The sequence below is a fragment of the Manis pentadactyla genome, chromosome 15, assembly GCF_030020395.1.
Source record: "Manis pentadactyla isolate mManPen7 chromosome 15, mManPen7.hap1, whole genome shotgun sequence".
Taxonomy (NCBI): domain Eukaryota; kingdom Metazoa; phylum Chordata; class Mammalia; order Pholidota; family Manidae; genus Manis; species Manis pentadactyla.
Window position 1 is genome coordinate 61580524 of NC_080033.1, and position 125441 is coordinate 61705964.

The 125441-nt window shown below is 40.1% G+C and overlaps 1 protein-coding gene across 3 annotated transcripts; it reads right to left on the reverse strand.

Moving 5' to 3' along the window:
• Nucleotides 1–5245: 5245 nt before the first annotated feature.
• On the reverse strand, nt 5246–120784 carry CFDP1 (craniofacial development protein 1). 3 transcript variants are annotated; one of them, XM_036909292.2, is made up of 8 exons: nt 120595–120782; nt 114192–114309; nt 112585–112798; nt 112140–112267; nt 100507–100626; nt 13216–13374; nt 5974–6106; nt 5246–5745 (listed from the first exon to the last, which is right to left on the reverse strand). In XM_036909292.2, exons 1-7 carry the CDS (start codon nt 120656–120658, stop codon nt 6016–6018), a joined length of 894 nt encoding a protein of 297 aa, XP_036765187.2. In that variant the 5' UTR covers nt 120659–120782; the 3' UTR covers nt 5246–5745; nt 5974–6015. The 3 variants fall into 3 exon arrangements, with proteins under 3 accessions (XP_036765187.2, XP_057349544.1, XP_036765188.2); XM_057493561.1 differs by lacking the exon at nt 100507–100626 and having other exon boundaries at nt 5246–6106; nt 120595–120784; XM_036909293.2 differs by lacking the exon at nt 13216–13374 and having other exon boundaries at nt 5246–6106; nt 120595–120783.
• Nucleotides 120785–125441: the final 4657 nt, after the last annotated feature.

Sequence of the window (125441 nt, forward strand, 5' to 3'; positions counted from 1 at the left end):
AATGTAAGAAATACCTGTGTCCCCACCTTCAAGATACAAAAATCACATCTGTAAACAAAGTTCTTTTTAGTTCTCTGCTCATACAACCTTCCCTATCCTATGAGGTAACCACTAGAGATTCACGTAACAAAATTTAACCATTTTGAGATGTACAATTCAGTGGCATTTAATGCACTCACAATGTTGGGTGCAACTATCACCTCTATATTTGTTTTTCAATTTGTGGAACTGGGGCCATAGGTCAGGTTTTTTGCAACTTGCTTTTTGCATGTGCTGCTTATGAGGTTCATCTGCGGTGATGCATGGAGCCTGGCTCATTGTTTCACCACTACCACATTCCACTGTGACTATTTCACGACTGGTCCTTTCTCCTGATGGGCACTGGGTGGCTTCCAGGTTTTTCTGATCACTGATACGCCTGTCTCCGGGTGCACATGCTGGTGCTCCTCCAGGATGTTAACCGAAGAGCACAGCTGCTGTGTCATGGGCCAGGTGCAGCTCCAGATTTACGACAGCGACAAAATGTTCTTGAGATTGGTGCCAATTTATACTCACATAAGCTTGGCTGTCTTGGGGAGCTGGGAGCCAGGTGTACAATTTAATTATAGTAACTTAACACTTGGTAGTGTATATCATTTAATGAAATGTTGTGAGGTAGGCAGAGCAGGATTATTAACCATTCTCAGCAAACTTTTGCAAACAAGGTATCTCCAACAAAGAGGGACTCAACCTGGAAGGATTCACAGTTAGAGGCAGGCTGCCACCCCCGACGTGTCTGACTCATCAGTGCTCTCCTTACATTAATTTCTCCCCGTGCCCTCCTCAACCTAGCCACCTAGGACCTTTCTTGGGCTAAGACCGGTCTACCCCATCAGCTTTCTGAGATCCTAATGCAAGCTCGCAGAGCATGCCTGTGCTGGCAGACCATGCAGAGGAGTCCCTGAAGGGCCGGTCTCTGTGGTAGGGCTATTCTAGGCTGCAGGGAACCAGGGTGGAATCTTCTGGACTCTCACATCCCACTTTCCTTGTTGTGATCAACTTGCCTGTGCACAAAGACTGAATCTGACAGTATTTTTGGATCTAAGTTGCCCTAGGAGGGGATGAAAAAGAAGCTACGGGAAAAAAGAAAGGTTTTGCACGGGAGTCAGAGGCAGGAGCCCTGGGCACACCTGTAAGTCCAGGGAAAGAAGTTGTGGGGCAAGTGGCATTTGAGAAGGTGGGTGCTCTGAGGTGCTGTCATCTGGGCAGGCAGCACCCCAGGAGAGAGGGCAGTGCTGCCTACCCTGCTTAGCACAGACTCCTGGTTCTGGAGAACTTGCGTAAGAGTGGCATCTGTCTGAACAAGGCCTGAGGGTGTCTAGGGGAGGTGGCACACTCCTCCCTGCAGTGTCAGATGCTGCCCCGATGCCCACACCGGCTTGGAGGCTGAAGCGTCTGCCCACACCTTTGGTGCACTTCTGACATGAACTTTGGGCATGGGGCGTGCCAGATGCTCTTCTCTTCTGCACGCCTCTGCTCACCTTTGGTTCTCCTGCCCCCTTGTACTCAAGTCTTGCCTTTCCAACATGAATCCGCCAATACAGAGTTGGGATCCAGAAGTGAGGTGGGCTGTCTAATCTTGCCTGCATACCGGCCCAGTTGTGCTCTGGGCTTAAGATGTGGGTGTGAGCACCAGAGGTTTGGCGCTTGCCCTCTGGCACGTTTCCTCTTCTGAAAAGTAAGGAGAGGATCTGAGGAGAAGACAAGTGAGGAAGCAGCCAGCCTGGGGCCACGTCACTCGGTGATGAAGCTAAGAGCTTCTGCACCTTCCCTGGGAGCCCACCTTCTCATCCCCATTCCTATTTGTTCACTTCTGTATGTTGGTCATTAGAAGAGTCACGGCCTCTTAGCCACATGCCACCTAAATAACGGGCTGAAGACGGCACCCTCGGGAGTTGGTTCTAGTCCTTTCCACCTGCCATGCCACCCACCTCACCACCCCAGGCCACACTAACCACACCCCGTCACACGTCACATGCCGCCTGTTCCACAGCTGCCATGAGGCAGTGCACCTGCAGAGCCTGGGCCCAGAGAACCACGGCTGCACTCTTTCCAGGGCGGCCCAGCCAGTGGGCTCGGGTTCGGGGCTCAGCGCTGTCGGGGCTCAGCTCAGCATCTCCTCATTCGCTCTGGGTTCAGTTCACTTAAGACTTTGTTCTTAATGCACCCCTTCTCTCTAGAGACCCTATGCAGAGCTTCTAATTGGAGCACCATGTTCCTCAGGAAATAGGTGAGCAGAACACCAAAGCAGCTTGTTTTATTCTTTGACCTTATGCAGTTTTAGGGCAGTTTTTAAAGGAAGGTACCAGATGCCCTGGAAATCCGACACATCCATCTGGGACAAGGAGAGGACAAAGAGTGACGGCAAGAGCGAGGTGGGAAACAGCTCTCAGGGCTTCTCTGGGCTCCGCAGACCAGCCAGAAGTGGCTGTGGGCTCTGCTCTGTCTTCCCTCTGCAGAGAGGGAGGTGCCTGGTGCCCGGCAAGGGCCTGCCCACCTGCTTTCAGTACTGATTCAGTCTTTCCACTCCCCGCTTCCTGCAAACATTTTTCCTTGACAATTCCTGCCTCTTGCATAAAGGGACATCTTTTCCTTTGAGAGTTTGGCAGTTCATTTTCACTAAATGTGGATATGAAGAGCTAGGTAAAATATTACCCATTCATTCTTAAAAATGTGGGCCAGATGGCATCTGTCATGGCTCAGACAAGACTGATGAAAAAGGTGATTCCTGACTGAAGGTGGAGCCACCTCAATCAGCCCACTACCGAACCTGGCCTCAGCGGGCCTATGGAGAAAGGCCCGGTGTTCACCGAGGCAGCTCAGTCCTTGGAGGCAGGGTGAGGTCGGGACAGGAGGCCATGCTGGCTGAGAAGGCAGGTCCTGCCAAGGGCAGAGATGGAGCACAGACACCAAGAGGAGGAGCCCAGCAGTGCTCCACGTCTGCCTCACGTGCCCCATAGAAACTACCTATCACCCTGCAGATTTCCCCACTCGCTGAATCATGCAGGCCTGCTTCCTAGTGGCTGTGCCATTTCCCTCATCCTCTCTCTTGGGCCTTCGTCCTCTGCTTGGCGGCAGGCAGATGGGCAGGTGGGGCTGAGGGGACCCATATCCTGGGGCCTGGTTGACACCTACAAGAAACAGCCGCTCATCTGGAGGGAGCTGCTGGTGCTCAAGCACCCGTCTTGCTGGCCGGTTTCAGTGCCCCTTGGAATTGACCTACAACCGAAAAGAGCACACATAGGACACAGAAGAGGTGCTTCCGTCTGCGAGATGAGATGACACCGAATCTGCAGCCTGGTTTCCAAGCTGTCAAACAAGTACAGGATCTTGAGAGGCGGGAGCACACCTTCTCCTAGACCAGAGGTCCGCCACTACGTTCCTGGCCATTGTACTGGCTCCGGGAGACCCCCGGCTCTGTCCTGGAAGGGCTGGAGCACTTCAAGTGCTTCCTCATATGCAGCTCTGTTCTTCATTCCAACAGTATGACAGCTTAAACAATTTACTATGAATATTCAAATCTACATAAAGGCAGAGACAATAGTGTAAGAACTTGATGTATTCCTTACCCAGCTTCAACAATTACCAACACATGGCCCATTGTGTTTCATCTTCAAGACCCCCAGTCCTCTGGGACAATTTTAAAGACAAAACGGAGAAAAGCTCGTTGGTTTACTACAAAGAACTAAGTGTGCTGGGTACCAGGGTACCACTGGTTGGCTGACCTACCATGTGTCCCTAATTCCACTGCCCCCTTTTGCCTGTCTTCCTTGACAGAGGCTTTTTCAGCCTTGCCAAAAGCTGGGGACAGTCAGGTGACCCAGCCATGGCCAATGAGACAAAGAAGAGCCTGCTTTGAAAGTCTCCTTGAAGATGATGATGCCTGTGCATTCGTACCACACGTGCTCGTGCACTAGCCAGAGGAACGCACTCGTGAGTAAGATGAACTTAGTTCAATACAGGTGGCTCTTTATGGGGTTACATGTAGAGTAAGAGAGAGGCAGCTGAAATCAAAGCAAATGAAATAGTTGTGTGGAAGTCTGGGAACACCAGAGAAAGGATCTACAAAGTTGACAGAGAGGGCATCTTTAAAAGAATGGTGCAAATAGCTACGAATCCCCTGACAAGCCACAAAATTCTGCCAAAAGGGGCCAGAAGTTTTTCCAAAGGCTCACAGATGTGCAAAAAGTCTGAGTGGAGATCAGATGTATGCAGCCCATCTGGGAAAGGACTCGCCAAATCAAGGAAAGCAGAAAGGAACCAGCCCTTCTGCAGAGTTGCAACCTCCATCACACAGGGAGTAGACGGGGAACACCTTTGCAAGGGCTGCATCACGAGCCGAACTGACAGGGCCAAGCCACCAGCAGGGCCCTCGCTGCCATGTCTGATTCTCCCACCATGCCTTCAGGCAAAGGGAAGAACCCAGAATGCGCTTGCAGCTTCTGTCTTAATCTCATAGGCTTCAAAGGTGTGAAGAGTTGCTAAAAAGAAAAGCCCTAACTTGCAATGAGCTCAGCACCCTTAATTCTGTCGAGTCCAGATTGGAGAGGAGCCAGCTCACACGCTGTTGCTGGGACAGCAGCTGAGATGGACTGTGTGGAGGGAAGTGAGCGCTGGCGATGCTCAGACCTCCGGGAAAGTTAGGAGAAGGCACCGCAGTGAACAGCGGACAGTGCACGAGAAGATGTGACATGGCGGGGTCTGCCTCTCGGTCGCGGCTGCTGGCTTCTGTGGCACTGGCTAGAGTTAGATCGGAGGACTTTCATGGTAGCCCCATGTCCTTGTGAAGGACGGGAACTGACACCTCACAGGCCACCTGTACTGATGCTGGCCTTAAGCCTGTATTACCACTTCTAGAATCCTTGAACAGAGTACCTATGAACAGATATGTCCAAATGTAGCCTGCAAACTTCCTTTCTGAGAAATAAGGTCCACAGCCCATAACCACGTGTGGTTGCTGTGAGCCTCTGACCATATTTGAGGACAGAGCCCACCCGTATACACCTCAGGTGTGTCATTAGCTCATCTCAACTCAATGAGGTCCCGGTGTTACTCATGCCATGTAGACTCAGAAAGCTGTGCTGAGGTCAAGGTCATGTAGCTGGTAGACGTCGAGGCAGGAACTGGATCCCAGTCTTTGGGTCCCTTCACTCCCCGAAACCTGTCCATGTTACTCAGGACACACACACAGACACACACACAAGAGTAGGCTGTGGGTTTACTGCTTTATTAACATGACGTTTGGAATTTACATTTTCCTAAGGACTATAAAAAAGAGAGTCCTTCACAGTCTTCTTTGACAAACCAAAACAATTAAAGAATTATTAAGGTGGAAATTATTTTGAGTGAGGTGGGAATTATTTTGACTTTACCTTTGGAAAGAAAAAAAGGCTAAAGGAAAAAAAATCCTTAATTCAGCAATAATATAGCCTTAGTCTTATTTTCAGCCTTACCTTATACCAGTAAATAGGCATAAAATCCCACTCAGGAGAGAGAAAAAGACCGGCAGAGATGCAGGAGCGGAACCAAGACCTGAGCTGCCCGGGGACTTGGCGCCCCGCCAACACCAGCGTGCCTCTTTCCCTGGTCTCCGCAAGGATGACTTCAGAACGAGCCTGCGGCCCAGAAATTCACATCCGGCCAGTCAGCCCTCTTCACTGTGACCAGCCCAGACAGGCCTGGAATGTTCTGGCTTGGCCTGGAGGACTTTGCAACAGAATAAAGGGAAGGCGAGTAGTGTCACCTTCAACAGCTTGTCATAGGACCAACTTTTATTTAAAAAAAATTTTAAGGACAAAGTTTTAAAGGTAAAATGAATGAGACCATGTGAGATCAAGATACAAAGACAGAAATTCAATGTAAAAAAGAAGACCTTGCGGGGAAACCGCTGATGTGAAACAGTGGAAACATTTCACAGATGCACCATAAACTCACATTGTCAACAGGATTAAGCTGCTATTGATTTCCCCCATAACATCAGGGTTTCATTTTGCTCAGCCTGAGATCTCGCTCAATTTCAAACTGCCTGTGATCCACTCGGTCTAGAAAAGCCTTTCGTTCAATATACCTAGAAGGAAATGAAAAAGACACTCATCAGCAGAATCCAGTAAGAGGATACACCTCCCCTGCACTGTCCTGTCCCCCCAGGTGAGCTGCTCCTCTGGGCCAGCGGGATCGCTGTGTCACAGCAAATGCAAACAGAGGGCCACAGTTGGTGCCCAGTGACCGACCACCCAGGACTTCCAGTAACATTCAAACCACTCACATCTGGTCTAACTAAGATGTTTCTGGTTCAGATGTGAATGAAATAAAGGGAAAAGGAGAAAGCAACAATTTATCAAAGGGAAAGTAAACTGAGGCTTGGTGGCTGGAAAATGTTGCAATTTTGTAACATTTGTAACATGTTGCAAATTTGTAACATGTAAGGGTTTTAAGGAAAGAAGAACATGGGCTTATTAGTTAAGCACAGGTTCAGAGCCTCCTCCACTACACGTTAGCCAGGCCTCCCTGGTCAAGGACTGAACATCACTGAGCCTCATTTTTCTCAACATCAAAACAGCAGTGCCATACTTCTCAGTCTTCGTGGTGTGCTGAGTTGGTGGGGGATAGGAAGCTATGCACCCTGCAGAGATGCAACCCAAAATGGAAAAAATAGGGCTGCAGTGAAGGGGACTGAGCTGAGCTGAGAGAAGCACTCTTTTGAAGGCACTTCTCTGCCCTCAGCTTTTCCTTGCCATGAGAACTGCTCGCCTCTTTGTCCTCCCCTTAACGGGGCAGGTTGCCTCTCCTAGGATGACAGAGAGGCCTTGCCCTAAATTTATGTAAGGGAATGCAAGCAAGCACCTCTGCCTCCCAAGTCCACAAACAGAGGCCCCGTAAAAGGTCAGTGCTCTGCTCCCTCATCTGGGGCCAGGTTCCCAGATGAGCCTGCCTAGGACAGGGAAGCACATGGCTGAAGCGGCAGGCGGGCGAGGAGCAAGGAGAGGAGCCAGGCTGGCTGCTTAATGAGACACAGCTGCATTTTAATGCACCTTCTCGCCCTAAAGTGTGCTGCGATTCGCCTGGGGGGAGGGGATCTCTGCTGCTAATTAATCTATTGAGAGAGGAAAACTGCCATTGAAAATGGGAGACATAATTGAATCTCTGCACTAATTTTTCTTCTGTTGCATTGTGGAAAATGTGCATCTGTCATTACAAGGTCATTACATTTACGGTGAGAATGTTACCAGGACCAGGAGCCTGTGTTCCTTTGCTGCGCTCAGGGTCTCGATTTCCCTCCCACAGCACTCTGGGAAATGCAGTCCATCCCACCTGCTTTCCAGCCACCTAAGCCTGAGGCTACCAGCCCTATACCTTACCACAGACTGGGTGGCAGCTGAGTTTGAACACTGCTCTGCCACTGGCTGGCCGTGTGACTCTGGGTAAGCCATGTAAACCTGCCAGTTCTGTTTCCTACTCAGCCAAAAAAACCCCCAACTTCCCTACTCTGAAGGGCTGTTCAGTGAAATAGTGTATATGTAAATGCCTAGCACAGAGCAGGTGCTTAATAAAATGGCAGCTAATGTTGTCACCATCATTTTGGGAGGCCGGCTTCCACCAGGATCCTGAAGACGATAGATCAAGGGGGGCAATCAGTTCTCCTGATGTGTGTTAGCAGCGACTAGTAGCCACCATCTGGTCCCCAGTCAGGAACTAATGCTGCTGTATCAAAACCAACAGGGGGTCAAAACGGCTGGGAATAAAATGTGCGCCTGCTCTAGGTCTGACATATATCCTGAGGGCCAAGTTGTCAGATTTAGCAAGTGACATACGGGATGCCTGGTCACATCTGCATTTTGGATTCCCTGTGGCTCATGGGGAGCCACAGACACTGTGGACCCCTTTTGATAAAGAGGGAAACAGGGGAGACTGTGATGGGGAAGTAGACACATGACAGAACAAACTCCCCTTCCATCTATCACCCAGCAACCTGTGACCGTTGGGCTGTTAATCAAACTCGACTGAAGGGCTTCAGCAAACGACACCACCATCCCTCCCCACCTAAGCATGCTAGGTGAGGATTCCAACACGCATCTGTGTGTTGACAGCAATGTGCTTTAACTGCCCGGCAAAGGTCCTGCAGAAACAAAGGGGTGAACTGTGGCTTAGGAGGAATTTAGGGTATGTTTCAAAAGAGCCATCACCCAGTGCTACCTGTCAGAGCGGGCCAGCCAGGGGAAGAAAGAGGAAGTGATACTTCAATTAGGATGCTCACTGAGCATTAATAATGGCCTTGTAGGTTCCTGGAAGCTGTGCTGGGTCCGGCTGACCTTGAGACTTCCAAGAGCAGAGCCAGGCTGGGTGCTGAACAGGGAAGTGCAGGCAGGATCCCGGTTCAGGGAAGGCCTCAGGCAGCAAAGAGGGGCACATGTGCAGAATGCAACTGAATCTCAGGGGTGACTCAGACAAAGGCCATCAAGGCAGGTTTGGCACTTCATGCTCCATTCTCAGCCATCTGCAGCTGCCAACAGGATCCTTATGACTTTGGTTTACTACACGGACACCCACACCCCTTAGCGATAGAAAAGGCACGAGTGTTAGAGTGGCTCCAGCATTTATTATCTGTGTGACTTTGGGCAAGATACCTAATATTCTATGCCTTCTTTTACTTCACTGTAAAGCAGGAATAACAATTAGAACACCCCTCTGGCAATACAATGGAACTGTAGAACTGCTTTGTGAACAATAAAACCAAAAGAAGCTATGATGGTGTTCTTGCTTCCCGTTTCTGACTTGCCTGTATCACTAAAAGCCTCAGAACCTGGAATAGGGATCAAGAAACCAAACGCTTCAGGAAGAGGAGGGACTTGTGGGGAGGCTGCCTCCTCCAAGGTGGCCAGAGTGGAAGGCCTACTTAAACAGCACCCCAGGAAGTTCTCAGGCATGTTAAGTGGGTTGCAGTCCCAGGACAGAACCACCAGCTAAGTGCAATGCTGCCTTTCTGGCCTGTGCCCAGACCTCTGGAGGACCCCACCTGATTCAGCCCAGTTCAATGGGAGGCCGGGAGTGGCCGTGGGGGGCATCAGCCCTCCCTGCCACTACTGCTTTACATGGCCTGTTTGAGATGCAGCTGCTCTTCATTTTCAATAATAAAATATACGAATAGCATCAAAGCCTAAGGGATTTTCCTTTCAGAACCAGGTTAGACAAAACAGTTTCTGACACCTTTTTGATCTTTCAACTCAAATTACTTTTTCTGTCCCAGTTTTCTTGAGATCCAGGCCAATGGGGAGGGAGGGACAAAATGGAAGAAGAGGCCAAGAGAAGGGTTGAAAATGCTCCCAGGGAGTATGTGAGTATCTCCTTCCGGGAACCCACATGGCAAATGAAAGGATGGTTGTCTCCCTCCCAAGAAGCCAGGGGTCTCTGAGGGCCCGGCAGCACGCTGTCATGTGGTATCTGCCTGCCCTCAGGAAATAAAGGGCACAGGGAGGTACAGGGGAGACTGAGGCAGGCCCCTCACTGAGGGTGCTCAGGGCCGGTTCTTACTCTACGCCAAGCAGCCAGCGCTCAGGTTCCCAAGCAAGCGTTCAGGGAAGCACAAACAGGAGGAAAGTGGGTCAACTCAATTCCCTACACCAGACAGCAATGGGCAGTGGAGGTACCCCGAGGCCCGCATAAATGCTGTGATGGACTTAAGAGGCAGTTCTTTGCCCTGAGAAATGCAACTGAAAGAAGCAAGGTGCCCAACATCACACAAGCATATGTCCCTCACCCCGTGGAAGTGCGTATGACTTGAAACATCTCAAGGGCCAGAGTGAAAGGGGGAGATTTTAAAGAAGTTTCTTCTACACTGAATTGCTTCCATTTCACCTCAAGGCTTTGCTGGTGCTGACAGTGACGCTTGGGGGTCATGGAGATAAATTCTTTGGAGAAAGAAAATTATTTTCTCTGGTCTCTCCTTCATGCCTTCCCAATATCACGAACACACCTGGTTTCCAATCATTGCGCTCCATGGCCTTCAAGCCTGTAGTTCTCGCCTTCCCAACGCACCATTCCCTTCCCCTAGGCCCTCCGGCCTCTACTGGGCAGTGCTGGAGGGACGCGCTGCTTGCGGATGGTGAACTGTGTGAGCGCTCAGAGGGCCAGACGGAGGCAAAGCTCAGTGCCTAGAATGTACATTGCGGACACGGATCCTGAAATGCTGACTTGTGCTGGGAGTCCAGGGCTTAAAGGAAAAGTACTTTTGTGCCTCTGAACTATATTCTGGATGATCTATTCTGTTTTCCAATTTGGATTCTCTTTTCAGCTGGCCTATTATTAAATCCATCCATTTAGTTTTTAATTATGGTTATTGTATTTTTCATTTCTAGAAATTCTGTTTGGTTCTTTTTCAAATCTGCTAGGCTGCTTCTTATACTTTCCTCTTCCTGCAAATATTTTCAAGTTTGTTGTCTACTTCTTTAAACACAGTAGGCATAACTCTTAAAATCTGTATCTGATATTTTCATTTTCTACATTCTTTTTAAATTGGATCCTCTGCCTGCTGTTTCTCAAGGTGCCTTGTTTCCTTATGTGAATATTTTAAGATAGTAAAACTGCCCTTAAAAAATTAGACAATAATAATTCAATATTGACCAATCTAGCTTAAAATTCTACCAGATCTTTACAAGGGGAAAGGCATGATAGCTCTTACTGAACTGGATTTATTCTCAAAACACAAAAAGCACATAATTTTTTGTCCTCAATCCAATCTTATTTTAATCAGGACTGCATAAAAGGAATCTTTTTAGCACCATTCATGATTTGAATTTCTGTATAAGAGATCAATTTAAATATGGTGCTTGTAAAAAATACACAATCTCACAATAAATATGGCTGAGGCCATCATTACTCATAGGTAGCTTTTTTGAGATGTTATCAAATGTGACCTTTCCACCCTCTAAGTTTCAGCAAAGATTACTTGTGTTTCAGAGGTGAACTTCAGACTCTCCAATATATTCCTGGGAGCATCTGTCCCCAGGTGATGCCTCTGCTCTCGTGGGCATCTGTGTAAGAGAATTTGGGGGACTGACCTGCCTGTGGCCAAACAGACCCCACAGGTTTGGTTCCTGTGCTTCCTGCCCTTCAACACGGTGCACCCAGCATACTTCCCAAGAGCAGTCCTCCTGTCCTTGGCATCCCGTTTGGAAGGTGGCTCTCTAGTTACGTAAGTGCTGGAGAGGCTCACCCAGCAGCGGGTTGGTTGTCTTGCTTTCATCTCTAGAAATTCTGATGCCAAACAGACAAGTGATGCCCAACCCTTGCTGGGTATCAGAAACACCTGGGGAGCAATTTAAAGATACAAAGACCTGTGGCTCTTGATTTAGCAGCTCTGTACATGGGTGCCTTGTTACTGAACTTTGGAACCCCCTCCCACAACCCCAAGGATTCTCATGCTTAGCTAAGGTAAGAACCAGAGCTACAGTTCCTTCCCTGGACTAGGGGTTGGGCCCTTTAACCTGCCAGCAGCAGCTAGGAAAGGCTAGTGAATGGAGGTGCAGTGTGGGCATGAGAGAGGGCAGGTGAGAACAGCAAAGGCAGAGAACAGTAGCCATCAGATCTGCACTGGAAAAACACCACCAGATCCCTGGAGTCATCTGGCCAGAGGGAAAAGGCTCAGAGAAGGAGGGAAAAGCAGACTGCTTAAAAGCTGCCTGCTACTGGTTGTCCCTAACCCAGCTGTGTGATCTTCCACTGGCTGCAAAGCCTCACTGGGCAGACGTTCTTTTTAATCTTATTTCTCTTCCAGCCCACATTTGATCAATTCTCCCTTATTCTCAGCAATGCCACACCCTACTGTCACTAGCCCTCTATTAACCTGAGCAGAATGAACATTGTCTAACCCAGATAACCAGTACTGAGAGGAGCAATCAGGTGCAGAGCACTGGTAGTTCGCTTGCTGCCTTTGGTCACCAGGCAAACATGGAGAAGAGAAGCTGTGGGTTCTGAGAGTGGAGTCGGAGTGGGTGTCGGGGCACACGGAAGCTTCTCCAGGTAACCCTGACTCCTGCCTGCATTTATCCCGGGCCTTCCCCAGATGCTGCTGGCACTCCCACCTCTGTCCTGTGGCATTCTGCCTTTAACAGGATGACTTACAAGTCTGATAGTTAAACAAGCTCATCAAGTCATTAAAAAAACAGATTTTTAAAAACATACTGATCAGCTTCCAGGTTCACTCAAATAATCATGAAGCCTAATTTAGAAATATGACTGACCCCCAAAATAAATCTCTAGCATGTCTTTATTATAATTTAGCTTATAAATAACCTGAATAACTACCACTTACTGCCTGCCTTTACACAACAGATGCTCTGCAAAAGGCTTTACATACATTACATATATGTATTATGCATACATCATCTCATGAGATCCTCATGCCTACCCCGAGGGTTGCATCATGACCCCAATTTCAGAGGCAAAGGCGTTGAGCCTGAGACACCCCATATGCAGCAGGGAGAGCCCTTCCTGCTGAGGGGTGGGGGTGGTGACCCAGGGCTGCTTGATGATCTTGAGCCGTGGACCTACTTGTGTAGTAACTTTGCTCCTTAGCCCCTTCTGAGGTTCCTAAGTATTCACTGAACACCATTTCTTTCTTTGTATTCCTGAATACATACTTCATGGACCAAAGTGAAGAGGAAGGGGGTGCAAATGAAGGCCTGGATGCTGTCTGAGGGCTGGCATGTCCTACAGGGTGAACCCCACCCTGGGCCATAATGTCACGGACAAATAAAATCCCAGAATAAAGCAACAACATCTAGGCACTCTGTTGGCTCTGCTTTTGAAGCACTAAGCTAGCCTGGCTTCTCAGAAAGCCAGATAATTCAGCTCAGGCCAAGGCTGATACAGTGAGCAAGACCTGAGCACGTGATGAATGAGGAGACTCAGAGATCATGGGAGCTGTAACTCAGCAAATTCAGCTTGGCAGACATGTCCTTGAGAGAAGCACTGCTCACAGGCCCCGCTCCCATCCACCTGTGTTTTTCTCACTGAAAGGATCTGCCCCACATTAGAACGGAGCTTCACTGATGAACTGAGGCACTCATGTTATTTGGTTCACCAGGAGAAGCTTCTGCTTGCTTAACTGGGTGCTCTGCCTGCAATAACCTATTTCAGAGCTCTTCGGATTGTCAGAGGAATTGACTCAACCGCTCTTACCCCTCCTTCCCTCGATTATGGATAGCTAGTTCTTCACCAATGCCCTCTTCCTCCTTGAAGCTCTCCCAGTCCAACTTGGACTTCTCTAGAGTGCTCATCTTCTGCTTCTTGGCTCCAATCTTCCCCAGAAGGCTGCTCATGCCACTGGATCTTTTTAACCTAGAGAAAGCGAAACATGAAACATGGAGTGTGTAAAAACTCTCATCTCATCTCTTGGCTAATGATTTTTCTGAATGGCTCAGGGCTCCCTAGATTGGAGCTATTTATCTCAATGGGAGCCCCATTGGTACCTAGGGTCCTTCCTGTCTGGTGTGGAGGACACTATACGTAAACCAAATTCGAACACACTTCCTGCTTAAGATCTCTGACAGCTCTAAGGACTGAAGGAAAGGAAATCCTGAAGGCTTCCGTACACTCTGTGTGACAGGTCTCTGCTTGAAGGAGGGAGAAGTGCAGCATGATTCAGACATGGCTGTAGAATCCCGTGCCTGGCTTCATATTCCAGCTGTACACATGTGACTTTGGGCTGGTTACTTAGCCACATCTGCCTTGGTTCCCTACCCTACAAGTGAATATTTATTCATGGGGCTGCAGTGTATCTTCTTTGTAAAGTGCTTAAAATGCACCTGGCACAGAGTAAATTTGCAATAAATGTTAACCCCACTGAATCACTGTCATCATTTGTGCACTAAAGCCCAAGGGAATTCTTTTAAGAGAAAGAGAACCAGATCCCACCACTGATGAGCAAGAAGTCACAGTATTTTAAAAGGGCTGTAAGATCAGTTTCCTTTCAACTTCTGTGAGTCAGGACCCCGGTTTTTCCCAGGAGGTGGAGAACACTCCTCATGCTGAAAGCAGGGAATGTACAGCCTATGTTCTACTTGCTGGTGATCTATCATGGACTGTGGGAGAAACCCCATATGCTCAAGTTCAAGTCTTGTCAGGCCAAATGTTTCCAGTCAATGTTAAAGGTATGAGATAAAGTAAGAACAGAATGCCCTAGTTAGTAAGAAGGTGGTATTAGAGGAAGAAGCTATGGAAGGAACATGGTTTTTAGTCTCTTTATGAAACTAAAACAAATTTTATACCAGCACGCAGGAAAACTGGAAGTTATTATTGGGATATGCAAGAATTAAAACATTTAAAAACTCTACGCTAACACGGAATGACCTACTGATAACACTGACAATGACTCCTTTCCCTTGCCTAGAATTTGAGTTCAGCAAGCCTTACTAAGCTGTTTTCTCATTTCATTCTCGCTATGGCCCCTGCAAGAGGACCAGTGCCTCAGAGCTGGAGGAGCCTTGAGGATCTACGCCTCCTCACTAGCCACTCAGGAACCCCGCCCTGGGGTGACCAACAGACTCTTGGGCCTGAACAATTACCCTCCACCCCCTCCCTCCATGCAAGAGGGTCAGCGGATGTTAGCTTCCCTGTTGCGGTCACAGCCCACTACACACTGTGGGGCGAAGATCAACTCAGAATAGCCTGGGCAGCCATCCTCCTCCTCATTTTGAGTTGGACAAATAAACAAAGTTCGGAGAGGTTAAATGATACAACAAAGGTCAAACCAATAGAAAATGCAGATCCAGGACAAGGCAAGGTCCTTCCCAGCACCCTGCACTGCTGTCTCGCCTCTAAGGTGAGGATTTACTTGAGGTATTTTCTGACAGCTATTTTACTTCCCAATTTGGTTAAGAATTTTCCAAACAGCTCTTTATGAGCTTTCAATTCAAATCTTCTGAAAATTCCTTTCCAGGTAACTCAGTCTCTACAACAATCTCTCCATCAGCACAGACACACACACACAGACTGTATTTTTCCAGGCGTAGAGCTTGGGTGGGAATACAGAAACTTACTACGTCTCCAGCTGTTTCCCAGCTGACCCGCCTCCCTGCCACTGCCCCGGCTCTCATCATCATGTTCTCTCCCTGGTAATTCCACACCCCTTTGCCGGTCTCCTTGACTTCTGTTTTGTCCTACCCTCACTGACCTGCTCCAACCTGGCATGTATTCCATATACTGTCATTTGAGTGAATTTGCTAAAACACAAAGCTTATCATGACTTTCTGCTTAAATGTCTCTCCCCTGATGCCTTACTACTCTTACAATAGCCTACACTCCTTACCTTGCAGAGTTTTTCCTGGTCTTCTTGTGTCACATCTACACTTGCAATTTGGCTCCAATCACACAGTCCTGCACCTGCAGTTCACCTCTACCTCCCTCTCTCCCATTCATCTGTCTTGTCTCAACTTAGAAGTCACTTCCTCCAGGAAGCCTTCTGGACCCTTTTCTCATTCTTGAGATGAGATGCCTCCCAGTGGTGTTTCTATTGTTTGCAGTTTGTTTCCTATTACAGCACTGCTCCTTTCCACAGCAGATGCCCGAGGATTCTAATTCCAGCTGCTGCCACACTGGTCAGTTCTGAGCAAGCTCAAGGTCACTGCTGACAACATCCCACCAAAAGCACACACCTGGCTTTCCACTTCTGGCTGCAGTGCCTCCTTTGACTGTGTCACGGGCACTGCCTACACACGTGGTGGAGCTCGAGCCACTGGGGCCACCCTCACTGGGACAGGAGTTGGGGGCCAAACGGCCAGGCCTCCGGTCCTCACACAGGCAATTCTGGGCGGTGCTGACTGCTTCCCACAAGTTCTGCTGGCAGGGAGCCCTCGAGGCCTTGGGCACACCCTCTCGTGTTGGCTTCTCCTCATTCCCGGTCTCACTCTTCCCACGCCTTCGCTCCTGCTTCCTGGGGTGGCTTCCCACAGAAACTGCCTGTACTCAAAGCCATATCCAGGATTTTTCTGTGAGAGAATCTAAATAAGCTATTTAGGAGAAACATGATTTTCTTTGTGCACGCTCTCTCTCTCTGCGGACCCTAACTTCTGGGTCTCCAAATCTCTCTCCGGCACATGGATACAGTTCTGCAAACAGTGGACACTCGAAAAAACCAACAATATCTGGACCCCAGACCCAATTAGTGGGAGAGAATCAGACCATTATAGAATAAAAAGTGTTCAGAATGCTTTAAGTTGGGGAACCCTAAAGGGAGAAATTTCCACTTGTATTCATCAACCAGCTCTCAACAACACAGGCTTTCTATTTTATCTGGGGAGCACCACAGGCTTTGTACGCCATCCCTCCTCCTCAGCTCTGCTGGTATTCTCAGATTGTATCATCTTTTCAACAAATCACTTTGACAAGTCTATGAGAAAATTATTTAGTGCTGCACAGGAGTGAAGAAAGCTCCAGAAAATAAAAAATGCCGTAATTCCCTTTGCCTTGTTCACCATTAAACATCAGCAAAATGTCACCTGTGCTATTATGCTTTAGGGGAAAGCTTCCAGGTCTGCCTTCATTGGGTCATTAATGTGGTTTATGATTTCCTAATTTGATAGTCTCAAAAGGAAAATTACCTGTCTTTTATGAGGCTAAATCAAACTGAGTGACACATTTGTAGTAGCAGCCAAAACATGTGGAGGCTCATCATAGCTGAGAGGCGGGGACTTCCTTCCTGGAACCTGGCATGTGGGGTCCCTGCGGGCTTTTGCTATTCCCACCCTGACATGGGGCTTTACTGGCATAATCCTGGTGATGACCCATCCCAGCTTTCAGGAAGGCAGATTTACTAGACATTGGCCCTATCCTGCTGTTGAGGTTCATCAATCAGGCTTTCAGGAAAGCTAAGGCAGGCAAGAAAGCATCAGCTTTTGGGCAGGGGCCACTGGCTCTCTATGCTGTGAAAGAAAGAAAGAGCACTGCGGCAGACGGCTGCCCTCTAAGCGCTGTGGCTAGCTAGGAGGGGGCGCAGTGGCACTGGCTTCCCATGGGCACTTGACTGCAAAACTGTGTGTTTGTGTGTGGGGGGATGGGTCAGAAATCCCCTGGAGACCCCTCTGTTGTCAGCAGGAACCAGTGCAGTTTACCAGATCAACAGAACCACATTTCTCTTTTTCCCAGATCCTGAGCCATAAAGGCAAAGGTACTAATAGAAAGTCTGCTTTGACAGGCTCCACCCCTCTCCCAGCCATGGATTTTCTGGTCTTGGTTCTGAAGTGTGATGAGCTGCACCCCAGAAGACTACAGAACTTCATTTAGGAGTATTCTCATTTGTCTATTGCAAGCTAAAGTTCAGAGAAATGCCCATTTACTTGGTCACTCACAGATATCTCTGAATGTTACACTCAGTCATGTCCAGACTATGCTGCCAAGATGTTTTCAGTGCAACAATGGCATTTCAAACACCTCCTCCTGAATGTCACACTACTCTTACTACCGCAAGTTCGATGTAAAGACTAACCCTGTCCAAGAGCGGCCTCTGTGCAAACCAGCCAGCTTCCATGCCATAAGAGCGTGGCTGAGTGCAGTAGGCGTCCTGGTCAAAGAGAATCTTGCCAGGCTTTCCTTTTGTGCATATTCTGTCCAGTTATTCATCAATCAGCAATTATCTCCAATTCCCATCCCACCGCACCTGGCCCAGTGACCTATCCAACCCCAGATGCCCACTAAGACCTCTCATACAAAAAGGATTCAGAAACTCAGAAAAGTAAAAGGGACAAAAAAGGCAAAATGACAGTCACCTTTTTCCTTTCTGAATTCAAAGTTTACAAGAATAATTTGCTAGAACTTATTCTGCTACTCTGGGAGACTTGGGACTAGTACTCTGTAGCTCTAGAAATACAAGTTCAACAAAATTCATTGCAACTAAACAATAAACTCCATCCTGTTTAGTCTGTCATAAAGATATAACTTGTTTTCTTTGCTCCAGCCCCATGAGCATGGGCTCAGATTCACCCATCTGGTTCATTCTGTAGCGAAAGCACTGCTTTATCTGCCTCCCATCAGCGATGCTGTGCATCCTGCTGTATCTTTGTACAAGAGGTACTAGAAAAGAGCTGGCAGATGCCTTAAATGCAAACAGAAAGGATGACAGAGCAGCACAAACCAGCTGTGAAGGAAGCACTGGAACAACTTTCCCCATGATGTTTAACATCAGCCACAGGCCCCCAGCCATCTCACATTATAGAATCTTAGGTTTGGGGATGAATTTAGTCATTCACTCACTGTACTCATTCAACAGAGATGACGGAGAAATTGCTGTATTCCAGGCACTGTGCTGGGAATACCTAAGGCATAAATCTTTGGCTTCAAGGAGAAAATCTAGTAGAAGGCATCATACAAGTGAACTATAACCACATGCCATGAGGGCACAAAAGAGGGAGCAGAGAGAGGCTATTCAACTCAACCTCTTTATTTGAGAGATGAGTTAACTAAAACCCAAGATGGTTAAGAACCTGCCTGAGCTCACAGTGGGAGACTTGGGACTAGTACTCAGGGCTTTTGACACCCAGTCTGTCTCCACCTGGCTGATGCTAGAGCTGGGATTGATAACCTTTAGGAATCTGCTCCACACCACAATTTCTATCACTGCTAATTTTGGGGGTGTCTTATTTCCCCTGTTGTCCCAGAACGTACTGTTTGCAAGGCCCATGTCTTACTCATTCCTGACTCACCCACAGTGTAGCAAAGCCTTGCCATGGGATGTGATCACTAGACGTTTAACAAACTAAATCCCTATGATGTGACAATGGACTTACCCAAATGAATTTTTTCTCATAACAAAAAGACTCAAGACTTGAACCGAAAAAGGTAGCTCCAAAACCAGATCAGCAAGGGCAGGGTCAACCCACGTGCATACAAGCCCTGTTGACCTGTCCTCAGAACTTCACATGCAGAGCCTGGCTTAAGTCTATGCGTCTTGTCTCATAACTTGCATAACCACTAAAATGCAAATTATTTGGAACACAGATTCTTTGGCAGAGACAGGCAGTTTCCTTAGTATTTGTCATCTGTTTACAAGGCAGGAGTGGACTTTTTGTAGCTCACACACGAACTATTTTCCAGAGCCATACAAAGGTCTGGAATTGGCACGGTACTCCCTGAGAAAAGGGAAGGAGGCCTACGATGGCAGTTCCCCAGTGGGAGCTGGGCGCGTGGACTACTGCTCTCCTTCAGATCCTCTTTGGACTCAGCTGAAAGTCGTAAGAATGAAAAGTAAAGCCCCAATCCTTGGGCCAATTTCACTCCCCACCTGTGTAAATCTCTTAATCTCCCCAAAGCTCAAGACCAGACCACTCAACAAAACGGACTGGTACATTAGGGAGACAGCATAAATCCCACTCACTTCCCAACGCTGTACTCACAGTATTCTACAGGACATTAGGCTCATGAAAGTGGAAAATCAGAAGTAAGACAAGAAGTTCCAAATGACCTTTAACATTTTATGGCTCAAAAAATTGCCAGAACTCTTAAATCTATTATTGATGTTGATCAATGCCAGGAAAAAAAGTGGTATCTATCAGCAAAAGGTGAAATAAAAGCTGGTATCTATCAGCAAACAGTGGTATCTATCAGCAAACAGCAGCAGCCTCACAGTTTTCACACAAATAGAAAGTGATCGGCCACTCAGTTTTGTTGTTCTTATGCCAATCCAAGAATGAAGGGCGCTTGTTTATTTCAGCTGCTTTACATCTTTATGAAACATACCTGATTATTTTGGTGGTACAAATCCTAAATTCTAATCTCTTCTGAAACAATATATTACAGAAAGTCTTTCAACTCTTTCTTCCATATGTGGTTAAATACAGAGGTCTGTGGTGTCCTGCTCTGGCCCCTTGGCAGATGCCGGGAGGACTAATCACTCTAGCTGATCTGATTCCACTGAAAGGCGAGGCTCTGCCTGTAGAAGACACATTATCCATTCAGAGTAAGGCATGAACTGTTCTCCCCAGCACAGAGGCCCTCCAACTACACAGTCTCCTGGTCGCTGTTGTGATCAAGGGCATTCATTCTGAGACAATTGCCAAGTGACACTAAAACGGACCTTTTCTCGGGGACAGGCTAATCCATCTGCAGGGCAGTATGTTCACTGGCATTATACCCCAAGAGGACGCTGATGCCCCTCTTCTCCGTGAAGAACAGTCCTCTGCTGGTCTGTCGTTCTGCAGAAACCACCAGTTCAGTGGGCTTGGATCCCTTGCCACAAAGGGTAATTGTTTTTTACTGTTTGCTTGTTTTTGCTAATCTGCCTAGCTCAGACCTTTCAGAAGGGCCATGTTCAACAAGTGTCAGGCAAGAGCAGATCCTTTCTGCGCCCTCCCTCCTTGGTGCACAAGGAGCACGGGTACCGTGAGGTTCACATCTCGTGCAGAAGGAAGCAAGCACTGTGTGAGGTTTGCAAAAGGACTTGCTGGCTGGGCTGGGCCCGAGCTTGAAGATGTGTGGGTGCTCACTCCACTCCTGTGGGATGGTGAGACGGGGCTCCACATGAGCATGCCTATGTGGTCTGGTGAGAAATTTCCCCCAGCTTTCTAGTTTGGAAAATGTCCAACTGACAGAAAAGTTGAAAGCAGAGAACAGGTATGATCTGAATACCCTTCACTGAGACTTATCAATTATTAATGTTTTGCCACATGTACATTCTCTCTAAATGTTCTTTCTTGGGGGGCGTGGGGGGGTGGTGAAACCATTTTTACTAAGCTGCGCACACCACGCCACTTACTCTAAAAGCTCTGACATGCATCTCCCAAGGACATTCGCCTGCAGGCACAATGCCTTATATCACCCCCAAGAAAGTTACCATTCATATGATGAGGTAATCTAAAGTCCAAATTCAAACTTCCCTCAATGCCTCCCCAAATGGCCTTGACAGTGGTCCCCCATTCCCTACCATCAGGTACCACAGTTGATGTTTCCTTAGTCTTCTTTAGTTTTTTAATCTAGGACCGTCTCCAGCCTTTTCTTTTCTTTGTTTGATTTTTGGTCTTTGATTTCACTGCTAGTTTTTTGAGTCCAGGTTGGCTGTCTTATAGAATACTGGTCGTTTAAGATCTGTTGGTTTCCCATGCCAGGTATGCCACACAGACAAGGCTGGGTGCTTCGTCCGGCACCATCACATAGTGGTGGGCACATAAGGTCAGGTCAGGCCAGCTCTCATGCTGCTGAGCGTCGTCCCATGGGTGAGGTGGTGACTGCCAGAGCTCCCATCTGTAAAGGTACATTCTCTCCTCCGTCATTAATGTGTAACATCTAGGATGATACTCTCAGGAAGTTTTGACTGCTTCTTATTTCTGATGCCTGACTCCCTAATGCTCTGTCCATGTCTAAGGACAGGTTGGGGTGATGAACAGTAAAGGACACTATTTGAAGGACAAACATCCAGAAAACCCCAAAGGGATCATAAAGCTCTGGCTGTAAGAAAGTCTCTAAAGAGTGAGAGTGCCGTAACTAGAGAAGAGGCCAAGGGTTCTGGGATCACCAGCAGAGTTCTAGACTGGACACGAAATGATGAGTACAGAGTCTCTGGCTAACATGGAAGCATTCGGCTCAATACCTGGACACTCTTCTTGTGGGCCTGGGAGACTGGCATGCGTAAGGGTTAAGTGACAAAAAGTCGGTGGCAAAGAGAAACCCTTCTAGCCCGCCCACCCGACCTCTAGGAAATGACACTTCTGAATTTCCCTTCTCCTTTGTCCCACTCCCATGTGGTTTCACCTCATTCCCTGGGAAAGAGATAATGCCACATCCCTTCCTGCCTCTGCCTGCTCCAGCAATTTCCTTCCTTATGCCATTCCCATGGTGGGGGATCATGGCAGAGCAGGGAAGGGCTTCCCACCATTTTACAGCAGCTGGGGAGTGAAGGTGGCCTGGGGGCTCCCCAGGGAGGAAGTGGTTAGTTTACTGGGAATGAGGATTATGGCTGAGGAAGAAGGGATGCTTCCCCCTGAGGTGCCAACTGCTGTCCCTTCAATGAGTATGATCAGGCACAGCTGGGGAGAATAATTTCCTGACCAACACAGACAGACCATTTACATTTCTGAGACTGAATTTTAAAAGAATTATTAAATACAGCTTCTAACAAAGCCCACAACACCACTTTTCTTTATGCAGCACCCTGGGAGCTCAACTGAGGAGGGCACAGCTTGTTTTCCAGATACTGGCTCCACATGGGCTCCCACCGCACTCACAGCCACAGAGGCAAAGGAGAGACGAAGCAGGTTCAGGATGGGACTCGAGCAGGGCGGCAGCCCCTCTGAGGGGGAGCTGTGCTGGCTCTCTCCTGCGACAGAGCTAAGCCAGGGTGGGTCTGCAGCCCACATGCCTGTTCCTAGGGCAGGAGCCACTCACCGTGCTCACTCCTACCAGGAAAACATGGTTGGGCAAACGGCACATCTCTCAAACTAGCCAATGTGGGAGGCAAAGCACAGGGCACACAGGATGAATATGCCTGGCTTATGGCTTGTGGGCTGACTGCTGTTTAGGGTTGGCATGTTTTCTCAACCAGCATTCTGCTTTTTCTTTGACTTGGGGCTTTCTTTTTCTCACAGGCAGGTCTCTATCTCCTCATGAAAATGTCTGAGGATGTCAACATAAAATAAACTTTAAATTCTTGGGCACCTCCCAAGTTGAGATCAGGTTAAAGTTTCAGGATGTGGGTGTGTCCTTGGTCCGACCAGAAATATCCCTTCAGTCTTACATCACAGAGACCTCACTGAAAATGAGTCAGGCCTGTGCTCCTTTCTAGAAATGGACAGGCACATTAACCACATGGCTTTAAATGAAACTCATATGAGTTGGCTAGTATACATTTTGCTAAATTACTCTCTCCCTCCCAAACTTCTCACTGCTACTAAATAAGCATGTTAAATTCCAAGTGAGAAGGATGCAGACCCTGGCCACAGCTGTGACTCCTGACACCTCATAGTTCTGTCTGGAGGGGCGTGTGCTTTATGATCCTTTTACTCAATGAGGATCAAGTGGTAAGAAAGGTCACTTTTCAGCACCTGGTGCGCCTGCTTGGGCCCTGACTCCAGTTCCCTTTCTCAGTGGCATCTGCAGTACTGCTCGCTCACTCAGTTGCCAGGGTATCTTCTTTGGCCTTCTAGAAGCCACAGTCCTACTAAACTCAATGGGCAACTCAACAGGGCTCAGACCCCAACTGACCCCCTCCCAGGGGTGGCTCCCACCTCTCACCAGAAAGCCAGGACATGCCACTGCCGCCGCAGCAGTGTCCCTTGCAATCCAGGGTTTAGAGCCCTTGGGAAGCAATTATCTACATGAAGGTGAGCAAAAGGAGGGGATTATTTCAGTCTGAGCCCAAGACGTCACTCTGCTAAGGCAATGCAATGGACTTCACCAAAGAGAAATATATGTTTCCACATAGTTTGGTAAAAAAGCAGAAAACTTTCTTTATGCTGCACGCAGGAAATGGTTTTCATAGATGCTAACCACAGCTGGGCAATCTATATAACCACAACATAGTTTCTCTTTAAGAAATGAAAGATTTTTACCCATTGCATCATTGACCACCAAAAAGAATTCCCACCCTCCATCTCTAAGGCAAGAAGAAAACAGTTGAGTAGTCTGTTTCCTGTATTGCCAGCCAGGGGTTGCTAAGGCAGCTTTTTCATTCAGAAATGTAGATTGTTCTACAAGGCTCCTGTCACTCAACCCTACTGCTGGGTAATGGAGAACCCTGAACAAATCCAATGTCTGCCATCTGGGATCCCCTCAGAGCACTTGCCTTTATGACCATGATCCACAAGGGGTCTTAATGCAAATGCATGACTCTGGCTGATGGTGAAAAAGTCTGAACAAGGTGCTTTAGCAATCGCTGGCTGGGAGATGAAGGTCTGCTGGCCAACCCTGCCATGCATAGTTTGAAGGAATTAAAACAAAACAAATGCAATCAACTAAAGATATGAAGGGCGGACCATTTGGTTCTTGGATTCATCCTTGTATATTAACCACTTGCTCTGGGAAACTCAGCAACACTCCCTGCATCAGAGCAAAGCCTTTGACCTGTGAAAGTCTGTGGCCCTCTCCTGCAGGGCCAGTGGCTTCCAGACGTCCCTCTTGTCCCTCTTGTGTGGCTCAGCCGGTAACTCAGCAAAGGCAGTGTGAGAGTTCATCATTGTCACTGCCCAGACGGAGGAAGGTGGCTCAGAGCCAGGGGACACTGCCTGTCTCATCTGACAGATACACTAAAACTAAAAGGGCTTCATGCAAACAAAACCAAACCAAAGCCCCAGATCACCTAATCACACTGAGGAAGACTATTACCTGAAGACTGAAGAAAATAGAGACAATAACCCAAATATATAGGGTTATTGTATTCTGAAAGAATGCTGGAAAATCTGATGGCCAATCATTTCTCATTCTCGCTAATACTTTTTGAAGAGCTTTATTATAATTCACATACTAAAGAATTCACCTGCAGAAAGTATACAAGTCAATGGTTTTTAGCATTTTCAGTTGTGCAGCCATTACCACAAGCTAATTTTAGAACATTCCATCACCCCCTCAAAAACCCATCCTACTGATCAGAAGTGACCCCAATCCCCCAGCTCTAGACAAGCACTAATCTACTGTTTCTCAAGATTTGCCTATTGTCTCAACTAATACTTTTTAAACTGTTAAGTTTAAGGCTATATTAAAGCATTCAGAAGTAACATCTCTCTCAGTTGGTATATATTATAGCTTCCTATAAGAAACACATTTAAACCTTCAATCTGTCCTCTATATTGACAGTCACATATAAATTTCACAAGCACCAGGAAAATCAGAAATCTAGACTTCAGACAAGAATACTGACATGTCTAAGCCCTGCGTGTATAGCTAAGCACTACATATCACCAATACTGTTGGAGCTGTTTTTAAAGCAGTGGGATATGGTGGCTTTATATTCAGTGCAGAAACCTGCCCCTGCCACTTAAATTTTTTGTTTTTTTCCAATCCTGGTCAAGTTAATTTCTCTGAGCCTCAAGTAACCAATTAGTGAAATGAGGATAATAATAACTACCTTGAAGGGTGATGATTAACTGAGATATTTATCAACTCAGCCCTCATCTACTGAGTGCCTTCGGTGTGCCAGACTCTGCTGGCCACAGGAGATGGAGGCACAGATTGCTCTCCCTCATTTAATTCATTTATGCAAGAGATGGATATGCAAACAAGTAATTACATCATGAGAAAATGTCTACACAGCAAGCTCAGTAGGAGCACAAGTGAGTTGAGGGAGGCTGCCCAGAGGGAGAGGGAGGTGCCTGACATCGAAGGATGAGAAGGAATTTGCCAGAAGACACGCTGGGATGGAGAAGCCTGGAAGAAGGCAGTGCAAGAGCAAGCGCTCAGTGCTGCCTGGCCCACAGTAGCCAGTACTTCCCGCCATGCACCATGTGCCCTCGTGCCCCTGAAAAGCTGCTCTCTAGAAACGAGAATGAAATTAAAACTTGCTGCTGTTAGAGACAAGTTAGTGGAGCTGGGGCTTTAGGATTTGCTCATTCTAGCTTCTTCAGAGGCTAATTCATCTTTGGCAGCACAGCGTATTTTAAATTTTCACTTTTTTTCCCACAAACTTATCACTTTGAAAAATTTTGAACCAAGAGTTGACCTCATTTAATCTAGGAGAAGCCCTCTGCCTGTAGAAAGGCCCACAGTTTGGACTTGCCTCTTAGTGTCAGCTTCCTTGAAGGCATCTCGGTCTTCCAGCGCCTTTGGACTGGAAGCAACTGGACTGCTTTTCCCCATCTGCACTCACTTTCTGAGTGACTTCATCTGGCCCTGAAGCTTAAATACCAGTTATGTGCCTCTGATGCCCACATATCTCATCTTCACCCCAGACCTCTCTAACTCCTGCCTTCTATACCCAGCTACCCAGTGGACATCAGTACATGGATGCCCAGCAGGCTTTGCATGTAGCAGATTTCCACATCTTAGTAGAGAGCAGCAACCCCTGGCCTGACTTACCTCCCAGACTGCCTGTCCTGCGACTACCCCCCTTTCATTCTACCTCAGGCATGAGCCCACTTGTAGGCCTTGCCAAGCTACTCTTTGTGCCCCAAACACTCTCTCCTCCCAGACAGCAATTCCTTCACCTCCCTCAAGTTGTTGCTAAATTCTCAACTTCCACTGAGACTTAAAGCAGCGGGATCCTATTCAATACTGCCACCTTCCCCCTCACCCCCCAGTCCTGATCACCCACCCTCCTCAGATTTCCTTTCCTCCGTAACACAGCATTTTCAAGCACACCATGTGACTTATTAATTTTGTTCATCATCTATCTCTCTGCCGTAATGGAAACTTCACAAAGGCTGAAGCAACACCTGTTTTGTTCACTGATATGACCCGAACACCTGGCACAGTCAGCGCTTCGCACATGGTAGGCACTCAGTATTTGTTAAAAGAATGTATGAATATTGGTAAAACATACCAATATTTATACATGATAAATAGATTCCAATAATGACACCCACTAAAGTACCAATTGTGTTGGCTAATCTTGTAACTGTTAGGCATCCTTGGATAGGTTTTCTACAGGAGAACCAAGTACTTAGAACAGGCACAGGAGAGGCACTGGCTCACAGCAAAAGATGGCAGACCTGCTGAATGGCTATCAGCAGCCTCAGGTTTGACCTACGCTGGCCTTGCTACCATGCCAGGAGAGCCTGCAGAATGCTCAACAGTCTTGTCGCAAACTGTAATCTGGGGGTTAAGGGCTAACTGAAACATAAATAAGGGACAGAATTAAGAATACCAGATGATTTTTTGCCTTTTGTATATGTGTGTTCATGATAACAGAATTTGAGGGGATAAAAGGTTGCATCTGGATTCATTTTATGTGAAAATGAAGCTCTGGAACAACCCGGTCAGGAGACCTACTGAAGACTTAGCTGTGTGTAGCAAGTGAGTTTTTTCCCTTGCCACTGGCTACCTCACAGCTGGGCTGCTTTTGTTTGTCTGGTTTTGGGGGGTTAGTGTTAAAGTTATATATACTAACTACTATGTTATGAGCCATATGAGAAGCAATGCCCGAGGCCCGAGTTCAGCCTTGAAGCTAAAACCAACACTGGGTGGATGTAATTGGAGCAATTTGCTAACTCAGTTCAGCCAACTGAACAACTTGTCAGAATTTGCCACAAAGAATCACTCAGGTGTACAGATTTGCTACAGGCAGCAAGGTTGAGTTGCAGCAAAGATGGCCACTTCCTCTAGCTGTTACAACCAACCACATCACAGTAAAAAAATTATGTAGATACTAATTTTCTCTCTTGTTCAGTGGAATCTGAGCTGGTGTACACAGTAGAAGGGATAAGATGGTGGAAAGCAGCTAGAAAAAGATGCAAAAAGCAACTGGTGCTTCTTGCTGCTGGGGGCCTGATGCCTGGTGCCAATCTCAGGGATAATCAGAAGATCCTAAAATCTCCAAAGAGAGAACGGGGTGAGGAATGAAGTCATATACAAAGATTCAAGATTTCCAAATGGCTTCTGAATTGCGGAAGCCTGATCATGAAGCAATGTCCTCAAAATTCTGAAAGAAAATTATTTTCCACCTTTAATGTTACACCCAGCAAAACCAGTAATAAAATGTGAAGGCAGAAGGAAGTCATTTTCGGACATGCAAACTTTCAAAAGATTTCTCTCCCATAAACTGTTCTTCAGGACGTTACTAGAGGACTTGCTCTATCAAAACAGGGGAATCAGTCTGTCTAGAAAGAGGAAGACAAGGGACCCAAGAAATGGGGGATCTTCACAAAGAGGGATAAAAGGCAGGCCCAGAACAACAGCTGCACAGAAAGCCAAGAGAGCAAAGAGCCTGATGTGAGCAGGAGGATGGAAAGCTCCAGAAGCGATTTGGCGGGACTGGGGATGGAAATAACAGATTATCTGACATAGTCGAGAACAGTATTGAGAAAGATTTTATAGCCTTGTTGGCGAGTCTGGAAAAAACTCTGTGAGAGGGACACATAAAACCAAGCAAGCTAGCAAATGTATATATATGTACATGACAGGAAATACAAGACTAGCCCACCCCCTGGCTCAGAGTGAGCAGTACCAACAGAGAGAACAATGGCACTGAAGTGGGAGGATGCAAGGAGCACTGCGACACTGAGGGGCAGGCACAGGACAAAGGCCTTCATTCCCCCAATTCCAAAATAGGAGCTGGTGTTCCCTCAAAACTAGAAGTAGCAGGAGGTTAATGAGAAATGTCTAAAATTGATAAACCAAGAAATAACAGTATACTAAACACATTAGCTTAAAATATGGACACACAAAAAAATATGGCAACTACCTGGAAGCATTTCGAACAGTCATCTCTTGAGAGAAGGACCCAGAACTGGGTCAGGGGACTGCATAGTACATTTTGATTTTCCAAACTATGTACCTGTATGACTTGGATTTGATAACCAATCTGGGTTAGTAAGTCTTAATGTTCCTTTTAGTAAGAAAAAAAAGTTTTTCTGAGGAGCCATCAGTCTGGTGATATGCTCTTGGGGTCTTTGACCTCTGCATCTGCTGTCACCATGTTTCTTACTGTTTATTCTTTACAAAGGTTTTCTATGTGTATAATCCTTTCCATATCATTGAAGCACGAGAACTGAGCTCTGTTTGAGAGTGTTCTGTGTGTAGGCCACTTGTTCACTTGTTTTAGTTAATGTATCTACTCATTCACAGCAACCATGCTGATGCCAGGGCTGCAAAGAAAAAGCAAGCCTCCCTGCTGTCCCAGGAGAGCTATAGCCCCCGAGGGTCTGACAAACAGAATGAAATCCCCTTTACTGCCTCTCCCTCCAACACTGGTTACAATATTTTTGAGTGTTTCTCAGTGTTGCCCAAGGACTATCTGCTTTGGAATCCCCTGTGACTATTAAAAATGCAAACTCCAGGGTCCATCCCATACCTTCTGGATCACAATCCCTGGGAGCAGGGCCCTGGGAACCACTAGAGGCACACTATGATTTGAGCGCTGTTTTAGATAAAGTTCCCATGTCTCCAACTGAAGCACCTTGCCACCTAAGTAATTATGTGAAAATTATGGTTTGAAGAGAAACCTGATGGGCTGTCCAAACATTTGGGCAAGGCTGTGGACTCAATTTGGTTTAGCCAGGCCAACTCTCAAGAAGTCATGAGGCTAGTTTTCAAAAACAATGACAGATGCATAGATTTAGGATAATCAAGGTGAGGTCAGGATGGTTCTATCTGGCGCTGAACTTGTTAGGCAAAATCACTCGTTATTGCTAAATCTCCATTGGAAAATTTGGTGAAATGATCTACTCCCCAGTGACTATGCTGTGGAAATAATGAAAGAGAGGGAAGCTAGAACATTCTTCCAGCACTTAATATAAAAGGTTTCATAGAATCATATTTATTTCTCAGGTTTTGTATGCTGTTAACTAAAATATTAAGAGCACAAAACTGTTCATAACTCTCCTGAGATGAGAATGCCCCTCAATTATTAACAATCAAGTTCCACTGTCCATCTCCAAGTACACTGAGCCCAAGTAGCACAATTTTGCTATTCTGAAGGTTGCCTCTTAGGCAGACAAGCCAGCCATTATGATGACAAAATGAAGCAAATTCCAGTTCTTACATGTTGGAAAAGACACAAAGTGGGCCTTATCCACTGGGCTACTCCAAAGGGACAGTGGGACTTGTCCCGTCACTCTTCAGGACGCACTTCCATTTCCATGGGGCACTGCTCTACCTGCTGTGTGGGGGCACTAAGCACCGACGGCCACAGGCTTAGGAGGAAAAGCCCAAAGGGGCAGCACTGTAGTGCCTCCAACTCACTGCCTTCCAGTGGGGGCCAAATGCAGTCAACCCCCCTCTTCCTGAGTGGTTGGCACATGGCACATGTCAGGATTAGTGCACTGACAGCTGGGGAGGATGAGAGACCTTTGGGTCAGTCGCTTCTCTCTCTCTCAGGGGGCCTCTCTCCCTTTTTTTGGCATTGAAATTTACATACAGTGAAATGCACAGATTAAGGGTACCGTTTATCTTTGATCATTTTAGCAAATGCATATGCCTATGTAACCAGTAACCCCAGTCAAAATACAGAAATATTTCTATTATCCCAGAAAGTTCACTTTCCAATTAATTTCCAGTTAATCCATTCTGACTTCTATCATCACAGTATAGCTTTGCCTTGTTTTGAACTTATGGAATAATATGGTGTTTGTTATTCTTTTGTGTCTGGCTCCTTCATGCAGCACAGTGTTTCCAAAGTCCGTCCACGCTGGGTGGATCAGTCAATGGTTTGTTCCCTGCTACTGCCACATTGTTTATCTATTCTCCTGTCGATGGGCAAATGGGCTGTTTCCAGTTTTGTGCTAGCATGAATAAAATATGCTTGTACATGTTTTTTTCTTTCTAGACATGTTTTAATTTCTTTCGGATGTAAACCTAAAAACAGAATGGTTGGTCACAGAGTAGGTATATGTTAAACTTAACCAAAAAGTATGAAACAGTTCCCCAAAGTTAGGAACTTCCATAATTTATTAGTAATATATTAGAGTTCTGGCTGCTCTATATCCTCACCAACATTTGATTTTTCATTTTAGCTACTTGAGGAGGAGTGAACTGAGATCCACTCTGGCCTGAATTTGCATTTACCTGATGACTTAATGGTGGACACTTTTTTCATGAGCTTAATTGTATTTCTTCTGTGAAATGTCTACTTTTTTTGCCATTAAAAAAATTATTTTTTTAAGTAGAAGAGGAGGGAATACTTCCAAATTCATTCTATGAAGTCAACATCACTCTAATACCAAAACTAGGCAAAGACACCACACACAAAAACAGAAAATTACAAACCAATATCTCTGATGAACACAGATGCAAAAATACTCAACAAAATATTAGCAAACCAAATTTAAAAATACATCAAAAAGATCATCCATCACGATCATGTGTGATTTATTCCAGGGATGCAAAGGATGGTACAACATTCGAAAATCCAACAACATCATACACCACATCAATAAAAAGGACAAAAATCACATCATAATCTCAATAGATGCTGCGAAAGCATTTGACAAAATTCAACATCCATTCACGATAAAAACTCTCAACAAAATGGGTATAAAGGGCTAGTGCCTCAACATAATAAAGGCCATATATGATAAAGCCAGAGCCAACATCATACTTAACAGCGAGAAGCTGGAAGCTTTTCTTCTAAGATCAGGAACAAGACAATGATGTCCACTCACCCCACTTTTATTCAACATAGTTCTGGAGGTCCTAGCCATGGCAATCGGACAACACAAATAAATAAAAGGCATCCAGATTGGTAAGGAAGAAGTGAAACTGTCACTGTTTGCAGATGACATGATACTGTACATAAAAAACCCTAAAGAACCCACCTCGAAACTACTAGACCTAATAACTGAACTCAGCAAAGTTGCAGAATACAAAATTAGTATTTGTTGCATTTTTATATACTAACGATGAACTAGCAGAAAGAGAAATCAGGAAAACGATTCCATTCATAATTGCATCAAAAAGAATAAAATACCTAGGAATAAACCTAACCAAGGAGGTGAAAGACCTATACCCTGAAAACTACAAGATACTCATGAGAGAAATTAAAGAAGACACCAATAAATGGAAATACATCCCATGCTCATGGATAGGAAGAATTAATACTGTCAAAATGGCTACCCTGCCTAAAGCAATCTACAGATTCAATGCAATCCCTATCAAAATACCAACAGCAATCTTCAACAAACTAGAACAAATAGTTCTAAAATTCATATGGAACCACAAAAGACTCCAAATAGCCAAAGCAATACTGAGAAGGAAGAATAAAGCTGGGGGGAATTATACTCCCCAAGTTCAAGCTCTACTACAAAGCCACAATAATCAAGAAAATTTGGTACTGGCACAAGAACAGACCCATAGATCAATGGAATAGAATAGAGAGCCCAGATATAAACCCAACCATATATGGTCAATTAATATATGATAAGGGAGCCATGGGGAAATACTATGGGGAAATGACAGCCTCTTCAACAACTGGTGTTGGCAAAACTAGACAGCTACATGTAAGAGAATAAAACTGGATTACTGTCTAACTACATACAGAAAAGTAAACGCAAAATGGATCAAAGACCTGAATGCAAGTCATGAAACCATAAAACTCCTAGAAGAAAATACAGGGAAAAATCTCTTCAATATAAGCATGAGCAACTTTTTTCTGAACACATCTCCTTGGGCAAGGTAAACAAAAGCAAAAATGAACAAATGGGACTACATCAAACTGAAAAGCTTCTGTACAGCAAAGGACACCATCAACAGAACAAAAAGACATCCTACATTATGGGAGAACATATTTGAAAACGACATATCCAGCAAGGGGTTAACATCCAAAATATATAAAGAACTCATACAACCTCAGCACCCAAAAAGCAAATAATCTGATTAAAAAATGGGCAGAGGTTCTGAACAGACACTTCTCCAAAGAAGAAATTCAGATGGCTAACAGGCACTTGAAAACATGCTCCACATCACTAATTATCAGGGAAATGCAAATAAAAACCACAATGAGGCATCACCTCACACCAGTAAGGATGGTTAACATCAAAAAGACAAGGAACAACAAATGCTGGTGAGAATGCAGAGAAAGGGGAACCCTCCTACATTGCTGGTGGGAATATAAATTAGTTCAACCACTGTGGAAAGCAATATGGAAGTTCCTCAAAAAACTAAAAATAGAAATACCTTTTGACCCAGGAATTCCACTCCTAGGAATTTACCCAAAGAAAACAAGTTCTCAGATTCAAAAAGACAACCCCTATGTTCATTGCAGCACTATTTACAATAGCCAAGATATATGGAAGCAACCTAAGTGTCCATCAGTAGATGAATGAATAAAGAAGATGTGGTACATCTACACAATGGAATATTATTCAGCCATAAGAAGAAAATAAATCCTACCATTTGCAACAACATGGATGGAGCTGGAGGACATTATGCTCAGTGAAATAAGCCAGGCAGAGAAAGACAAGTACCAAAAGATTTCCCTCATTTGTGGATTATAACAATGAAGCAAAACTGAAGGAACAAAACAGCAGCAGACTCAGAGACTCCAAGAAGGAACCAGTGGTTACCAAAGGGGAGGAGTGGGGGAGGGATCTGGGGATTGAGGGGTATTATGTTTAGTACACATGGTGTGGGGGATCATCACGGGGAGAACAGTGTAGCACAGAGAAGACACATAATGTATCTATGGCATCTTGCTGCACTGATGGACAGTGACTGCACTGGGGTATGGGTGGGGACTTGATAGTATGGGTAAATGTAAAAAAAAGAGGAAGATGTGATACATATACACAATGGAATATTATTCAACCATAAGAAGAAAACAAATCCTACCATTTGCAACAACATGGATGGAGCTAGAGGGTATTATGCTCAGTGAAATAAGCCAGGTGGAGAAAGACAGAAACCATATATTATTTCATTTCACTCATTTGTGGAGTAGAACAACAAAGCAAAAGTGAAGGAACAAAACAGCAGCAGACTCACAGACTCCAGGAAGAGACTAGCAGTTACCAAAGGGAAGGGGTTGGGAAGGGTGGGAGGTGGGGAGGGAGAAGGGGATTAAGGGGCATTATGATTAGCACACATAAAGTAGGGGGGCACGGGGAAGGCGGTATAGCATGGAAAAGACAAGTAGTGACTCTACAGCATCTTACTATGCTGATGGAAAGTGACAGCAGTGGGATGTGGGGGGAACTTGATAATATGGGTGAACATAGTAACCACAATGTTGCTCACATGAAACCTTTTCAACATTGTATATCAATGATACTTTAATAAAAAATTTTTGTGTTTTTTAAAATATCATAGTTCTTTACATATATAGGTCAGATATGTATTTGGAAAATATTTTCTTTCATTCTGTGGCTTGCCTAATGATTTACTGGATTTTTTGAGGAGCAGAAGGAGGGTATTAATGTGGCTATTGGGTCAACATGAAAGGTAAGAAAGTAGTAATGTTACCTATCTAAAGAAACAAATTGATTAGCATTTCTTCTGATCTACAGGCACATCTTGTTTTATTGCACTTCACACAGTATTGCATTTTTTACAAATTAAAGGCTTGTGGCAACTCTGTGTCAAGCAAGGCTATGGTGCCATTTTTCCAACAGCATTTGCTCACATTGTGTCTGTGTCACATTTTAGGGATTCAAGCAAAACCTTCATTATAATTACATTTGTTATGTGATCTGTGATCAGTATCTTTGATGTTATTATTGAAATTGTTTTGGGGAGCCAGGAACGGCACCTATGTAAGGTGGTGAACTTCATCTATAAACATGCATGTTCTGAATGCTCCACCAACCAGCCACTCCTCCATCTCTCAACCTCTCCTTGGGCCTCCCTCTTCACTGAGACATAACAGCAGTGAAATTAGGCTAATTAATAATCCTACAGTGGCCTCTAAGGATTCAAGTGAAAGGAAGAGTTGCACATCTCTCACTTTAAATCAAAAGTTAGAAATGATTAAGCTTAGTGAGGAAAACATGCTGAAAGAGAGGAGATAGGCCAAAAGCTAGGCCTCTTGTGTCAAACAGCCAAGGTGTAAACACTAGGGAAAAAGTTCTTGAAGGAAAGTACAAGTGCTACTCCAGTGAACACATGCATGATAAGAAAGCAAAACAATCTTACTGCTGATATGGCAAAAGTCTGAGTGGTCTGGCGAGAAGAATAAACCAGCCAAAACATTCCCTTAAGCCAAAACCTAATCCAGAGCAGGGCCTAACTCTCTTTCATTCCAAAAAAGCCAAGAGAGGTGAGGAAGCTACAGAAGAAATGTTTGACGCTAGCAGAGGTTGGTTCATGAGGCTTAAGGAAAGAAGCCAATCTCCACAACATCAAAGTACAAGATGCAGCAAGTGCAGATGGAGAAGCTGCAGCAAGTTACCCAGAAGATCTACCCAAGATAATTAATGAAGTTGGCTACACTAAACAACAGATTTTCAATGAAGACGAAGCAGCCTTCTGTTGGAAGAAGATGCCATCTATGACTTTCTTAGCTAGAAAGAAGCCAATGCCTAGCTTTAAAGCAGGCTGTCTTGTTAGGGGCTAATGCAGCTGGTGACTTTACATGGAAGTCAATACTCAATTGAGCATGCCCCAAATTCTAGGGCCCTTAAGAATTATGCTAAATCTCTTCTGCCTGTGTGCTAGAAATGGAACAACACACCTGGATGACAGCAAATCCGTTTACAACATGGTTTACTGAGTATTTTAAGCTACTGTTGAGACCTGCTGCTAAAAAAAACTTTTTTTTCAACATATTACTGCTCCCTGACAAAGCACCTGGTTACCCAAGAGCTCTGATGGAGACGTACAATGGGATTAATGTTGTTTTTATGCTTGCTAATTCAACATTCATTCTGCAGCCCATGGAGCAAGGAATAATTTAGACTTTCAGGTCTTACTATTTAAAAAAGCATTTTGTAAGGTTACAGCCATATGCATTGATTTCTCTGATGGACCTGTACAAAGTAAACTGGAAATCTTCTGGAAAAGATTCACCATTCTAGATGCCACTAAGAACATTCATGATTCATGGGAAGAGGTCAAAATATCAACATTAACTGGTGTTTGGAAGAAGCTCATTCCAACCCTCATGGATGACTTTGAGGGTCCAAGACTTCAGTGGAGGGAGTAACTGCAGAATCGGTGGAAAAAGCAAGAGAACTAGAATTTGAAGTGGAGCCTGGAGATGTGACTGAATTGATTCATCTCATGATAAAACATGAATGGATGAGGAGATGCTTCTTGTGGATAAGCAAGAAAGTGGGTTCTTCAGATGAAATCTCCTGATGAAGATGCTGTGAAGACTGTTGAAATGACAACAAAGGATTTAGAGTATTACATAAACTTAGTTGATAAAGCAGCAGCAAGATTTGAGAGGACTGCCTCCAATTCTGAAAGAAGTTCTACTGTGATAAAATGCTATCCAACAGCATCGCACGCTATGGAGAAAATGTTCATGGAAGAAAGAACTCAACTGATGGGGCAAACTTGTCTGATTTTAAGCAATTGCCACAGTCACTAAACCTTTAGCAAACCACGACCCTAATCAGTCCGCAGTCATCAACACTGAGGCAAGACCCTCTACTGGCGGAAAGATCACAACTTGCTGAGAGCTCTGGTGACGGTCAGCACTTTTTAGCAACGAAGTATTTTTAACTTAAGGTGTGTATTTTTAGACACAATGCTATCACACACTTAACAGACTACAGTATAGTGTACACGTAACTTTTATATGCACTGGAAATGAAAAAATTCATTTGACTTGCTGCTTTATTGGGGTAGACTGGAATTGAACAGCAAAATCTCTGAGGTATGCCTGGGTTTACTCTTAGAACCCAATTCTACATATTAGCAAATGCAGAACCATCATATTCATTCTACTGCCTAAGAGAAAGCTAAATTTTAGAAAGGCAAAAATCTTTGATGGCTGCCTCTTAAGATATGTGCTGTGCTGCAGAACAAAGTAAATCATGGGAAATGGCTAAAAAGGGACATGCCTCTGTGAAATAAGAATTAGGAAGGGAAGTCCTGGAATGCCAGAGATTGTTGTCAAACCAGAAGTTTTTTTGTTGAAAATATGGGGAGGAAAGTAAAAAAGGTGATGAAAGGAAGTCTTTAAAGCCTATCATACCACACTCTGGTTATAATACAGCCCATTCCTTGTTTCGATCTGTCCACAAACTGATTAAAAATAAGGAAGGAAGTTATGGTGGTTGGAGCAAGATGCTGAGATTGTACGATTTCTGGGCCGCACTCCTAATTCATCTGCTGTGTAGACTGTCCCCGCCCTAGATAAATCACTCCTTCACATTTTCTACTTCAGTGCCTGAGACAGAGAGACCAATTTAATTCTGAGAGAGGGCTGTATTATTAATCATTAATGTTCCACAAGAGCCTCTGTGGAACAGAGGCATAGCAATATTAGTTCTCATCATCATCTGGAAAGACCAGCAATAATCGCTATCACCCCACCCCCTCCCCATGGATCCCTGACTTGGCTCCTCCTTACAGCACACGATCCAGCTGTAGCTGTGGCAAGTTTGCTTTTTTTTTCTCCTGTAATTAGTTAATCCAAACAAGACCCCTTCAAACAACACAAACAGGTGAAAATGAATAGGAAGGAGGACATAACGATACACTGTTGCAGCAATTCCAACTGGTCAGATAATCCTGCCAGCCTGAAATGCTCCAGAACGCATCTGCGGAAAAAGACTGCCGGCCAACCCAGCCCGGTGCTGCAAAGCAGTAGCCATCACCACCAAGAGTGTGGTGGCTTTAAGAAATTTCCATCAGAATAAAGATGGAGCATTTTACTCTTCCTGTTAAACTCTGGCAAAACAAGGCTAAGAAAGAAACAAAAGGCAGGACACAGCCAGCTCAATCTAAGCCCTGCCAAACTGAAAAAAGTCGGGAGACAAAGAACAGTTATTCACTAGGTCAACTGATGGACTAAGGGAATGTGTATGGAGGCTGAGAAGTGGCTCAGGTGCCCCTGAAATTAGTCTCCCAATGGGAACAGTCCATGCTCAACTAATACAGTAATCCTTCTGGAGCCAGTAATCTGTTCTGTGGTTCCCGCCTTGCCCACCCATCTTATAATGCTGCAGCCTGTTCCCTGGTCAGGTCTCAAATGCTCTCAGGTTTCTTACAATTTTCACTTTACAGTTTGAGCTATTAGAACACGAAGTATATGTATTTGCCAGGAGTCTTCACAGTGACTCTTTGCCAAGGGGTGGGTTGGTGGTGCCAAGCCTTTATTTGGTTTATGCATATAGTCAACATTCAAAATTATCAAAAAGGGACCGAGTAAAAAAATAATGTCCTACCAGTCCCCCAGCCACCACTTCCTTTTCTCAGAGGCAACCACTGTTAACAGTTTCTTGTGTCCTTCAGAGATATTCTCTGCATTCAATTTTTGACAATTCATATACTGCCCCCTCCAGTAGCTGATTTCCTAGCATTGTAGGTAGAACTTAACTTCCTACCTTATTTGTGATAAATTTCTACGTATTTGGTTTTTAATCTGACTCTGGAAATAAAGTTCTGCAAATCAGATTTAAAAAATCTGTTTCTTCCTGCCGGAGCTCTTTCATGCATATCCAAACACTGTGTATTTGTAGATATCCTTCCCCTCCTCGGCATAAATGGCTGTGTGCCCCCTCCTCTATTCATGAATTTCAGAGATCATTACCTATCGGTATATAAAGCACATCCTCATTCATTTCAAGCTGCATGCTGTTCTCCTGTATGGAACTGTAATTTATCAGGCAGTCACTACTGATGGGCTGTCAATGGCAATCTTTTGCCACTACAAACATGGAGAGCCACAACCTTGTCAAAGCACTGTTACCAAACTTTGGGATTTCCCTGTCTTTTAAACTTAGGTTTCTCTTCTATTTGCAAAACTCATCATCTTTTTTAATGTGTAAAAGCCATCTGTATTTCTCTTAGTTTGTTATTTGTCTTTGTTTATGATTCTTAACCATGCAGTTTTTTTTTAATGAATGTATCAGTGTTCTTTCAAAAAGGCTTCAAGTATTTTAGTGAAAATAGATTTTCCTACTGAGATGAGAAAAAGCAGTTCGTTTGCCTATAGGGAAGATGCAGCTGATGGTGCAGCAGAGCAAGGGAATCAGCCCAGGGAGTGAAGCACACAGCATATGGGTGGGCAGGAAGCGGTACTGGAGAAAGAGGGCAAATACCCAGGTCTGGGTGCTGGGAGGATGGTGAAGCTGCTGCTTCCAAACTTCCTCTCGCTTTTAGCCAAAACCTGTCCTTGAAGGGCTTTACTGCCCTTTGCCTCTCCTTGTTACTGCCTGCTATCTTCTGCTCTCTCCCCGTCACTGACAGACAACTTCAGCCCGCATTGCTTGTTCCTGTCCTCCCCATCAGGGGACCTCAATATCCACAGATGATCCAAACTTGGTCTCAAATTTTGACTTTCTCAGAACCAAGTAAATTTTTCTTTAGCCCAACTTATCATTTTATTAGCCACCTATTCCCATAGGCATTCTCTGATGCCCAGCAAAACCTCCATAACCTGTATTTCAAAGGTGTCGTCACTCTGATCATTTCCTTTTCCCCTCTTCTTGGCTCAGATGTGTTAGTACTTTGACTAACCTCAATGGCAAATCTAATGACAGAGAATTTGGAAGCAGTGATGGAGTACAAGGAAAACATTTAGTTCACTTCCAGACCTTGGGACATATGAGGTGTAGAAGAAGAAACAGCTTCTGCTCAAGTTGCTGCAAGGGAAGCAGTGTTTCCAGGGGACCACCTTCCCCAGTTTCTGTGAAGGCAAAAGGTAAAGGGACCATTCATCCAGGCAGTTGAAACTGTAGGGGTTCAGTAAGTGTCACCCCAAAAATATGCCACTTTGCCATTATTTTGAATTAAAAATACCTGAGAAATAGTCAGTGCAAGAAGTACACTCTGCCCCTTCCATGCCACTAAAAGAGCAGGAGATAAATCTTCCATGTGGACAGTCCCCTCCCTGTACCAGAAGGGTAGAGGGCATCCTTATCACCAGAAACAGGGAATTTAGGGCTGAGAGGGCTGTACAAACAACCTTACTACTTCTTCACCAATTTACTACCCCCAAGCCCAAACCCCTTTGTCTTGCCAATTTTTCACAGATTTATTGTTTCTTTTTCTAAAAGGTATAAAAGCTTCCTCATTTGGTCACTTCTTTGAGTCTCATATTTTTATGGAGCTCCTGTACATACAAAATTAAATTTGTTTTTCTCATGCTAATCTGTCTTACGTCATTTTAATTATTAGACCAGCCAAAGAACCTAGAAGGGAAGAGGAGAGAATTTTTCTACTCTTACAAACCTGAAGGGAGATCACTGGGTTCCAACATGCACACAGATATGAGGATAGCGAGGGGCAGGGTAGGGATGAGCATCTTAAAGATGAGCGTAATCTGGAGACCTGGACTTCTGGTGACAACCATGATGGGTGTCAGAATGTACTGCGATGGAGGACCTCCAGGGGGCTGCTTTTGCCGGTGTCTACAGATGTCACTGTTGGCAGGAGCATGCAGCTGTTCCAAGTTCCAGATTACTGATCTAAAGCCTTTTCTGGTGTTTTTTTTCCTCCCTTCATCAATGCTTCCTTTGTTTCCCTTTTCATTTTTCCACACGACATCCCTCTGGTAATTCTATAAAATAGGAATGAATAGAAATTGAGTTCTTGCACACCTGAAAAATGCCTTCATTTGTCCATAATACCAGAGGGATAGCTTCTCTGGGTATGAACCTTAGGCACTGCATTATTTTCTCTCAAAACTATGAATCTGTTGTTTCTTCTTGCATCCAATGTTGTCAGTAAGACTGTGATGCTAACCTGATTCTTGCCTCTTTTGGGACGGACTGTTTTCTTCTCTCTGGGAGCTTCTAGGACTTTTCTGTATTCTTCAACGTTCTGAAATTTCCAGTATATGTGTAAATTATGAGTCTTCTTGTATTGATACATTCATGGTGGGCCCTTTCATTCTAACGATTCTTGATCTTCTTTTGCTTGGCAAATTTTCCTCCATTATTTCTCTGGGTATTTGCCTCTCTCCTCCATTTTCTCTCCCCCTGAACTCATATTGAATGAACCCTGGACTAATGAAATAAACCCCTTTATTGTATTCACTTTTCTGTCATCCTTTCTCTTTTTACTATTTTATATTCTAGGAAAATTCTTTGGCTATTTGCTCCTGCTAATTTCCTATTGTTATATCCAATGTGCTATGCAGCCCCTTTAATGAGATTCTATCTAAACAATCATGTTTTATTTCCAGAATCTCAGAAATAAAATTCATTCTTTCCCCTAATACTCCATTCTTGTTTCATGAATGCAATATTCTTTTTTTTTTAAACACACTTTCCTTAAAGTCTCCTTCTTTATGTTCTATGTACTTGGATCCTCCAATGTTAGGTTTTCAGTTCCTTGAGTTTGGAACTTCTTTTCTGATGTTGCTTTTCCTCTGATGTTTGGTGACTCTTATAGTTATGTGCTTGCTTATGTTATATTTTAGGTCCCCAGTTATGCAAATGCTTCGTCACTACAGCCCGAGTCCAGTACTTACAGGGGAGGGATGGGACACAGGGCTTATAGACTCCAATTTCTACCTTTAATATATTCTATCTGCCTTCTGTCCCTAGGAATTCCTCAAATTTCTATACTTCTCAGAACATTCTTTTTTTTCCAGCATTGTTAAAGATGTATAACTTTCTGATACAATTAGGGATTTCGGGTACATGTGTGGTGGCATGTGTTCAATTTACCATCTTGTACCATCTCAGCAGTGGCCATTCAGCATTGATCAGGCAGAGAGTTTTCTAAATATGAACACTAATACTAAGTACTGGAGAGACACATGTCTTAGAGTAGAAGACAAAGATTCCTCAAAAGTCTCCAAATGGCATATAAAGTGTCTTTATGATGATGGATCCATTTGCTTTGCTTTGCTTATCAAACAAAGCTTCCATCACTTTTTATGATTTTCCAGGTACTGGTTTTGGGATGCCTCAATAGAACAAACTTTCCGGCTAACAAAATCATAGTTACAAGTTAATAAACAAGCACTTTGGTTTTATAAACCGAATGTAACACCAGTCTTATGAGTATGGCTGTCATGAATCAGTTAATCAGATCTAATTGACCAATAAAATCACATTTCTAGAACTGCAAAGCTGAGAAATAACCCTGTGGCAGAGGTATCTTCAACCCTGGGGCTCCCTTCAAATCAAAGAATGCCACCAAAAATCAATCACTAAAGAAAAAATAATTTGGGAGAAGAAATAAGTCCTGGTACTCAAAGATAACCCTACTTAAAGGAGACTGTTCTTTCTCTAGGAAGCTGAAGAGAGCATCTGCCTCCTTTAATAAATGCTAGGTTAATAATGTGTACTTACAGAAGTAAAATTTCCTTTTTTCTATATTGAAATGTTTACATTAAAACACAAATACTTCTGTTGCTCAATTCAAAGCAGTTTCTTGTAAGAGTAATGGGTGGGGAAATCCTTTCATAAAATGTCAGCACCTTGGGGTAAAAGGCAACAAGTACAAGACCAGTTCCACTGAAGTTCTGCAACAAGAGGAAAATTTTTTTTTTGAATGAAATTTCTGTCTGTAAGTCAAGTTGATGTTTGTATTTTAAAAATTTCAAAATAGAAGCCCCATGGCAGATTCTCCATTTCTCTGCCATGTAGGTTCTTTTCTTCCCCTGTTTCTCATTTGCTAAGTAAGAAAGAGTTAACTCATCAATTAGAGGAATGTTGCTTCACTGAGTGACACAGAAAGCTTTTAAGGACAGGGTCAATGCAAGGACCAGATTCTTCATTAACTCATTAACAAGACAGGTCACTGTGGCCTCAGGGTTCATTTATCAGCAGGAAAACCTCAGCTGGTAATGGCTGTTTGTTTCCTGCCCATCTCAAAATTCAGAATGGAGAGGTAGACGACATTGTGAGTCTGTTTCCTGACTTGGAAGGAAAGAAAATATTTTCAGGACGATGTTCTTTTCTCAGGCTGGGGTTACATTTGGTCCAAAGGCACAATAGGTGAGCATGGGACTTTTCTCCCGGAGTACTTTCTAATGCTTTTTTGTTCCCAGTTAATTATGTCCTAATGATGCTATGTGTAATCTCATTGGATTTTTACTGACAAGGGCCTAGTTTTTAAATGAATTTTTATGTAAATGTTATTAGCTTTAAGTCAGGCAAGTTTCAGCAGTAACTGCCTGCCTACCCATCTGCACCACACACCACAGCTACAACTCTCCCAGATGGCTGCTGTTCTTGTCTGAGACCTGACCTCGGTTCATAGTAAAAAATGAATTCAAAGCCATTAATAACCCTAAGGAAACCCAACTGGTTTTGCCATTATGTCCAAATAGGCTTACTTTCGTAATGTTGAGCCTGGCATCTACCTTGAGGAGGAAAACCATGAAAGATTGAGCAATCATTGTACTGTCAAAAGAAGACTAGTAGTTTCTCTCCATAAATAAGTGATTGGCTGTATCAGCAGGGAGCTGAAAGCAAAACTTTGATGTAAAGCCTCCCAGTGGGGGAACTGCAACTAGAGCTCCTGTGTATTGGGCACTGCTCTGGCAATTAAGCCTTGGGTAGACTTCCTAGGCCTTACGGCAAACATCAAGTTTCAAAAGGGTCTAGAGGGAAACGAAAGAGGGCCTGATTTCCTCCACTCCCCTCCCCACCTTGAACTAAAGTGCTGACACACCTCCCACAGCTCGGAGTAAAGAACAGGCAGCAGCATTCCCAGAGGAGGTGAGGCTGCTGTGCTCCCATTCTCCCTCCTGCTTTTGCATCTGCCACCATCTCCATGACGACGAACTTTCTGTGCTCAGTTTATTGCTCTTTCCAAGCAGCCAGTTCGGGAGGCAGTCTCGTACAACTGAAAAGACCTGGTTGGAAGAATCAAAAGGCCTAGGTCTTTTGACTCTGCTCTGGTCCTTAGCCTAAGTTCCCTTTCCTGGTCTTTTTCACTTCTAAAAGTCAAGGCATTTTCTTCATTCCTAATACTTGTATAGGATACATACTATGACCTGAACACCTGAAATATGTACCTTGGGTACCTGAATATCACAGGCCACACCAAGGATGCTCTCAGTTGTCTGCACACTGACAGAAAATCCACTGCCAAGACCAATTTGTGAAGTCTGCTATGGTAAGGGTTTTATAATCCTCTGATGACATTAGAGTTCACTTTATACCGTAAAGTGTAGAAAACAGTGCTATTTTCTAGTTATTATTGTTGGGGAAAAACCCCCTCAGATTTGTAGTTTTGAAAAACTGCTAGGCAATGTAGTCACAAATCCATGGTGGCACCTCTTTTTCACTGCTATCCTTCCCTACCGTCCAGGAGGAAAAAGGAAGTACAACAGGACTGATGTATACAAAACTCTGCTATGTCTCTACTTCATGATAGCTTTGGCAAAAGAAGAGTGTTTTCTTACCAGCTGAATCATTAGCAGGAAGGCAATAAAAGTTTGTCTAATTTAGAAAAAGAGGAGCAGGTAGTAAGGAGGCACTGCTGGCTCCCCACTCCCATCCCCAGTGGTTGCCAAAGCCAAACCCACTTGCAGCTCTGACTGATTCCTGTGTGTCGGCACACCTGCTCTCTACCTGCACACAAAAGCAGAATAGGAATCCTTTCTCTAGGCTCTTATTTGGGAGAAGAAAAAATATTTCGAGGTTAAGTGGCTGGGTTACAAGTCAGGAAACCTCCATCCTGCCTTTGTGAGAAACCTGAGGTCAGTGATTCTCAATCTTGGGCGATTTTCCCCCAGGGAAGCTCTAGCAATGTCTGTAACCATTTGGGTCATCACAAGTTGGGGGTGGGGAAGAGGGAGGACCGGCATCTAGTGGATAGAGGCCAGGGTGCTGCTAAGCAGCCTGCAGAGCACAAGATAGCCTCCTCAGCAAGAGCCGCCCAGCCTGAATGCCGGGGCCACAGAGGCGGAGGAGCCCTGCTCTACAGGAAGGCACCTCCTCTAGCCAGCGGGACGGACTCTGCAGCCCGGCTGCCAGGAGGACAGCGGTCTCCCGGTTGTAGTACTCTGAGCTCCACGGGAAAGCCAACTAGACTGAAGGTCAGGTCTATCAGTGAACATGCCCTAAGGCTCCTCCGGTTGTTCCTGGGATCAAGATGGAGACTGGCTTGGTCATTGGGCAAATGGAAGGGGTCTCTGCCTAAATTTAAAGACTTTACTGACACTAAACATTTCTAAGTACCATTCAGCAAAAACCCTTTAACATTTTAGCTGGGTAGAGCACAAAATGCTGGTGACACTGGACAACCAGTTTCCTCTTTTTCTCTCGTGTTTCACAGCAGTTGGATTTTAAGTAACTATGGTTTATTACAGCCCATTGTCCTGCCATACAAGAATCTCTATGTACGTTCTTTTTCTCTCGTGTTTCACAGCAGTTTCTTTGTTGAGGATTCCACCCTGGGCAGCCCTCGAGTGGCCTGGGGCAGCCTGGCTATGATTCCCTCACACTAATGTCTTGAATCCATTTTTCTCCAGAAAAAAATGCCCTGTATCATGTAGATGAGAAAGAAACACTATTGGAACTGTTTCAAGATGAAGAGGAATTTTAGAGTAAATATGTGTATATGACGAAACAGATGGGGCAATTCTCAGTCTTTACGGGAGCATGAGGCCCCAAAGCACATGAGGGAAGCCTGGCAGAGAGTTCATGACTTCTTCACTAGTTCAATTATTTTAAAAGCTTCCAAAGAGAAACTAAGCAATAAACTTTGGAATTGCCTTAGCTAGTAAACTAAGTAGAGCTCACAAAGGTAGCCTGAGGAGCTAAAAATGATCAATATCCTAATATTGACTAACCCTACTCTCTTTTCTGCCATACCACTCTAAATCAGTTGATTAATGCAAGACCAGCTCATGCAAGGTTGATTTCCTAAGGAAGCAAATAAAAGGGAACAATTTGGTGGATGATTTGATAGGTAAGTAGACTAGGCAATAGATGAGTATGCAACATTTTATAGAGGAATTTTTTTAAGGCATTTGTTTAATTATAAGGGCGTTCCAAGAATCTCTACAGTTTCACCCTTATTCCCAAATTAAAGCAGCATGAACAATTATATAGCTCTTATTTAGTGCAATTATGGCAGGACAATGGGCTGTAATAAACTATAGTTACTTAAAATCCAATGGACCAAGTGCATGGCTGCTGGATGAAACTAAGCAGCAGAGCACTAATTCTGAAGCCAATGAGAAGCTTGCCTGTGAGTACATACAAGGCTTTGGGAGCTTATCCATGTTCTTTCATTGCTATCCGTAAATGTAAAAAGGAATCAGTGTGATGACTGCACAACATGAATGTACTAAATACCACAGAATCCTATGCTTTAAAATGGTTAACTTTATTATGTTTTATGAAATTCACCTCAATAAGAAAACAAAGGAATCAAGAGTTAAACCAGTTTGCTTTAGAAAACAAAAGCATGTTAGTATGCCCACTAGGAAAATAACTACAGAATAAAGGTATAATTTATGACCAAACAACATTATAGCTCATGTTCAGATGCTTTAAAGAAGTATACTCATATAAGAAGAAAAGCTGAATGAAAGGCTACTCAAAGTAAACTTTTAGATCCGTATGAACAGCCCCAAAGCAACATCTTTTAGAGAGAATGTCCCCAAAAGCTGTGAGAGAGTTCGGTAGTAGATCATTTGCTTCCCTACTGTGACTGGTCTGAGGCAGGCCAGTGTGGAAGCAGGAATATAAGGAATGTAACCGAGTGAACTTTAAAATCTTGAGAAACATTGACCTTTTTAGGACACATGCTATTTGGTCCTAAGTTGGTCCCAGATGCCGTTAAGACCTGGTAAAGTATTCAGTGACTGCACTGAGGCTGCACCCGGAAATAACCAAGGTCTTCTTGAGATGAGGTCTGAGGGCTTCCAGGTCTCCAATTCAAGAAGAAATCCAAATGTCCATTAGGAGAAAATAAGAGAATTGGATGGCAGTGAGAGCAACATGAAGTGATGGCTCAACTGTGAATGTTTAGTGTTGACAATGCCTCTCCCACGAGAACTCACCTTGTTTAAATGCCACTGGGCACACAGTGTTTACTAGCACCCATCTAGTATGAATACCAGAAGGGTGGTGAGGTTATTCAGCCTGAATTCTGACATAAAAGCTCATGGTGAAAGTGAATGAAATAGAGCAAGGATTAGGAATGCTTATTTGCCAAAGTTCTCTGGGAATGAATGCTCTACTGCACATAGTTACCAGATGGACAGAGAGGATGAAAGAAACAAGAATATACTACTAAGTTTCTAGATATTCTACATGGGACATACTTTTGATTTTCCAAGATAGCTCTAAAAACTTCCACTCAAAAACAGTCAACACTCCCTGCAGAAAAGACTGGTATGCCACCGAAACTCTGGGAATAACCCTGTCCATTCCTCTCCTCTGAGGTAGTATTCTGCTGCCTAAAAACGACTTGGAAATCCAGTCAGTCATCAGGATTTCCCCACCCCACCCCAGACAACTGATTTAGGTTTCCTTGGAAACTGCAGATGGTCTCATCCAGCCTTCCCATGAAACAGCTAGTAGTTGATGTTACTGCACATTCTGGGAGCTCAAGTTCTGTAGCAAGTACCAATATTTCTTTATTAATACCAAGAGAATGCTGATTCAAAGTGACTTAAGAAACTGAAAAACAAAATTTTTAAAAGATCAATTTAAAGGGAAAAAATAGCAACTTTAAGTAGAGAAACCTGGCCAAACTCCACCATAACGAAATCATCAATGTTACCACCTCCTGTGCTATGTCGATATCCTATATGATAAGCAGGGCACACCACCTCTGGAGTCCTACAAACATGTGTAATCCCGGTCTCATCATGAGAAATCATGAAGCAAACTCAAATGGAGGGGAATCTATTAAACACATGACCAATACTCCTCAAAAGTGTCAAAGTCATGAAAATAAAGACTGACAAACTATCACAGATTACAGGAGACTATGACGACTAGCTAGACAGTTGGCTGCAAGGTGGGATCCTAGTCTGTATCCTGAACACAAAAAGACATTAGTGGGAAAACTGGTGAAATCTGAATAAAGTCTGTTGTTTAGTTAATTGTATTGTACCAATGTTCGTTTCTTAGATTTGATAAACACACCAGGGTTATGTAAGCTGTCCAAATATTAAGAAGGGCTGGATGAAGGGCTCAGAGGAACTCTAGTCTCTACTATCTTTACAATGCTTCTGTAAATCTAAAATTATTTCAAAATCAAAATTAAAAAACAATAAAAATAATAAATTTAAGCCCAAAGCCTAGAATTTCATGGGCTCTGTTTTGGTGATCATTGTCTTATCCTGAATGGGAAAGAAATGCTCATTTAACACAAACGACTGAAAACTGCAGTGAATTTCAAGTTATTTAATTTTTGGTTATCTTTATTGAGATAAAATCAAACCAAGGAGGTAATAATTTACTGCAAGCTGTTTTTGGGTACTGAGATCTAACTTGTGTATCATAGAATGCTTTCTTTTAAACTGTACAATTCAGTAGTTATTAGTATAGTCACAAAGTTGTCACTGAAACCTTCAGCACTATCTAATTCTAGAACATTTCCATTGGCTCTCCCCCTGCCAAAAAAAAAAAATCTCTGTAGCCATTAGCAGTCACTCCCCATTCCTTACTCTCCCCAGCCTCTGACAACCATTAATCTTCCTTTCTCTATATATAGATTTGCTTATTCTGGATATTTCATATAAATGGAATCATACAACATGCAGCCCTTTGTATCTGGTTTCTTTCACTTAGATTTAAGATTTCTAAGGTTCATCTACGTTGTGGCACCCATCAGTGCCTCATTCATTTTCATGGCCACATAATATCCCACTGTATGGATTTTTATACCACGTAGGGTGCAGTTACTATCTGTCAACATAGAAAGATATTACAGAATTATTGGCTATATTCTCCATGCTGTACTACCATCCCTGTGACCAACCTATATTATGATTGGATTTATTCCCCTCACCTTCCCCAACCACCCACCCCAAACCCTTCCCCATGATAACTACCAGTCACTTCTCAGTGTCTGAGAGTCTACTGCTGTTCTGTTCATTCTGTTTTGCTTTGGTTTTGTATTCCACAAATAAGTGAGATCATATGGTATTTATCTTTTTCCATCTGATTTATTTCGCAGAGCATAATACCATCTGGGTCCATCCATGTTGTTGCAAATGGCAGGATTTCTTTTCTTTTTACAGCTGAATAATATTCTACTGTGTATATGTACTACATCTTCTTTATCTGTTTGTCTATTGGACACAGGTTATTTCCATATCTTAGTTAATGTAAATAATGTAGCGATAAACATAGGAGTGCATATATCTTTTCAATCAGGAATATAAACACACTATTTTATTGTTATGCAAGCTGGGTGAAGGGTACACAGCACTCTCTCTGCAGCGCTTCTATAAATCTAAAATTTACTTGTTTTCTTAAATTTGGTGGCTATAAGGAGAAAATGCTGTTTAAAAATTGCTGCCTAAATGCAATGGGGTATTCTGGACTGGATCCTGGAACGGCAAAAAGACACTTGTGGGAAAAATGGAATAAAGTCTAGAGTTGGGTTAATTGGTCCCACTGTTAATTTCCTAATTTTGACAAATGCTCCATGGTAACGTAAAATGTTAACATTAAGTGAAGCTAGGTGAAAAGCATATGGGAACTCTGCATCATTTTAGAAACTGTTCTGAAATAATAATTGATTCAGATTATTCAAAATAAAATTATAAATAAAATTTTATTAAAAATGAGGTTATTAATTTATTAACTCTTAATTCTTAAATAGATATCATTTTAATATTCTATTTTATGAAATGGGAAGCATAAAAGCACTTCTGCCAAGAGTGGTGATCTCCAGGAAAAGCATTTGTGCAACTGAATTGCAAGCTAAATAATCTGCTTTTTCCAGAATAACAATGGTTATTCATATTCAGGTACTTGGCAGACATTTTCTCATTTCTGAAAAATGATAGAAGTAAGTCCGTCATTTCTAGGAGAACAATTGACAGTATTCACTGCCAATGATAAATTTTGAGTTTTAGAATTCTGGAAAACTTATACCTACCACTGTGAGCTGGACAGCTTCCCAGTACTTACAGACTTTCTGATGAGACTGGTGGTAATATTAATGAATGCAACTTGTTAATGAAATTAGTCAATGTTACATCTATATAACTCAGTGAACTAGTATTTTCCAAATGACTAGTGCACAGTTATAAATCATGCACACCGATAAACTGGTAAAAAAGTTCATTCAAAGTGCAAGTGAGACCAAAGATTTTAATGTAACAGTAGAAAAAGCTTACTGATATGGTTCCAGATTCCACTTTGCAACTAAACCTTAAGAAACTACCACATTCACATTTATGTGTAGTATCACAGTGATGTCCAAAATTATCTAAACAGCTATCAAAATACTTCTTTTTCCAACTACATATCTGTATGAGGCTGGATTTTCTTAATGTAATTCAACCAAAATAACATATCAAAACAGACTGAATGGAGCTGACCTGAGACCCAGCTATCATTTGTTAAGCCAGACACTAAAGAGATAAAAATCACAATACTACTCTTCTAATAAAAAAAAAAATTTTATATTAACATTTAATACACTTATTATTGTTATTTGAAAATGAATTAATATTTTAAATTGTCAGATTTAACTTCTTACATTATAAACAAGAGGTTTAACTCAGTAATTTTGAAGGGTGCAAAGAGCTCCTGAGGAGTTAAGAGAACTCCTGATGAAGGGTAATGTGCACACAAGCTTCTCCAACTGGGCAGGTGGGAGCAGGCGTTGCGGGAGGCAGGGAGTAAACCTGATTCTTATTAACAGGGAATAATTCACACCACTGGCTCCAAAACAGCAAAGGTCTCCAGAGGCTGAGATGTTGTGAAGTGGATTAAGTGCTGAATTTTTAGTTAGTCTGTGCACTGACCTTTTACTCTTGAAGAGCAAAAATGTAACACAAAATGACAACAAACCCACTGAAGTCCCCTGCCTTGGGTTTGCCAGACCACTAAAACAATCATTCCTGAGCCTCCACGCCTTTGTAGCCTGTAAGCAGTTTACCTGACCATTGCCACCTCCACCTAGTATTGATGTAAGTGCTCACCGTCTCTCAGTCTCCTTTTTCTCCAGGAATAACAGCCCTAAGCCCTTTTCTGTCTACTTGACCAAAGTCAATTTCCCTGACTGCCATTGTTTCATAAATACCATCTGAAGTTTTCAATGTTCTGTTGATTGTGCTATCAGATGTCATATCTGTACTGTTAACGGTATTCTCCAAAGAAAACTGAGAACAATCTGCTGAGGCAGCGAGTTTTCTACTTGGCTGCACCTTGTTTTCTTCTCTACCTTTTCAAATGCTCATCTCCCAACAGACTGTGGGATACCTGTTTTGTGATTAGCCACACAAATAAAAGACGGCTTCTGGAAGAAGTTCATTTTAGGAAGTAAATGCCAGGGTCCTTCTACTACAATACACTCTGTCTCACAGACTTGGGGACTTTGAGGTGGAAGGTAGGCAACTGCTGGAGTTATTTCTGAAGAGAGCAATGCGTCTAATTAGTCTCAACCCCGCAATGGGTGTTGAGTCAGATGGCTGGGCAGTGAATAAAGTTCTCTGGAGCCAAAGCAGTGGGATTAAATTCTAAATCCTGGCATTAAATGAATAAAAGAGCCCTAGGGAAAACAGAGTTGAAAAATTTCTGTGGTACTGGCAGATTAAAAAAAGCATAAATCATTTTTCTTTTAAGATTAATTTACACATGTAGAATTATACCCACCTATTGACTGTACCAGTAACAAGAACAAATTATGTTGTATATAAATGGGGTCCATGTAACTCTTATCTGTTTACCAAGGTGTCACCAAGGCCTCAAGGCTACTGTATTATCCTGCCAATTAAGATTTAAATAAAATTGGTTTGACTTATCATCTTATATAGAGAGAAAACAGACATCCCACCCACTCTCTTTTCTGGATATTCTTAGAGTCTTTCTTTTATTAGTTGCTTTCAGCTTCAATTTTTTTGCTGTGCTGAATTCATAATCTCTGCTCTGTCACTCATCACTAGCTGTCTATATACACAATGTTCTGTATGATGGGACACCAACCCAACTGTACCACCAAGGCAGAGCTGTAGGCCATAGCATGCTTTTGCAGTAGGTTTTGGACTGGGGGTTGGAGGGCTGCTGGCTCGGAGGAGGGGAGAACTGCCAACCTAGCATAGCAAATGACTTTGAGAAGACAGAATCAGCCACCTCCCTTTTTGAGCATCTGTGGGGACTTCTTCCCCTGAAGGTCCTAGAATGGCTAAGGACTCTCTGAAATTACATGTCAAATTTATGCATGTGCATATATGTAATTTTTATAGGAGGAAAGTCCGTAATTTTATCAGATTTTTAAAAGTCTCAAGATCTAGGGAAGGTTAAGACCTATTTTATAATTACATGAACATCAAAGTGCACTCTAATAGATGAAATTACTATCTCTCCACTAGATCATCTGATCAGTAAGTAATAAGGAAATGCAAACTAAAACTATACGACATAACATTTCACACCCACAAGACTGGCAACACTGAAGTCTGCCAATATCAAGAACTGGAGAAACAGGAACTCTGACTTGCTGCTAGACAACCTCTGAAAAACAAACTCACATAATCTGCTGAAGTTAACATTTAAACATATTCTAGACCCAGCAAATTCATTCCTAGAGGTTTTTCAAACTGCTGGCTCTAACTCCATGAAAATGTAACCCACTAATCAATTTAGAGGGCCACAACCAGTATTTTATGTTAATGAAAGATAATGGAATAGAATGTTCTATTTTTACCTTATTACCTACAAATAATTCATTTTCCCTTATTATTCATAATATAGGAGAATTGTTTCAGTTGTGTATGTAGGCAATGTGTCTGTGGTGTTGTGTACTGGGTCATAGTGAAAATACATTTCTTCCCATGGGCTTGTGGTTCAAAACATTTCCCAAGAGAGTGCCCTGGAGAAACCCCTGCACATGTGCATGAGGAAATGGGTATAGGGATGTTCACAGCAATACTTTTCCAAAGCCAAAAACTGGGAACAGTATAGGAAAAAAATGCAAAAATTGTGGCACATTCAGGCAATTGAATATAATAAATCAGTGAAGACGAATAAACTAAAGCTAATGCATGAACACACAACTCAAAATGTTAGGTGACAATGTCAGAGAAAAACACACAATGTAAGACAGCACTTATTTCAAGTTCAAAAACAAGCAAAACTAAACAATGACTGTCCAGAGGCACTCATAAAGAAAAGTATGAGAATAAAAACAAAAACTAAGATGATTACCTCTTTGAGGTTAAAAGGGGATGCAATACAGGATAGCAGAATTTCTGAAGGTTAGAAATGTTTTCTTTCTCAAGCTAGGCAGTAAGTGTATGGGTGTTTGATTTGTTTGTATTTCTTATATATACATTACATATATATTTTTCATATGTAAGAGTATCATGTAATGAATAGGAAATCAAAGCTCGTCACTAAAATTAGTTTAACGGCAACAGTTTTTAAAGTACTTTTGCTGGTCACCACTACTCATGAGCTCCTTTGAGTCCAGACACTGATCTCTAATATTGTTCTACACTATAAGGAACCAACACTCCTTGAATGAGAGATGATTCCACATCTTAGGGCAAGAAAACAATCAAACTGTTCTGGTACTTTTAGCATTGCCAGAAAGCAAGAATATTTGGAAGTCTGTCAGAGTTGTGCTGAAAGGACAAAAAGTCAACTTAAAGACAATGCTGTCGGACTGTGACAATTTGAACATCAAATAGAAAATAACCATGGTTAACTAAAACAAACTAATTCTGTAAAAGTAATTCAGCATCCCAAATGGGATGTCCAGAGGATCTCAAATGGGTTTTGTATATGGGAAGGAACAGCAGCCCTCTTTCCCCAACCAGTGAGTGCATAAGGCAAACACAGAAATAGTAGATACGAGGATAGTAGTTTCAAAGCAGATTAAAATCTCCCCTTCCTAGTTGTCTATTCACTGCAAAAAAATCAAGATAACTGGAATTTAGCCACCAGACAGTAATAAGTTTTATAAATGTATTTATAATATATTTTATCTGTTGTTTAAAATGTTTAAAGGAATAAGGCACATTGAGTTTTGTTTAATATTTAAACATTAATTTTTAATAGATAAATTAAATGACTATTAAGCAAATAGAGATGTTGCAGGTAAAATGTTTGTAAGTTTCACAGAAGACTTCTTTTTAAAAACAAACAGTAACAAATAGCAGTTGGTTTTCCACAAGGTCTCTAGTAATATTATCCAATTTCTTGAATAAGGTGTTGGCTATCCTTTCAAAAGTACCACCCATTCCCCAATTTTCTTATAACCATTCATTACTTCAACACTCTATTTTTAACATAAACTGTTACAGGTGCTTCTGATACTGAGTAAGTAAACAAAGCAGATGGGGCTCCCAGTCTTGGGGCTTATGACCTCAGGAGGTGACCACAGCCCTGTACACTGACAACACCCACCCACCACCCAGTAATTTTCCGAGGTGATTCTGGGTCTATGTCACAGGCTCAGGTTCCCACAACTGTCTCCTAGAGTGACTCTGCTATGCGTGTCACAGAGTTTGCTACTTTGGGACAAGAAGAAGTCTAGCAGGAACTATAAATCTCATTTCAAAACAGAATGTTAGGTGAGAGATTACAAACACTTTAACAGGGATAACGATTTATAAAGCTCAGAGAAGGCAAAAACCTTTACAATACACAATAGAACTGCCAGGCACCTGTACCCTACATAAACATACTGTAGAAAATAACTGGACCCACGGACACATTCTCTTCTTGTCTGGTTCCTTTCTGAATTCCTCATGTCCGTTTCCTTTTTGGTTCCCTTGGGTTCCTTATGTTTGTTTTCAGAACTTTTGTTATTTCTTTGCTCTATTCCTTCTCCCACTGCACAGTGTGCAGCTATGCATGGGCTGGAAGTGTGGCCTAAGAAAAACAAGCCAAAGAGTTTGTCTTGACCAGAAATTCCCATACCTATAGGAAGTTACTTTTATAAGATGAAGGAACTCAGAAAAACTCAAGTATTCCACAAAGTTACTCCTTCCCAGAGGAGGTTTTGCTGCTATGACTACCTGCTGCTTCCTACAGTGTATGATCCAACAAATTAGGCGACGACAGTCTCATGGGACTGTCTTTGGTCATTACTGTCTTCTCCTGCTGCCACTTGTCTGCCCTACAGGCTTCAAGTCAAAAATGTCCTTCTTACCAGAAACCAAATCTTCAGACAGACCAGTGGTTTTGCCTGGAGCCTATGTCACAGCACCCTACCTTGGGGAGAGGGGCAGGGCCTGGCTGCAGCTCTAGGAGTGCTGGTATCAACATTGTGCTGAAGGACTGGTTAAGTGGGAATTAAAATCCAGCACACTGCTCTTTTGAAGAGCCAACCTCTTGTCTTCCTTCTATGCAAGGCAATCCTATGTTGTAGATTCTCCTAAATCCCAGCATTTTTATTTTATTCCTTAATGTATAGTTACATTTAACTTATTTTTTATACTATCATCATACCTTTCTGGTAAATAAATCCACACACACAAAAAATACTGTTGAAACAGGTGGGCAGATTGGATTAAAGATGGCGGCATGAGAGGAGAGACAGAGGCTTCCTCCTAAACTGGATACAATTAGATAATACAGTTGTCGCAACTAATCCTGAGAGAGCAACAGGGAAGAGGACGGCGCCAGACTGCACACACCTGGAGAAAAGAGCAGACCTCAGCGACCGGGGTAACGTACCAGAGCTGTGGCTCCGCGGGACCCGAGCCCCTCCCCCACCCCAGCTCACTGGCGGGAGGAAGACAAACGGAGCAGGGAGGGAGTGGAAGGCCTGGGACTGCTGAATACCTAGCTCCGGAGATCTGCACTGGGAGCACAAACCTACATTTCATGGTGCTTTCATCATACTCTTCTGATTACGGGGTTGGAAAGCTGGGACAGGTGGAGTTCCTGGGGAGACTGGGATTCTGTCCGCTTGTGGAAAGCAGGGATTCATATCCAGCTGCTCTGGGACAAAAGCTTATACCTGTGTGCTTGGCCCACTGGCTCAGGCAGTGGAGACAGGCACAGGAGCCAGGAGGCGGGGAACAGCTCTTTCCTACCCCCAGGCAACAGTACCGCTCCCCTGCGACCCCCGACATTGCTTCAGGGGCTGAGCAGCTCCAGAGTAGAGCTTCTGGACACTAGAGGGCGCCATATACAAATATGAAACACCAAAAAACCTGGTCTGGAGTAAAATTGTTAATACAAATCCCGAGAAAGATTTAAATGATATGGACCTTGTGACTCTTCCTGAAAGGGAGTTCAAAATAAAAATAATTAACATGCTCATGGAGGTATGGAAAGACATCCAAGAACTCAGGAATGAATTCAGGTCGGAGATCCAATCATTGACAAGTACGATGGAGGGTATTAAAAGCAGGTTGGATATGGTGGAGGAGACGATAAATGAAACAGAAACTAGAGAAGAGGAATACAAAGAAGCTGAGGCACAGAGAGAAAAAAGGATCTCTAAGAATGAAAGAATATTGAGAGAACTGTGTGACCAATCCAAGCAGAACAACATTCGCATTATAGGGATACCAGAAGAAGAGAGAGAGAAAGGGATAGAAAGTGTCTTTGAGGAGGTAGTTGCTGAAAACTTCCCCACTCTGGGGAAGGATATAGTCTCTCAGGCCATGGAGATCCACCAATCTCCTAACAAAAGAGACCCAAGAAAGACAACACCAAGACACATAGTAATTAAAATGGAAAAGATCAAGGATAAGGACAGACTGTTAAAAGCAGCCAGAGACAGAAATAAGATCACATACAAAGGAAAGTCTATCAGGCTAACATCAGACTTCTCAGCAGAAACCTTACAGGCCAGAAGGGAGTGGCATGATGTATTTAATGCCATGAAGCAGAAGGGCCTGGAACCAAGATTACTTTATTTGGCAAGAATATCATTTAAATTTGAAGGAGGGATTAAATAATTTCCAGATAAGCAAAAGCTGAGAGAATTTACCTCCCACAAACCATCTCTACAGTCTATTTTGGAGGGACTGCTATAGATGGAAGTGTTCCTAAGGTTGAATAGCTGTCAACAGAGGTAATAAAGCCACAGTAAAGAAAGTAGAGCAGCTAATTACTAAGCAAATGCAAAATTAAACTAACTACCCCCAAAGTCAATCAAGGGATAGACGAAAAGTACAGAATATGATACCTAATATATAAACAATGGAGGAGGAAGAAAAAGGAGGAGAAACAGAAAAGAACGTTTAGATTGTGTTTGTAACAGCATACTAAGTGAGTTAACTTAGACTCTTAGATAGTAAGGAAATTAACCTTGAACCTTTGGTAACCACAAATCTAAAGCCTGCAATGGCAGTAAGTACATACCTATCGATAATCACCCTAAATGTAAATGGACTGAATGCACCAATCAAAAGACACGGAGTCACTGAATGGATAAAAAAACAAGACCCATCTATATGCTGCTTACAAGAGACTCACCTCAAACCCAAAGACATGCACAGACTAAAAGTCAAGGGATGGAAAAAGATATTTCATGCAAACAACAGGGAGAAAAAAGCAGGTGTTGCAGTACTAGTATCAGACAAAATAGACTTCAAAACAAAAAAAGTAACAAGAGATAAAGAAAGACATTACATAATGATAAAGTGGTCAGTCCAACAAGAGGATATAACCATAATAAATATATATGCACCCAACACAGGAGCACCAACATATGTGAAACAAATACTAACAGAACTAAAGGAGGAAATAGAATGCAATGCATTCATTTTAGGAGACTTCAACACACCACTCACTCCAAAGGATAGATCCACCAGACAGAAAATAAGTAAGGACACAGAGGCACTGAACAACACAGTAGAACAGATGGACCTAATAGACATCTATAGAACTCTACATCCAAAAGCAACAGGATACACATTCTTCTCAAGTGCACATGGAACATTCTCCAGAATAGACCACATACTAGGCCACAAAAAGAGCCTCAGTAAATTCAAAAAGATTGAAATTTTACCAACCAACTTTTCAGACCACAAAGGAGTAAAACTAGAACTAAATTTTACAAAGAATGCAAAAAGGCCCACAAACACATGGAGGCTTAACAACATGCTCCTAAATAAATCAATGGATCAATGACCAAATTAAAATAGAGATCAAGCAATATACGCAAAAAAATGAGAGCAACAACACAAAGCCCCAACTTCTGTGCGACACAGCGAAAGCAGTCTTAAGAGGAAAGTATATAGCAATCTAGGCATATTTAAAAAAGGAAGAACAATCCCAAATGAATGATCTAATGTCACAATTATCGAAATTGGAAAAAGAAGAACAAATGAGGCCTAAGGTCAGCAGAAGGAGGGACATAATAAAGATCAGAGAAGAAATAAATAAAATTGAGAAGAATAAAACAATAGCAAAAATCAATGAAACCAAGAGCTGGTTCTTTGAGAAAATAAACAGAATAGATAAGCCTCTAGCCAGACTTATTAAGAAGAAAAGAGAGTCAACACAAATCAACAGTATCAGAAATGAGAAAGGAAAAATCACGACGGACCCCACAGAAATACAAAGAATTATCAGAGACTACTATGAAAACCTATATGCTAACAAGCTGGAAAACCTAGAAGAAATGGACAACTTCCTAGAAAAATACAACCTTCTAAGACTGACCAAGGAAGAAACCCAAATTCTCAACAAACCAATTACCAGCAAAGAAATTGAAGCAGTAATCAAAAAACTACCCAAGAACAAAACCCCCGGGCCAGATGGATTTACCTCAGAATTTTATCAGACATACAGGGAAGACATAATACCCATTCTCCTTAAAGTTTTCCAAAAAATAGAAGAGGAGGGGATACTCCCAAACTCATTCTATGAAGCTAACATCATCCTAATACCAAAACCAGGCAAAGACCCCACCAAAAAAGAAAACTACAGACCAATATCCCTGATGAACGTAGATGCAAAAATACTCAACAAAATATTAGCAAATCGAATTCAAAAATACATCAAAAGGATCGTACACCATGACCAAGTGGGATTCATCCCAGGGATGCAAGGATGGCACAACATTTGAAAGTCCATCAACATCATCCACCACATCAACAAAAAGAAAGACAAAAACCACATGATCATCTCCATAGATGCTGAAAAAGCATTTGACAAAGTTCAACATCCATTCATGATAAAAACTCTCAGCAAAATGGGAATAGAGGGCAAGTACCTCAACATAATAAAGGCCATCTATGATAAATCCACAGCCAACATTATATTGAACAGCGAGAAGCTGAAAGCTTTTCCTCTGAGATCGGGAACTAGGCAGGAATGCCCACTCTCCCCACTGTTATTCAACATAGTACTGGAGGTCCTAGCCACGGCAAGTAGACAAAACAAAGAAATACAAGGAATTCAAACTGGTAAAGAAGAAGTCAAACTGTCACTATTTGCAGATGACATGATATTGTACATAAAAAACCCTAAGGACTCCACTCCCAAACTACCAGAACTGATATCGGAATACAGCAAAGTTGCAGGATACAAAATTAACACACAGAAATCTGTGGCTTTCCTATACACTAACAATGAACTAATAGAAAGAGAAATCAGGAAAATAATTCCATTCACAATTGCATCAAAAAGAATAAAATACTTAGGAATAAACCTAACTAAGGAAGTAAAAGACCTGTACCCTGAAAACTATAAGACACTCTTAAGAGAAATGAAAGAGGACACTAACAAATGGAAACTCATCCCATACTCTTGGCTAGGAAGAATTAATATCGTCAAAATCCTCCCCAAAGCAATATACAGATTCAATGTAATCCCCATCAAATTACCAACAGCATTCTTCAACGACCTGGAACAAATGGTTCAAAAATTCATATGGAAACACCAAAGACCCCGAATAGCCAAATCAATCCTGTGAAGGAAGAATAAAGTGGGAGGGATCTCGCTTCCCAACTTCAAGCTCTACTACAAAGCCACAGTAATCAAGACAATTTGGTACTGGCACAAGACCAGACCCACAGACCAGTGGAACAGAATAGAGACTCCAGACATTAACCCAAACATATATGGTCAATTAATGTATGATAAAGGAGCCATGGACATACAATGGGGAAATGACAGTCTCTTAAACAGATGGTGCTGGCAAAACTGGACAGCTACATGTAAGAGAATGAAACTGGATCACTGTCTAACCCCATGCACAAAAGTAAATTCGAAATGGATCAAAGTCCTGAATGTAAGTCATGAAACCATAAAACTCTTAGAAAAAAATATAGGCAAAAATCTCTTGGACATAAACATGAGCGATTTCTTCATGAACATATCTCCCCGGGAAAGGGAAACAAAAGCAAAAATGAACAAGTGGGACTATATCAAGCTGAAAAGCTTCTGGACAGCAAAGGACACCATCAATAGGACAAAAAGGTACCCTACAGTATGGGAGAATATATTCATAAATGACAGATCCGATAAAGGGTTGACATCCAAAATATATAAAGAGCTCATGCACCTCAACAAAGAAAAAGTAAATAATCCAATTAAAAAATGGGCAGAGGAGCTGAACAGACAGTTCTCCAAAGAAGAAATTCAGATGGCCAACAGGCACATGAAAAGATGCTCCACGTCGCTAGTCATCAGAGAAATGCAAATTAAAACCACAATGAGATATCACCTCACACCAGTAAGGATCGCCACCATCCAAAAGACAAACAACAACAAATGTTGGTGAGGTTGTGGAGAAAGGGGAACCCTCTTACACTGCTGGTGGGAATGCAAATTAGTTCAACCATTGTGGAAAGCAGTATGGAGGTTCCTCAAAAAGCTCAAAACAGACATACCATTTGACCTAGGAATTCCACTTCTAGGAATTTACCCTAAGAATGCAGCAGCCCAGTTTGAAAAAGACAGATGCACCCCTATGTTTATTGCAGCACTATTTACAATAGCCAAGAAATGGAAGCAACCTAAGTGTCCATCAGTAGATGAATGGATAAAGAAGATGTGGTGCATATATACAAAGGAATATTATTCAGCCATAAGAAGAAAACAAATCCTACCATTTGCAACAACATGGATGGAGCTAGAGGGTATTATGCTCAGTGAAATAAGCCAGGCAGAGACAGACAAGTACCAAATGAGTTCACTCATATGTGGAGTATAAGAACAAAGAAAAACTGAAGGAACAAAACAGCAGCAGAATCACAGAACCCAAGAATGGAGTAACAGTTACCAAAGGGAAAGGGACTGGGAAGGATGGGTGGGAAGGGAGAGATAAGGGCAGGGAAAAAGAAAGGGGGCCTTATGATTAGCATGTATAATGTGGGGGTGTGTGTGCATAGGGAGGGCTTTGCAACACAGAGAAGAGAAGTAGTGATTCTACAGCATCTTACTAGCTGATGGACAGTGACTGCAATGGGGTTTGTGGGGGGGGGACTTGGTGAAGGGAGGACCCTAGTAAACATAATGTTCTTCATTTAATTGTAGATTAATGATAACAAAATGAATTTTAAAAAATTAAAAAAAAAAAAGAACCAAAAGCAGGGTTTGAAAAGATAACTATAAAAAAAAAAAAACAACAGGTGGGCTGATTTTTAGTTTGGAAAGTACACTCACCATAGCTCCAAAAACATGGCACAGTAATAAAGCTAATCTCCATCTACAACACCAGCTCTAAGCTTATGAAGAGCTGTGATCTTCCAGAAGAATACTCTCTGCTCTTCATACTTATACTTAATAAGGAAACCTAAGTTAAAGTTGTATTTATTATAGGGAAAAGAATTACTTGACTATGAAACTGTAGTTCACTGTAGGCCCTCCTATTAATTAATGACTCTAAATCTGCTCTGCGGGGTTGTTTTATATAGAACAGACGCTAACTCTTTTTCTAAACAATGATATTACATGGAACCAGAGGCAAGGGCAGGAGGCCTCTGAGTGAACCTCAATGGCTGCAGCAAGAGCCCCTGCTGAGAGGGCAGATTGTAGGGCAGTGAAGGGTCCTGTAGCTGTATAAGCAAACTGCTGGCTCTGAAATCCAGCCGCTTGTCTCTGATGACCCAGTGGTGAATGAGCTGAGAATACTCGAAGAGCCACCACAATGAAACAGATGAAACATCTGGCCAACTTCAGACACAAAGAATTATTTGGTGCTCTCTATTCTGGCACTACAGTCAGATTTGGCACAAATCCACATGAGGTCTTTTTAAATATTTATTTTGTTCAGAAAAAAAATAATGAATGAGATGGAGAAGGAAATCTTCAAAATAGAAAAAAGATTTCATGTATGAAAAGGTTTGAGCACAAAAGAATCATTTTGTGGCTTCTTCTTGTGACACTCACTCTCTGAATTGCTTACTAATACTTCCTGCACATCTACTGTACAGTCAATGGGACCTAGAACAAATGCAGGAAGCTTTATACCCAGGGAAAAATCGTGTTTGGGCAAGATACTTGTCTTCTGGCAACTGTCCAGAGCTGCTTGGTACTGATAAATAGAAACTGACACGAGTCCCCCAAAGATCCTCATTCACTCATTTAATAAATATTTACTGAAAAACTATTATGAACCAAGTACTAGATTGAGACTAGCGAACAAAAAGACATGACTCGTGTCCTCAAGTTACTAACAGTTTAGCAAGGAGAAGAGAAGTGAAAAAAATAAAATATATGCAAAAATTCATGGAATTATATATTGAGATTAAGTGCTACAAATAAGTAGGGGCCTTATTTAATAATTCACCTTTAAAGATATGGGAACTAATTTATAAGGCACAAAATTCAAAAAGTACTTGAAAATAAACCTTCCTCTCTCCCCTGTCCTCCAGCTACCACATTCCCTCTAATACTGCTATTAGTCACTTGAATATCTTTCCAGAGAGATATACTAAACCTGCAGTTGTTAAAGTGTGGTTCGGAGACCCACAAGATCTTTTCAGGCAATTGAAAAGGTTAAAACTATTTTCATGACAACATTCAGACATTATATGCCTTGTTCTCTCTTTCTCTCACAAGTGCACAGTGGACCTTTTCAGAGGCTACACGAGAGGTGACAGTATCATCACTCTGAGAGCTGGTGGAACATGCAAAGGTGATATGAGAGTCTTCTATTAAGACAGATATTAAAGAAATTTGTAAAAATCTAAAACAATGCCACTCTTCTAAAATTTTCTATTTTGGAAAATAAACTTAAAAAATGCTATTTATACTAACATGAAATGAGTTTACTTATTTGGAAATAAGTGTTTTAATTTTCTTAGTGTTAATTTCTAACACAGTAAATATCAACAGATCTCAAAAGCTCTTTGAGGTCCATACAATAATTTGTATGACTGCAAAGAAATCGTAAGACCAAATAGCTTGAGAACCACTAATGTAACTAAGCATTTATAAATGTATGTCAATTGTTCACCTTAGTCCCTATCAACACTGCATCTACTGCATCATTTTGGTGGATGTTTTTGAGTATGCTTTAAGTAGATGGGTAACGAGAAGGAACTACCCCATGGACGAACCTCAAAAACATGATGCTAACTAAAAGACAGCAAGACTTAAAAGACTATTAAAACATACATATTAAAAGTGTGACTCTACATCCAAAATATATAAAGAACTTACATACCTCAACACCCAAAAACCAAATAACCCGATTAACAAAAGGCAGAGAATATGAAGAGACAGTTCTCCGAAGAAATTCAGATGGCCAACAGACACATGAAAAGATGCTCCACACCACTAATCATCAGGGAAATGCAAATTAAAACCACAATGAGATATCACCTCACACCAGTAAGGATGGCCAGCATTGAAAAGACTAAGAACAACAAATGCTGGTGAGGATGTGGAGAAAGGGGAACCCTCCTACACTGCTGGTGGGAACGTAAGCTAGTTCAACCATTGTGGAAAGCAATACGGAGGATCCTCAAAAACTAAAAATAGAAATACCATTTGACCCCAGAATCCTACTCCTTGGAATATACCCAAAGAATACAACTTCTCAGATTCAAAAAGACATATGCACCCCTATGTTTATCGCAGCACTATTTACAATAGCCAAGATATGGAAGCAACCTAAGTGTCCATCTGTAGATGAAAGGATAAAGAAGATGTGGTACATATACACAATGGAATACTATTCAGCCATAAGAAAGAAACAAATCCTACCGTTTACAACGACATGGATGGAGCTTGAGGACATTATGCTCAGTGAAATAAGCCAGGCGGAGAAAGACAATGCCAAATGATTTCCCTCATTTGTGGAGTATAACAATGAAGCAAAATTGAAGGAACAAAATAGCAGCAGACTCAGAGACTCCAAGAATGAACTAGTGGTTACCAAAGGGGAGGGAGAAGGGGATTGAGGGGTATTATGTTTAGTACACATGGTGTGGGGGATCATGGGGAGAACAGTGTATCACAGAGAAGGGACATAGTGGATCTCTGGCATCTTACTACACTAATGGACAGTGACTACATTGGGGTATGGGTGGGGATTTGATAATATGGGTAAATGTAGTAACCACATTGTTTTTTCATGTGAAACCTTCATAAGAGTGTATTATCAATCATACCTTAATAAAAAATCAATAAATAAAAGTATGACTCTATTTATATGAAATTTCCAGGGAAGACAAATCTACAAAGATAGAAAGCCAATCAATGGTTGCCTGGGACTGAAGGTGGGAGTAGGAATTGACTGCAAATGGGCAGGAGGGCATTTTTTGGGAGATAGAAGCATTCTAAAGCTGAATCATGCATGCTGGTTACAACTCTAAAAGAGCTAATAAAAATCATTAAAATTTATACTTATATTGGGTGCATTTTACGGTATGATAAATTATACTAAAAAAACAAAAAATTGCTAGGGGAAAGGGATAGGGTGAAGATGGTAAAATGAGACTTTGAAGACTCATCAGTCAGATTTAATACGTGGACCTCTTTTGCACTGATTGAAGCAAACTAGCTGTAGAAGAAAACCTTATGATGTAATTAAAGAAAAACGAACACAATACTTGATAATATCAAAGAATTATTATTATTTTTCAGATGTAATAATTTTCTAAAGGAACAATTAGTTTTTTAGAGACACATGTTGAAGTATTTACAGATAAAACAACATGACATTCAAGTTTTGCTTTGAAACCTTCAGAGAGGGTTTGGTGGTGGAGTGGATGGGGCTCTCATAGATGATACACAGATGGGACACATACATGGTGATACATGCTGAAGATGGGGGATGTGTCTATGGAGATTCATTACACTATTCTGGCTACTATTTGAAAATTTCCATGATTAAAAAAATAAAAAGGGGATAATAATATATACCTCGTGGATTTAGAGTAATCAATTTGATAACACATGTAAAGAGCTTAACATAAAGCAAAATTGGCAAACTGTTGGTAACTGCTGAAGTTTGATGATGGGCACAGGGAATCATACCTCCCTCCCTCTTTACTTTTGATATATCTTTGAGGTTTTGTGAAGTAAAAAAATTTTTTTTTTTAAAAAAAGGAGTCTGACGAGTATCATAATTCTTCCAAGTGGTAAAGATGCCTCAAGACAAATGCTGGGCATAGAAGCCACAGGGCATAAATCTGCAAAGAAGTAAAAACCTAACCTTTTCAAACAATATTGCTTCTCTCTCACTTACCAACTTTACATTTCTCTGTATGGCCCCGGAAGACGGCTGGTTAGCCAGAGACGGGTAAGATTCCTCAAGGGAGGAACAACCTAAGACAGGCACAGTCGCAGAGGGGCCATCAGGTGAGAAATTGGGGATCAACAGAGGTGAGGCTTAGAACCTCACCCCCCGTTTTGAGAGAAATCTTCTACATCCGTGGATGTTTTGTTGCCCCTATCTAGCTTGGATTAATACTTAGTCTGTAGGCACAGACCTGATCATCTACGTTTGCCCTCTTACAGCACTAAATTATGTTTTCTACCTTTATTTGCATCTACCTACCACTTCAGCATTTTATTTAAAAAAAAAAATAAGGGAGAAATGTGGGATTCACATATAAATCAAGTATAAAAATCAAATGAATAATCATATCTGACTTGATTGTTTATAGTTCATGATGTGTGATCAAAACCGAAAGTTTCTGTGATATGACTGCCCTTGCACTGTTCACCATGTAAGAACTTGTTCGTTATGCTTCAGATGATTGGAGACTGTTGAGAATTAGGCTTGGGGTTGATTAATGATTGTGCATTGAGTCCCCTATACAGAATTTTATTGTTGTTAACAACCATTTGATCAATAAATATGAGAGATGCCCTCTCAAAAAAAAAGGAGTCTGAGCATAGCACAGAGAGTATAGTCAATAACACTATAATATCTTTGTATGATGACAGATGGTAACTATACTCACAAGGGCAAGCATTTAGTAATGAATATAATTGTCAAATCATTATGTTGTACACCTGAAATAAATATAATATGGCATAACAACTATATTTCAATTAAAAAGAAACTCTTCTCTCACCAAAAGTAGTCTGAAACCTATATATTTCATTATTGTATCAGCAATTTCATTTCTCCATTTTTCAGTAACTTAAACAAAGTAAGAGTAAAAGGCAGTAAAAATTTTCAATACTTGTACAGTCATGTCTTGCTTTACAAAGACGCAGACACTTATGTGGCCAATCACCTAATATATCAAATTTAAGGTGTAGTTAAAATAGGCAGATCAGAAATAAATATAAAACTAGTTGCTAGTTGCTCATAAGCCAAAAGTAAATGCAGCCCTCCTTTCTTTTCTGGTTTATAAAGGTAAAATGAGACTGGTTTCATTAGGCATAGGATGAATTTTTTTTGCATTAACAATTATAATAATAATAACTTATGGCCCATATTTCTTTATAGAAGGCAAGATAGATGTGGGCTTCTGTTTTAACTACTCAAACATTTAGACTCATGGCTTTGCAGTGGGTAGTCCATAATTTTGCAATAATTAAAATACAGACTATTGTTAGAGACACACATCCCTACATTTATTCCCTCTCTTAAAACTGGAAAAGCAATGATTGCAAATTTGTCCACCAGACACAAAAGGGATTAGAAGGGGAAAAAAGAACCAGTCTATTCTCTAATGTTCAGAGTCTCAAGAACTGGTTAAGGAACAAGATCAGAATTTCCAATCTGGCCTGAAATACATAATGTTTTTAAGAAATAGAAAAAAATTCACACAAACTCACATAAAATCCAGATCTCCAACATCTCTTGGAAAATACTAAGATCTGGTAATGTTTCCATGTGGCAACAATTAGCTGGGAGTTTGGGACCTGTCGTAGAGAGATATAAAGAGACACACAGACAAATGTTCCCTATCTTTGTGTGAATCAGGTAGAATCAATTCAACTGTAAAAAATGCGTGTTTGTATGTGAGGTTCCTCTTAAATTTTCTTGTCTCTTTGTAATGCCACATATACTGACATTAAATATAGTTCATCTTTTATTTTGGGTAGCTTCATATATTATAGGCACCTTTAATATGAGGGTTATATCAAGACTTCATTTATATTCCTTAGGAGACTTTAATTGGCACCAGACTCCTGAAAAAAAGGTCCATAAATCTTAGTTTAAAAAAAAAACAACTAAAGATCCATCTGCAGAAATCAACTCCTTTGCAAGAGGACCTCCCCACAAAAAAATTTAAGATGGGACCTACCTTAGTTTATCTGCACACTTATTCACTCATCAAATATGTCCTATATGGGCATACACAGTGCCAAGTGAGGAAAAAAGCAAATTTCAGAGTTGTAAAAAGCAAACTGTTAAATGTTCACATGGGCTTCAATGTAGTGCTATGCAGGGTTTCTCACCCTAGGCACTGCTGGTATTTCCATATGGACAGCTCTTCGTCATGGTGATCTATCCTGTATCCTGTAGAATGTTCAGCAGTATGCCCCTCCCTTGCACCCAGCCCATATGACAACCACATAGACACTGCCAAATGTCCCTTAGAACATGCTACGAATTAAAATATTTTAAGTAATGTAAGCAGAAATGTACACAACTTCATAATTAATGATCTCTATATATGTATGTAGAATGATTAAACATTGGCTAATTAACAATATCCTAAGTAAACAAAACTATGGGCTTAAAAAAATACTGATGTCAAAGCAAACTAAGAAACTTGAACAAAATTTCTATAAACACAAATGAGTATTTTTTTTAAACTATTATCTCCAGCTTTCCTATGGTTTCCTATGGTTAAACTTCCTCTGCAGTTGAGAAGTTCTTACTCTGCTAATGCAAGTTCTTTTCTGAATGTAACTCCAGTACATAAAAATATTAATTTAGCCTAACATTTATGGGAAGAACCTCCATTTCTGAATCTTCCCTCTCAGTTATTTCTTCATACATTAGGATGAGCGTGGGAAGAAAAATAAGTGAAATTTCAGTCAGGGAGTCTTCTCCTCTAATCTAAAGATTTCATTTAGTAGAAAGAGGATGAAAATATTGATTAAACCTATGCAGGCTTTTAATTAGTTTTAAGTTCCACTTATTTATTCTGCTTCCTATTTTTCCTGACCATTTGTAACTTCCTTGTCTAAATATTAACTAATAAGTGAAGATCAACCTTGTTAAATTTAAGAAGGGAGAAAAAGGGATCAAGAACTAATTTTTACTCAGCCCCTCTGTGTCAGGAATTGTGTCAATACACTTTATTTCATTTTATTCTCAAAATAGCTCTATTAGGTATGAAACTAGAAACAAATTACACCAAGAAAACAAAAAAGCTCACAAACATGTGGAGGCTAAACAACATGCTTCTAAATAATCAATGGATCAATGACAAAATTAAAAACAGAAATAAAGGAGTATATGGAGACAAATGAAAATAAAATTCAACAGTCCATTATATGTGGGACGCCACAAAGGCCATTCTAAGAGGGACATACATAGCAATACGAGCCTACCTCAAGAGACAAGAACAATCTCAAATAAACAGTCTAAACTCACAATTAAAGAAACTAGAAAAAAGAAGAATAAATGAAACCCAAAGTTAGTAGAAGGGACAGCATAATAAAGATCAGAGCAGAAATAAATAATATAGAGAAGAATAAAACAATAGAAAAAATTTGAGAAAATAAACAAAATAGATAAACCCTTAACCAGACTTAACAAGAAAAAGAGAGGATATAAACAAAATCACAAATGAAGAAGGAATAATCACAACAGATACCACAGAAATACAAATAATTATTAGAGAATACCATGAAAAATCATATGCCAATAAATTGTATAACCTAAAAGAAATGGACAACTTCCTAGAAAAATACAACCTTTAAAGACTGACCAAGGAAGAAACAGAAAATCTGAACAGACCAATTACCAACAATGAAATTGAACTGGTAATCAAAAAATCCCAACAAACAAAAGTCCAAGACTGCTTTACAGCTGAATTCTACCAAACATTTAAAGAAGGGCTAATACCCTTCTTCTTAAAGTATTCCAAAAAGAGGAGGGAATACTTCCAAACTCATTCTATTGAGGCCAACATCACTATTCTAATACCAAAACCAGACAAAGACACCACAAAAAAAGAAAACTACAGACCAATATCCCTGATGAACACAGACGTAGAATTCCTCAACAAAGTATTAGCAAACTTAATTCAAAAATACATCAAAAAGATCATCCATCATGACCAAATAGGATTTATTCCAGGAATGCAAAGATGGTACAATATTTGTAAATCAATCAACATCACATCATTGATTTGTAAATCAACCAATACATCACATTAACAAAAAGAAGGATAAAACCCACATGATCATCTCAATAGATGCTGAAAAAGCATTTGACAAAATTCAACATCCATTCATGACAAAAACTCTCAACAAAATGGGTACAGAGGGTACGTACCTCAACATAGTAAAGACCATATGTAACAAATCCACATCCAATATCATATTTAATAGCAAAAAACTGAAAGCTTTTCCTCTAAGATCAGGAACAAGACAAGGATGCCCACTCTCACCACTTTTTTTCAACATAGTTCTGGAGGACTTAGCCACTGGCAATCAGAAAACACAAAGAGATAAAAGGTATCCAAATTGGTAAGGAAGAAGTTAAACTCACTATTTGCAGATGACATGACATTACACATAGAACAGCCTAAAGACTCCACCAAAAAACTATTAGGATAATTGGATTCAGCAAAGTTACAGGATACAAAATTAATACACAGAAATCTGTCACATTCCTATACAGTAACAATGAACTAGCAGAAAGAGAAATCAGGAAAACAATTCTATTTACAATTGCATCAAAAAGAATAAAATACCTAGGAATAAACCTAACCAAGGAAGTAAAAGACCTATACTCTGAAAACTGTAAGACACTCATGAGAGACATTAAAGACATAAGTGAGTGGAAATCTATCCCTTGCTTGCAGATAGGAAGAATATTGTCAGAATGACCATCCTGCCAAAGCAATTTACAGATTCCACGCAATCCCTATCAAAATACCAACAGCATTTTTCAATGAGCTAGAACAAATCATTCCAAAATTCATATGGAACCACAAAAGACCCCAAATAGACAAAACAATACTGAGAAAAAATAATAAAACTAGGGGGATTATGCTCCCTGATTTCAAGCTATACTACAAAGCTATAGTAATCAAAATAGTAAGGTACCAGCAAAGAACAGACCCATATATCAATGAAACAGAACACAGAGTCCAGATATAAACCCACATATATATGGTCAATTAATATACGATAAAGGAGCCATGAATATACAATGTGGAAAAGACAGCCTCTTCAACAACTGGTGTTGGCAAAACTGGACAGCAACGTGCAAGAGAATGAAACTGGATTACTGCCTAACTCCACACATAAAAGTAAATCCAAAATGGATGAAAGACCTGAATGTTAAGATGAAACCATAAAACTCTTAGAAGAAAATACAGGCAAAAATCTCTTGAACATAAATATGAGCAATTTTTTCCTGGACACCTCTCCTCGGGCAAGGGAAACATAATAAAAAATGAACAAGTGGGACTATATCAAACTAAAAAGCTTCTGTACAGCAAAGGATACCATTAGCAGAACAAAAAGGCAACCTACAGTACAGGAGAATATATTCATAAATGATTTATCTGATAAGGTGTTAACATCTAAAATACATTAAGAGGTCATACACCTCAACACCCAATAAACAAATAACCTGATTAAAAAATGGGTGAAGGACCTGAACAGACATTTCTTCAAAGAAGAAATACAGATGACCAACACATGAAAAGATGGTCCTCATCACTAATCATCAGGGAAATGCAAATCAAAACCACAGTGAGGTATCACCTCACACCAGTCAGAATGGCTACTATCCAAAAGACAGGAAATATTAAGTGTTGGTGAGGATGTGGAGAAAATTTTTGGTGAGAATGTCAACTGGTACAACTCCTGTGGAAAGCAGTATGGAGGTTCCTCAAAAAACTAAAAACAGAATTACCATTGGACCCAGTAATTCCACTTCTAGGAATTTACCTGAAGGAAATAAAATCCCTGATCTGAAAAGATACATGCACCCCTATGTTTATTGCTGCATTATTTACAATAGCCAAGATATGGAAGCCACTAAAGTGTCCATCAATAGATGAATGAAGAACACATAGTACATATACACAATGGAATATTATTCAGCCGTAAAAAGAAAAGAAATCCTCCCATTTGCAACACATGGATGGATCTAGAGGGTATTATGCTCTGTGAAATAAGTCAGGTGGAGAAAGACAAATACCGCATGATTTCACTTATTTGTAGAATATGAATACAAAGCAACACAGAACGAACAAGAAAAACAGCAGTAGACTCAGACACTGAGAAGGGACTGGTGGCTACCATGGGGGTGGGGGTGGGGGTGGGGTGGGTAGAGAGATAAAGGAGCACAAAAATTCTCAATCCTGCTGTAGGCTGGTCACAGGGATGGTAGTACAGCATGGGGAACATAGCCAATGATTTTGTAACACCTTCCTATATTGACAGATAGTAGCTGTACCAGTGCGGGCTAAGGATTTAATAATATAGGTAACTGCTGAGCCACCATGTTGTATACGTGAAACTAAAATAAGACTGTATGTCAATAAAAAAGAAAAAGCTCTATGAGGTAGGAATGATGATCTCCACTTTACAGTTAAAAGAACTATGCAAACTAGGGTTCGAACCAAGCAGGACTGTCCAAGTCAAAAGCACATATAATTATAACTACTCCCAAACTAGGAGCCAGCAGTAACACTCATGAGAGCATTCTCTTCCCTCTACAATAAGATAATAGTTATAAAAAGGTCTTAATCTGAAGAGTTTGACAAAGAGCTAAGACTACACACACACACAATTAACACAATCTAGTGGTAATAAAATTCAGATGTATATGTGGTTTTCATATCTGTTCACAAATAACTCAATTTGGGCAGCAGGAACACACCTACAATTTCAAGACTAAAGCCAGGAGTGCTGAATAGCCTCAATAAAATGTCAACTTCTGCCAAAGGATCAAGATCAGTAGAATTTTCTAGTTTTCTAAGGAAGCACTATACAGGTACCTGCAAAATGGTTCCAGAATTCAATCAGAACCAGAAAATTCTAAAGACTCAGATCAGTATGTGAATATCAAATAACTTCCTCATGAAAGAATCAACAGAAAACCTAAGAGAGGTACTCTAATTGTGCGTCAATCCAGAGCTTTAAGGTCAGTCTACTTTTTCAACTGCTTGCAAAGTTCATCCAACTTTTCCTTCCAGGTTTTGTTTATGAAAGAAAAGTAAGACCATTACCTTTTAACACAAGGGAGTGCTATCTTCTCCTCCTAGCACACCTGTCCGCACATATTTAAAAGAAAATATACACATTTACTCACACACATCCTTTGAATGCCTGTTTGAATCCTAAATAAACCAGAACACATGTGTCAGGGAGGAAAAAATAAAAGCCTTAGCAAGGAAACATTTTAGTTCCAAAGTTCTAAAGGCAAACTGCTAACTGAAAAGGGAAATTAATTTTACCAACTGTAAGATTAAAAAGTTCATGACCTTGTTATTTTAAAGGAATTCCCAGGCATGGAATCAGATCATAGACTTAATTCCCAGTTTAGGAACTGCAACAACTCTGGCCTGCAGATAAAACAGTGATGATTTGCTTGACACACCTCTGCCAGAGCAGCTGCTCCCATCTGTCCACTTCCCTCCCTTCCTCTAAAAACGACTTCAAGGTCTGGATTTATCAGTTACATGTGCTAAATGAAAAGAAGGCATATTTCCCAGGCTACATTCATGGAAATAACACGACGACCCATTTCAACACCCACAAACAAATGTTAAACTGACCAAAATTTATCTAAGCTCATCTCATTGATGCTTGCTAATGCTTACAAATTCATTCTGTTATGGGGATGAAAGTCATTCAACCCAAGAATGACCAGCCATATAATAAATGTTATAAATACCAGGAAGGGTGTTTTGCTCTGAAAGAAGGAAAATAACTAGAGAAGAGGGAAGCTTTTCAAAAGAATTTTCACAAGGTGGGCATCAAAAACTCCCCTTAGATAAGACACAGACCCTGGGTTCTTTGCAACCCTCTATCCTGCCTAAACTCACTGAACAAAAGAGATGCACACTTTGAAATCCAGCAGGAGAATTTACTATATTCAAAGGGTTGTTCCCCTTAAGACTGTTCTGATTATAGCTAAGAAGCCATTTTGTCCTTTACAAGGAAATCCTTGACTTCTGCACAAATCACCCATCCTAGATGAAATAACCATTTCTATTTAAGAAAAAAAAAATCTCTAATATGAATTTTATCACTTTTATAAATATGAAGCAATCTCTACACACATATTGTTTATCAGAGAGCAAAACAGCAAGTGACCTAAATGTCCCTATAGGGAAATGGTTTTATAAATTACAGCCATTAAGAATATCAGATAAATCTATATACACAAACACAAAATGTGTGAGTGTCTGTATTTCTGTACTTTAAGCAAAAATGAAAAATCAAGAAAATAGGCTTGGATGATTCCATTTGTGTAAATAAAAAACCCCACACAGATGACTAAATGCTTAGGGAAAGGTTTAGAACAGAGCTGTCCAACTGAAGTATAATGGGAACAACAAACAGCAGCCACATATGTAATTAAAAATTTTATAGTAACTGTATGAAATAATGTAAAGCTAAAATGAATTTTAATCATTTATTCTATTAATCCAATATAGTCTTTTTAACCCAATTTACACTTAAAACACAGTGCTCGACAACCATGTAAGACTAGTGACTATTATACTGGACAGAGGAGGTCTAGAAAGAGAAACAATAAACTATTAACTTTCATTTTGTATTCTGTATCTTTAGATATATCATGTATCATTGTTTGATTTTTTTTTTTAAACAAAAGCCAGGTATTACTTTTATGATGCTTAAAAAAACCTAAATGTGACTGTCCATATATTAAAAAAAACAGTTCAAAATAGATTAAAAAAAATAACCTGAACATAAAAGGCAGAACCATAGGTTTCTAAGAAAAAAGAGAAATCTCAACATTAAGATAGAGTTCTTAGGACACAAAAAGCATTAACCATAAAAGAAAAAATAAAAGATAAACTGAACATCAAAATTTTAAATTTCTGCTCATCGAAATACAACACAAAGTGAACAGGCAAGACACAGACTGAGAAGAATACTCAACAGCATGTAAATCTGCCAAAGCACTCAGAATATGTAATGAACTCCTACAAATCAATAACAGACTGATGAATAGCCCAATAAAAAATGAGACAAAAGATATACAAACAGCCAATAAAACCTGAAATGATGTCATCATTACTAGTCTTCAAAGAAATGCAAATTAAAACCACAGGAGATACCCTATCACACCAACCTAAATAAAAAAGACTGACAGCACCAAGCGAGCAGGATACGGACCAGTGCAACTCTCATACACTGCTGGCAGGAACATAAAATGGTATGATCATTTCAGAGAACTGCTTGGCAGTCTGTTATAACATTAAACACATATCTACCCTATTCTTAGATATAGCAATCCCATTCTTAGATATTTACCCAAGAGAAATAAAAACAAGTCTTCAAACAGCTTTGCAAACAAAGGTCCATCAACAGGATGGATGGATAAACTGGTATGTTCTCATACACTGTAAATAAAAAGGACTGAGCTACTGATAGACGCAGGAATATGCAGAATCTCAAAAACTATTCTGAGTGAAAGAAGCCATGCACAAGAGTTACACAACGTATGCTTTGATTGACATGATGTTCTGGAATAGGCAAAATTAATCTATCATAATAAAAATGAGTGGTTGCCTGGGGCAGAGGGTGCAACGAAATAAAGGGAAGAGAACCAACTGGAAAGGGGCATGAGAAAACTTCCTGGGGTAATGGAATCATACTACACCTTATTTGCGGTGGTGACTACAGGGATGTATACAACTGTCAAAACTCTTCATAATGAACATTTATGGCTCTTAGGACAACTAAGCTACCTCTTGTCATGAAGGTCAGATGCTATGGGGAACTAAAAAGCAATGCTTAATGAACACTGCTAGATACATTTTCTGCATAGATGAAGACTGAGAGAATAAATGAAACCTGGAATATGGAGAATTGTCACTACAATGCTCTCCATCATTCTTCTACCACTATATCATTGTGAGTCCACATGAACCACCTCAGTATATTTTCCTATAGTTTTGTCATTTATAAATGAGATGAAGGAATACTAATTACAACTAAAATGATACCATCTCTCTGAAATCTTGCTTTATTTCTATCTCACTTGTTTCTTGAATAATTCCAATGCTCATAACTGAAAGTCAAGGAAATCACTCAAAAAGTTCAACACTTTATTTCCCCATTGCCCCCCCCACAGGTTCACTCAATTCTATTTTTTCTTACAGTAAAAGCCGTAAGAAAACCCCCTAAATCAACAAAGAGGTAATCACTCCAAACTGGCTTAGCAATAAAAGTGGCAAAATATTGAGCTCACATTCTTGTAATGTCTCCTACATTTATTTGTTCCATCAATTCCATACAGCAACTTTGCTGGTAGTCACCAGTCACAGCCTAAACACTTTGGTAATGGAGTACACTGTACATCAAAATCCCTGAAACATTTCAACCTGACACCTTTGCTAACTGGGAGAGAACTGAAAGAGTTATCCATAAGGAAATCCAAAGGTAAGTGCAGGACAGGCTGAGAGAATACCACGTGCTTCCTGACTAGGAAAGAAGGCTTCCAGGCACACGTCACAGCTTTTGCTCACTCTGACAAGGATGTGCATTGTGAAATGTATTGCTGTGGAAGCAACACTTCTATAAGAGGACAAGTCAACCTGAAATAAAGGAAATAGCAGGAGTTGCACCATAAGTCTTGTGGAATGAGTAAGGAATTTCCCACATGTCTATGCTTGAACTATGGCATGATTAAGCTGAAATAAAATGTCATTCCAATCATATAATAGACTTTATAGTCTGTTTCCAGAGTTAGTTACTTGCTGAACACAATCCGTGGAACTAAAAACTCTTTGCTTTTAAGATTAAGACTGATAGGAGAATATATATAACCGAAAGGATAAGCATGAAATCCCTACAGATCAAAGTTTACCCAATACTTTTTTTTTAAATGTTGACCGTTAATAAAAGCTATTCATCTATACATTGACTCAGAAAATACCTATACATTATTTACATGTACCAGACTGCATATACAAAAAAAGATAAAAGGTCTGTGCTCTCAAACTCACAGTGTAGTGGTAATGACCAACTTGTAAACTGACAAAGTATAGCAGAGTAAGTGCTACAATAAAGGCTATTAACAAATGCAGTTGGAAAGGGGTATTTTTAGAGTCTTTAGATATAGGACACAGACATTGACTCTGGCTGATTTCAATAGAAAAGGAATTTATTTAAAAGATATTGAGGAAGAAAGAAAGATAAGTGGGCTTTGCAAGTGTCCATGCAACATATACCAAGATAGACCACATACAAGGCCATAATGTACATAACAAATTCAAGAGTTGAAATCATAAAGAGTGCATTTTCCAACAACAATGGAATCAAACTAGAAATCAGTAATAAAAAGATAACATGAAAACTTCCAAACACTTCAAAACAAAACAATACACTTTAAAATAATGCATGGGTCAAAAAAAGAGCCTTAAAAGAAATTTCAAAATTTCATTGCACTGAATGAAAATGGGAATAACACATCAAAATTTGTGGGATACAGCTAAAGGTGCGCAGGAAGGAAATTTGTAGTACATTATAAAGAAGAAAAGCTTCGTATCAGCAATCTAAACTGCGACCTCAAGAACCAAGTAAAAGACTAATACATCAAAGCAAGCATAAGTAAAAAAATAACAATGAGCTGAAGTCAAATGAAATCAGAGAAAAATCAATGAAACAAAGAGCTAGATCTTTTAAAAGACCAATAAAATCAGTAAACCTCTAGCAAGACTGACAAAAAGAGAAAAGACACAAATTACCAGTATCAGGAATGAAATGGGTTATTGCTACACACTTCAAAGACATTAAGAGGATAATAAAAGAATGCTACAAAGAACCCTACCCAAATAAATTAAATAACTTAGACAAAATGAGCCAATTCCTCAAAAAAATACAAACTACCACAACACATTCACTATGAAATAGATAATTTGGTAAGTCCTATTAAGTATTAAAGAAGCAGAATTGTAACTTAATAACTCACCAAGAGGAAATCTCCAGGCCCAGATGGTTTCACTGGAGAATCTACCAAATGTTTAAACAAGAATTAACATCAATTTTACACAATCACTTCCAGAAAACAGAAGAGGAGGGAACACTTACCAATTCAATTTATGAAGCTAGATTGACTGATACCAAAACCAGAGACAGTACAAAAAAAATAAAAGGAGAGAAAGAAAGAAAAAAAACTGATGCCAACATCCCTCATAAATATAGATGCAACCTTAACAAAATATTAGCAAATAGAATTCAACAATATATAAAAAGAATCACATACCATGACCAAGTGTGGTCTATTCCAAGGATGAAAGTTAGTTCAATATTTGACAATTAATCAATGTACACTGGCAAAAGGAGAGGCATACAGATCAACAGAATAGAGAGTCCAGAAATAAACCTAATTAAGGTCAACCAGTTTCTGACCAAAAAAAAAAAAAATGAATTGGATTTGATCACAATAAAAAAATTTGTGTTGCAAAGGACATGATCAAGAAAGTGAAAAGATAAACTACATAATAGAGAAAACATTTGTGAATCATCTATCTGATAGGAATTTATATGTAGAAGCTATAAAGAACTGTTACAACTCAATAATAAAAAGACAACCCAATTAAAAGTGAGAAAGGACTGAACAGACACTTCTCCAAAGACACACAAATGGCCAATAAGCACACGAAAAGATGATCAACATCATCAGCAACCAGTGAAATGCAAACCAGAAATACAGTGAGATAGCACTTCACACCCCCTAGGAGTACCACAATCAAAAAGAGGGATAAGGACAAGTACTGATGAGGATATGGAGAAATTAGAGCTCTCATACATAGATGGTGGGAATGTAAAACAGTGCAGCTGCTGTGGAAAATGTCAGTTCCTCAGTTACCATATGGTCAAGCAATTCTACTCCCTCCCACCTGAGAGAAATGAAAACACATGGCCACAGAAAAACTTGTACATAAATGTTCATAGTATTATCCATAATAGCTCAAAAGCAGAAACAAGTTGAATATCCATCAAAGGAAAAATGGATATCCATACAATGGACAATTATATGACAATAAGAAGAATGAAGTACTGAAATATGCTACATGGATGAATCTTGAAAATACAGTGCTAACCGAAAGAAGCCAGACACAAAGGACCACAGATTGTCCAAATAGGCAAATCCACAGATAAATAAATAGCTTGGTGGTTGCCTAGGCCAGGAGTGGCGGGAAGTGGGAGGAAATAAGGCAGTGACAGCTAATGCCATCATATTAACAGGCTAAAGGAAAAAAAAGTCTTTATCAATCTATACAGAAAAGGCATTTGATAAAATTTAATACCCATTCATGATAAAAACTCTGAAAAAATTATGAATAGAGGGGACCTTACTCAACTTGATTAAAAGTACCTACAAAAAACCTATAGCTAATCTTACTGTTAGTGAGAAACTGGATCTTTCACCCTAAGATTACAAGGCAAGGATAGCTACTCTCAGTGCTCTTATTCAATATAGTACCAGAAGTCTGAGCCAGTGCAATAAGGCAAGAAAAGGAAAAAGCCTACAGACTGGAAAGGAATAAAACTGTTCCTATTTGTAACAGTGATTATCTATGTAGAAAATCCCAATAGTCTATTAAAAAACTCCTAGAACTAATAAGTGAGCTCAGCAAGGTTGCAAGACATAAGACAGACATAAAAAAATGATTATATTTCTATATAGCAGGAACAAGCCAATAGACACTGAAATTTGAAAAATAGTATATCATTTATAATCAAAAGAAAATAAAATATTAGGTCTAAATCTAATGAAACATGTTTAGAACTTTTATGCTGAAAACTATAAAATTCTGATAAAAGAAATTAAAGATCTAAATAAACAGAGAAACATACCATGTTCATGGACTGGAACTCAACACAATAAAGACAGCAATCTCCCTTGGACTGCCATAACAGAATACCACAAACCGAGAGGCTTAAAAAACTAAAACTAATTTTTGCATAGTTCTAGAGGCTGGAAAACCAACATCAAGGTGTCTGGTGAGACCTCTCTTGCTGGATTGCAGACAGCTGCCTTCTTGCCATATCTGCACATGGCTTCTTCTCTATGCATGCTTGGAGAGAGAGAGATTTCTAGCATCTCTTCCTCTTCCTACAAGGACACTGATCATGACTGCTTATGACCCCACCCTTACAACCTCATTAGCTTTAATTACCTTCTTAAGGTCCTGTCTTGAAATACAGTCATATTAGGAGCTAAGGTTTCAGCACATGGGCACATAAATGAAGGTTATGGTTAACATAAGGTTTAATGCAATTCCTATCAAAATCCCAGAATTTTTGTAGATACAGACAAAATTATTCTAGAATTTATATGAAAAGGCAAAGGAAATAGAATAGTTAATTTTTAAAAGAGAGAATAAAGTGGAGGACTCAGTGTACCAGATTTTAAGACTTATATAGGCTAATAATCAAGAATGTGTGGTATTGGCAGAAAGAGACATGTCAAGGGAAAGAGTAGAGAAATAGACCCACACAAATATGGTCAACTGATTTTTTTACAGAAGTGCAAAAACAATTAAATGACAAAGGTGCAAAAGCAATTTAAAGATGACCTTTTCAAAAAATGGTGCTAGAAACAGGACAGCATAATAGGCAAAAAATAAAAATTTAACCTTGGCCTAAATTTCATACCTTATTCAAAAATTAACTCAAAAAGGATCATGGACTTAAATATAAAACATAAGGCTATAAAACTTTAAGAAAAAAGCAAAGGAGATGATCTCTGGGATCTAGACTAGGAAAAGAATTCTTAGACTTGACACTAAAAATATAATCATAAAAGGAAAAATTGATAAATTGGACTTCATCCAGCTTAACATGATCTTTAAAAAAATGACAACACAAGCTACATGCTGGGAGAAAGTATTTGCAAACCACGTATCTAACAAAGGAATGATATCTGGAATATATAAACTCTTAAAACTCAGCAGTAAAAAAAACCAAACAATCCAATTAGAAAATGGGCAAAAGACATGAAGAGATACTTCACCAAAGAGGATATATAGACGGCAAAGGAGTACATGGAAAGATGTTTAACACCATCAGCCATTAGGGAAATATAAATTAAAATCATAATAAAGTATTACTATAAACCTATCAGAATGGCTATAATAAAAAATAGTGACAACACTAAATGCTGACAAACAAGAGAAACTGGATCCCTTATACCCTGCTGGTGTAAATGTAAAGTGATACAACCCTTCTGGAAAAGGTTGGCAGTTTCTTTTAAAAACTATATATGCAACTACTGTATGACCCAGCAACTACACCCCTCTCATAGCATTTAATCTCTGAAAAATGAAATTTTATTTGTACAGGCAGAATAACAGCCCTCAAACATGTCCAGGCCCTATCCCTCCAGAACCTGAGCATTGGTTACCTTACATGGCAAATGGGACTTTGCAGACATTATTAAGGGTATAGATCTCGAGATGGGGGAAATTATCTAGATTACCTGTGTGGGCCTAACCTAATCACAGCAGTCCTTAAAGCAGAGAACTTTTCCCAGCTGGGTCAGAGAGATGAGATGAAAGTAGCAGTAGATACCATAGCTTGGGAGGAATCAACCAGTTATTGCTGGCTCTGAAAACTGAGGACAGGGACCATAAACCAAGGAATGTGGATGGTCTCTAGAAGCTGGGAATGGTCCTCAGCTGAAAGCAAGAAAATGAGAATCTTAGTCCTACAGTTGTAGAAACATAGACCTGCTTTGATTTTAGCACAGAGAGACCTTTGTTGGACCTCCAATTTATAAAATTGTAAGACAATAAATTTGTGCTGTGTAAACTGCTAAGTCTGTCATAGCAGGGATAGAAAACTTAAGTTCACACAAAAATAATCCATATATGTTCACACAAAATGTACATGAATATTTAAAGCATTTTATTTGTAATAGCCCCAAACTGGAAACAACCCAGATATCCTTTAATGGATGAATGGTGAAATGAACTGTGGTACATCCATAACATGGAGTACTTTCAGAAATAAAAAGGAATTAACTACCGACACACACCACAACCTGAATGAATCTGCAAAGTGAAAAGGCTAGTCTCAAAAGATTTTAAATTGTACGCTTCCATTTAAATAACATTCTTGAAATGACAAATGACAAAATTACAGAAATGGAGAAGAGATTAGTAGTTGCCAGAGGAGGGGACAGGAAGAAATTGGGTGTGGTGATAAGAGCAACATGAGGGATCCTATTGGATTGGAAATGTTTTCTATCATGACTGTATCAATGTCATTATCCAGGTTGTGATACTGTCAGATGTTACCATAAAAGGAAACTGGTCAAGGGCTCAAGGAATCTATGTATTATTTTATAAAACTGCATGACAGCCTACAACCTCTCAGTATGTTTAATTAAAAAAAAAAAGGTATTAAGTTACCCCAAAAATCAGGAGGACTAAAGAACCAAGTTCAGAGGCCAGAAACAATGCCCCCATATCAAACCACGACTTAAGCCGGTGAGGAAGTAGCCACTTGGGGCTGTTGTATGTATATGGCAGCTGGTACTCCCAAGTGGGACCGAGAAGATTTTCACTGTTCCTTGCCTCTGCCTCATTAGCCCTGGACTCAAAATCCTGGGCAGATGTCTGAGTCATGAAGCTAAGGTTCCTGACTGAAGACTCGCTGCAAAGGAGGCTGGGAAATCAAGGGTTTTGAATTTTCAACTCCTTGCCTCTCATGAAGGGTGGCATCTATAAGGTTTTTTAAAGATCTCTGAGGGGGTCAGACACTGACAAAAGGAAGACCCACAATGGAGGATAAAGATTTTCAAAACAGACACCATGATGGAGCTGAAGGGAGGTTACAAACGGACTGATTTTGAATATGAGAAAATTTCACACCTAAGAAAATTCATGGATGTTTTAGAGATTGTATCAAAAAAGCTTCCCAGATATTTTGTTTTAAAGAGAATAGGGAAAAACAACAAAGGGAACAATATAAAGCTCAATGTAGCTCAAAATAGAGAAGAAAAGCATTTGACATTTAAGATATATCATATTTTATTGCTGAAAATCAAGAGGTCTTGGGTAGGAGCAGTAGCAGCTCATATCTGATATGAAAGACAAGTCAGCAAATGTGCTTTACAAGGGTATTGGGTGTTCCTTCTTATGCTCAGAGTGGTCAAAATGCTTCCTTTAGTCATTTCAAATTCATCAAATGTAATAAACAACTTTGTACTAGCTGGAAGGGAAACATGAAAAAAAACAACAAAGGCTATCTACCCTTAAAGAGCACACAAGGAATTTCCAGTTCAGGTAAATTGGGTGTTTAATACAACCTAAACATTTTCCAGATAAAGACCTAGAAATAGGACTTGCCATGGGAATGAGGAAGGAGATATCTAAGCTGGCCTGTGCATACAGTAAAACAACAAATTTGACTGGATCTATACTGTTGGTACTCAACCAAGAATTTGGAGAAGTGCAAATTGTAGCTCTCCAAAGTCTTACAACTACAGACTATTTACTGTTAAAAGAACATATGGCATGTGAACAGTCCCCAGGAATGGGTTGTTTTAATTTGTCTGATTTCTCTCAGACTGTTCAAGTTCAGTTGGACAATATCCACCATATCATAGATAAGTTTTCACAAATGCCTAAGGTGCCTAACTGGTTTTCTTGGTTTCACTGGAGATGGCTGGTAATTACAGATATGCTTTGGTTATGTAACTATACTCCTATTATGTTAATGTGTGTGCGCAATTTAAGTAGTAGCTTAAAACCTATATATGCTGAAGTTACTCTACAAGAAGATATGTCGAAGAAATAATCAATCTTCCCATGTTTTCTTCCCCCTGCTACTTCTATAGCTTTTCTTCTTCCTTCCTAATTACAACCCTTAAATAGAATTCGTGCCTCATATCAAATTTACCGAGTATCATAATTCTTCCAAGTGGTAAAGATACCTCAAGACAAATGCTGGGCATAGAAGCCACAGGGCATAAATAATGCAAAGAAGTAAAAAGCTAACCTTTTCAAACAATAAGGCTTCCCTCTCACTTACCAACTTCACATTTCCCTGTATGGCCCCGGAAGATGACTGGTTAGCCAGAGACGGGTAAGATTCCTCAAGGGAGGAACAACCTAAGACAGGCACAGTCGCAGGGGGGCCATCAGGTGAGAAATTGGGGATCAACAGAGGTGAGGCTTAGAACCTCACCCCCCCTGTTCTGAGAGAAATCTTCTGCATACGTGGATGTTTTATTGCCCTGGTCTACCTTGGATTAACACATAGTCTACAGGCACACACCTGATCGATCATCTACATTTGCTCTCTTACAACACTAAACTATGTTTTCTACCTTTATCTTGTATCTACCTACCACTTCAGCATTTTATTAAAAATAATAATAATAAAGAGAGAAATGTGGTATCCACATATAAATCAAGTATAAAAACCAAATGAGTATTCATATTTGAACTGACTGTTTAGAGTTCATAATGCAGGAGCAAAACCGAAAGTTTCTGTGATGACTGCCCTTGTACTGTTCACTATGTAACTTATTCATTATGTAAGAATTTGTTCTACATGTAAGAACTTGTTTGTTATGCCTCAGAAGATTGGAGACTGACGAAAATTAGGCTTGGGGTGGATTAATGATTGTGCATTGACCCCCCTATACAGAATTTTATTGTCGTTAACAACCATTTGATCAATAAATATGAGAGATGCCCTCACAAAAAAAAAAAAAAAAAAAAGGACAGACTTCCAATGGTAAAATAAATAAGTAACCGGGATGTAATGTATAGCATAAGGAATATAGTCAAGATATTGTAACAGCTTGGTAGGGTGATAGCTGGAACCTAGAATTATGTATATAAATGTTCTACCACTGTGTTGTACACTTGAAACTAATGTAATGTAATACTGTGCGTCAACTACCCTTCAATAAAAAATAATAATTAAAAAAAAAAAAAAAAAAGACCTAGAAATGCTAGATAAAATACACCAAAAATTATCTTAAATGTATAAGCTCACAAGAAAGAAAGGGAAATCCCAGAGTGCCAGGATCAAAGAAGGACTAAAAACCACATAGGCAGCTCATGAGCTGATATAGTGGCCACAGGGCAGTGAGTGGGGAAGAGGAGGAAGTTTCAATAACTTCAGGCCTGAATTTTGTAATCCACATGGTAAGAGAACTGGTCTTGGCCTTACAGAAGATGGAAAACTAGAACTAAAACTTAAAATAAAGTGGAAACTCCATGCATTCTCAGGGAATGGTGAGAATATGAAAAACTCACCTAACAGCCCAGGAAGCAAACAAGAAAGCGTCAAAAAGTATCTCCTGAGAACTGGGACCGTGGGCCTGCAATCACTAGACTTGGGGTTCACAATTTTAATTCCAATAATAATACCTTAATGCTCCCGGAACTCAAAGCAAGAAATTAAGATGAAAATTAGCTCAAGCCAAGGCATCTAGAAGAGGCAAATTCATCCCTGTTTTTCAGAAATACCACGTGACTCCAAGCCACATAAGACTACCCACAGACAAAACCTTGCTAAAATGAATAAAAAGTAAACACAAAAGGAAGTAATCCTCTAGAAGAGAGCCAATAATAAAATAAAGACAACTTTAGGACCCCAAGAATTTCTGGGGAAAAAATCAGAAACTATAAAGGAAGTATTTATGATTAGAATATAAAAGAAAACCTCAAAATCATAAAAATATGATCTTATGGAAGAAGAATGAGTAGATTTGAAAATAAACTAAATAGAATTTCTAAAAACAAAATGCTTAGTCACTGAAATTAAACTTAATGGACAATTTAAAAGAGATTAGACACAGAAATGAGCTAGAACACATGAAATAACCAGAAAGGGGAAACAAAAGCAAAAATGAACAAGTGGGACTATATCAAGCTGAAATAACCAGAAGGCAACTCAAAGAAATAATGAGATGGGAAGAGAAGTGAAGTGATATGGAGGGCAGACTGAGAAGATCTGGCATATATACCTAATAGGAGCTACAGAAGAAGACAGCAGAATGCAAAAGAGGCAATATTCAGACATTATGCCTGAGAATTTTTCAGAACTTTCAAAAGCTATGAATACATTGTATTGAAGCTGTAGAAATCTAAAGTGAAGAGGAAAATCTTGAGCTTTTACTCTTCATAGGTTATGAATAAGAAAGCACAAAATAACTAGACTTCATGGTCAGATATTTAAAGAGCCATTAGTGGGAACAGAACAAAGAGGGAGAGCATGTGTCAGGGAAGAGTGTAGGAGGCAGAGCTGGTCTTGAAAAATGGGCAGGATTCCCACACATGGGGAGAGAACAGTTTGAGCAAAGCTGATGGAGAATGTGGGTCAAAGGGAAGGACTCCTTTCTGGCTGTCAAATAACTCAGAAAAATTGGCTGGAGTTAAAATATGGTGTTGGGTAACATCAAGCTAAAGAATCTAGACTTACATGTAGGTGAGGATCAAATTGTTTAGCAAATGACATGATCTAAACTGAATCTCTGCCAACTTCAAGGAGTGGCATATAGAGTGGCTATAGGTACTGTAGGCTTTAAGAAAACTTAGGAAATGATTACAATCATCCAAGAGCATTTAGAAAATATCCTAATTACACAGAAATTGATGCTTAAGACCCAGAAAAAAGGCAATGGAAGTTAGATGAAATACAGAAAGGAGGGAGGGAAAGAATATGAATGAATATTTACAATCTGAAGATAAAATTAGAAGGACTGAATGGGCTGCGAAGCTGGGGAGGTGGGGAGGCAGGGAAAGGGAAATAACTGAGGATGGCACTGTTTGGGGCCTGCGTGATCTAGAGGACAGTCGTTGTTCATTCTTTTTCCAGAGACAGACAGGCAGCTGGGCCCAGCAGATGAGAAACCTGGATTGGAAAGAAGCCTTAGATTCTAATTCTAGTCTAGGCTCCTCTCTCTCTCTCTCTCTCTCTCTCTCTCTCTCTCTCTCTCTCTCTCTCTCTCTCTCTCTCTCTCGGACAAGCTATTTAACTTCACAGGCTCCATTTCCTTAGCTCTGTAAAACGGGAGGATCTAGAGAAAATCAGTTGGATGTTGGAGCAGTGTGGTGTCAAAGGGATTCAGAATAAATTTCTAGCAAGCAGTGAGATATGGGTTTGGAGCTCAGGAGAAAGGCAGTACTGGAAGGAGAGAAGAGGGAATCACCAACATAAAAAGAGCAGGTTAAAGGTGTCAGCGTAGAAGAATGGTACTAAATGCATAAAGAGAAAGGGCCTTTGAATCTTGAGGAAACCCTAAACAAATATAGAAATGGTAGCAGTAGAAAGCTCAGAGGAATGCCAGTCTTATCAGGAAGGGGTGTCCTGAGACAGCGTATCATGATTAGATGACAGCATATTGGGAGAAAGGAGTTTATTCCACTTCCCACTGCCAACCAATTTCCTCAGTAATCGATAAAATGTAAGGAAAATAAGACTTTACAACAGACTTTCTCTATTATGCCTGGGAAATACCAATCTTTTTCTTTCATTATGGTGTCAAATAAAGTCCTATTTCAAAAGAGTTTTTAAAAAACCTAACTCACAATTTCATAAAGACAATTCATAATCTAAGCCTTCACACAGCTGAAATTATGCCTGCTCATTCTTGTATGATACTGCAAAATATACAGCTAACCCAAATTAATCCAATAGGAAAGCTGGCCTCACCACTTCAAGCCTGAGAAATTGAGGTCCAGACTGGTCCAAATCAAGCTAAATCATAATGACTTTCTGAAATGAGATTTTAAAAACTCAGATTTTGCTAACCCACAGCACATAACAGAAACATGGCTGGGAAGCAGACAAGATGCTTGTGGTTACTGTTCTAAAGGAAAGTTTTCCTCAAATCTTTTCTTTGAAGCTAGTCACACTAGACAAGAGACCAAGATCAAGGGCATCTGGTACATGGTGTTCCTTAGATCTTTCTCACTTCTCATCCAAACAAGATATGCTTTATCTGATTGTACAGAAAACTCACCTTCTCTTTTGGTTTCTCCCTCCTACCCAAGCAGCCCAGACTGAAGGATCCCAGTTTAAAGCAGAAGCCAATGTGAAGCACAGGTTTTTCCTGCTTATTCCCAATTTAGCGCTACTGAAATTGTACCACATTTCAAATTTAAGGAAAGGTTAATCATCAAAAGGCTGTGATCTTTTATGGTCTTAGGCATTCAGGATTACTATATGTAAAGAATTCTTGTTCAGAATCTTCCATTTTCTCAACGACACAGAAATATTAGACTAGTTTAGAAGTTTGAAATTATTTCAGCTTATATTTATCACAGGTTCCCTTGGGTAATAGGATTTTGGCAAAAATCCAGGGCCAAGTAACTGAATATAGTAACTGCTAACTTCAGATCAGACTTATTTTCAATCCCTGACCAAAATAATTAGAACACAGCTGCTCAGCTTCTCCCATGAGAAAAATCCCCCAATCCAAATTAAAGTATTTACCTAATAAGACTCTTTCTGTATAATCATGACCTTCCATGAAATGGCAGCAAGATGCCGCTATCAGAACCTGATCAGAACATAAGAATCACTGATGGCTATTCTTAAGGTAAATGACCTTCCTCACTGATATGAAAACATTTGGGAACAATGACCTCCAAAATTAAGGACCTAAGAGAGAAGCAGCATACAACATTTAAAGAATCTATAATATATACCTGAATTCTTAAATGACTGAGAATTAATTAATTCTGATGATTTGATACAGTATGGAAACTATCTATTGGTGATACCCAAATCTGAATTTATTCTTCCTGTAACATTTGAGAAGGCACAAAATGTAACATTAGTTTAATTCTTGGGAGGGAAAAAGTCTCTTTTGGATAAAAGTTTCCAAAGGAGGGGAAATTTTAAGCCACAACTCAAACCAGTAGGTTATGAAGATTTAGTTAATGTAACAATTGTGGGGAAAACCCTGATGAGTACTGGTAATGGTGTGCAGAAATGGGACCTCTCATGCAACGGTTAAGAGACTTTAAATTGGTATTGCCTATTTGGCAGCATCTTTTAGGATTTAAGTTGTACACATTCTGAAGACCCAGCAATCTCACTTCTAAGAATCTGTCCTCCAGAAATAACAGTACGAGAACATAAAAATGTATGTGCAAGTATTACAGAATTATTTATAAAATTTGGAAAACTAAATTTTCATCAGTAAGGGAGTGGTTACTCAAATTATAGAATATTCATACAATGCAATACAATTCAGGCATTAAAAAATGTAGATATTTACATTAGACCTAGAAAGATGCTCAAGATAGCCTCGTAAGTAAAAATATAAGCTACAGACTACCATAGTACATTTTTGTTTTAGCCTATGAATCATTACAATATATTTGCATAGCAGAGAGAAGGATCTGCACAAAACTGATAACCAGTCAATAACTGTTAGTTTCTGGGGCTAGGAATGAGGAAAGGAAGAGGAAGGCAGCAAGGAAATTTCAATGCCTTGTTTCTGAAAACATTTAAGGCTATGGGTCACTTTTGCTTTTTTGTAATAAAAAAAACAACAATAAAACTTTTGGATCTCAAGGGATGAGAGAATAAAAATCATCTTTTACTTTCTAAGCACAATGGCAAACTTGAAAACAAAACAAATTCTAATAAAAGAAAAATGAAGAAACTATAAAGCTCATAGAAATCTTGTGCCAAGGGCCTAATCTAATTAGGCTAGGAAAAACTCTACAACACACCAAATCTTAGCAAGGTTTCCTATTCTTGGCATCGTACCAAAGACAAGCTCTTTTCAGGGGGAAGTCTGCCCTCTAGTGTACACTAAAAGAAATTAAACACAAAAGCAACAATAAATTAGTGCTGATGGTTGTTAACCAAGTTTTGCGTCATTTCCACAGCATCACAATTCTCTCCTTAAATGAAGGCCTTGTATCGTTGTTTACAAATCAATCTCCTATTACCCTATCAAGTAAACTGTGAGCATCCTAACTTCAGCTACCTCTTCTTTCCATTCTTCCATGCACCCAAGAAATGCCCAAAGGCACTTTCCTGACTCTTATTTCACATCAAAATAAATTTGGCATAACAAAGAGTGTAGGAATATAGCAAAACAAAGTTTTAAAACTCAGGCACCTGGCTCTTAAGCTCACAGATTTTCTAACCTCAACACTGTAACTCAAGGCTAAGGGCAAAGGAGGGAGGCTGTTCTGCATTAATAAAGTTAATCTCATAGGATTCTCTAAGAACACTAGAATTTGTTCAGCTCTGGGCAAATTTGAAAACCACTAGACACTTCTCAGGTTCACAGTATTTGCTGTAGGTATTCAAACTGAGAGGTTACCCCATCCTGGTGGCCACAAATGAAAAAATGTTCTTGCTTTGAAAACTTTCTATTTTTGAGATCTCATTTAGATGGTCACATTAGCAGGCACTTCATTGCTTGATCCAAATGTCAAATATTCTTCCCCTCCTCACCAAAAAAGTATCACTAGTCTCTCCATTCATAATTCTCCCAGTTACCAGCCTGGCCTGGAACAATCTTTTCAAGTCTATGAATGAAATCATCTTTAATAAACTCAAAATATTCAACATGGATGGAGCTAGAGGGTATTATGCTCAGTGAAATAAGCCAGGTGGAGAAAGACAAGTATTAAATGACTTCACTCATCTGTGGAGTATAAGAACAAAGAAAAAAACTGAAGAAACAAAACAGCAGCAGACTCACAGAAACCAAGAGAGGACTAACAGTTACCAAAGGGAGAGGGACTGGGGAGGATGGGTGGGAAAGAAGGGATAAGGGGGAAAAAGGGGCATTACAATTAGCACACATAATGTAGCAGGGGGGGACACAGAGAAGACAAGTAATGATTCTATAGCATCTTACTATGCTGATGGACAGTGACTATAATGGAGTATGTGGGGCGACTTGATAATAGGGGGAGTCTAGCAACCATAATATTGTTCAAGTAACTGTACATTAACGAAACCAAAAAATAATAATAATAATAAAATAAAATAAAAATATTCCAACTATTCACAGAGAAATCTTTAGAGAATCATTTAATTTCAATTTCAAATCCATTTACTTCGTACCTACAACACCTGTAGAGGTATACTAAAAAACAAGAGCAAGTTAAAATAAAATGAAACTGAGTATTTGCACCCACTGAAGAATACAAAGGTGAAAGCCCAATGCAGGGTTTTCTTGCCCCAAAGCAAAGCCAATCATCCTGGAGCGGCTAAGAAAGAGGAGCAGTACCACCAAGACTGCCAGAGTCAGTCATGTCCACCCGTCACACTAACCCCCTGAAACGTCCTCTTAAAAGCTCTTTCTATAGTCCTATCTTGGAACAAACAGCTGCCAGAAGAAATGCACTTAACGCAAGTTGTGCAAGGATACTTCCAATCTGGCTCTCCTGGCAACGCTGTCTCATAGTGGCCTATGGTGTGGAATTAGGACCTCAGGAGGAGCAATTACCATACAGGAATAGCAACAGCCATCACTCCCCAGCTGCCTGATCATCTTGTCCAACAGCTTCGTTGTTGACTGCTGATAGATTATCAGTGTACAAACACATGTGGAACTCATTTTTAAAAACATGCCAGCCCCTTCAATGTCATGAAGTAGGAATGAGACTGAAATACAGCATAGGAAACTTGGATTAGCCATGGTTAATGGGGAAAAAGCTTACAAAGGGATAGGGAGGAAAGACTCATCTCACTCCCTTCAAAAACAACAAAAGAGATTTTTCAGAGTCCTCCATTAGTTACAAAGCTGAAGAGAGGTACTTTTAACAAAAAAGGACAATTAAGAGGGTAAGAAAGAGTGGGTGTATGGTATGGTGGCTGGAGAGCCCTGGCTTTGGTCTCAGATAGACCTGACTAGAATCCTGGCTCTGCCATCCAGCCACTATGTAATCTCGACAAATTAACAGCACCTCTTTAATCCTCAGTTTCCTGATTGGTGAAATGGGCACAAAGTCAGCACCTACCTCTTTTAAGCATTTATGTAGGTTAAAAGAAATACACATAAAACACTTAGCACTAAGCATTAAATTTGGTAATTTGTCAGTAAATAGCTATTTATTCTTTTAATAAGAGTGGAGAAACTTTTAACCTGCAATCCATGTCTAATATCTAATCTAGAGAACAAACTGGTTCCAAAAGGAAACTGATGTGGTCATTAAATGGAAAGATGTTACCCTAGAGTGTGAAAACCACTTGAGTACAGGAAACAAGCAGGTAACAAATGAGTGAAGCAGCTGGGTGGCGACCAGGAAAAGGCAAACGTCATCTACTTTGCTCCAGCGCATTCCTGGAAGGAAGGAGGGAGGGCAGTGGCACAGCTGCTTTTTCTGAAGAAAAGCCAGTAATCCAGATTTTTATGTCAACTCCCTGATTTTTATATACTGGCCAAATAAAACATCTAAGGACAGATCTGGTCTGCCAACTGCCAGTGTGTGAATAATGTGTACGCTGGAGGGGAGTCTCAAATAAGCAACTGAAGGAAACCTCAGTGGTTATACAACTGATGGACTCCAGCTCCCAAAGGCGACACTGCTGGCACTCGGGAAAAGAGAATTCTTCTCTGTACAAACTGTCCTAAGCGATAGAGGGTACTTAGTATCCCTGAACCCCACCCACTAAGTACCAGTGGTCTCAAGTCATGTGACAACCAAAACATCTCACCACATATTTCTGAACACCTCCTACTGGCAAGTTCTACATCCACTCAGAATAACAAAGTTAAATTCAAAAGTTAGTGGGAAGGTCAAGAACATCTACTTACAAACAGAAATAAAATAAGGACATGGCCAGCCCTGAGTCAACTGAACTGAAACCACAAATTATCACCAAACAGGAAATCTCACTGAGGAGAAAACTTAAAGCTGAGTGTGGGAACAAATCAAAAGGCTTAATTCCCTCTTTTAGAATTAATTATGACAGAAGGAAACTGCCGTATCTTTTTCCTAGTCACTGCTTTTATAACGTTACTGGTCATTATGGTTTTCCATCAATCTCTTTTTTTCCTACAGCAGGAGTTTACATGCGGAACTGTACATGCTCTGAAGAAACTAGGCACCCAAGTCACCACCACCTGCACCTTGGAAACACTCCTGGATTTTTCTCTTTTGGCTCATTCTCTTATTTAAGAGCTTGTCCCAGTTACCACATGACCTAGCAATTACACACCCAGGTACACACCCAGGTGAAATGAAAACATGTCCACAAAAAAACTTGCTCATGAATGTTCACAGACTTATTAATTGTAAGAGCCAAAAAGTAGAAACAATCCTATGTCCATCAACTACTGAATCGATAGACAAAATGTGGTATGTTCATATAATGGAGTATTATTCAGCCCTAAAAAGGAATAAAGCACAGACATATGGATGAACCTTGAAAACATTATGCTGAGTGAAAGAAACCACACCCAAAAGGACAAATATTCTATGATTCCATTTAACTGAAATGTCCAAATAGGCAAATCTAGACATAGAAGACAGATCAGCCTGTGAGTGGGGATGGAGACGGAGATGGACTGCATGTCTTTTGGAGTAATGGAAATTACTGTGGTAGTATAGCTTTCTGAACACAAAAATTCTGAACATTTTCTGGGAATATGCTAAAAACTAATCATCTATATAATTTAAGTTGGTGAATAAATAGCATCTCAATAAAGCAGTTTTTTTTAAAAAAGGAAGAAAAGCACATCCAGTTTTAAATTAAATTAACTAATAGCATTTGTTCTCTTAAAGACTAGAGTCCAAAATAATTTCACAGGTTAGGCCTGCTAGAATTCCTACTTTCTTCTAATTATCTTAGTTATTATAACAATTACCAATAAGCCCTTATTCATGATATTCACTCTTTTGAAACAAGCTGATTGTCCTCTTTCTGGAATGATCATTCTCTAGGAACTAAGTAACCTCACCACAACAGCTATTCACCAGGCACAGTAGTGAGTGCCATCTGATCAGGCGTTTCACCAGAGCATCAAGTCAGATTTCTGAGGCAGCTTGTCTTTTTTTGTTGTTGATGTGAATACATTTGCTGTTAATAATTTGGGGGTTCTTTCTTTCCTGTTAGTAAAAACACTTGAAATATAATCAGATCTAGCTTTGAAATGTTCCTCTCAATATGAAAGCAATACCCCTAAAAATAAAAGGGCCTAAAAATAAATCAACATAAGTCAGAGGTCTGATTGATCATAGGATATTCTGATAAAAAATTAGAAACATTTCCACCTAATATTGGGGCTATGTCTGATTTTTGTTACTTTAAGTGAAATGCTCAATGCTATCAAAAGACTATATACTGAAAAAATTTTAAGCTTAAAAGACAACAAAGTCATGTTAACTCACTGTTAAAGGGACTGGAGAAGATCAGATTAACTGTTCAGACAGGAAGACTTGGGGGCACAAATTAAAGGTTCCTGGGAACTTACACGGGGACAAATACTTGGGGTCATATGCCAAATACTAACAAACCACAACAAGAATCACGCATCACTGTCTCCTCAGGTCTTCAGTCTGGGTCTTCTGTCCCCAGCATGACACTCTGAGGAGTTGTCTTTTCTATCTTTGGGCAAACACCACCAGCCTGACACGGCCCGTGATGCTGTCTGATACTCACTAAGGCCCCTTTTTTGTTGTTGTTTTTCGTTTTTGTTTGCTCAACTAACCAAGAAGAAAAGACAAAACTACACAGGAAAATTGTGTTTTCCACCCTTACGTTTTACCGCGTTAGAACATTCTCAATCTGAAAGGAGGCAATTAACAGTAAGCCCTTAATTAGCAAGTTAATGTCCACAGCTGGGATTTTAAACTCTAATTAAAGACTAATATCCCACTAGTAAGCCCACTGCTGGAAAAAGGCAAGTAATCAGTCTTGGCCTGGAAGTAAGCTGTAAATGTGGGGCTGAAGGCTGTCCAGCCAAATACCCACAAAAGCTGGTAGCAGATGGATTCAAATGGTCAACAGTATTGGTAGTGAGGATGGAGTCAGGGGCTGAGAAGATGGAAGGCCTGGGGTAACAGAACTACAGGAATTTAGACACTAAGATGAGTATTGTGCTTTCTACTACCAATGTAGAAAGCACTTCTTGTCTCTGACTCCTGCCTGCCTCTAATTAAAATTGAGTGTTTGGTTTATTCCCAAAGCATAAACTTTGGCTTTTTATAGCCTAAGCAGTGTGCTATTTTAAACATGTGGAGGAAATGCATTTCGGTTACAAACAATTGCTCCTGTGAATCTGTTCTTATTTCCTAGCAAAGGATGTGGGACAGGATGTTTTACTCTCTTGCTCTGCTTTTCCTGTATTGCTTAAATCTGTTTAGAGAGAAGAAAAATAAACAAATAAAGTGTTTCTGCTGGACAATTTCTATAAACTGAAAGAACTGCAAAAATGAAAACAAAAACAGTCTGTGGAAAAAATATTACATTATTTTTTTACTAAACTGGGTTATTCCTATAGGAAAATCTTTTTTTCCTTTAAAAGACCCCATATCATGCACGAGTAGCCTGAGGCAGATACTGTTTGCAACGATAAAATGTGCCCACTTAAGACACCCCCAGATCAGCTGAATTCCTCTGACCCTGTCTTTTCCCAAGCACAATTACAACTGTAGAGGCTTTTTGAGATGCATTTCAGGAAAATAATCACGCCAACCTTGAAGGTTATCTTCTGGATCAGAAATTCAAGATACACTGTATCATAATTAAATGCATCTGTATTTTTATGTACAATACTGAGGAAGCTTTTATTCAGGCAGACATATATTTGTAATCTGTTAAATTCCAATACAGCTTTCAAATAAACTGATTTTGATCAAATTTCACTTTACCCCTTTATAAGGAAGCCAGTGGTTCATTAATGTACTGAAAGGTATTTCACCAGTTGGCCTCTCCGGATTCCACGTCCTCCTCCATGCTGCTCTCTCCACCAGATGCTGTCCTGTATGGACAGCCTGACAAAGACTCTCTTCTTCATCAAACCATAATCAGATTCCTTAGAGCCCTTTTCTTGACTAGGTCTCAATTTTGCTCCCAGTCCTTGCCTAGCCCAGTTTTAGCAAGAATCCTGCTAACTCAGTTTAAAGAGAATCCCCTACTCTTGTTATCTGATCGCTTTTTGTATCTGATTAAGTTCCTTGTCTCCCAATTTGATGCATAATCCTGCCTTCAGCGAGAATCCCCCCACTTTCGATGTCTCCTTTTAGCCATGTTCCCTCTGCAGATCCCCTCCCCATTCTTCTCATTCTGCTCCTTGGCTGTAAGTCCCCAGCTGTCTTTGAATACAAGAGTGGAGACAGATCTCTCTCCCCTATTGTGATAGCCTTAATACCTATTCCAATAATACTAAGTTTTCCTTACCATCTTAACAGGTGTCCAAATAATTTTTTCTCTCACAAGCTGCAGTGGCCAATGGAGTGCCCTAGCAAGAGAGGGGAATGGGAGGTCTGGTCGGGGTATTTATTCCCTGGATTCCCCCTCCAGGGTCCATCATTAAGTGAATGTCTCAGCTCCTGTCAGGGGTCCCTCTCTGCCTTCAATGCCAGAAACTGCAACCTATGTTGCCCCTTCAGGTCTGGGGTAGGAATGGAGCCTCATCAGTACTAGCACCTGGATCACTGCGCTGCTCCTGTTCCTGTGGTTTCTCATCACTTTGTCAGTTATTAAACTCATCTCAGAGCATCCCAACTGGAGGATACCACCTGTTTCCTGCTGGATCTCCCTAATACAGATAACATCTCAGCAGATTTCTTATCCTTGAAAGGCTATTAGCTCTTTCTAAGAAAGGAAGGCCTGGATAAAGAATGTAGTGAGATTCCATATGAGTGACACAGTGACTTAAACAAGCTGACCTTGTTAAGCTGCCACTTCTCTTTCCTCTAGTTATCTTCTTAATTACAGTAACGGATTTTCTGAAACACAATAGTTTCTAAGTAGAGTCTCTAAGCATCAACAGGGATTATTTTAAGGAACACCCAAGGAGGCTAAAAGTAAAAATTACGCCAGTTGTTAGAGAATATAGTCAATGATTCTGTAACATTTTTCTTAACTGCACTAGAGGTGGGTGAGGATTTATTAATATGGGTAACTGTTGAACCACTATGTTGTACATTTGAAACCAATGTAAGATTATATGTCAATGGTATTTCAATAAAAAAAAATTACGTTAGTTGAAACTATGCTAGAAACCTAAGGCAAAAGAACCTTTGTTTTTATTTCTATCCGGTACTTAATCCAGAGATAACTTGCACAGTAACACTTTAAATAAATGCAAGAGACACTGCTTAATAGTAACAGATACAGCCTAGAAACTCAAGTAAAGCCTACAGAAGCCTAACTCTATATAGCCTAGAACTGTATTTGTCAAATTCAAGGTTGTATCAATTCAGTGGGTCATAACATTTTCTTACATGACATATACTACACACAATAATGCAAATCAGAAAATCAGAGTTAATCCTATGTGTAGTAGAGGTAAATGCTACTTCACCGAATTTTTATTTCACTTTTTTTACATGCTTAGGTTTATGGGCATACTGTAAAATGCATTTCCTTACTGTAAGTAACAGTCAATAAAGTCTGAAAGCTGCTGGTGTGAAGAGAATCCCTCTGAAACAACATAATGATCATAAGGCTAAGAACATGCTGCTTCAGCCTAGAGCCTCATAGCTTTAAACTTCAACCCCCACTAAAAGTAGTTCATTTTATCACTCGGTATAAGCACATCAGTAACTGAAAGGTTGATTTTACAAAACAATATTTTACTCTGACTACGTGAGATACTATATGTTTTATTCTATTTCATTTATCTTTAATGATGATTATAACCACAGCTTGGAAAGCACTGGCCAAGAGTGGTAGCAGAGCCAGTGTGGAAAACTCTGTTGTTCCGGCTACTCGTTTCCCTGCACAGCTGCCTTCCTCAGTGCTTCTGCCATTTCCACTGTGCCAGTGAGCACTCGAGCCCCTTTCCTCCTCGGGTTTCTGTGGAACTACGTGACTTCTGCCACCTGGTTGTTCTGGGGGGAGAGAATCCCTCGGAGCAGGAAGCAGATGAGGAGCATGGAGCGGATGTGGACGCGTCCTCGCAGTGACCGCCACAGCACAGCCTGAGGGCAGCATCGTCCTCAGGCACCTGCAGGTCCCAGGCTAAGGCCCGCAGGCGGGTGGAAGCAGCTCTGAGCCGACAGGCGGCAGCTGGAGGATGGCCGTCCCAGCTCCTTGCCCGGCGCGCTCTTCACCAACCCCCCGAGTCCCAGCAGGACTGAGTGGGCACCAGCAGCGAGCAGCAGGAACACACTGGCTAATGCTCTCTGCGCTGGCTTCCTTCCCACCCCTTCACCTCCTCACTGGGGCTTCCTGGAATCACCTCCCACACTAATGACGTGCCGTCAGACCTCTGTCCCAGGGTCTGCTTCTGGGCAAACGCAACCTAGGTGAGCACACCAAGTTGTTTGGAGCCAAAGGTACAATGATGAGAAAGGCTTTCCTAGAAAAGTACATAATCTGATAGGAAAACCAGTGATTTGTTTTTAAAAGTAAAAATAACAAAACAAAACTTTACTGTTCATAGCAATGAGGTAGGTATGTCCAGGGAGAGAAGAAGCGACACACTGACTGAAGGTCAGAGCAGCTCCACCCCAAACACCTCAAGGGCACAGAACTCGGCACAGGAGTCTGTGGGCAATCAGTACTCCCTAGGGGTGTGGTCCATGTTCACCTCCCTGCAGGCTAGTGTCCTGGCTTCTCGTATTTATTGTAATGCTTTACAGCTTACACATAGCTTAAGAGGAAAGGAATTGTTATTTCCTCCTAAGAATTCTAGTCTTCAGCTAAAAATAGGCAATATGGAAAATATGAAGTTTCAAAAGAAACTATTAAGTTCCTGACAATGTGTTAATAAATTATTTATAAATCACAAAAAACCCCAACAAAGATCCGCGCACTGCTACAGCTGTAGATGCACTCATCCCACCAGTTCCTGGACTTGCCATGGGAATGAGGAAGGAGATATCTAAGCTGGCCTGTGCATACAGTGAAACAACAAATTTGACTGGATCTATACTGTTGGAACTCAACCAAGAATTTGGAGAAGTGCAAATTGTAGCGCTCCAAAGTCTTACAACTACAGACTATTTACTGTTAAAAGAACATATGGCATGTGAACAGTCCCCAGGAATGGGTTGTTTTAATTTGTCTGATTTCTCTCAGACTGTTCAAGCTCAGTTGGACAATATCCATCATATCATAGATAAGTTTTCACAAATGCCTAAGGTGCCTAACTGGTTTTCTTGGTTTCACTGGAGACGGCTGGTAATTACAGATATGCTTTGGTTATGTAACTATACTCCTATTATGTTAATGTGTGTGCGCAATTTAATTAGTAGTTTAAAACCTATATATGCTGAAGTTACTCTACAAGAAGATATGTCGAAGAAATAATCAATCTTCCCATGTTTTCTTCCCCCTGCTACTTCTATAGCTTTTCTTCTTCCTTCCTAACTACAACCCTTAAATAGAATTCGTGCCTCATATCAAATTTACCGAGTATCATAATTCTTCCAAGTGGTAAAGATACCTCAAGACAAATGCTGGGCATAGAAGCCACAGGGCATAAATATGCAAAGAAGTAAAAAGCTAACCTTTTCAAACAATAAGGCTTCTCTCTCACTTACCAACTTTACATTTCCCTGTATGGCCCCGGAAGATGACTGGTTAGCCAGAGACGGGTAAGATTCCTCAAGGGAGGAACAACCTAAGACAGGCACAGTCGCAGGGGGGCCATCAGGTGAGAAATTGGGGATCAACAGAGGTGAGGCTTAGAACCTCACCCCCCCTGTTCTGAGAGAAATCTTCTGCATACGTGGATGTTTTATTGCCCTGGTCTACCTTGGATTAACACATAGTCTACAGGCACACACCTGATCGATCATCTACATTTGCTCTCTTACAACACTAAACTATGTTTTCTACCTTTATCTTGTATCTACCTACCACTTCAGCATTTTATTAAAAATAATAATAATGAAGAGAGAAATGTGGTATCCACATATAAATCAAGTATAAAAATCAAATGAGTATTCATATTTGAACTGACTGTTTAGAGTTCATAATGCATGAGCAAAACCGAAAGTTTCTGTGATGACTGCCCTTGTACTGTTCACCATGTAACTTATTCACTATGTAAGAATTTGTTCTCCATGTAAGAACTTGTTTGTTATGCTTCAGAAGATTGGAGACTGACGAAAATTAGGCTTGGGGTGGATTAATGATTGTGTATTGAGCATTGACTCCCCTATACAGAATTTTACTGTTGTTAACAACCATTTGATCAATAAATATGAGAGATGCCCTCACAACAACAACAACAAAAAAGTACACACTTCCAATTGTAAAATAAATAAGTAACCGGGATGTAACGTATAGCATAAGGAATATAGTCAAGATATTGTAACAGCTTGGTAGGGTGATAGCTGGAACCTAGAATTATGTATATAAATGTTCTACCACTGTGTTGTACACTTGAAACTAATGTAATGTAATACTGTGCGTCAACTACCCTTCAATAAAAAATAATTATCTTAAAAAAAAAAAAAATTATTTATAAATCAGCTTCGACCTTTTTAGGTCCCTTTGAGGGCCTAGGGGGATGGAAGTGAGTACTCAACCCAAGTTTTCATTAGAAGTTCTAATGAACCACTGATATTTTCATTCAAAAATTATTTTTTCTTTATGGATCACTATCAGCTGTGTGATCAACACTGTAAATTAGAGGATTTTAGGCTGGAATCAAACAAGAAACCAACAGCTAATTTTCCTTTGCATTTCCACTTTGGCACATATTTCATCAAAAGCAGAGCAGCAGCGTAACTCCTTCTCTCAGGAAGGGAGTCACGAGAGCTACAGCTAAAGCGGGTGCCTGTGCTGGGAAGAGCTTCTCTAGCATGCCTGGACACCAGGCCTGAGGCAGGACACTCACCCAGAGCCCGCAGCGAGAGACGGCAGAGCGGGCTGCACGGGAGCCTGCGGTTTTTCTTTCTCATTTTGCTTGAAGAAAGATTTGGCTTCTTTAGATGTAGCATCCACTTCCTTAGTCACCCTGTGCCAAGTTGGAAGGAGATGTCAAGTTTACGAGAAGAATAAAAAGAGAGAAACAAACTCTAAGAAAAGAAAATAAATGATAATAAGGGGAATATCCACTGGTCTTTCAGTAAGTTCTGACTGCTGAGCTTTAAGATTAAAGTCTAGTACAACAGTTCTAGATAAACATATTTCCTCCTTAATAAATGAAACAGCAGCATGTGTAAATCCGATCTCCCTAAAATCCCTTCCATTACTCTGTCAGCATGAAACACACTCCAGCAGGCACACTGAATCACAGTCCCTGGGCCTGTGATGTGAAGGCTGACAAGGCTCTCCCACTGCTCCTCACACGCAGGTTAGGACTCACACTTAGAAGCGCAGTGAAAGTTAGAATGGGGAGATGGAATATTTGGCAGAAAAATGCTGGCATTATTTTAATGAGAAAAGCAACAGTATAAACTATTGGAAATACCCTGTAGAACACTCCTGTTCTATACCTAAAACAACCAAAAAAGAAACAAAATCCCTTAAAACTGGCTACACAGACATTAAGTTGGGACTACAGGAAACCTACACGATTGACATTTCAATTTCAAATCTGGAAAAACTGCCCTAGGATAAGGACAGACTATTAAAAGCAACCAGAAAGAAATAAGATCACATATAAAGGAAGACCCATCAGGCTATCAACAGACCTCTCAGCAGAAACCTTATAGGCCAGAAGGTAGCGGCATGATATATTTAATGCAATGAAACAGAAGGGCCTCGAACCAAGAATACTTTATCCGGCAAGATTATCATTTAAATTTGAAGGAGGGATTAAACAATTGCCAGATAAGCAAAAGCTGAGAGAATTTACGTCCCACAAACATCTCTACAGCATATTTTGGAGGGACTGCTACAGATGGAAGTGTTCCTAAGGTTAAATAGCTGTCACCAGAGGTAATAAAAAGGGATAGACAAAGAGTACAGAATATGATACCTAATATATAAAGAATGGGGGAGTAAGAAAAGGAGGGGAAAAAAAAAAGAACCTTTAGATTGTGTTTGTAATAGCATACTAACTGAGCTAAGTTAGACTCTTAGATAGCAGGGAAGTTAAACTTGAATCTTTGGTAACCACAAATCTAAAGCCTGCAATGGCAATAAGTACAAACCTATCGATAATCACCCTAAATGTAAATGGTCTGAATGCACCAATCAAAATACAAAGAGTCACTGAATGGATAAAAAACAAGACCCAACTATATGCTGCCTATAAGAGACTCACTTCAAACCCAAAGACATACACAGACTAAAAGTGAAGGGATGGAAAAAGATGTTTCATACAAATAATGGGGAGAAAAAAACAGGTGTTACAGTACTTGTATCAGACAAAATAGACATTAAAACAAAGAAAGTCACAAGAGACAAAGAAGGACATTACATAATGATAAGGGGGTCAATCCAACAAGAGGATATAACCATTATAAACATCTATGCACCCAACACAGGAGAACCTACATATATGAAACAAATACTAACAGAATTAAAAGGGGAAACAGAATGCAATGCATTCATTCTAGGAGACTTCAACACTCCACTCACTCTGAAGGACAGATCAACCAGACAGAAAATAAGTAAGGACACAGAGGCATCGAACAACACATTAGAACAGATGGACCTAATAGACATCTACAAAACTCTACACCCAAAAGCAGCAGAATACACATTCTTCTCAAGTGCACATGGAACATTTTCAAGAATAGATCGTATACTAGGCCACAAAAAGAGCCTCGGTAAATTCAATAAGACTGAAATTGTACCAACCAGTTTCTCAGACCACAAAGATATGAAACTAGAAATAAATTACACAAAGAAAACAAAAAACCCACAAACACATAAAGGCTTCACAACATGCTCCTAAATAACCAATGGATCAATGATCAAATAAAAATAGAGATCAACTAATATATGGAGACAAATGACAACAATAATTCAACATTGCAAAATCTGCAGGACACAGCGAAGGCCACGCTAAGAGGGAAGTACATTGCAATAGAGGCCTACCTCAGGAAAGACGAACAATCCCATATGAACAGTCTACACTCACAATTAACAAAACTAGAAAAAGAAAAAAAACAAATGAGGCCCAAAGTCAGTAGAAGGAGGGACATAACGAAGATAAGGGAAGAAATAAATAAAATTGAGAAAAATAAAACAATAGAAAGAATTAATGAAAACAGGAGCTGGTTCTTTGAGAAAATACATAAAACAGATAAACCCTTTCCAGACTTATCAAGAAAAAAAGAGAGTCTACACACATAAACAGAATCAAAAATGAGAAAGGAAAAATCACTACAGACACCACAGAAATACAAGGAATTATTAGAAAATACTATGAAAAATTATATGCTAACAAACTGGATAACCTAGAAGAAATGGACAACTTTCTAGAAAAATACAACCTTCCAAGGCTGACCCAGGAAGGAACAGAAAATCTGAACAGACCAAATACTAGCAACAAAATTGAACTGGTAATCAAAACACTACCTAAGTGCAAAATACCTAGACCAGATGGCTTCACTGCTGAATTTTATTAAACATTTAGTGAAGACCTAATACCCATTCTCCGTAAAGTTTTCCGAAAAGGAGAAGAGGAGGGAATACTTCCAAACTCATTCTACAAGGCCAGCATCACTCTAATACCAAAACTACGCAAAGACACCACAAAAAAGAAATCTAAAGACCAATATCCCTAATGAACATAAATGAAAAATACTCAACAAAATATTAGCAAACCGAATTCAAAAATACATAAAAAAGATCATCCATCACGATCAAGTGGGATTCATCCAGGGATGCAAGGATGGTACAATACTCAAAAATCCATCAACATTATCCACCACATTAACAAAAAGGACAAAAACCACATGATTATCTCCACAGATGCTGAAAAATCATTCAGCAAAATTCAACATTCATTCATGATAAGAACTCTCAACAAAATGGGTACAGATGGCAAGTACCTCAACATAATAAAGGCCCTATATAACAAACCCACAGCCAACATCGTATTTAACAGCGAGAAGCTGAAAGCTTTTCCTTTAAGATCAGGAACATGACAAGGATGCCCACTCTCCCCGCTTTTCTTCAACATAGTTCTGGAGGTCCTCGCCATGGCAATTAGACAACACAAAGAAATAAAAGGCATCCAGATTGACAAGGAAGAAGTTAAACTGTCACTGTTTGCAGATGACATGATATTGTACATAAAAAACCCTAAAGAATCCACTCCAAAACTACTAGAACTAATATCAGAATTCAGCAAAGTTGCAGGATACAAAATTAACACACAGAAATCTGTTGCATTCCTATACACTAACGATGAACTAGCAGAAAGAGAAATCAGGAAAACAATTCCATTCACAATTGCATCAGAAAGAATAAAATATCTAGGAATAAACCTAACCAAGGAAGTGAAAGACATACACCCTGAAAACTACAAGACACTCATGAGAGAAACAAAAGAAGACACCAATAAATGGAAACACATCCTGTGCTCATGAATAGGAAGAATTAATATTGTCAAAATGGCCATCCTGCCTAAAGTAATCTAGAGTCAGTGCAATCCCTATCAAAATACCAACAGCATTCTTCAACAAACTAGAGAAAATAGTTCTAAAATTCATATAGCATTAATATACGATAAAGGAGTCATGGATATACAATGGGGAAACGACAGCCTCTTCAATAACTGGTGTTGGCAAAACTGGACAGCTACATGCAAGAGAATGAAACTGGATTATTGCCTAACCCCATACATAAAAGTAAACTTGAAATGGATTAAAGACCTGAATGTAAGTCATGAAACCATAAAACTCTTAGAAGACAAGATAGGTAAAAATCTCCTGAATATAAACATGAGCAACTATTTTCTGAATATATCTCCTCAGGCAAGGGAAACAAAAGCATAAATGAACACATGGGACTACATCAAACTAAAAAGCTTCTGTACAGCAAAGGACACCATCAACAGAACAAAAAGACATCCTACATTATGGGAGAACATATTTGAAAACGACATATCCAGCAAGGGGTTAACATCCAAAATATATAAAGAATTTACATGCCGCAACACCCAAAAAGCAAATAACCTGATTAAAAAATGGGTGGAGGATATGAACAGACACTTCTCCAAAGAAGAAATTCAGATGGCCAACAGACACATAGGAAGATGCTCCACATCACTAATTATCAGGGAAATGCAAATTAAAACCACAGTGAGATATCACCTCACACCAGTAAGGATGGCCAGTATCGAAAAGACTAAGAACAACAAATGCTGGCGAGGATGTGGAGAAAGGGGAACCCTCCTACACTGCTGGTGGGAATATAAGCTCATTCAACCATTCTGGAAAGCAATATGGAGGTTCCTCAAAAAACTAAAAACAGAAATACCATTTGACCCAGGAATTACACTCCTAGGAATTTACCCAAAGAATGTAATTTCTCAGATTCAAAAACACATATGCACACCTATGTTTACTGCAGCACTATTTACAATAGCCAAGATATGGAAGCAACCTAAGTGTCCATCAGTAGATGAATGAATAAAGAAGATGTGGTACATATACACAATGGAATACTATTCAGCCATAAGAAATAAACAAATCCTACCATCTGCAACAACACGGATGGAGCTGGAGGATACGGATGGAGCTGGAGGATATTATGCTCAGTGAAATAAGCCAGGTGGAGAAAGACAAGTACCAAATGATTTCCCTCATTTGTGGAGTATAACAATGAAGCAAAACTGAAGGAACGAAACAGCAACAGACTCAAAGACTCCAAGAAGGGACTAGCAGTTGCCAAGGGGGAGTGGTGGGGGAGGGTGGGTGATGAGGGAGGGAGAAGGGGATTGAGGGGTATTATGATTGGCTCTGTGGCATCTTACTATACTGTTGGGCAGTGACTGCAATGAGGTATGCGGGGACATGACAATTGGGTGAGTGTAATAACCATATTGTTTTTTCATGTGAAACCTTCATAAGAGTGTATATAAATAATACCTTAGTAAAAAATATAAATAAATAAATAATTTTAAAAAATGAAAAGAAAACCAATAGACAAGGAGTAACTGGCTTATGTTTCGGTTTCCTCTGATTGCCTAAGCCCGGAGCCATGTGGAATAGCCAGCAACAAGAATGCCAGTCTGTACTATGGTATTCTAGAAGGGCTCAGTAAATTAAGACACCAGTAAGTAACCTTTGAAGGCAGAGGAAAGACATAGGGCGAAAAACAGTTGCAAGTGCGTATCAGGAGCAACCAGCTCCCAGATCCTCCTTCTCTAACCTCATATCACAGACTTCTGTCCCCCGACATAACCCAGCAGAACCCATTACTCTTTGGAGAAACGAAAACCAAAGAAGTTACAGACTCAAAGAGCAGGGCCAATGTCTCATCTGAAAACAGGGGAATTAAATAAAAATCTCTTTATTCACTCTTCCCTTACACAGCAACCTTGAAAGCTATGTTCTGGGTGGCTAAATTCCAAGATGGAGTGCTGCCCAGCCTGTAAAGGCCTTTGCACCAGTAAGAAATAAATATATACTGTGTTATGCATGGAGCTTCTCGTTTTATTTGTTATCCCAGCATAGCCTAGCACAGCCTTACTATTATATCAATTTAATAGGAATTTCAAAAAAAGAGAAAATGAGAGGTTATCAATTAAAAAGAAAATTTCCTCGAAGTATGAGTTTCCACAAAAAGAGCCACAGAACATCTGACATAGCAAATTTTAAAAGATCCATGTCAAGGTATATCACTGTGAATAGAATGCTGGTCAAAAGAGAAGATAAATCCAGTTATAGCAAAAATAAAAGTCATGCAAAGCATGTTTGCTGTTTTTTACTTTTTTTTTTAACCACAGGCTTGACAAAGCTTTTGTAGCACCCATCTAAGACAATTCAGTGAGCATTTTCTGAAAAGTTTAACAGGCACTATGTTAGATGTGGGACATATAAAAAGATACGACATGGTCTCTGCCCTTAAAGGACTCACAATTCAGGAGGACAGCCAACCATATAAATAAATAATGACAACACATGATAATGCAGTAAGAGCCATGAAGGATGGATGGAAAAAGTTACTAACTGTGGGAGGATCTCTGTTAATTTCTTTACGTCAAAGTTTATCCACAGTCACTAGGAAAAGAATTCTATAAACTGGTGTATTTCTCTCAGGGACTTTGGCAATTGACATAATGTAATAGTAGAAGATTACTCTTGACAGAATGCCTAGAAAAACTCCACTTTTAATGAGCCATAAGGAGAAATTCAACTATCGAAATACCTTCAAGTAGAACAGTTAAATTATAGGTCACTTCTAATATACAAAAGGGAACCCTGACAGAAAAAGGCCCACACTTAGGAATAGTTCATTCAAGTGTTATCAGTAGAAATTCCATCTTAACTTCATTTCACTTACTCAGAACTTCCTGAAAAATCTTTATATAGGCAGAAACTTTCCATGACTGGCCTTTTCCAAAAGGTGAACCATTTAGGAAAGTCTGAGCTAATAAGCTCAGCTGGTTATGTGACAGAGAAGGATAAAAAAAAATACTGTTTTCCTCATTCCCTAAGGTTAATAACCTACACATATTTCAAGTGGAGAAAAAAACACAAAAAACTAAATATCCACAATTTAACAATTAAAACATAGAGAAAACTAAAAGACTAACTTTGTGCTAACACTACCTTATGCTTATACTTACAAATTCTTCCCAGTCATCACTAGCTCTTTGTCACATTTCTTAGAAATGTAGTAATGCCTTTAACTTGATACAGAGACAAAAAGAAACAGAATAAGGACATCAAGAGATTATGCTCAAATCCGCGCATTGTTTGCATCTGGTTGTCAATTAAAATTCAGGTCTCTCAGATCCTATATGAAGGTTTCTTATACCTAAAGTATAAGTTTACATTATTAACACCTAAATTTTAAGTATACATAAACTAAGTTTAAAAAAAATTCTGTCAACATGCCAACTATTAACAAGGTTTTGTCTTCTTTAAGAGGAAGGAGTTACAGAGAACTTTTGCTTGTCATGTCATGTATTTCTCTAATGTTATGTTTTTTAAATAAGCAAATGTTACTTTTGAATATAAAATACACGAGTAGCTGCTTCTTACATTTCTTAGGTTTTTGATAGACATGGTGCTGCCCTCTTCTGACAGGTGATAGAAATAGCATATTCCCTCAATAACCATTCAGTATTTAAAATTTCATCCATTTGCTTTACAAAATGAAATAGGAAATTTGTGCCAGACAACTATGTTTGTAAGCATTAATAAGTCCACAAAATATTTTTTGCTCATGAAATTTAATAATTTATAATAGGAACAGTTATTCACCAGCTTTTCTTATTCTCTAGTCAGGGCAATGATAAAGTTGTAAGAAATCTTTCTTAGATATCCTATATGACACATGGGAAAATAACGCAAGCCAAGAAAGATTTCTAAAAAATTGTATATTCCTAATGATATGTTAAACACTTTCTGTATTATTTCTATAGGACTTACAAACCATTAAAGGTTTACTACCAGTGTTCTGCTACCCTCTATTAGACAACTCAGTAGTTTCCAGTGTGATTTCTGGAGGCAAAATATATTGCTAATTGACATCAAGAATTACTTAATGGATCCCCAAAATGACTGATTATCAGGGAAAAGGATGTCTAGAATTCTGACAGATACAACTAAGCGGTTAACTTATCATCACCAATATTGGGTGTTAGCAATGTGGTCACTAAGACAAAACATCATCAGTGTGATATTTTTGTCTGAATTGATTAATCTGAAGCTAATCATGAAGAAAAACAATGCAACAATGCAAACTGAGGGAGAGACATTCTGCAAAACAAATGGACCCTTAAAAAAAATAAATATCAATGTTGTGAAATAAAAAAAGGCTTAAAAAAGGAGCTTAAAAAAGAGATGCTAAAAGGACTAAATGCAAAATGTAATCTTGGATTAGATGTTGGACTACAGTTATAAAGAACATTTATACAGGAATAAAGGAAAAAACTGAGTATTTATTACAGGAATAAAGGAAATAAGTGAGTAAAATGGTGTATAGAGCTACTTAAAACATGGGCTGCAAAACTATCTGTTTGTGGTCCAAGATGAGATGGGTACAGAGATTCTAAGTATTTAGAAACTTGTTTAATAATTTGATCATGTCACAATATTCAAAACATGATTGGTGGGCTCACTGTGTTAAACAGTGTAAATCAATTCAGGTAGCATCAACCTTGCAAAGCGGCCAAGTGTAATATTACTCACATACAGTAAGACCACATTACAATGGATGTGATAGTTTAGGGTTATTTTATCAACTAAAACCCAAAAATGTGATTAAAAAGTAAGTGTTTATTTTTACAGTAATTGTTAACCAACTGTGACTTAAAATTTATAGTTTAAAACTAGTAAATCAAGTAAAACTGGTATCTTTTTAATCCTAATTTACTGATGGCAAAACGAGCCTTGCTGCGCATTTCTTTCCTGGATGTAGTAGAAGTAAAGCCACATGGCAGCAGCCGTGATTCCAAAGAAGTGAAAGCCAACCAAGGTCAAACCACTTTTACTCTATGCGCCCCCATATACTGAACCTGGATTTTGATTATGCAGTGCTAAAACCATAGCGAATTCTTTGCAGAGATGTTTTGGCTGATGAAGCAACAATTCATCAAAACTTCAGCAGCACTTACATACAAAACATAAAGAAATAAGTCCAGAATCAAAATAATTCTTTTAAAGAAAGGGTACTGAAATAAGAAGCCAATAGAAACAGATGCAAAAACCCAAACATTAACATTAGTGCATTGCGGTCTTCTGAGAAAAGAGCACTTTCAGCTGGCAATTTTTAAAAATGTATCATTGCCAAGATGTTAGTAGAAGATTGCGTCAAAGATGTTTGCTTGGAAATCTTGGTGAATCTGTGACAAAGAAAGTGGTTCAAGCACACCTTTCCAATGACACCACAGCTTGAAGTATTGAAGATCTCATCTGGCTGATGATAGTGAAAACTATAATAAAGGCAGCAGTGTGTTTTCAGTGAAATGTGAAGAATGCCAGAACATTGCTGAACATTGCTAAGATGAAAATTATCAGGGTATACATGTGATTTAAACATGAAGGTGATATAAAGGATTCTTTTATCAGTTTCTTGCTGATAAAAATAACTGACACTGATCTGTATAATAAAACTAGGATCACAAGGTCAAAGGTGATTGGAGGTTTAAGTGTTTGGAAGAATGTGTTCCCACGGCACAGCTGTAAGACACGAAAACAGTTTAGGCTAAGGAGCTTGTGCTAGAACATAAATTACCACACTGCTTCCTTCATCAAGAAAAACCTCGCTGCCAAAGAAAAAGCCATTGTTCTTAGCACAGTAGTAAAAATTGCGATTTATGTAAGGCTAATGCATCAATTTTTTTAATGACTCTTTACACGTGATAAATGAAAGCTGACCACAGATGTGCATGTTACATTGCATTCTGAAGTACAAAGGTTATGTAAGGGAAAAGTGCTGTTGAAAATGATGAACTACAGGATAAACTGTTTCTAAAAGACAAAAAATAACCGGTTGGTTCCCCAGTTTAAACAATCTCAATTAGACAGTAAAACTTGCTTGTTTATCTGATACCATCAGCATTTATAATAATTTTAGTGCTTCCACACAGGGAAGTGACTCAACATGTTTTCAGTAGCAAATAAATTATAAAGGTAAAAATGAAAAGTCAGAATCCTGGAAGAACAGAGTTTCTACAGATTGACGTTTCATGGAATGTTTTTGAATTGTATTTTTTATCAAAAGAAAACCCACACACAGGACATACATGCATCCAGAATTCCTTTTTTCCACTGAAATATAACTTAATTTTAATTGAAACTTGACAAGAATTATTGGGACTAGTTACTGAAGAAGCACTTTAAAATGCATTTGAAAATGAACTTTGAAAATACAGTGTCACTGACTTTGTTTTGGATAAAAGTAAAAAAAAATATCCTAAGCTTAATAAATGGCTCTAAAATCTATACTATACTTCCATCCTCACAAAAATATCTGTGATAGGTATATGAGTGTTATTAAAAAAGAAAACTGGCACAGAAATAGTTTACACATATATTATCCACCAGGAGTAGTGCTGTCATAATCCAACTTAGATTAGATAAATTAACAAGAATAAGCTATTTTGTCACTTTGAAAATTTTTTTGATATACACAGTCTTTATTCAAAGTGTGTGTCTAGATATTAAGTACTGAGAACTGATATTTTACTTTTTTGTTATAATTACAGAATAAAAAAGGTATAAATACAACAGTGACTTCCTGTATCAATCACTTACGCTCATACTTCAATTAAAAAGCATGTATAGTTATAATTCTTTTCCTATCTTATGTTCATTTGACTATATTTATTGAAATGTAATTTTATGTCTGTTGATTCCAACTGTTAAGAATTTAGACTTACATTTTGTAATCTTTTACATTTATTTTCCTAGTAGTAATTTCTTCTTATTGTGTTTTACAAAAATATTGGTCTGCAACAGGTTGAATATTTTAAATCAGGGTCCTTCAGCACAGAACTTTAGATAATAATCTGCATTAATGTGATATTTATGGGATGTGAGAGTTATACGGTGTGGAGACTGCTCTTGTTCTTAGGAAAAAGGAAAGGTCATGAGGTCTACAAGTAATTCTCAAATGGTTCAGCCAAAACAGGAGAGAACTACAGTTATAGACGGTGGCGAGAGGGGCAAATCATCAACGAGTGGTGCATCTGTGTGACAGGTATATGGGTGTCCACTGTAATACTACTCCTGCAACACTTCTGCTATGTGTGAAATTTTCAGAAAAAAACTTCGGGAGAAAAACTTTGATTGGCATTTTATCTGTTCACATTTATCTCTAAATTATAGATCTGTTTTCACATAATAAAATTTAAATAAATGGGGAAGAGAAAATTCTAGACATGTGGTTCTTACCTAGAACAGCCAGGACATTCTTAAGCCCCTACAATCTTTTAAAAAATTAGTAACAAACCTCAGGAATCAATTTAAAAAATAGCATTAAGGTGAGGAAATAATACTGGAACCAAATTTCTCTCCTAGTATTTTTAATTCCTAGCTGATTTCAGAGGCTTCACTGGAGCTCACCCTTCAGTTACGTAAAGTAATAAAGGGAGAAAGGACTTGGCCAAAGTCACAAAACATGGCGATTTGTAAGTGGAACTAAATACTTACCCCTTACTTCTTGCTTCTGTTCAGCCAACCACTTCATAATACCCAGAAGCTACATTAGCACATGTCAAAGGACCTTTCTTATGTTTCCTGATAATTCATGGAGCCAGGGTTTTCCTTGAGTTTAAATGTAACTCTTCCAAAATACTGTGATGGGTTGGAATGTGGACAGATGTCTAACACCATTTACAAAGATACTCATTTTTAAAGGAACTAGTTTTGAAGTTTGTGGAAGTCATCTTACCTGACTTCCTCCCCAGCAAAATCAAACACCTTGGTGATTTTGACTTTTTCGGCTTCTTTAGGTTTCTCTGGCTCTTCTGTTTTTACCAGCAATTTACTTGAACTCGTCTCTTCAGTCTCCTCTCCTCTCTATGCAAAAAATAAGAAATGTAATCAGTTTCACATAAGGATGAAACCTAAAAGAACCATCCAAACATGCTGCTTATGGCTATTCTTCAACATCTGTCTCTAAACAAAGACCTCCTGGAAATTTATTTGATTAGAAAGGTTTACTTTTCCTACCTTAAGGAAAGCTTTGCTTTTCACTTAGTACAGTTATTATCAAAAGGCATTTAATCTGATTTCTGCTGTAAGCTTCAAATCTCACTTCGTAAATTTAAGAAATCTATCTGGGGAACTTGGGGTATTTCTGAGGAGGCATTCACCTCATTCATCTATCGGCTTACTTTGACTTGTGTACTTGGGGGCACTCTGGACTTTGGTCCTACGTCGTTGAGGAAGCTGGCCCATAGTTCGTCCTCCTTCTTCTTCCTTGCATCCTCTGACCCGATGTCTTTTTCCTGCTGTGCAGCTGCACCTTCCTCCTCACTGCTACTTCCTCCAGGTTCCTCACTGGCGTCCTCTTCCTCATCTAAAGACAGGCCACCTTGTTTTCTCCTCCTAAACACCAACAGTCACAATGAAAAGGACAGACAAGACAGACAATGAAAAAGGATTTCAGTTATCCCTTCCTAGACTCCAAACAGAATGTTGCAAACCCGAGAAAACTTTTAAATCTGGGAACTACTGATTAACATCCACACTGGGAGAAGGAGAGGAGGTAAGCTGAGATTTTGTGGAAGAATAACTGCGTTCTTACAGTTACTATTTTCTCCAAACTCTTAGAATTAAAATGTTAACGTTCTACTTCTAAGTCAGGGCCAGCTATTTTCACCAAGAAAAGACTCAAAATCACTCACAGAATCTACTGTCCAGAAAGTGTTCCAAGAACATATATATCAGATATTTTTTACTTTTTAAAGTTACTCCATTTGGAGAACATGCTCTATTGTGGAGATCCTCAAATTATTTGTACTGTTTCCTCCTAGAGTTCTTGGAGGGGAAAACACACACGTTTCTTCCCACTTTCTAACGATATAAAAGCTGGAATACAGAAAAACTCAAGGAAAAAAGAACTGGGCCCAAGAGCACACTGCTTCTTAGACTATTCTGGCAAGTGAATCATCTATATCTAAAATTCTTTCTTCCCCTTTTATAAAACTATAATCAGCTTTTTGCTTCAATGCCCAGGAAGAGTTAAAATTTTCTATGGAAGATTCCATTATCTGAGTTAAATAATCTGTCAGAATTTTCATAATTTTTGGTGGGAATGTAATTCAGTACTGGGCCTGTGGAAGGTAATTTTTTAGTATCTATAAAATTTTTTTTACTGCACATAACTCTGAGTCAAACAATTCTAATTCTACAGATCTGATTTACAGATGTACTTATATACAAAGATGTATACAAAGAATATTCGTTGCAGTCTAATTTACTATAGTAAAGACAAGGTACAATCTGAATGTCTCTCAATAAGGGAATGCTTAAATAATGCAAGGTTTAGCCATATAATACTTGCAGTCACTGAAAAAAAATTAGGTAGAGCTGAATATACTGCCATAGTATCATCTCCAAGATGTGAAATAATGAAAGTGAGAAACCACATGCAGAGTTATTTGTTGCCTTTTTTTAAGAGAGTAGGAAATATATATGCAACCTGTTTGTACATACACAGAATATCTCTGTTAACATAGCTCTTTGAGTCAAAGCAGGGTACACATTTTTGCAATAACTGAGCTTTTCATCTTAACCATGTATACATATTAAAGCTCAAAAAAAACTTGAAAGCTTGCCAGAGACCGGGAATTTAATCCTAAAATGTCACCAAATGTTTCCCTTGAAGAGAAAAGGTAAGAAACCCTGGCAGAAAGACACCTCTCTTCAGTTCGGCCCCAGCAATCTGACGGTTGTGACAAGAGCCCCTGACGTCTAAGGGCCTCGAGGGCGGCATCACCTGGCTGGAGTGCTCTGAGCTTTTCTTTTTTTCCCTTTGGTTTTCTGTGTCTGCTCTTCACCATCCACTTCATCTTCCTTCACTAATTCATTTATATCATCTTCACTATACTCTCCACCTGCAATCACATAACAGGGTGGTCAGACAGACAGGAATAAAGGCTTTCACAACAAGGTGAGACATTTTCATTAAGAATAAAGCCTAGTACTTTCCTCTATTCTTCATCTAACTAAAATACCATTTCCTTAGGGAAGTCTTCCCTGACTCTGAAGACTAGGCTAAGTTCCCTTTTCTAGGCTTCTCTGGGAGTCCATATTTCCCCCCATAACTCACCCCACTTACTCTCAATGTTTGCAATTTCTAATATGCTCTACACACCATGAGGAAATGGATCCTGTTTGTATTTATAAGCATTTGCTGAAAGAATGAATGAACAGAAATTCCAATTCTACTACTATACTGTTCAAAGAAGAAACTGATATTCCCACCATGTCTTGCATCTTTCAAAAGTAATCAAAAGATACCCTGTCTTGACAATAAAAGAGGTCAAGAAAGAGGCCTAAAGACTTCCAGTTAGACACAGCAGGAAGAACAAACACATGTAGTTCCCATTTTCAGATACTGATATTCAGGAGTCCCCAATGAAAGAGTGTTACCTAGATGCCCAGTCTGATGGCACTCTGATCACTATTAATAAATTCTGGCCACATGGAGATTCAACGAGCTTCTTTCTCACTTCACATAAGCATTTATTTGAAGTGTAACACACACATACCAAAAAGCACACAAATCTACTGCTCAGCTCAGTGAAATCACACAAAGTGAACACACCTGTATAACCAGGATGAGCCAGAGAAGCAGAATGTGACCAGCATCTCAGAAGGCCCCCTATACCCTATTCTAGTTACTAGCCACCATCCCCATCCCAAAGGAAACTATTATCCTGATTTCTAATACCACAGATTAGTTTTGCCTGTTTCTGAGCTTCAAGAAGACAGAAGACTAGATCATGTATTCTTCTGTGTCTGCCTTCTCTCACTCAACATTGCTTGTGAGAGTCATACTGTTGCACGGAGCTGTAGTTTATTCATTCTCACCCCCAAACAGTATCTCACTGTATGACTACAACACAATTTGTTAATCCATTCTGTTGGCAATGGATATTTAGGTTGTTTCCAATTTGGGGCTATTCAATAGGGTTATTGAATATTCCTGTATATCCCATCAGCTTTTAATTATTTCACTCACAGCGAACCAAGGACCAAAAACCACAAAAGCCTCCAGTACTAAAGACAAGACTGAACAAGCAGAAAGGAATTCAGAAGACGAAGAATTGGGGGGCGGGGGGAAACCTTAAAACCTAAAAAAAACCCCACAGAACTTCATAATTAATATTCTCAAAGAGATAAGAGAAGCTAAGGCATCCATGAAATAAAAATAAGATGGCTAAAAAAAATTTTTTTTCAGAAAACAAAACAATTTTTAACTCTTGAAACTACAAGTATGATAGAGATTCAAAAAAGCACAAAAGGTGTGAGGAGTCAATCATGTGAAAATCTGGAGAACATGCATTTGAAGCTAAATACCAGATACCAAGTGGTAAGTGGAAGTGTTTCCTGAAGACAGTACAGAGTTCCAGGGGAAGATGGCAGTCTGAACACACAAATGTAATTTTGCTCCCTCTTGAAACCCCAGTAAAATCATTATAGCAGAAGGACTTTTAAGAGACATAAACTCACACTGGTAGGTTCTAGCTGCACTGTACTTGTTTATATTTGCAAAAAGCAACACTAGCAGGATAAACAAAATACTAATGAAAATAGCTATCTATAAAGCATCAGGGTGGAATAGGCCAGGGTAAAGCAAGAGTTCTCTGTGTTTATCTTTCTACAGAAAATTTTAAATCATTAGATTAAGAACAGTATGAAGAAACAATTAACTACAACTGTATGCCCAAACAGTAACATAACCCTCAAGGAAAATACTTAGTCCAACGATTTTAGAAACATGGTATTTTGACTATACACCCTTTTGCAAGACACATATTAAAGTTAAAAAAAAGTTCTATCCTTGTAGTAACATAGATGTTGGTATTTTGAAACTATATGCTTTCTATTATAGGTTAAAGCAAGTAAATAATTATGTTAATCATGTTAGATATTCAGATCTTCAGAGTAAGAGAAATGACACACGATTATATAATCGAAGAAATTAGGTGAAAATGAAAAAGTTAAACTGAATTAAAAATATCATCATGACCTCTAACTCTTATTAAGGTAAATATTTTCTAGGTCTGTTCAGTGAAATGGCACAGAAACAATGTCACTCTAGTAGCAATAAACATCTCTTTAAAGTCCAGATTGTATTCTTTGATAGGATTGATCACTAAAAGGGCTCCCTAAAAAAGCCAAGCTAATTTCAGGTCTGAGGAAAGGAAGGCACAAGGTGAAACTGGGACATTTTGCTGTGCCAGAAAGCAGGAAAATTACTTAAGAATAATGGGTCACATCAAAAGGATATAAGATCCAACTTGAAAGTGATGGCTCTTTCAAGCGATGGCGTGCTTGGCTAAAAGCAGTGACTTGGGCATTAAAAGGAATAACCGTTAGAAGACTAAAACACCTTGAATCAATAAAAATCTGTGAACCCTTTATCATATTAAAAAAAAGGATTTGTACCATTTTAGGCTACTATTAAAATTACTCACTGTTTTGAAAGTAGTAATTAAGGAAAATGAAGTAAACATTTATCCAGCCCCAACTGATGAGGGAGAGCTGTACTTTACAGAAGAACATCAACTAACAAATTTAGAAGAAATGACTTACTCAATGTAAACTGCTTGAAACATACACACACAAAAGCAGTCTGTGAACCTACAGCTAACATTACACTAAATGGTGAAACACTGATGTTTTTCCCTTAACATCGTGAACAAGGCAAAGATGTTCACCCTCACCACACCTATTCAACACTGTACTGGAAATCAGATCAAGTACAACAGGCAAGTAAAAAAAAATTTTAAGTACACCTATTGAAAAAGAAAGAAAACTTTTTTATTCAGACATTATTATGATCTATTTGGGGGGGCAGCCTTGGAACCATTAATTCTGGTGATGGTTCTAAGCATTTGTCATAACTCATGGAAGAGTACACTGAGAAGAGTGAACTCTACTGTATGTAAGTTAAAAATTTAAATTCTTAAATTATTATTAATATCCAAAGGACAATAAGATACTGCACTATGAAACAAGAACATGATGCCATAAAAAGGGGATATATAAAGAAAAAACAAGTATGCAAAATTGAAATATGAAAGGTGAAAGAAAACTCAATAGAAGAATTGGAAGATAAAATACTGAAATATTCCCATAAAGTAAAAAAACGTTGTAAGATCATAAAAAAGGACAATAAAAATTAGAGGGCTAGCCCAGAAGGTCTAACATAAGATTTAACTAATGAACAGAAGATTCCAGAAAAACGGCAAATGAAGGAAAGTGTCCTTCCCCAAAAAAGGATTCCAGAAGCCCAGCACAATGGATGAAAGCAGACTCCATTCTAAGGTATATCACGATGAAGTAACAGAAAATATCAGGACCAAAGGGAAGATTCTATCAGCTTCCAGAGACAAACAGATCTTATGTAAATGATCAGAAATCAGTAACAAAACAGACTTCTTCGTAGAAACACTAGAGGCTAGAAAGTAATGAAGCAACACCTTGAAAATTCTGATGGAAAATTATCATTATAAAACCTAAAACACAGAATTCTGTGTATTTATTATAAAACACAGAATTCTATGCCAGACAAATCATGAGCCATGCTTGAGAGTCACATAGTTATTTTCAGAAACATTTTTGAGACTGTGAATGTCTGCCATGCATCATCATTCCTCAAGAGGTTATTTGAAGATTTATTATTTTTGGTGGACTACACCAAGAAAGAAGACAACATGGGACCCAAGAAAAAGGGAATCCAACAGAGAAGGGGTATAAAGGAACACTTAGAGTGGTGACAGTGATAGAAGCTCTTGGGTTTAAAAGTGGCAAAACCAAGCCAACTGTAGCAGGTCAGAAGGCAAAGACGGACTTCAAGACATAAGTGAAAAATTAGGTATGAATCTAAATCTCTTGGGAGATGATTTAGACAATCCTAGGAGTTTAGTTCTACAAATTAATAGTAAGTATATAGATGATTAAGCAACAACAAAATGGCAATTAACTTCAAAGAAAACAAGCAGTGAAAGAAAAGCAATTAGTATATACCACACAGTTCAGAGTAACATGATGTTCACACAGTCATTACAAAAGTGAACACTGAATACTGATCTATCCAAAACTGGACACAGGAACAACAGCAGGCTGGGGGGTGCTAGGGAAGGCCTGAAGGTGAGAGGGTGTGTGTGGTGGGAGTGAGGGGAATGAAGTAAGGGAGTATTAAATGGGTTAAGACAACACACAGTGGAAATACTAAATTAAAAAAAGTGGAAAGCAATCCAACAAGGGGTTAACACCCAAAATATATAAAGAACTCACACGCCTCAACACCCAAAAAGCAAATAACCCTATTAAAAAAATGGGCAGAGGATATGAACAGATACTTCAGCAAAGAAATTCAGATGGCCAACAGGCACATGAAAAGATGCACCACATCGCTAATTATCACAGAAATGCAAATTAAAACCACAGTGAGATATCACCTCACACCAGTTAGGATGGCCAACACAGAAAAGAACAGGAACAACAAATTCTGGTGAGGATGCAGAGAAAGGGAAACCCTCCTACACTGCTGGTGGGAATGTAAACTAGTTCAACCATTGTGGAAAGCAGTATGGAGGTTCCTTAAAAAACTAAAAATAGAAATACCATTTGAACCAGGAATTCCACTCCTAGGTATTTACCCTAAGAATGCAGCAGCCCAGTTTCAAAAAGACATATGAACCTCTGTTTATTGCAGCACTGTTTACAATAGCCAAGAAATGGAAGCAACCTAAGTGTCCATCAGCAGATGAATAAAGATGTGGTACATATACACAATGGAATATTATTCAGCCATAAGAAGAAAACAAATCCCACCATCTGCAACATGGATGGAGCTAGAGGGTATTATGCTCAGTGAAATGAGCCAGGCGAAGAAAGACAAATACCAAATGATTTCACTCATCTGTGGAGCATAAGAACAAAGCAAAAACTGAAGGAACAAAACAGCAGCAGACTCACAGAACCCAAAAATGGACTAACAGTTACCAAAGGGAAAGGGACTGGGGATGGGTGGTGGGAAGGGAGGGAGAAGGGGAATAAGGGGCATTACGATTAGCACACATAATGTGGGGGTGGGGGGGCACGGGAAAGGCAGTATAGCACAGAGAAGACAAGTAGTGACTCTATAGCATCTTACTATGATGATGGACAGTGACTGTAATGGGGTATGTGGTGGGGACTTGATAATGGAGGGAATCTAGTAACCACAATGTTACTCATGTAATTGTATATTAATGATACCAAAAAAAAATAGTGGAAATGGACTAAATAGGGATGAGGGGTGAATGGGCACCGCTAGTTTTCAAAACAAGCCTTTTAGAAATATTTTACTATTTTTAAGTTATGTGTAGGCATAACTGATTAAAATGAAGACTAGTTTTCAAATGACCACTCTGGCTGTTACCATAAAACAATGTTGTTGAGCAAGAATGGAAATGGAATCAGGGAAACCAGTTGGGAAGCTAAGGTGAATTCCAGTGAAAGATAATAGCAGTTCATGCAGTACCAGTGAGAACGGTGAGGACATGGCCAGAAACTAATTTTCCACGTAGACACAACAGAAATTACTGAATGCTTGGCCCAAAAGAGAATAAGGATGACTCCCAGGATTTTGTTTTGTTTTTTATCCAAACGATTCTACGGGTAAATACTTTTAGTTTGATGGTTAAGTCTGTAGAAGGAGCACGATGGAAGAAGGGGTGAATTTGGGTGACAAGACTTATTTTGGCCCCGTTCAATTTGAGAAGCCTATACAAGAAAGTTAAGAAAAAGTCCTGATTAGAGAGCAATGGGTGGGGTATACGTTACAGAGAGACAGAAATGCATCATCTCGTTAACTTTTCTAAAAATCGTGAGGACACAATAGATGTCTCTATCTTGGACTTGGTGCTAGCTAGCAATTCCCTCGGGACGTAAAATCTAACGGAGCTTCCCGCGCTCAGGCCGCCTCTCAGATTTCAGCAGTGCAGTCCCGGCCCCAGGCTGCGCAGGCGTCCCCATGAGCAGGCGGGGTACGCATGACGGGGACGCTGGAGAGCCGAGCCACCGGGGCTACCAGGCCCAAGCACCGCGGGCCAAGCGCGCCTCACGTGAGGCGCGGGGCGGAGCAGGGCACGCCGCCTCTAGCTTCAGGCCGAACCGCTCACCCGACGGCACGTAGTCCTCGTCCTCCTCCGAGGTGGAGAAGTCTTCGGAGTCAAATTCCTCCATGACGCTTCCACGCGGCGCGGGCCGAGGCCCAAGACCGCAGCAGTTGGCCCCAAACGGCAAAGCTCTAGGGAGAGACCATAGAGCTGCAGCCGGCTAGGCGACAGCTGGGGCGACGCCGCGGAGCTTGCACATGCGCAGAGTGTCACATGATCAAAACGCGACACTTCCCGGCCAATGCCTTGGGCGGGCCACTACTGACTCACGGCTCCGTCTGAAGCGGTGCATACTGGAACTTGTAGTCTTCAACGCTACCTAGCCGTTCTGATTGAGTAAATGTTTTCAAACAAAATTATATGTCTACGGGGATGCAGTCGATTCTCATTATTCACTGGGTTGGTATTTCTAAACTCGCTTATGTGCTGAAATTTATTTAAACCCCAAAGTCAATGTTCTTGGTGCTTTCTGGGCTTACTCCTGGACATGCGCAGAGGGTGAAAAATTTAAGTCAACCTGCCTTGTACCAGTTGATTTGAACCAGGCAGGCGATCGTTCTCCAGCTCTCATGCTGTAAAGAAGTGTCCTTTTTGCAGTCTATTTAGTGCCACTTTTTATTTTTTGCTGTTTTGTGCTTTTTGTTGGTCATTTCGCTGTTTAAAATGACCCCTAAGCGTTATGCTGAGGTGCCGCCTGGTGTACCTAAGCACAAGAAGGCTGTGATATGCCTTATGAAGAAAATACGTGTGTTATTTAAGCTTCGTTCAGGCATGAGTTGTAGTGCTGTTGGCCGTGAGTTCAATATTAATGAATCAAGAATCCGGTACATCAAGAAAAAGGAAAAGGAAATTCGCCGATCTGTACGTGAAGTTGCTCCCGAAAGTGCTAAAGTAACATCTATAGTTCGTGAGGAAGCTATGGAAAAGATGGAAAAGCGACTAAATTTGTGGATTCACGAGATGACAACTGATAAGAAAGGTGAGGTGGACAGCATTGTGGTGAGGCTGAAAGCCAAAGAAATTTATGGTCATGTTACTCAGGGTCAGAGAAATGTTAAGCCCTTCTCAGCCAGCGCTGGCTGGCTTGCACGTTTCAAAAGGCGATACGGTGTGAAAAATGTTCAACTTGCAGGTGAGGCAAGTTCTGCAGATCAGGAGGCTGCTGAAGAATTTAAAACATACTTGCTAAGTATTATACAGGAAAAGGGGTATGTGGAAGAGCAGGTTTTCAACGCTGATGAGACTGGCTTATTTTACAAGGACGTTGGCTAAGCGAACCTATATAATGCAAATGGCTTTCAAAGCCCCTGATTTTAAATCATTCCAAGACTATGCAACCTTGCTATTGTGTACCAATGCCAAGGGTGACTTCAAGTGCAAACCCCAATGGTGTACAAAGCCCCAAATCCGCAAGCACTTAAAGGGAAAAGCGTGAACCATACACCCGTGCACTGGAGGTGGAACAAAAAAAACAGGGATGACATCTGATTGGTTCCACAGCTGCTTCGTACTAGAAGTTGAATGTTATCTCCGAGGCAGAAACCTTGCCTTCAAGGTTTTATTAATTTTGGATAATGCCCCAGTCCATTGCTGTGAAGAACTAAAAAATGCCCACCCTAATGTAAAAGTTATTTTTATGCCCCCAAACACTACGTCTCTCATCCAGCCCCTGGACCGGGGCATAATGAAGGCTTTCAAGGCATATTATACCAGGCAGCTTTATAGCAAGGCTTTGGATGCTCTCAGGGCCAACAAGGAAGCTTCCATGATGGGCTATTGGAAGTCAGTCACTATACATAATACTACTGATTACGTTGGCGCAGCCTGGGACAGTGTCAAGCAGGCTTCTATCAATAACTGTCAGAAAAACGTGTGGCCAGACTGTGGGAAATTTCGAAGGCTTTGAAGGTGTTGCAGAAAGTAAAAAGAACAGTGTGAAAAACATAATGTATATTTCCCAGCAAATAAGTGAAGAAGGCTTTGACGATATGAAGGAAGATGTGGAGGAAATCTTGGCAGAAAAGGCAATGGAACCCACCAATGAAGACCTGGATGAGATGGCAAAACAAGGCAATGGAGTCAGCAATGACCAGGGATGCTGATGAAAGTCAGCCTCAGACTCCAAGGATTGTCCCTCTTAGGGCGGCCAAAATACCAGAATGTAATTCTGCCTTGGAAAAAATTTTCAGTGACATGGAAGAGTATGACGCTATGCTTGGTCGCAGCCTGAAATTTAAGTGCCTTACCTCCACTGCATTTGCCCCTTATGCTGAAATGCTTAGAGATTTGAGGCAAAAAGCCAAGCACACAAGGCTGCCCCAATTTCTTGAGTCAGTTTGTAAAGGAAAATTGCCAACTCCATCAACAAGTCATGAGCGCCAAATTCCTGAGCTTGCGCTGCCAAATATTGACCTGCTACCCTCTTCCTCTTCTGCAGAGTAAGTTCCACCTCCCTCTTCCTTAGTTTCCATGGGCAACCAAGTCGAAAAGTTTAACCACACTGTGCATTGCAGCATCACACATCCTTCAGCTCCAATAACAGTAAGCTTTTAATGTTTCTATAAAACTTTCAATGCTTAAGCTTTTTCTCTGGACTTCATTTGCATTACTGTACAGTATACAGTATGTGTTCACAGTACTGTGTTTCCTGTATGTGAATCTAGTATGTTATATGGTGTTTAGGTACTATATGTGTGTACTGTATGTGTGTGTATGACTGAGGGAAGGTGTTAAAGTAGTACAATTTCAGTAGAGTACTTTACACAAAAATGCTGTAATTGAAAATTGTTTCACTAGGAAGAAATACTACATGTAATTATTTGTAGGAAAGATATGTTAAATAAGATGTCTTTGAATAGAAACACATAAAACAAGGTTATGTATTGATCAGTTGCCAAAAATGTGACTGGAAGGACTCACAGGGACCCACCCAATCCTGTATTTTTCCCCAACAGGGGTTCAGTATTCGCTGATTGAGTGTGTGTGGTGACTTTATAGATATAACTACCAAAAACGAGAAACAACTGTAGTCTAGAATTCAGGCATCTGCCACAAACCCTTTTCCTTCCTTCAGGTAGAACTATATATAATCTTTCTCATTTTATCAGATTAAAAAACGGTGTTTAATTGTAATCCAATTATGGGAGGCAGTAAAGAAATGCAAATGAGACATCAACAACTAACATCCTATTTTTCAGGTTTAGGTTTTTTCCAGCTGAAAATTGCTCCCTGTTGTTACTTTGTACTGGCCTGGGTCTCCACCACCCAGTTTTAGAGTTATCTAAAATCAAGGAATAGATGAAACACGTTTGTGATGAAAAGGTCATTACAGTGGCTCTAAGCTAGCAATGTTTTTAAAACAGCCTAATTGACACATAATTCCTGGTCCATAAAATGTACCCATAGAAAGTGCACAATTCAGTCATTTTGGTATGTTCACCGACTTGTGCAACTGTCACCACAATCAATTTTGGAACATTTTTATGACCCCCCAAAAAGAATCCCTTACCCACTAGTAGTCACTCATAACTTCTCCCCAGTCACCATCCTCAGGCTAGTATCTCTGTCTCTAAAGATTTGCCTATTCTGCACATTTCATTTAAATGATATCACACAGTATGTAGTCTTTTGTGGCTGTCTCCTTTCACTTAGCACATTTTCAAAATTCGTTTCTGATAGGTATATACCTGTGGAATTGTTTTATCATATGGTGACTGTGCACTTTACCTTTTAAGGAACTGCCAAACTGTTTCCCAAAGTAGCTGCATCATCTTATATCCTCACCAGCAGTATGAAGTTTCCAATTTCTGCACACCCTTGCACACTCTTTGATTATAGCCAGCCTAGTGGACGTGAAATGGCATTTTGTCATTTTGATTTGCACCTCACTGATGACAGATGATGTTAAGCATCTTTTCATGTCTTTACTGGCTGTGGTACATGTTCTTTGGAGAAATGTTTTTTCAGAGCCTTTGCCCACTTTTAAATTGGGTTATTTCTTATAATTGCTGAGTTGTTAGTTCTTTGTATATACAATATTCCAACTCATAAATATATGACTTGAAAGTATTTCCTCCTCTTCTTCGGGGTGTTTATTCATTTCTTTGATGGCATCCTTTGAAGCATACAAACTTTTAATTTTGATATGCCCTGTTTACCTATTTTTCTGTCTTGTGCTTTTGGGGTTGTATCTGAGAAGACTCTGCCTAACCCAAGACCACAAAACTTCCGTTTTCTTCTAAGAGTTTTATAGTTTCAATCTACTTAGCTTAGTCTATCGTTTAGGTCTATGGTCCATTTCAGTAGATCCTTTTTTTGTGGGAGAATAAGAGAGAAATAGATGTGAAATAAGGACCCAGAATTTGGAAGGTTACCGTTCTGTCTTTTTCCTTGGACAGCATGAATGGACCCTGCACTGACAAACTAAGGTAAAGCCTCTTGCCCCATCACATGGGTCTGAGTCTGGGGTAAAAGATCCGTTGTTCTTCTGCAGATTCTCTCTCCAGCATCATCCCATTTCTGCCAGTCTCCTTTTCCCAGCTCACTAGCACATACATTTGTTCAAATTCACAACCAGAGTTTTTGGACAACTTTAAGGGTGACCAGGGTAGGAACTATTTTCTACTTGTTGAATAACTTAGTAAAGAAGAAAAAAAATTGGCCAACTCCAGCTCAAAGACATACATTGTTTGGTATGAAAGGCATTTTACATTAATTTAAATTATTTGTCAGCACTTAAAAATTGAGAGATATAAACTAATCTTGATTTCCAACTTCCCTTGAGAATCAGGAAAGTCTGGGTACGCTGAGTCCAGAATCCCACAAAGTGGAAACAAGTTGGAACTGAGCAA

What these genes read in the sequence shown, in the direction of transcription:
- CFDP1 (XM_036909292.2), bottom strand. Translation starts at nt 120,658, where the DNA reads ATGGAGGAATTTGACTCCGAAGACTTCTCCACCTCGGAGGAGGACGAG. An exon ending in CGAGGACTACGTGCCGTCGG is followed by an intron (nt 114,310 to 120,594) that starts GTGAGCGGTTCG and finishes ATGTGATTGCAG; the next exon opens with GTGGAGAGTATAGTGAAGAT. An exon ending in TCTCTCGCTGCGGGCTCTGG is followed by an intron (nt 13,375 to 100,506) that starts GTGAGTGTCCTG and finishes CGCTTTCTCTAG; the next exon opens with GTTAAAAAGATCCAGTGGCA.